The following is a 144,179-nucleotide window of genomic DNA, read 5'->3' on the forward strand; positions in this document are numbered from 1 at the left end:
AAATAATTAATAAAAAAAAATATTAAAACTATACATTATATTTTAAGTTAAAATATCATCTAGATTCCTATGTGTTCCATCTTTTTTTGTTCCTTTTCCTTATGCAGTTTCATAATTCCTGAGATAAGTAGTTCTGGCCCTAGAGTGTTATATATATTAGCGTCTGTAGCATGTATAAGGAACATGTTATCATTCCTGTGTCTTTTTACAGGTGACTGATGCTCGGTGAAAAGGTGAACTTGACATATACCCGCGTCAGCTGCAAAAAAGGAACCATGAGACAGGTAATTAATATTTATATTAATTACTGATAACAATCAGGCTAGATGTAATATCTAGACCTGCCGAGATGTTATAGTCTCTCCCTTATACAGAAGATATATGTGTTGTTAATAAGTATATCGTCTATGGACAGCTTCTTATATAACACAACGGATATCTCAGGTACAGTGATTAGGAACATTTCTGATCCTAATTCTCTGTGTTTTTTTATTTGTAGGAATACCCTTTTTCAATATTTAACAGAATAGACTAAACTGACTGCAGAGTTTACAAGTTTACTTTAGACCAGTGTTTCCCAAACTTTTTCGTCTCAAGGCACCCCTTGGAAAAAATGTTGTTTGCTTGGTACCCCTACCAAAGTTGACGAGCAAAAAAAATTAAACAAAGGGAAAAAGCCGCAATTCACAATATGGGGTGTAGAGGAGTGTACACGGGTGGCAGAGGGGTGTAGAGAAGTGTATATGGGTGGCAGAGGGGTGTAGAGGAGTGTAGGGGGTGATAGAGAGGTGTACATGGGTCACAGAGGGTTGTAGATGGGTGATAGAGGTGTGTAGAAGAGTGTACATGGGTGACAGAGGGGTGTAGAGAAGTGTACATGGGTGACAGGGGATGTAGGGGTGACAGAGGGGTGTAGGGGGGTGACAGATGGCTGTAGAAGAAAGTGCATGGGTGAGAGAGGAGTGTACATGGGTGATAGAGGGGTGTACATGGGTGACAGAGGGGTGTAGAGGGGTGACAGATGGCTGTAGAAGAAAGTGCATGGGTGAGAGAGGAGTGTACATGGGTGATAGAGGGGTGTACATGGGTGACAGGAAGGCGTGGGGTAACAGAGAGGTGTGCATGGGTGACAGTGAGGTGTTGGGAGTGTAGTGAAGTGTACATGGGTGACAGAGGAGCGTAGAAGAGTGTACATGGAAAACAGAGTGGTGTAGAGGAGTGTATATGGGGGCAGAGGGGTGCAGAGGAGTGTACATGGGTGACAGAGGAGCATAGAGGAGTGTTCATGGGTAACAGAGGGGTGTTTATGGGTGAAAGAGGAGTGTACAGGAGTGTACATGGGAAACAGAGGGGTGCAGAGGAGTGTACATGGGTGACAGAAGAGCGTAGAGGAGTTTACATGGGTAACAGAGGGGTTTTGAGGGGTGTACATGAGTCACAGAGGGGTGTTCATGGGTGACTCAGGGGTGTACAGGAGTGTACATGGCTGACAGAGGGATGTAGAGGAGTGTATATGGGTGGCAGATGGTGTGTAACAGAGTGTGCATGTGTGACAGGGGGGCATAGGGGTGATAGAGGGGGGTACATGGGTCACAGAGGGTGTTGGGGGTGTAGAGGAGTGTACATGGGTGACAGAGTAGCGTAGAGGCGTGTACATGGATAACAGAGGGGTGTAGAGGAGTATACCTGGGTATTAGAGGGGTGTACATGGGTGACAGAGGGGTGTAGAGGAGTGTATATGGGTAACAGAGGAGCACAGAGGAGTGTACATGGGTAACAGAGGGTTGTAAAGGGGAGTACATGGGTGAAAGAGGTGTGTGAAGGAGTGTATATGGGTGACGGAAGAGCGTAGAGGATTGTGCATGGGTAACAGGGGTGTAAAGGGATGTTCATGGGTTACAGAGGGGTTGTAGAGTAATGTACATGGGTGACAGTGAAGCATAGAGGAGTGTACATGGGTAAAAGAGGGGTGTAGAGTGGTGTTCATGGGTGACAGAGGGGTGTACAGAAGTGTACGTGGGTGACAGAGGGATGTAGAGGAGTGTACATGGGTGGCACAGGGTGTGTAGAGGAGTGTACATGGGTGGCAGGGGGTGTAGAAGAGTGTACATGGGTGACAGGGCGGTGTAGGGAGTGATAGAGGGGGGTATATGGGTCACAGAGGGGTGTACATGGGTGACAGAGTTGCATAGAGGAGTGTACATGGATAACAGAGGAGCATAGAGGAGTGTAATTGGGTAACAGAGGGGTGTAAATGGGTGTACATGGGTGACAGGAGCATAGAGGAGTGCACACGGGTAACAGAGGGGTGTAGAGGTATGTTCATGTGTTACAGAGGGGGTGTAGAGGAGTGTACATGGGTGACAGTGAAGCATAGAGGAGTGTACATGAGTAACAGAGGGCTATAGAGGGGTGTACATGGGTGATAGAGGGGTGGCAGAGGGGTGTGGAGGAGTGTACATGAGTGGTAGATGAGTGTACATGGGTGACGTAGGGGTGTAGAAGAGTGTACATGGGTGACAGAGGGGTGAAAGGGGTGATAGAGAGGTGTACATGGGTGACAGAGGGGTGTAGAGGGGTGACAGATGGGTGTAGAAGAGTGTACATGGGTGACAGAGGGGTGTAGAGGAGTGTACATGGGTGACAGTGGAGCGTAGAAGAGTGTACATGGGTAACTGAGGAGTGTAGAAGAGTTTACATGGATGACAGGGGGCGTAGTGGGTGACAGAGGGGTTAACATAGGTGAAAGAGTGGTGTAGAAGAGAGTACATGGGTGGCAGAGAGGTGTAGAGGGGTTTTCATGGGTGACAGAGGGGTGTAGGGGTAAGAGATGGGAGTAGAGGGGTGTACATGGGTGACAGATGGGTGTAGATGAGTGTGCATCGCTGAAAGTGGAGAGTAGAGGAGTGTACATGGGTAACTGAAGGTAGCAGAGGGGTGTAAAGGAGTGTACATGAGTGGTAGATGAGTGAACATTGGTGACAAAGGGATGTTCATGGGTGAAAGGGGTGTAGAAGAGGGTACATGGGTGGCAGAGGGGTATAGAGGGGTTTACATGGGGGAGAGAGGCGACAGGGGGTCATAGGGGGTGACATAGGGGTGTAGGGGTGAGAGATGGGTGTAGAGGGGTGTACATGGTTGACAGAAGGTTGTAGAAGAGTGTACATGGGTAATAGTGGAGCGTAGAGGAGTGTACATGGGTAACTGATGGGTGTAGAGGGGTGTACATAGGTGACAGAAGCGTAAACTGGGGGTGATCAGATGGAGAACATGGATGACAGGGGGAAGGACAGGGGAGACAGAGAGGTGGCCAAGGTGGATGACAGGGGGGGGGGGGGGTGGACATGGGAGACAAGGAAAGTGAACAGGTGTGAAAGAAGGGTGGACAAGAATAACAAGGGGGGAAAAAGAGGGGTGACAGAGGGGTAAACCATTTCATAAAATAATTCAACAACCCTTTTAAAATTAAAAGGCATACATTCCCATTACATGATTAACTGTTATTTATATATATATATATATATATATATATATATATATATATATATATATATTTATATTATAAAAAATTTAGTTAAAATAATTAATAAAAAAAAATATTAAAACTATACATTATATTTTAAGTTAAAATATCATCTAGATTCCTATGTGTTCCATCTTTTTTTGTTCCTTTTTCTTATGCAGTTTCATAATTCCTGAGATAAGTAGTTCTGGCCCTAGAGTGTTATATATATTAGCGTCTGTAGCATGTATAAGGAACATGTTATCATTCCTGTGTCTTTTTACAGGTGACTGATGCTCGGTGAAAAGGTGAACTTGACATATACCCGCGTCAGCTGCAAAAAAGGAACCATGAGACAGGTAATTAATATTTATATTAATTACTGATAACAATTAGGCTAGATGTAATATCTAGACCTGCCGAGATGTTATAGTCTCTCCCTTATACAGAAGATATATGTGTTGTTAATAAGTATATCGTCTATGGACAGCTTCTTATATAACACAACGGATATCTCAGGTACAGTGATTAGGAACATTTATGATCCTTATTCTCTGTGTTTTTTTATTTGTAGGAATACCCCTTTTCAATATTTAACAGAATAGACTAAACTGACTGCAGAGTTTACAAGTTTACTTTAGACCAGTGTTTCCCAAACTTTTTCGTCTCAAGGCACCCCTTGGAAAAAATGTTTTTTGCTTGGCACCCCTACCAAAGTTGACGAGCAAAGAAAATTAAACAAAGGGAAAAAGCTGCAATTCACAATATGGGGTGTAGAGGAGTGTACACGGGTGGCAGAGGGGTGTAGAGAAGTGTATATGGGTGGCAGAGGGGTGTAGAGGAGTCTAGGGGGTGATAGAGTGGTGTACATGGGTCACAGGGTTGTAGATGGGTGATAGAGGTGTGTAGAAGAGTGTACATGGGTGACAGAGGGGTGTAGAGAAGTGTACATGGGTGACAGGGGATGTAGGGGGTGACAGAGGGGTGTAGGGGGGTAATATAGGGGTGTACATGGGTGACAGAGGGGTGTAGAGGGGTGACAGATGGCTGTAGAAGAAAGTGCATGGGTGAGAGAGAAGTGTACATGGCTGATAGAGGGGTGTACATGGGTGACAGGAAGGCGTGGGGTAACAGAGAGGTGTGCATGGGTGACAGTGAGGTGTTGGGAGTGTAGTGGAGTGTACATGGGTGACAGAGGAGCGTAGAAGAGTGTACATGGAAAACAGAGGGGTGTAGAGGAGTGTATATGGGGACAGAGGGGTGCAGAGGAGTGTACATGGGTGACAGAGGAGCATAGAGGAGTGTACATGGGTAACAGAGGGGTGTTTATGGGTGACAGAGGAGTGTACAGGAGTGTACATGGGAAACAGAGGGGGGCAGAGAAGTGTACATGGGTGACAGAAGAGCGTAGAGGAGTTTACATGGGTAACAGAGGGGTTTTGAGGGGTGTACATGAGTCACAGAGGGGTGTTCATGGGTGACTCAGGGGTGTACAGGAGTGTACATGGCTGACAGAGGGATGTAGAGGAGTGTATATGGGGGGCAGAAGGTGTGTAAAGGAGTGTGCATGTGTGACAGGGGGGCATAGAGGGTGATAGAGGGGGGTACATGGGTCACAGAGGGTGTTGGGGGTGTAGAGGAGTGTACATGGGTGACAGAGTAGCGTAGAGGCGTGTACATGGATAACAGAGGGGTGTAGAGGAGTATACCTGGGTATTAGAGTGGTGTACATGGGTGACAGAGGGGTGTAGAGGAGTGTATATGGGTAACAGAGGAGCACAGAGGAGTGTACATGGGTAACAGAGGGTTGTAAAGGGGAGTACATGGGTGAAAGAGGTGTGTGAAGGAGTGTATATGGGTGACGGAGGAGTGTAGAGGACTGTGCATGGGTAACAGGGGTGTAGAGGGATGTTCATGGGTTACAGAGGGGTTGTAGAGGAATGTACATGGGTGACAGTGAAGCATAGAGGAGTGTACATGGGTAAAAGAGGGGTGTAGAGTGGTGTTCATGGGTGACAGAGGGGTGTACAGAAGTGTACGTGGGTGACAGAGGGATGTAGAGGAGTGTACATGGGTGGCACAGGGTGTGTAGAGGAGTGTACATGGGTGGCAGGGGATGTAGAAGAGTGTACATGGGTGACAGGGCGGTGTAGGGAGTGATAGAGGGGGGTATATGGGTCACAGAGGGGTGTACATGGGTGACAGAGTTGCATAGAGGAGTGTACATGGATAACAGAGGAGCATAGAGGAGTGTAATTGGGTAACAGAGGGGTGTAAATGGGTGTACATGGGTGACAGGAGCATAGAGGAGTGCACACGGGTAACAGAGGGGTGTAGAGGTATGTTCATGTGTTACAGAGGGGGTGTAGAGGAGTGTACATGGGTGACAGTGAAGCATAGAGGAGTGTACATGAGTAACAGAGGGCTAAAGAGGGGTGTACATGGGTGATAGAGGGGTGTATAGGAGTGTACATGGGTGGCAGAGGGGTGTGGAGGAGTGTACATGAGTGGTAGATGAGTGTACATGGGTGACGTAGGGGTGTAGAAGAGTGTACATGGGTGACAGAGGGGTGAAAGGGGTGATAGAGAGGTGTACATGGGTGACAGAGGGGTGTAGAGGGGTGACAGATGGGTGTAGAAGAGTGTACATGGGTGACAGAGGGGTGTAGAGGAGTGTACATGGGTGACAGTGGAGCGTAGAAGAGTGTACATGGGTAACTGAGGAGTGTAGAAGAGTTTACATGGGTGACAGGGGGCGTAGTGGGTGACAGAGGGGTGTACATGGGTGAAAGAGTGGTGTAGAAGAGAGTACATGGGTGGCAGAGAGGTGTAGAGGGGTTTTCATGGGTGACAGAGGGGTGTAGGGGTAAGAGATGGGAGTAGAGGGGTGTACATGGGTGACAGATGGGTGTAGATGAGTGTGCATCGCTGAAAGTGGAGGAGTGTACATGGGTAACTGAAGGTAGCAGAGGGGTGTAAAGGAGTGTACATGAGTAGTAGATGAGTGAACATTGGTGACAAAGGGATGTTCATGGGTGAAAGGGGTGTAGAAGAGGGTACATGGGTGGCAGAGGGGTATAGAGGGGTTTACATGGGGGAGAGAGGCGACAGGGGGTCATAGGGAGTGACATAGGGGTGTAGGGGTGAGAGATGGGTGTAGAGGGGTGTACATGGTTGACAGAAGGTTGTAGAAGAGTGTACATGGGTAATAGTGGAGCGTAGAGGAGTGTACATGGGTAACTGATGGGTGTAGAGGGGTGTACATAGGTGACAGAAGCGTAAACTGGGGGTGATCAGATGGAGAACATGGATGACAGGGGGAAGGACAGGGGAGACAGAGAGGTGGCCAAGGTGGATGAAAGGGGGGGGGGTGGACATGGGAGACAAGGAAAGTGAACAGGTGTGAAAGGAGGGTGGACAAGAATAACAAGGGGGGGAAAAGAGGGGTGACAGAGGGGTAAACCATTTCATAAAATAATTCAACAACCCTTTTAAAATTAAAAGGCATACATTCCCATTACATGATTAACTGTTATATATATATATATATATATATATATATATATATATATATATATATATATAATAAAAAATTTAGATAAAATAATTAATAAAAAAAAATATTAAAACTATACATTATTTTTTAAGTTAAAATATCATCTAGATTCCTATGTGTTCCATCTTTTTTTGTTCCTTTTCCTTATGCAGTTTCATAATTCCTGAGATAAGTAGTTCTGGCCCTAGAGTGTTATATATATTAGCGTCTGTAGCATGTATAAGGAACATGTTATCATTCCTGTGTCTTTTTACAGGTGACTGATGCTCGGTGAAAAGGTGAACTTGACATATACCCGCGTCAGCTGCAAAAAAGGAACCATGAGACAGGTAATTAATATTTATATTAATTACTGATAACAATCAGGCTAGATGTAATATCTAGACCTGCCGAGATGTTATAGTCTCTCCCTTATACAGAAGATATATGTGTTGTTAATAAGTATATCGTCTATGGACAGCTTCTTATATAACACAACGGATATCTCAGGTACAGTGATTAGGAACATTTCTGATCCTAATTCTCTGTGTTTTTTTATTTGTAGGAATACCCTTTTTCAATATTTAACAGAATAGACTAAACTGACTGCAGAGTTTACAAGTTTACTTTAGACCAGTGTTTCCCAAACTTTTTCGTCTCAAGGCACCCCTTGGAAAAAATGTTGTTTGCTTGGTACCCCTACCAAAGTTGACGAGCAAAAAAAATTAAACAAAGGGAAAAAGCCGCAATTCACAATATGGGGTGTAGAGGAGTGTACACGGGTGGCAGAGGGGTGTAGAGAAGTGTATATGGGTGGCAGAGGGGTGTAGAGGAGTGTAGGGGGTGATAGAGAGGTGTACATGGGTCACAGAGGGTTGTAGATGGGTGATAGAGGTGTGTAGAAGAGTGTACATGGGTGACAGAGGGGTGTAGAGAAGTGTACATGGGTGACAGGGGATGTAGGGGTGACAGAGGGGTGTAGGGGGGTGACAGATGGCTGTAGAAGAAAGTGCATGGGTGAGAGAGGAGTGTACATGGGTGATAGAGGGGTGTACATGGGTGACAGAGGGGTGTAGAGGGGTGACAGAGGGGTGTAGGGGGGTGACAGATGGCTGTAGAAGAAAGTGCATGGGTGAGAGAGGAGTGTACATGGGTGATAGAGGGGTGTACATGGGTGACAGAGGGGTGTAGAGGGGTGACAGATGGCTGTAGAAGAAAGTGCATGGGTGAGAGAGGAGTGTACATGGGTGATAGAGGGGTGTACATGGGTGACAGGAAGGCGTGGGGTAACAGAGAGGTGTGCATGGGTGACAGTGAGGTGTTGGGAGTGTAGTGGAGTGTACATGGGTGACAGAGGAGCGTAGAAGAGTGTACATGGAAAACAGAGTGGTGTAGAGGAGTGTATATGGGGGCAGAGGGGTGCAGAGGAGTGTACATGGGTGACAGAGGAGCATAGAGGAGTGTTCATGGGTAACAGAGGGGTGTTTATGGGTGACAGAGGAGTGTACAGGAGTGTACATGGGAAACAGAGGGGTGCAGAGGAGTGTACATGGGTGACAGAAGAGCGTAGAGGAGTTTACATGGGTAACAGAGTGGTGTAGAGAAGTGTATATTGGTGGCAGAGGGGTGTAGAGGAGTGTAGGGGGTGATAGAGAGGTGTACATGGGTCACAGAGGGTCGTAGATGGGTGATAGAGGTGTGTAGAAGAGTGTACATGGGTGACAGAGGGGTGTAGAGAAGTGTACATGGGTGACAGGGGATGTAGGGGTGACAGAGGGGTGTAGGGGGGTAATATAGGGGTGTACATGGGTGACAGAGGGGTGTAGAGGGGTGACAGATGGCTGTAGAAGAAAGTGCATGGGTGAGAAAGGAGTGTACATGGGTGATAGAGGGGTGTACATGGGTGACAGGAAGGCGTGGGGTAACAGAGAGGTGTGCATGGGTGACAGTGAGGTGTTGGGAGTGTAGTGAAGTGTACATGGGTGACAGAGGAGCGTAGAAGAGTGTACATGGAAAACAGAGTGGTGTAGAGGAGTGTATATGGGGGCAGAGGGGTGCAGAGGAGTGTACATGGGTGACAGAGGAGCATAGAGGAGTGTTCATGGGTAACAGAGGGGTGTTTATGGGTGAAAGAGGAGTGTACAGGAGTGTACATGGGAAACAGAGGGGTGCAGAGGAGTGTACATGGGTGACAGAAGAGCGTAGAGGAGTTTACATGGGTAACAGAGGGGTTTTGAGGGGTGTACATGAGTCACAGAGGGGTGTTCATGGGTGACTCAGGGGTGTACAGGAGTGTACATGGCTGACAGAGGGATGTAGAGGAGTGTATATGGGTGGCAGATGGTGTGTAACAGAGTGTGCATGTGTGACAGGGGGGCATAGGGGTGATAGAGGGGGGTTCATGGGTCACAGAGGGTGTTGGGGGTGTAGAGGAGTGTACATGGGTGACAGAGTAGCGTAGAGGCGTGTACATGGATAACAGAGGGGTGTAGAGGAGTATACCTGGGTATTAGAGGGGTGTACATGGGTGACAGAGGGGTGTAGAGGAGTGTATATGGGTAACAGAGGAGCACAGAGGAGTGTACATGGGTAATAGAGGGTTGTAAAGGGGAGTACATGGGTGAAAGAGGTGTGTGAAGGAGTGTATATGGGTGACGGAAGAGCGTAGAGGATTGTGCATGGGTAACAGGGGTGTAAAGGGATGTTCATGGGTTACAGAGGGGTTGTAGAGTAATGTACATGGGTGACAGTGAAGCATAGAGGAGTGTACATGGGTAAAAGAGGGGTGTAGAGTGGTGTTCATGGGTGACAGAGGGGTGTACAGAAGTGTACGTGGGTGACAGAGGGATGTAGAGGAGTGTACATGGGTGGCACAGGGTGTGTAGAGGAGTGTACATGGGTGGCAGGGGGTGTAGAAGAGTGTACATGGGTGACAGGGCGGTGTAGGGAGTGATAGAGGGGGGTATATGGGTCACAGAGGGGTGTACATGGGTGACAGAGTTGCATAGAGGAGTGTACATGGATAACAGAGGAGCATAGAGGAGTGTAATTGGGTAACAGAGGGGTGTAAATGGGTGTACATGGGTGACAGGAGCATAGAGGAGTGCACACGGGTAACAGAGGGGTGTAGAGGTATGTTCATGTGTTACAGAGGGGGTGTAGAGGAGTGTACATGGGTGACAGTGAAGCATAGAGGAGTGTACATGAGTAACAGAGGTTTATAGAGGGGTGTACATGGGTGATAGAGGGGTGTATAGGAGTGTACATGGGTGGCAGAGGGGTGTGGAGGAGTGTACATGAGTGGTAGATGAGTGTACATGGGTGACGTAGGGGTGTAGAAGAGTGTACATTGGTGACAGAGGGGTGAAAGGGGTGATAGAGAGGTGTACATGGGTGACAGAGGGGTGTAGAGGGGTGACAGATGGGTGTAGAAGAGTGTACATGGGTGACAGAGGGGTGTAGAGGAGTGTACATGGGTGACAGTGGAGCGTAGAAGAGTGTACATGGGTAACTGAGGAGTGTAGAAGAGTTTACATGGGTGACAGGGGGCGTAGTGGGTGACAGAGGGGTGTACATGGGTGAAAGAGTGGTGTAGAAGAGAGTACATGGGTGGCAGAGAGGTGTAGAGGGGTTTTCATGGGTGACAGAGGGGTGTAGGGGTAAGAGATGGGAGTAGAGTGGTGTACATGGGTGACAGATGGGTGTAGAGGGGTGACAGATGGGTGTAGAAGAGTGTACATGGGTGACAGAGGGGTGTAGAGGAGTGTACATGGGTGACAGTGGAGCGTAGAAGAGTGTACATGGGTAACTGAGGAGTGTAGAAGAGTTTACATGGGTGACAGGGGGCGTAGTGGGTGACAGAGGGGTGTACATGGGTGAAAGAGTGGTGTAGAAGAGAGTACATGGGTGGCAGAGAGGTGTAGAGGGGTTTTCATGGGTGACAGAGGGGTGTAGGGGTAAGAGATGGGAGTAGAGGGGTGTACATGGGTGACAGATGGGTGTAGATGAGTGTGCATGGCTGAAAGTGGAGAGTAGAGGAGTGTACATGCGTAACTGAAGGTAGCAGAGGGGTGTAAAGGAGTGTACATGAGTGGTAGATGAGTGAACATTGGTGACAAAGGGATGTTCATGGTTGAAAGAGGGGTGTAGAAGAGGGTACATGGGTGGCAGAGGGGTATAGAGGGGTTTACATGGGGGAGAGAGGCGACAGGGGGTCATAGGGGGTGACATAGGGGTGTAGGGGTGAGAGATGGGTGTAGAGGGGTGTACATGGTTGACAGAAGGTTGTAGAACAGTGTACATGGGTAATAGTGGAGCGTAGAGGAGTGTACATGGGTAACTGATGGGTGTAGAGGGGTGTACATAGGTGACAGAAGCGTAAACTGGGGGTGGTCTGATCGAGAACATGGATGACAGGGGGAATGACAGGGGAGACAGAGAGGTGGCCAAGGTGGATGACAGGGGGGGGTGGACATGGGAGACAAGGAGAGTGAACAGGTGTGAAAGGAGGGTGGACAAGAATAACAAGGGGGGAAAAAGAGGGGTGACAGAGGGGTAAACCATTTCATAAAATAATTCAACAACCCTTTTAAAATTAAAAGGCATACATTCCCATTACATGATTAACTGTTATATATATATATATATATATATATATATATATATAATAAAAAATTTAGATAAAATAATTAATTTTAAGTTAAAATATCATCTAGATTCCTATGTGTTCCATCTTTTTTTGTTCCTTTTTCTTATGCAGTTTCATAATTCCTGAGATAAGTAGTTCTGGCCCTAGAGTGTTATATATATTAGCGTCTGTAGCATGTATAAGGAACGTGTTATCATTCCTGTGTCTTTTTACAGGTGACTGATGCTCGGTGAGAAGGTGAATGTGACATATACCCGCGTCAGCTGCAAAAAAGGAACCACGAGACAGGTAATTAATATTTATATTAATTACTGATAACAATCAGGCTAGATGTAAATCTAGACCTGCCGAGATGTTATAGTCTCTCCCTTATACAGAAGATATGTGTTGTTAATAAGTATATTGTCTATGGACAGCTTCTTATATAACTCAACTGATATCTCAGGTACAGTGATTAGGAACATTTATGATCCTTATTCTCTGTATTTTTTATTTGTAGAAATACCCTTTTTCAATATTTAACAGAATAGACTAAACTGACTGCAGAGTTTACAAGTTTACTTTAGACCAGAGTTTCCCAAACTTTTTCGGCTCAAGGCACGCCTTAGAAAAAATGTTTTTCGCTCGGCACCCCTACCAAAGTTGACGAGCAAAAAAAAAATTAAAACAAAGGGAAAAAGCCGCAATTCACAATATGGGGTGTAGAGGAGTGTACATGGGTTGTAGAGGGGTGTAGAGAAGTGTATATGGGTGGCAGAGGGGTGTAGAGGAGTGTAGGGGGTGATAGAGAGGTGTACATGGGTCACAGAGGATTGTAGATGAGTGATAGAGGTGTGTAGAAGAGTGTACATGGGTGACAGAGGGGTTTAGAGAAGTGTACATGGGTGACAGGGGATGTAGGGGGTGACAGAGGGGTGTAGGGGGGTAATATAGGGGTGTACATGGGTGACAGAGGGGTGTAGAGGGGTGACAGATGGCTGTAGAAGAAAGTGCATGGGTGAGAGAGGAGTGTACATGGGTGATAGAGGGATGTACATGGGTGAAAGAAGGACGTGGGGTGACAGAGAGGTGTGCATGGGTGACAGTGAGGTGTTGGGAGTGTAGTGGAGTGTACATGGGTGACAGAGGAGCGTAGAAGAGTGTACATGGAAAACAGAGGGGTGTAGAGGGGTGTACATGGGGGACAGAGGGGTGCAGAGGAGTATACATGGGTGCAAGAGGAGCATAGAGGAGTGTACATGGGTAACAGAGGGATGTTTATGGATGACAGAGGAGTGTACAGGAGTGTACATGGGAAACAGAGGGGTGCAGAGGAGTGTACATGGGTGACAGAAGAGCGTAGAGGAGTTTACATGGGTAACAGAGGGGTTTAAAGGGGTGTATATGAGTCACAGAGGGGTGTTCATGGGTGTCTCAGGGGTGTACAGGAGTGTACATGGCTGACAGAGGGATATAAAGGAGTGTACATTGGTGGAAGAGGGTGTGTATAGGAGTGTACGTGGGTGACAAGGGGGCATAGGGGGTGATAAAGGGGGGTACATGGGTCACTGAGGTGTGTTGGGGGTGTAGAGGAGTGTACATGGGTGACAGAGTAGCGTAGAGGCGTGTACATGGATAACAGAGGGGGTGTAGAGGAGTATACCTGGGTATTAGAGGGGTGTACATGGGTGACAGAGGGGTGTAGAGGAGTGTACATGGGTAACAGAGGAGCATAGAGGAGTGTACTTGGGTAACAGAGGGTTGTAAAGTGGAGTACATGGGTGAAAGAGGTGTGTGAAGGAGTGTACATGGGTGACAGAGGAGCGTAGAGGACTGTGCATGGGTAACAGAGGGGTGTAGAGGGATGTTCATGGGTTACAGGGGGGTTGTAGGGGAATGTACATGGGTGACAGTGAAGCATAGAGGAGTGTACATGGGTAAAAGAGGGGTGTAGAGTGGTGTTCATGGGTGACAGAGGAGTGTGCAGAAGTGTACATTGGTGACAGAAGGACGTAGAGGAGTGTACATGGGTGGCAGAGGGTGTGTAGAGGAGTGTACATGGGTGGCAGAGGGGTGTAGAGGAGTGTACATGGGTGACAGGGCGGTGTAGGGAGTGATAGAGGGTTGTACATGGGTCACAGAGGGGTGTACATGGGGGACAGAGTAGCATAGAGGAGTGTACATGGATAACAGAGGAGCATAGAGGAGTGTAATTGGGTAACAGATGGGTGTAAAGGGGTGTACATGGTTGACAGAGGAGCGTAGAGGAGTGCACACGGGTAAGAGAGGGGTGTAGAGGTATGTTCATGTATTACAGAGGGGGTGTAGAGGAGTGTACATGGGTGACAATAAAGCATAGAGGAGCGTACATGAGTAACAGAGGGGTATAGAGGGGTGTACATGGGTGTTTGAGGGGTGTATAGGAGTGTACATGGGTGGCAGAGGGGTGTAGAGGAGTGTACATGAGCGGTAGATGAGTGTACATGGGTGACGTAGGGTTGTAGAAGAGTGTACATGGGTGAAAAAGGGGTGAAAGGGGTGATAGAGAGGTGTACATGGGTGACAGAGGGGTGTAGAGGGGTGACAGATGGGTGTAGAAGAGTGTACATGGGTGACAGAGGGGTGTAGAAAAGTGTACATGGGTGACAGGGGATGTAGGGGGTGACAGAGGGGTGTAGGGGGGGTAATATAGGGGTGTACATGGGTGACAGAAGGGTGTAGAGGGGTGACAGATGGCTGTAGAAGAAAGTGCATGGGTGAGAGAGGAGTGTACATGGGTGATAGAGGGGTGTACATGGGTGACAGGAGGGCGTGGGGGTAACAGAGGTGTGCATGGGTGACAGTGAGGTGTTGGGAGTGTAGTGGAGTGTACATGGGTGACAGAGGAGTGTAGAAGAGTGTACATGGAAAACAGAGGGGTGTAGAGGGGTGTATATGGGGGACAGAGGGGTGCAGATGAGTGTACATGGGTGACAGAGGAGCGTAGAGGAGTGTACATGGGTAACAGAGGGGTGTTTATGGGTGACAGAGGAGTGTACAGGAGTGTACATGGGAAACAGAGGGGGTGCAGAGGAGTGTACATGGGTGACAGAAGAGCATAGAGGCATGTACATGGATAACAGAGGGGTGTAGAGGAGTATACCTGGGTATTAGAGGGGTGTACATGGGTGACAGAGGGGTGTAGAGGAGTGTATATGGGTAACAGAGGAGCATAGAGGAGTGTACATGGTAACAGAGGGTTGTAAAGGGGAGTACATGGGTGAAAGAGGTGTGTGAAGGAGTGTACATGGGTGACGGAGGAGCGTAGAGGACTGTGCAAGGGTAACAGGTGTAGAGGGATGTTCATGGGTTACAGAGGGGTTGTAGAGGAATGTACATGGGTGACAGTGAAGCATAGAGGAGTGTACATGGGTAAAAGAGGGGTGTAAAATGGTGTTCATGCGTGACAGAGGGATTTACAGAAGTGTACGTGGGTGACAGAGGGATGTAGAGGAGTGTACATGGGTGGCACAGGGTGTGTAGAGGAGTGTACATGGGTGGCAGAGGGGTGTAGAAGAGTGTACATGGGTGACAGGGCGGTGTAGGGAGTGATAGAGGGGGGTATATGGGTCACAGAGGGGTGTACATGGGTGACAGAGTTGCATAGAGGAGTGTACATGGATAACAGAGGAGCATAGAGGAGTGTAATTGGGTAACAGAGGGGTGTAAAGGGGTGTACATGGGTGACAGGAGCATAGAGGAGTGCACACGGGTAACAGAGGGGTGTAGAGGTATGTTCATGTGTTACAGAGGGGGTGTAGAGGAGTGTACACGGGTGACAGTGAAGCATAGAGGAGTGTACATGAGTAACAGAGGGCTATAGTGGGGTGTACATGGGTGATAAAGGGGTGTATAGGAGTGTACATGGGTGGCAGAGGGATGATGAGGAGTGTACATGAGTGGTAGATGAGTGTACATGGGTGACGTAGGGGTGTAGAAGAGTGTACATGGGTGACAGAGGGGTGAAAGGGGTGATAGAGAGGTGTACATTGGTGACAGAGGGGTGTAGAGGGGTGACAGAGGGGTGTAGAGGCGTGTACATGGGTGACAATGGAGCGTAGAAGAGTGTACATGGGTAACTGGGGGAGTAGTGGTTGACAGAGGGGTGTACATGGGGGAAAGAGTGGTGTAAAAGAGAGTACATGGGTGGAAGAGAGGTGTAGAGGGGTTTTCATGGGTGACAGAGGGGTGTAGGGGTAAGAGATGGGAGTAGAGGGGTGTACATGGGTGACAGATGGGTGTAGATAAGTGTGCATGGCTGAAAGTGGAGAGTAGAGGAGTGTACATGGCTAACTGAAGGTGGCAGAGGGGTGTAAAGGTGTGTACATGAGTGGTAGATGAGTGTACATTGGTGACAAAGGGATGTTCATGGGTGAAAGAGGGGTGTAGAAGAGAGTACATGGGTGGCAGAGGGGTATAGAGGGGGAGAGAGGCGACAGGGGGTCATAGGGGGTGACATAGGGGTGTAGGGGTGAGAGATGGGTGTAGAGGGGTGTACATGGTTGACAGAAGGTTGTAGAAGAGTGTACATGGGTGATAGTGGAGCGTAGAGGAGTGTACATGGGTAACTGATGGGTGCAAAGGGGTGTATATAGGTGACAGAAGCGTAAACTGGGGGTGATCAGATGGAGAACATGGATGACAGGGGAAGGATAGGGGAGACAGAGGGGTGGCCAAGGTGGATGACAGGGGATCTGGACATGGGAGAAAGGGGCGGTGGACATGGGAGACAGGGAAAGTAAACATGGGTGACAGGAGGGTGGACAAGGATGATAAGGGGGAAAAAAGAGGGGGTAACAGAGGGGTAAAACATTTCATAAAATAATTCAACCACCCTTTTAAAATTAAAAGGCATACATTCCCATTACATGATTAACTGTTATATATATATTGTAAAAAAATTAGATAAAATAATTAATAAAAAAAATATTAAAAGTATACATTATATTTTAAGTTAAAATATTATCTAGATCCCTATGTGTTCCATCTTTTTTTGTTCCTTTTTCTTATGCAGTTTCATAATTCCTGAGATAAGTAGTTCTGGCCCTAGAGTGTTATATATATTAGCGTCTGTAGCATGTATAAGGAACATGTTATCATACCTGTCTCTTTTTACAGGTGACTGATGCTCGATGAGAAGGTAAACGTGACATATACCCGCATCAGCTGCAAAAAAGGAACCACGAGACAGGTAATTAATATTTATATTAATTACTGATAACAATCAGGCTAGATGTAATATCTAGACCTGCCGAGATGTTATAGTCTCTCCCTTATACATGAAGATATATGTGTTGTTAATAAGTATATTGTCTATGGACAGCTTCTTATTTAACACAACCATATCTCAGGTACAGTGATTAGGTACATTTATGATCCTTATTCTCTGTGTTTTTTATTTGTAGGAATACCCTTTTTCAATATTTAACAGAATAGACTAAACTGACTGCAGAGTTTACAAGTTTACTTTAGACCAGTGTTTCCCAAATACTTTTTCGGCTCAAGGCTCCCCTTGGAATTTTTTTTTTTCACTTGGCACCCCTACCAAAGTTGACGTGCAAAAAATAAAACTAAAGGAAAAAGCTGCAATTCACAATATGGGGTGTAGAGGAGTGTACATGGGTGGCAGAGGGGTGTAGATAAGTGTGTATGGGTGGCAGAGGGGTGTAAAGGAGTGTAAATGGGTAACAGAGGGGTGTAGGGGGTGATAGAGAGGTGTACATGGGTCACAGAGGGTTGTAGATGGGTGATAGAGGTGTGTAGAAGAATGTACATGGGTGACAGAGGGGTGTAGCAAAGTGTACGTGGGTGACAGGGGATGTAGGGTGTGACAGAGGGGTGTACAAGGTGACAGAGGGGTATAAGGGGGTAATATAGGGGTGTACATGGGTGACAGAGGGGTGTAGAGGGGTGACAGATGGCTGTAGAAGAAAGTGCATGGGTGAGAGAGAAGTGTACATGGGTGATAGAGGGGTGTACATGGGTGACAGGAGGGCGTGGGGGTGACAGAAAGGTGTACATGGGTGACAGTGAGGTGTTGGGAGTGTAGTGTAGTGTACATGGGTGACAGAGGAGCATAGAAGAGTGTACATGGGAAACAGAAGGGTGTAGAGGGGTGCATATGGGTGAAAGAGGGGTGCAGAGGAGTGTACATGGGTGACAGAGGAGCGTAGAGGAGTGTACATGTGTAACAGAGGGGTGTTTATGGGTGACAGAGGAGTGTACATGGGAAACAGAGTGGTGTAGAGGAGTGCACATGGGTGACAGGGGGTGCAGAGGAGTGTACATGGGTGACAGAGCTGTTTAGAGGGGTGTACATGAGTCACAGAGGGGTGTTCATGGGTGACTCAGAGGTGTACAGGAGTGTACAAGGGTGACAGAAGGATGTAGAGGGTGTGTAGAGGAGTGTACATGGGTGACAGGGGGCATAGGGGGTGATAGAGGGGGGGTACATGGGTCACAGAGGGGTGTTGGGGGTGTAGAGGAGTGTACATGGGTTACAGAGTAGCGTAGAGGTGTGTACATGGATAACAGAGGGGTGTAGAGGAGTATACTTGGGTATTAGAGGGGTGTAAATGGGTGACAGAGGGTTGTAGAGGAGTGTACATGGGTAACAGATGAGCATAGAGGAGTGTACTTGGGTAACAGAGGGGTGTAAAGGGGAGTACATGGGTGAAAGAGATGTGTGGAGGAGTGTACATGGGTGACAGAGGAGCATAGAGGAGTGTTCATGGGTAACAGAGGGGTTTAGAGGGATGTTCATGGTTTACAGAGGGGTTGTAGAAAAATGTACATGGGTGACAGTGAAGCATAGAGGAGTGTTCATGGGTAACAGGGGTGTAGAGTGGTGTTCATGGGTGACAGAGGGGTGTACAGAAGTGTACGTGGGTGACAGAGGGATGTAGAGGAGTGTACATGGGTGGCAGAGGGTGTGTAGAGGAGTGTACATGGGTGGCAGAGGGGTGTAGAGGAGTGTACATGGGTGACAGAGGGTTGTACAGAGGGGTATAGAGGGGGGGTACATGGGTCACAGAGGGGTGTACCAGGGTGACAGATTAGCATAGAGGAGTGTACATGGATAACAGAGGAGCATAGAGGAGTGTACTTGGGTAACAGAGGGTTGTAAAGGGGTGTACATGGGTGATAGAGGGGTGTGGAGGAGTGTACATGGGTGACAGAGGAGCGTAGAGGAGTGCACATGGGTAACAGAGGGGTGTAGAGGTATGTTCATGTGTTACAGAGGGGGTGTAGAGGAGTGTACATGGGTGACAGTGAAGCGTAGAGGAGTGTACATGAGTAACAGAGGGGTATAGAGGGGTGTACATGGGTGATAGAGGGGTGTATAGGAGTGTACATGGGTGGCAGAGGGGTGTAGAGGAGTGTACATGAGAGATAGATAAGTGTACATGGGTGACGGAAGGGTGTAGAAGAGTGTACATGGGTGACAGAGGGGTGAAAGGGTGATAGAGAGGTGTACATGGGTGACAGAGGGGTGTAGAAGAGTGTACATGGGTAACTGATAGGTGTAAACGAGTTTACATGGGTGACAGGGGGCGTAGTGGGTGACAGAGGGGTGTACATGGGTGAAAGAGTGGTGTAGAAGAGAGTACATGGGTAACTGATAGGTGTAAACGAGTTTACATGGGTGACAGGGGGCGTAGTGGGTGACAGAGGGGTGTACATGGGTGAAAGAGTGGTGTAGAAGAGAGTACATGGGTGGCAGAGAGGTGTAGAGGGGGTTTTCATGGGTGACAGAGGGGTGTAGAGGTGAGAGATGGGAGGAGAGGGGTGTACAGGGGTGACAGATGGGTGTAGAAGAGTGTACATTGCTGAGAGTAGAGAGTAGAGGAGTGTACATGGGTAACTTAGGGGTGTAAAGGGGTGTACATGGGTGGCAGAGGGGTGTAAAGGAGTGTACATGAGTGGTAGATGAGTGTACATTGGTGACAAAGGGGTGTGGAAGAGTTTACATGAGTGACAGGGGGCGTAGGGGGTGACAGAGGGGTATACATGGGTGACAGATGGGTGTGGAGGAGTGTACACGGGTGGCAGAGGGGTGTAGAGAAGTGTATATGGGTGGCAGAGGGGTGTAGAGGAGTGTACATGGGTGACAGATGTGTGTAGGGGTGATAGAGAGGTGTACATGGGTCACAGAGGGTAGTAGATGGATGATAGAGGTGTGTAGAAGAGTGTACATGGGTGACAGAGGGGTGTAGAGAAGTGTACATGGGTGACAGGGGATGTAGGGAGTGACAGAGAGGTGTACATGGGTGACAGAGGGGTATAAGGGAGTAATATAGGGGTGTAAATGGGTGACAGAGGGGTGTAGAGGGGTGCAGAGGGGGGTTTATGGGTTACAGAGGAGTTGTTAAGGGGTGACAGAGGAGTGTACAGGAGTGTACATGGGATACAGAGTGGTGTAGAGGGGTGCACATGGGTGACAAGGGGGTGCAGAGGAGTGTACATGGGTAACAGAGGGGTGTAGAGGGATGTTCATGGTTTACAGAGGGGTTGTAGAAGAATGTACATGGGTGACAGTGAAGCAAAGAGGAGTGTTCATGGGTAACAAAGGGGTGTAGAGTGGTGTTCATGGGTGACAGAGGGGTGTACAGAAGTGTATGTGGGTGACAGAGGGATGTAGAGGAGTGTACATGAGTGGCAGAGGGTGTGTAGAGGAGTGTACATGGGTGGCAGAGGGGTGTAGAGGAGTGTACATGTGTGACAGAGGGGTGTACAGAGGGGGATAGAGGGGGGGGTACATGGGTCACAGAGGGGTGTACATGGGTGACAGAGTAGCGTAGCATAGAGAAGTGTACATGGATAACAGAGGAGCATAGAGGAGTGTACTTGGGTAACAGAGGGGTGTAAAGGGGTGTACATGGGTGATAGAGGGCTGTGGAGGAGTGTACATGGGTGACAGAGGAGCGTAGAGGAGTGCACATGGGTAACAGAAGGGTGTAGAGGTATGTTCATGTGTTACAGAGGGGGTGTAGAGGAGTGTACATGGGTGACAGTGAAGCGTAGAGGAGTGTACATGAGTAACAGAGGGGTATAGAGGGGTGTACATGGGTGATAGAGGGGTGTATAGGAGTGTACATGGGTGGAGAGGGGTGTAGAGGAGTGTACATGAGAGGTAGATTAGTGTACATGGGTGACGGAAGGGTGTAGAAGAGTGTACATGGGTGACAGAGGGGTGAAAGGGGTTATAAAGAGGTGTACATGGGTGACAGAGGGGTGTAGAAGAGTGTACATGGGTAACAAAGGGGTGTAGAGGAGTGTACATGGGTGACAGTGGAGCGTAGAAGAGTGTACATGGGTAACTGAGGGGGGTAGAAGAGTTTACATGGGTGACAGGGGGCGTAGTGGGTGACAGAGGAGTGTACATGGGTGAAAGAGTGGTGTAGAAGAGAGTACATGGGTGGCAGAGAGGTGTAGAGGGGGTTTTCATGGGTGACAGAGGGGTGTAGGGGTGAGAGATGGGAGTAGAGGGGTGTACATGGGTGACAGATGGGTGTAGAAGAGTGTACATTGCTGAAAGTGGAGAGTAGAGATGTGTACATGGGTAACTAAGGGGTGTAGAGGGGTGTACATGGGTGGCAAAGGGGTGTAAAGGAGTGTACATGAGTGGTAGATGAGTGTACATTGGTGACAAAGGGGTGTAGAAGAGTTTACATGGGTGACAGGGGGCGTAGGGGTGACAGAGGGGTATACATGGGTGACAGATGGGTGTGGAGGAATGTACATGGGTGACAGAGGTGTGCAGAGGAGTGTACATGGGTGACAGAGGGGTGTACATGGGTGTTAGAGGGGTGTTCATGGGTGAAAGAGGGGTGTAGAAGAGAGTACATGGGTGGCAGAGGGGTGTAGAGGGGTTTACATGGGGGACAGAGGTGACAGGGGTTCATAGGGGGTGACATAGGGGTGTAGGGGTGAGAGATGGGTGTAGAGGGGTGTACATGGTTGACAGAAGGTTGTAGAAGAGTGTACATGGGTGATAGTGGAGCGTAGAGGAGTGTACATGGGTAACTGATGGGTGTAGAGGGGTGTACATAGGTGGCAGAAGCGTAGACTGGTGGGTGGTCAGATGGAGAACATGGATGACAGGGGGAAGGACAGGGGAGACAGAGGTTTGGCCAAGGTGGATGACAGGGGGTCTGGACATGGGAGAAAGGGGCGGTGGACATGGGAGACAGGGAAAGTGAACAGGGGTGACAGGAGGGTGGACAAGGATGACAAGGGGGAAAAAAGAGGGGTGACAGAGGAGTAAAACATTTCATAAAATAATTCAACCACCCTTTTAAAATTAAAAGGCATACATTCCTATTATATGATTAACTGTCATATATATATTGTAAAAAAAAATTTGATAAAATAATTAAAATATTAAAAGTATACATTATATTTTAAGTTAAAATATCATCTAGCTTCCTATGTGTTCCATCTTTTTTTGTTCCTTTTTCTTATGCAGTTTCATAATTCCTGAGATAAGTAGTTCTGGCCCTAGAGTGTTATATATATTAGCGTCTATAGCATGTATAAGGAACATGTTATCATACCTGTGTCTTTTTACAGGTGACTGATGCTCGGTGAGAAGGTGAACGTGACATATACCCGCGTCAGCTGCAAAAAAGGAACCTCGAGACAGGTAATTAATATTTATATTAATTACTGATAACAATCAGGCTAGATGTAATATCTAGACCTGCCGAGATGTTATAGTCTCTCCCTTATACATGAAGATATATGTGTTGTTAATAAGTATATCGTCTATGGACAGCTTCTTATATAACACAACCATATCTCAGGTACAGTGATTAGGTACATTTATGATCCTTATTCTCTGTGTTTTTTATTTGTAGAATACCCTTTTTCAATATTTAACAGAATAGACTAAACTAACTGCAGAGTTTACAAGTTTACTTTAGACTAGTGTTTCCCAAAAACTTTTTCGGCTCAAGGCACCCCTTGGAAAAAAAAAATTCTGCTTGGCACCCCTACCAAAGTTGACATGCAAAAAATAAAACAAAGGGGAAAAGTTGCAATTCTCAATATGGGGTGTAGAGGAGTGTACACGGGTGGCAGAGGGGTGTAGAGAAGCGTATATGGGTGGCAGAGGGGTGTAGAGGAGTGTACATGGGTGACAGAGGGGTGTAGGGGGTGATAGAGAGGTGTACATGGGTCACAGAGGGTTGTAGATGGTTGATAGAGGTGTGTAGAAGAGTGTACATGGGTGACAGAGGGGTGTAGAGAAGTGTACATGGGTGACAGGGGATGTAGGGTGTGACAGAGGGGTGTACTTGGGTGACAGAGGGGTATAAGGGGGTAATATAGGGGTGTACATGGGTGACAGAGGGGTGTAGAGGGGTGACAGATGGCTGTAGAAGAAAGTGCATGGGTGAGAGAGGAGTGTACATGGGTGATAGAGGGGTGTACATGGGTGACAGGAGGGTGTGGGGGTGACAGAAAGGTGTACACGGGTGACAGTGAGGTGTTGGGAGTGTAGTGGAGTGTACATGGGTGACAGAGGAGCGTAGAAGAGTGTACATGGGAAACAGAGGGATGTAGAGGGGTGCACATGGGTGACAGAGGGGTGCAGAGGAGTGTACATGGGTGACAGAGGAGTGTTTATGGGTGACAGAGGAGTGTACAGGAGTGTACATGGCAAACAGAGTGGTGTAGAGGGGTGCACATGGGTGACAGTGGGTGCAGAGGAGTTTACATGGGTAACAGAGCTGTTTAGACGGGTGTACATGAGTCACAGAGTGGTGTTCATGGGTGACTCAGAGGTGTACAGGAGTGTACATGGGTAACAGAGGGATGTAGAGGGTGTGTAGAGGAGTGTACATGGGTGACAGGGGGCTTAGGGGGTGATAGAGGGGGGGGTACATGGGTCACAGAGGGGTATTGGGGGTGTAGAGGAGTGTACATGGGTGACAGAGTAGCGTAGAGGCGTGTACATGGATAACAGAGGGATGTAGAGGAGTATACTTGGGTATTAGAGGGGTGTACATGAGTGACAGAGGGTTGTAGAGGAGTGTACATGGGTAACAGATGAGCATAGAGGAGTGTACTTGGGTAACAGAGAGGTGTAAAGGGGAGTACATGGGTGAAAGAGGTGTGTGGAGGAGTGTACATGGGTGACAGAGGAGCGTAGAGGAGTGTACATGGGTAACAGAGGGGTGTAGAGGGATGTTCATGGTTTACAGAGGGGGTGTAGAAGAATGTACATGGGTAACAGTGAAGCACAGAGGAGTGTTCATGTGTAACAGAGGGGTGTAGAGTGGTGTTCATGGGTGACAGAGGGGTGTACAGAAGTGTACGTTAGTGACAGAAGGATGTAGAGGAGTGTACATGGGTGGCAGAGGGTGTGTAGAGGAGTGTACATGGGTGGCAGAGGGGTGTAGAGGAGTGTACATGGGTGACAGAGGGGTGTACAGAGGGGTATAGAGGGGGGTACATGGGTCACAGAGGGGTGTACATGGGTGACAGAGTAGCATAGAGGAGTGTACATGGATAACAGAGGAGCATTGAGGAGTGTACTTGGATAACAGAGGGGTGTAAAGGGATGTACATGGGTGATAGAGGGTGTGGAGGAGTGTACATGAGTGACAGAGGAGCGTAGAGGAGTGCACATGGGTAACAGGGGTGTAGAGGTATGTTCATGTGTTACAGAGGGGGTGTAGAGGAGTGTACATGGGTGACAGTGAAGCGTAGAGGAGTGTACATGAGTAACAGAGGGATATAGAGGGGTGTACATGGGTCATAGAAGGGTGTATAGGAGTGTACATGGGTGGCAGAGGGGTGTAGAGGAGTGTACATGAGAGGTAGATGAGTGTACATGGGTGACGGAATGGTGTAGAAGAGTGTACATGGGTGACAGAGGGGTGAAAGGGTGATAGAGAGGTGTACATGGGTAACTGATAGGTGTAGAAGAGTTTACATGGGTGACAGGGGGCATAATGGGTGACAGAGGGGTGTACATGGGTGAAAGAGTGGTGTAGAAGAGAGTACATGGGTGGCAGAGAGGTGTAGAAGGGGTTTTCATGGGTGACAGAGGGGTGTATGGGTGAGAGATGGGAGTAGAGGGGTGTACATGGGTGACAGATGGGTGTAGAAGAGTGTACATTGCTGAAAGTGGAGAGTAGAGGAGTGTACATGAGTAACTTAAGGGTGTAGAGGGGTGTACATGGGTGGCAAAGGCGTGTAAAGGAGTGTACATGAGTGGTAGATGAGTGTACATTGGTGACAAAGGGGTGTAGAAGAGTTTACATGGGTGACAGGGGGCGTAGGGGGTGACAGAGGGGTATACATGGGTGACAGATGGGTGTGGATGAATGTACATGGGTGACAGAGGTGTGCAGAGGAGTGTACATGGGTGACAGAGGGGTGTACATGGGTGTTACAGGGGTGTTCATGGGTAAAAGAGGGGTGTAGAAGAGAGTACATGGGTGGCAGAGGGGTGTAGAGGGGTTTACATGGGGGACAGGGGTGACAGGGGGTCATAGGGGGTGACATAGGGGTGTAGGGGTGAGAGATGGGTGTAGAGGGGTGTACATGGTTGACAGAAGGTTGTAGAAGAGTGTACATGGGTGATAGTGGAGCGTAGAGGAGTGTACATGGGTAACTGATGGGTGTAGAGGGGTGTAAATGGGTGGCAGAAGCGTAGACTGGTGGGTGGTCAGATGGAGAACATGGATGACAGGGGGAAGGACAGGGGAGACAGAGGGGTGGCCAAGGTGGTTGACAGGGGGTCTGGACATGGGAGAAAGGGGCGGTGGACATGGGAGACAGGGAAAGTGAACAGGGGTGAGAGGAGGGTGGACAAGGATGACAAGGGGGACAAAAGAGGGGTGACCGAGGGGTAAAACATTTCATAAAATAATTCAACTACCCTTTTAAAATTAAAAGGCATACATTCCCATTACATGATTAACTGTTATATATATATTGTAAAAACATTTTGATAAAATAATTAATAAAAAAAAATATTAAAAGTATACATTATATTTTAAGTTAAAATATCATCTAGATTCCTATGTAGAAAAAGGATGTATAACAACAAGTGTATACAAGAACCAGTCCTCTAGAGCCAGTAGAAATGAGAAATGAGAAAATAGGAAAGAAAAATAGAAAAGAGATGAAAATGGATGAAATGAAAAATTAAAAAATTCTAAAAATGATAAAAATAATACTGTAGTGGATTAAAAGATGGAAATTAGATATATATTCCTTAATAGTCCCGAATCAAAGTTGGAAACATAAAAAGGTATAACACATTTATTCATAATGTAATATACATCAGTGCAGGGCTCTTGCACGAGATGTATTACAACTGTTAAAAAACATATACTAATAAAAAATATATAAAATGATGATATGCAAAATTATATATCACAATCAGCCACCTTTAACCCCTTAAGGACTCAGGGTTTTTCCGTTTTTGCACTTTCGTTTTTTCCTCCTTACCTTTTAAAAATCATAACCCTTTCAATTTTCCACCTAAAAATCCATATTATGGCTTATTTTTTGCGTCGCCAATTCTACTTTGCAGTGACATTAGTCATTTTACCCAAAAATGCACGGCGAAACGGAAAAAAAAAATCATTGTGCTACAAAATCGAAAAAAAAACGCCATTTTGTAACTTTTGGGGGCTTCCGTTTCTACGCAGTGCATATTTCGGTAAAAGTTACACCTTATCATTATTCTGTAGGTCCATACGGTTAAAATGATACCCTACTTATATAGGTTTGATTTTGTCGCACTTCTGGAAAAAATCATAACTACATGCAGGAAAATTTATACGTTTAAAAATGTCATCTTCTGACCCCTATAACTTTTTTATTTTTCCACGTACGGGGCGGTATGAGGACTCATTTTTTGCGCCGTGATCTGAAGTTTTTATCGGTATGATTTTTGTTTTGATCGGACTTTTTGATCACTTTTTATTCATTTTTTAACGTTATAAAAAGTGACCAAAATACGCTTTTTTGGACTTTGGAATTTTTTTGCGCGTACGCCATTGACTGTACGGCTTAATTAATGATATATTTTTATAGTTCGGACATTTACGCACGCGGCGATACCACATATGTTTATTTATTTATTTTTTTACACTGTTTTATTTTTTTTATGGGAAAAGGGGGGTGATTCAAACTTTTATTAGGGAAGGGGTTAAATTACCTTTATTAACACTTTTTTTTAAGTTTTTTTTTGCAATGTTATAGGTCTCATAGGTACCTATAACACTGCACACACTGATCGCTCATCCTGATCACAGGCGTGTATTAACACGCCTATGATCAGCATTATCGGCGCTTGACTGTTCCTGCCTGGATCTCAGGCACGAAGCAGTCATTTGTCGATCGGACACTGAGGAGGCAGGTAAGAGCCCTCCCGGTGTCCGATCAGCTGTTCGGGACGCCGCGATTTCACCGTGGCGGTCCCGAACAGCCCGACTGAGCAGCCGGGATACTTTCAGTTTCGCTTTAGAAGCGGCGGTCAGCTTTGACCGCCGCTTCTAAAGGGTTAATACCGCACATCGCCGCGATCGGCGATGTATGGTATTAGCCGCGGGTCCCGGCCGTTGATTAGCGCCGGGACCGACGCGATATGATGCGGGATCGCGGCGCGATCCCGCTTCATATCGCGGGAGCCGGCGCAGGACGTAAATATACGTCCTGCGTCGTTAAGGGGTTAAATGAATGTCAATTTGCTAAAGAAATAGTCTATGATAAAGTGATGTCCGTGCAGCAGGTAATGATATATAGAGTGCCAGACTTGTTCACAATGTTTTAATGGAGTTTCCGAAAACGCTGTACATACAGTGTGGTACCTGTAGTCAGCAACGGGATGTTGTTCACGCTGTCCTGCGGTAATGATGGCACTCGGAGCTGGCACAGAGTTGCCTCCGGCTCCGAGCGCCATCATTACCGCAGGACAGCGTGAACTACATCCCGTTGCGGACTACAGGTACCACACTGTATGTACAGCGTTTTCGGAAACTCCTTTAAAACATTGTGAACAAGTCTGGCACTCTATATATCATTACCTGCTGCACGGACATCACTTTATCATAGACTATTTCTTTAGCAAATTGACATTCATTTAAAGGTGGCTGATTGTGATATATAATTTTGCATATCATCATTTTATATATTTTTTATTAGTATATGTTTTTTAACAGTTGTAATACATCTCGTGCAAGGGCCCTGCACTGATGTATATTACATTATGAATAAATGTGTTATACCTTTTTATGTTTCCAACTTTGATTCGGGACTATTAAGGAATATATAACTAATTTCCATCTTTTATTCCACTACAGTATTATTTTTTATCATTTTTAGAATTTTTTAATTTTTCATTTCATCCATTTTCATCTCTTTTCTATTTTCTTTCCTATTTTCTCATTTCTTATTTCTACTGGCTCTAGAGGACTGGTTCTTGTATACACTTGTTGTTATACATCCTTTTTCTATATATACCTTTACGTCTGTGGGGTAAAGACCTACCCAGTTAACCTCGAGTCAGCCCTGGCTGAGTGAGCTACACAATTTTTGTTAGATTCCTATGTGTTCCATCTAGTTTTTGTTCCTTTTTCTTATGCAGTTTCATAATTCCTGAGATAAGTAGTTCTAGCCCTAGAGTGTTATATATATTAGCGTCTGTAGCATGTATAAGGAACATGTTATCATACCTGTGTCTTTTTACAGGTGACCGATGCTCGGTGAGAAGGTGAACGTGACATATACCCGCGTCAGCTGCAAATAAGGAACCACGAGACAGGTAATTAATATTTATATTAATTACTGATAACAATCAGGCTAGATGTAATATCTAAACCTGCCGAGATGTTATAGTCTCTCCCTTATACATGAAGATATATGTGTTGTTAATAAGTATATCGTCTATGGACAGCTTCTTATATAACACAACCATATCTCAGGTACAGTGATTAGGTACATTTATGATCCTTATTCTCTGTGTTTTTTATTTGTAGGAATACCCTTTTTCAATATTTAACAGAATAGACTAAACTAACTGCAGAGTTTACAAGTTTACTTTAGACCAGTGTTTCCCAAAACTTTTTCGGCTCAAGGCACCCCTTGGAAAAAAAAATTCCGCTTGGCACCCCTACCAAAGTTGAAAAGCAAAAAATAAAACAAAGGGAAAAAGCTGCAATTCACAATATGGGGTGTAGAGGAGTGTACACGGGTGGCAGAGGGGTGTAGAGAAGCGTATATGGGTGGCAGAGGGGTGTAGAGGAGTGTACATGGGTGACAGAGAGGTGTAGGGGGTGATAGAGAGGTGAACATGGGTCACAGAGGGTTGTAGATGGGGGATAGAGGTGTGTAGAAGAGTGTACATGGGTGACAGAGGGGTGTAGAAAAGTGTACATTGTTGACGGGATGTAGGGTCTGACAGAGGGGTGTACATGGGTGACAGAGGGGTATAAGGGGGTAATATAGGGGTGCACATGGGTGACAGAGGGGTGTAGAGGGGTGACAGATGGCTGTAGAAGAAAGTGCATGGGTGAGAGAGGAGTGTACATGGGTGATAGAGGGGTGTACATGGGTGACAGGAGGGCGTGGGGGTGACAGAGAGGTGTACATGGGTGACAGTGAGGTGTTGGGAGTGTAGTGGAGTATACATGGGTGACAGAGGAGCGTAGAAGAGTGTACATGGGAAACAGAGGGGTGTAGAGGGGTGCACCTGAGTGACAGAGGGTTGCAGAGGAGTGTACATGGGTGACAGAGGAGCGTAGAGGAGTGTGCATGTGTAACAGAGGGGTGTTTATGGGTGACAGAGGAGTGTTTATGGGTGACAGAGGAGTGTACAGGAGTGTACACGGGAAACAGAGTGGTGTAGAGGGGTGCACATGGGTGACAGGGGGTGCAGAGGAGTGTACATGGGTGACGGAAGAGCGTAGAGGAGTTTACACGGGTAACAGAGGTGTTTATAGGGGTGTACATGAGTCACAGAGTGGTGTTCATGGGTGACTCAGAGGTGTGAAGGAGTGTACATGGGTCACAGAGGGTTGTAGATGGGTGATAGAGGTGTGTAGAAGAGTGTACATGGGTGACAGAGGGGTGTAGAGAAGTGTACATGGGTGACAGGGGATGTAGGGTCTGACAGAAGGGTGTGCATGGGTGACAGGTGTATAAGGGGGTAATATAGGGGTTTACATGGGGGACAGAGGTGACAGGGGTTCATAGGGGTTGACATAGGGGTGTAGGGGTGAGAGATGGGTGTAGAGGGGTGTACATGGTTGACAGAAGGTTGTAGAAGAATGTACATGGGTGATAGTGGAGCGTAGAGGAGTGTACATGGGTAACTGATGGGTGTAGAGGGGTGTACATAGGTGGCAGAAGCGTAGACTGGTGGGTGGTCAGATGGAGAACATGGATGACAGGGGGAAGGACAGGGGAGACAGAGGGGTGGCCAAGGTGGATGACAGGGGGTCTGGACATGGGAGAAAGGGGCGGTGGACATGGGAGACAGGGAAAGTAAACAGGGGTGACAGGAGGGTGGACATGGGTGACAGGGGGGTGCAGAGGAGTGTACATGGGTGACAGAAGAGCGTAGAGGAGTTTACATGGGTAACAGAGGTGTTTAGAGGGGTGTACATGAGTCACAGAGTGGTGTTCATGGGTGACTCAGAGGTGTACAGGAGTGTACATGGGTGACAGAGGGATGTAGAGGGTGTGTAGAGGAGTGTACATGGGTGACAGGGGGCATAGGGGGTGATAGATGGGGGGTACATGGGTCACTGAGGGGTGTTGGGGTGTAGATGAGTGTACATGGGTGACAGAGTAGTGTAGAGGCGTGTACATGGATAACAGATGGGTGTAGAGGAGTATACTTGGGTATTAGAGGGGTGTACATGGGTAACAGATGAGCATAGAGGAGTGTACTTGGGTAACAGAGGGGTGTAAAGGGGAGTACATGGGTGAAAGAGGTGTGTGGAGGAGTGTACATGGGTCACAGAGGGTTGTAGATGGGTGATAGAGGTGTGTGGAAGAGTGTACATGGGTGACAGAGGGGTGTAGAGAAGTGTACATGGGTGACAGGGGATGTAGGGTCTGACAGAGGGGTGTACATGGGTGACAGAGGGGTATAAGGGGGTAATATAGGGGTGCGCATGGGTGACAGAGGAGTGTAGAGGGGTGACAGATGGCTGTAGAAGAAAGTGCATGGGTGAGAGAGGAGTGTACATGGGTGATAGAGGGGTGTACATGGGTGACAGGAGGGCGTGGGGGTGGCAGAGAGGTGTACATGGGTGACAGTGAGGTGTTGGGAGTGTAGTGGAGTGTACATGGGTGACAGAGGAGCGTAGAAGAGTGTACATGGGAAACAGAGGGGTGTAGAGGGGTGCACATGGGTGACAGAGGGGTGCAGAGGAGTGTACATGGGTGACAGAGGAGCATAGAGGAGTGTACATGTGTAACAGAGGGGTGTTTATGGGTGACAGAGGAGTGTTTATGGGTGACAGAGGAGTGTACAGGAGTGTACATGGGAAACAGTGGTTTAGAGGGGTGCACATGGGTGACAGGGGGGTGCAGAGGAGTGTACATGGGTGACAGAAGAGCGTAGAAGAGTTTACATGGGTAACAGAGGTGTTTAGAGGGTGTACATAAGTCACGGAGTGGTGTTCATGGGTGACTCAGAGGTGTACAGGAGTGTACATGGGTGACAGAGGAATGTGGAGGGTGTGTAGAGGAGTGTACATGGGTGACAGGGGGGCACAGGGGGTGATAGAGGGGGGTACATGGGTCACAGAGGGGTGTTGGGGGTGTAGAGGAGTGTACATGGGTGACAGAGTAGCGTAGAGGCGTGTACATGGATAACAGAGGGGTGTAGAGGAGTATACTTGGGTATTAGAGGGGTGTACATGGGTTACAGAGGGTTATAGAGGAGTGTACATGGGTAACAGATGAGCATAGAGGAGTGTACTTGGGTAACAGAGGGGTGTAAAGGGGAGTACATGGGTGAAAGAGGTGTGTGGAGGAGTGTACATGGGTAACAGAGGAGCGTAGAGGAATGTACATGGGTAACAGAGGGGTGTAGAGGGATGTTCATGATTTACAGAGGGGGTGTAGAAGAATGTACATGGGTGACAGTGAAGCATAGAGGAGTGTTCATGGGTAACAGAGGGGTGTAGAGTGGTGTTCATGGGTGACAGAGGGGTGTACAGAAGTGTACGTGGGTGACAGAGTGATGTAGAGGAGTGTACATGGGTGGCAGAGGGTGTGTAGAGGAGTGTACATGGGTGGCAGAGGGGTGTAGAGGAGTGTACATGGGTGACAGAGGGGTGTACAGAGGGGGATAGAGGGGGGTACATGGGTCACAGAGGGGTGTACATGGGTGACAGAGGAGCATAGAGGAGTGTACTTGGGTAACAGAGGGGTGTAAAGGGGTGTACATGGGTGATAGAGGGGTGTGGAGGAGTGTACATGGGTGACAGAGGAGCGTAGAGGAGTACACATGGGTAACAGAGGGGTGTAGAGGTATGTTCATGTGTTACAGAGGGGGTGTAGAGGAGTGTACATGGGTGACAGTGAAGCGTAGAGGAGTGTACATGAGTAACAGAGGGGTATAGAGGGGTGTACATGGGTGGCAGAGGGGTGTAGAGGAGTGTACATGAGAGGTAGATTAGTCTACATGGGTGACAGAAGGGTGTAGAAGAGTGTACATGGGTGACAGAGGGGTGAAAGGGGTGATAGAGAGGTGTACATGGGTGACAGAGGGGTGTAGAAGAGTGTACATGGGTGACAGAGGGGTGTAGAGGAGTGTACATGGGTGACAGTGGAGCGTAGAAGAGTGTACATGGGTAACTGAGGAGTGTAGAAGAGTTTACATGGGTGACAGGGGGCGTAGTGGGTGACAGAGGGGTGTACATGGGTGAAAGAGTGGTGTAGAAGAGAGTACATGGGTGGCAGAGAGGTGTAGAGGGGGTTTTCATGGGTGACAGAGGGGTGTAGGGGTGAGATATGGGAGGAGAGAGGTGTACATGGGTGACAGATGGGTGTAGAAGAGTGTACATTGCTGAAAGTGGAGAGTAGAGGAGTGTACATGGGTAACTTAGGGGTGTAGATGGGTGTACATGGGTGGCAGAGGGGTGTAAAGGAGTGTACATGAGTCGTAGATGAGTGTACATTGGTGACAAAGGGGTGTAGAAAAGTTTACATGGGTGACAGGGGGCGTAGGGGGTGACAGAGAGGTATACATGGGTGACTGATGGGTGTGGAGGAATGTACATGGGTGACAGAGGTGTGCAGAGGAGTGTACATGGGTGACAGAGGGGTGTAGAAGAGAGTACATGGGTGGATGAGGGGTGTAGAGGGGTTTACATGGGGGACAGAGGTGACAGGGGTGACATAGGGGGTGACATAGGGGTGAGAGATGGGTGTAGAGGGGTGTACATGGTTGACAGAAGGTTGTAGAAGAGTGTACATGGGTAATAGTGGAGCGTAGAGGAGTGTACATGGGTAACTGATGGGTGTAGAGGGGTGTACATAGGTGACAGAAGCGTAGACTGGGGGTTGTCAGATGGAGAACATGGATGACAGGGGAAGGACAGGGGAGACAGAGGGGTGGCCAAGGTGGATGATATGGGTCTGGACATGGGAGAAAGGGGCAGTGGACATGGGAGACAGGGAAAGTGAACAGGGGTGACAGGAGGGTGGACAAGGATGACAAGGGGGAAAAAACAGGGGTGACAGAGGGGTAAAACATTTCATAAAATAATTCAACCACCCTTTTAAAATTAAAAGGCATACCGTATATACTCGAGTATAAACCGACCCGAGTATAAGCCGAGACCCCTAATTTCAACCCAAAATCCCAGGAAACGTTATTGACTCGAGTATAAGCCTAGGGTGGGAAATACATCATCCCCCCCTGTCATCATCCAGACCCGTCATTAACATCCTCATCATCATCACCGCCTGTCATTATCCAGACCCTCATCATCATCACCTGTTATCATCCCCTTGTCATCATCCCACACATCCCCCCTTCATCATCCCCTTGTCATCATCCCCACCCCCCTTCATCATCCCCTTGTAATCATCCCACACCCCCCCCCTTCATCATCCCCTTGTCATCATCCCCACCCCCCTTCATCATCCCACCCCCCCCTTCATCATCCTCTTGTCATCATTCCACACCCCCCCCCCTTCATCATCCTCTTGTCATCATCCGCCCTCAGTGGTCCTCAACCTGCGGACCTCCAGAGGTTTCAAAACTACAACTCCCAGCAAGCCCGGGCAGCCATCGGCTGTCCGGGCTTGCTGGGAGTTGTAGTTTTGAAACCTCCGGAGGTCCGCAGGTTGAAGACCACTGCAGCCTTCGACATCATCCAGCCCCCTCTCACCCCCCTTTAGTTCTGTACAGTACTCGCCTCCGCTCGGCGCTGGTCCGGTGCTGCAGGGCTGTCCGGTGAGTAGGTCGTCCGGTGCGATAGTGGTTCCGGGCTGCTATCTTCACCGGTGGCGCCTCTTCTCCGCGCTTCGGGCCCAGAATAGAGGCGTTGCCTTGACAATGACGCAGAAGTACGTTGGCAATGAACGTACCTCTGCGTCGTTGTCAAGGCAACGTGACTATTCTGGGGCCGGGCCCGAAGCGCTTAGAAGAGGCCTCCCCGGTGAAGATAGCAGCCCGGAACCACTATCCCACCGGACCACCTCCTCTCCGGACAGTCCTGCAGCACCGGACCAGCGCCGAGCGGAGGCGAGTACTGTACAGAACTAAAGGGGGTGAGAGTGGGCAGGATGATGTCGAAGGCCACAGTGGTCTTCAACCTGCGGACCTCCAGAGGTTTCAAAACTACAACTCCCAGCAAGCCCGGACAGCCGATGGCTGCCCGGGCTTGCTGGGAGTTGTAGTTTTGAAACCTCTGGAGGTCCGCAGGTTGAAGACCACTGCGGGTGGAGAGTTCACTCGAGTATAAGCCGAGGGGGGTGTTTTCAGCACGAAAAATCGTGCTGAAAAACTCGGCTTATACTCGAGTATATACGGTACATTCCCATTACATGATTAACTGTTATATATATATATATTGTAAAAAAAATTGATAAAATAATTAATAAAAAAACTATGAAAAGTATACATTATATTTTAAGTTAAAATATCATCTAGATCCCTATGTGTTCCATATTTTTTTGTTCCTTTTTCTTATGCAGTTTCATAATTCCTGAGATTAGTAGTTCTGGCCCTAGAGTGTTATATATATTAGCGTCTGTAGCATGTATAAGGAACATGTTATCATACCTGTGTCTTTTTACAGGTGACCGATGCTCGGTGAGAAGGTGAACGTGACATATACCCGCGTCAGCTGCAAAAAAGGAACCACGAGACAGGTAATTAATATTTATATTAATTACTGATAACAATGAGGCTAGATGTAATATCTAGACCTGCCGAGATGTTATAGTCTCTCCTTTATACATGAAGATATATGTGTTGTTAATAAGTATATTGTCTATTGACAGCTTCTTATATAACACAACCATATCTCAGGTACAGTGATTAGGAACATTTATGATCCTTATTCTCTGTGTTTTTTATTTGTAGGAATACCCTTTTTCAATATTTAACAGAATAGACTAAACTGACTGCAGAGTTTACAAGTTTACTTTAGACCAGTGTTTCCCAAACTTTTTCGGCTCAAGGCACCCCTTGGAAAAAAACATTTTTCGCTTGGCACCCCTACCAATGTTGACGTGCAAAAAAAATAAAACAGAGGGAAAAAGCCACAATTCATAATATGGGGTGTAGAGGAGTGTACACGGGTGGCAGAGGGGTGTAGAGAAGTGTATATGGGTGGCAGAGGGGTGTAGAGGTGTGTACATGGGTGACAGAGGGGTGTAGGGGGTGATAGAGAGGTGTACATGGGTCACAGAGGGTTGTAGATATGTGATAGAGGTGTGTAGAAGAGTGTACATGGGTGACAAAGGGGTATAGAGAAGTGTACATGGGTGGCAGGGGATGTAGGGGGTGACAGAGGGGTGTACATGGGTGACAGAGGGGTATAAGGGGGTAATATAGGGGTGTACATGGGTGACAGAGGGGTGTAGATGGGTGACAGATGGCTGTAAAAGAAAGTGCATGGGTGAGAGAGGAGTGTACATGGGTGATAGAGGGGTGTACATGGGTGACAGGAGGGCGTGGGGGTGACAGAGAGGTGTACATGGGTGACAGTGAGGTGTTGGGAGTGTAGTGGAGTGTACATGGGTGACAGAGGAGCGTAGAAGAGTGTACATGGGAAACAGAGGGGTGTAGAGGGGTGCACGTGGGTGACAGAGGGGTGCAGAGGAGTGTACATGGGTGACAGAGGAGCGTAGAGGAGTGTACATGTGTAACAGAGGGGTGTTTATGGGTGACAGAGGAGTGTACAGGAGTGTACATGGGAAACAGAGGGGTGTAGAGGGGAGTACATGGGTGACAGAGGGGTGCAGAGGAGTGTACATGGGTGACAGAGGAGCGTAGGGGAGTGTACATGGGTGACAGAGGGGTGTATAGGGGTGTACATGGGTGACAGAGTGGTGTTCATGGGTGACAGAGGAGTGTAGAGTAGTGTTCATGGGTGACAGAGGGGTGTACAGAAGTGTACGTGGGTGACAGAGGGATGTAGAGGAGTGTACATGGGTGGCAGAGGGTGTGTAGAGGAGTGTACATTGGTGGCAGAGGGGTGTAGAGGAGTGTACATGGGTGACAGAGGGGTGCACAGAGGGGGATAGAGGGGGGTACATGGGTCACAGAGGGGTGTAGAGTGGTGTACATGGGTGACAGAGTGGTGTTCATGGGTGACAGAGGGTTGTATACAGGAGTGTGCATGGGTGACAGAGGGATGTAGAGGAGTTTACATGGGTGACAGAGGGGTGTAGGGTGTGATAGAGAGGTGTACATGGGTCACAGAGGGTTGTAGATTGTTGATAGAAGTGTGTAGAAGTGTACATGGGTGACAGATGGGTGTAGAGAAGTGTACATGGGTGAAAAGGGACGTAGGGTGACAGAGGGGTGTACATGGGTGACAGAGGGTTGTATGGGGGTAAAATAGGGTTGTACATGGGTGACAGATGGCTGTAGAAGAAAGTGCATGGGTGACAGAGGGGTGTAGAGGAGTGTACATGGGTGAGAGAGGAGTGTACATGGGTGACAGAGAGGTGTACATGGGTGACAGTGAGGGGTTGGGAGTGTAGTGGAGTGTACAAGGGTGACAGAAGAGCGTAGATGATTGTAAATGGGAAACAGGAGTGTTGAGGGGTGTATATGGGTGACAGAGGGGTGCAGAGGAGTGTACATGGGTGACAGAGGAGCAAAGAGGAGTGTACATGGGTAACAGAGGGGTGTAGAGGGGTGTTCATGGGTGACAGAGGGGTGTACAGGAGTGTACATGGGAAACAGAGGGGTGTAGAGGGGTGTACATGGGTGACAGAGGGGTGCAGAGGAGTGTACATGGGTGACAGAAGAGCGTAGAGGAGTGTACATGGGTGGCAGAGGGTGTTTAGAGGAGTGTACATGGGTGACGGGGGCGTAGGGGGTGATACAGGGGGGTACATGGGTCACAGTGGCGTGTTGTTGTAGAGGAGGGTACATGGATGACAGAGTAGCGTAGAGGTTTGTACATGGATAACAGAGGGGTGTAGAGGAGTATATATGGGTATTAGAATGTGTACATAGGTGACAGAGGGGTGTAGAGAAGTGTACATGTGTAACAGAGGAGCATAGAGGAGTGTACTTGGGTAACAGAGGAGTGTAAAGGGGAGTACATGGGTGAAAGAGGTGTGTGGAGGAGTGTACATGGTTGACAGAGGAGCGTAGAGGAGTGTACATGGGTAACAGAGGGGTGTAGAGGGATGTTCATGGGTTACAGAGCTGGTGTAGAGGAATGTACATGGGTGACAGTGAAGCAAAGAGGAGTGTACATGGGTAACAGAGGGGTATAGAGGGGTGTACATGGGTGATAGAGGGGTGTAGAGGAGTTTACATGGGTGGCAGAGGGGTGTAGAAGAGTATATGGGTCAGAGAGGAGTATACATGGGTGACAGAGGAGCGCAAAGGAGTGTACATGGGTAACACAGGTGTGTACATGACTGGCAAAAGGGTATAGAGGAGTGTACATGGGTGACAGGGGACGTAGGGGGTTATAAAGGGGCGTACTTGGTTGACAGAGGGGTATAGAGGAGTGTACATGGGTGACAGGGGATGTAGTAGGTGACAGAGGAGTACATGGGTGACAGAATGCTGTAGAGAGTAATATAGTGGTGTAGAGGGGTGACAGATGGGTGTAGAAGAGTGTCCATGGGTGACAGAGGGTTGTAGAGAAGTGTACATGTGACAGATGAGTGTAGAGGAGTGTACATGGGTAAAAGAGGGGTGTACATGGGTGATAGAGGGACGTACATGGGTGACAGTGGGGTGTTGGGAGTGTAGTGGAGTGTACATGGGTGACAGAGGAGCGTAGAAGAGTGTACATGGGAAATAGAGGGGTGTAGAGGGTTGTACATGGGTAACAGAGGGGTGCAAAGGAGTGTACTTGGGTGACAGAGGAGCGTAGAGGATTGTACATGGGTAACAGAGGGGTGTAGAATGGTGTTCATGGGTGACAGAGGGGTGTACAGAAGTGTACGTGGGTGACAGAATGGTGTAGGGATTAACATAGTGTAGAGGGTGTGCATGGGTGACAGAGGATTATAGAGTGTACATTGGTGATAGAGGAGCATAGAAGAGTGTACATTGGTAACAGAGGAGTGTAGAGGAGTGTACATGGGTAACAAAGGTGTGTACATGGGTGGCAAAGGGGTGTAGAGGAGTGTACAAGGGTGGCAGAGAGATGTAGACGAGTGTACATAGGTGAAAGAGAGGTGTAGAGAAGTGTACATGTGACAGAGGGGTGTACACGAGTGAGAGAGGGGTGTACATAGGTTGTACGGGGGTGTACATGGGTGACAGCAGGTGTACATGGGTGAAGAGAGGGGTGCAGAGGAGTGTACATGGGTGATAGAGAAGCGTAGTGGAGTGTACATGGAAAACAGAGGGTGTACATGGGTGAAGAGAGGGGTGCAGAGGAGTGTACATGGGTTATAGAGGAGCGTGAAGGAGTGTACATGGGTAACAGAGGGGTTTACATGGGTGACAGAGGGGTGTACAGGAGTGTAAATGGGTGACAGAGGGATGTAGAGGAGTGCGCATGGGTGGCAGAGGGTGTGTAAAGGAGTGTATATGGGTGGCAAAGGTTGTACATGGGTGACAGAGGAGCGTAGAGGAGTGTACATGGGTGATAGAGGAGCGTAGAAGAGTGTACATTGGTAACAGAGGATTGTAGGGGAGTGTGCCTGCGTAACACAGGTGTGTACATGGGTGGCAAAGGGGTGTAGAGGAGTGAACATGGGTGGCAAAGGGATGTAAAGGAGTGTACATGGGTGATAGCTGGGTGTATATGGGTGACAGAGGGGTTTAGTGGAGTGCACATGGTTGACAGGTGACGTAGAGGGTGACAGAGGGGTGTAGAGTAGTGTACATGTGACAGAGGGGTGTAGAGGAATGTACATTGTTGAGAGAGGGGTGTACATGGGTGATAGAGGTGTGTTCATGGGTTAAAAAGGGGTGTAGAAGAGAGTACATGGGTGGCAGAGTGGTGTAGAGGGGTTAACATGGGTGACAGAGGTGACAGAGGGTCATAGGGGGTGACAGAGGGGTGTAGGGGTGAGAGATGAGCGTAGAGGGGTGTACATGGGTGACAGATGGGTGTAGAAGAGTGTACATGGGTGACAGGGGGGCTTAGGGGGTGACAGAGGGGGGTGAAGGGGTGACAAAGGGACCAAAGGGTGAATAGGGGGTGAACATGGTGACAAGGATGTGGTCAGAGGGGTGGTAAATAGCGGTGGAACATGGGTGGCAGAGGGATGGACAGGGGTTACAGAGGTGGGGATAGGTGGGGGTGGCCAAGGTGGACATAAATTACAGGAGGGTGGACATTGGAGACGGGGTGGGTGAACAAGGGTGATAGGGGGTTAGAGACAGGGGTGACAGAGAGGAGTGGACAGGAAGGACAGAGGGGTAGACTGGGGGTGGAGTGGATATGGGTGGCAGGGGGGTGTAAGAGGTGATAGAGGGGTGTGCATGGGTCACATAGGGGTGTTGGGGGTGTAGAGGAGTGTACATAGGTGACAGAGTAGCGTTGAGGATTGTACATGGATAACCGAGTGTAGAGGAGTGTGCATGGGTATTAGAGGGGTGTACATGGGTGACAGAGGGGTGTAGAGGAGTTTACATGGGTGACAGAGGTGTGTAGAGGAGTGTACATGAGTAATAGAGGTGTGTACTTGGGTAGCAAAGGGATGTAGAGGGATGTTCATTGGTTACAGAGGGGGTGTAGAGGAGTGTACATGGGTGGCAGAGGGGGTGTACATGGGTGGCAGAGGGATGTAAAGGAGTGTACATGGGTGACAGAGGGTGTGTAGAGGAGTGTATATAGGTGGAAGAGGGATGTAGAGGAGTGTACATGGGTGACAGGTGGCCTGGGGGTGTAGGGGGGTACACGGGTCAAAGAGGGGTGTTGGGGTGTAGAGGAGTGTATATGGGTGACAGAGTAGTGTAGATGAGTGTACATGGATAACAGAGGGGTGTACATGGGTGGCAGCGGGGTGTAGAAGAGTGTACATGAGTGACAGAGGAATGTAGGGGTTGATAGAGAGGTGTACCTGGGTGACAGAGGGGTGTAGAAGAGTGTACATGAGTGACAGAGGGGTGTAGAGGAGTGTACATGGGTGACACTGGAGCGTAGAGGAGTGTACATGGGTAAATGAGAGGTGTAGAGGGGTGTATATGGGTTATAGAGGGGTGTAGAGGAGTGTACATGAGTGGTAGATGAGTGTACATGGGTGACAGAAGGGTGTAGAAGAGTTTACATGGGTGACAGAGGGGCCTGTGGGGTGACAGAGGGGTGTACACAGGTCCAAGAGGGGTGTAAATGGGTGAAAGAGGGACATAGGGGGTGAAAGAGGGGTGTAGAGGGGTGACAGATGGGTGTAGAAGAGTGTACATGGGTGACAGAGGGGTGTAAAGGAATGTACATGGGTGACAGAAGGGTACAGAGGAGTGTACATGGGTGACAGAGTGATGTACATGGGTGATAGAGGGGTGTTCATGGGTGAAAGAGGGGTGTAGAAGAGTGTACATGGGTGACAGAAGGGTGTAGGAGTGATAGAGAGGTGTACATGGGTGTCAGAGGAGTGTACATGGTTGACAGAGGGGTGACAGATGGTTGTAGAAGAGTGTACATGGGTGACAGAGGCGTTTAGAGGGATGTACATCGGTGACAGCGGGGGTGTAGAGGAGTGCACATGGGTGACAGTGGAGTGTAGAAGATTGTACATGGGTAACTGAGGGGTGTAGAGGGGTGTACATGGGTGATAGAAGGATGTAGAGGAGTGTATATGGGTGGCAGAGGGGTGTAGAGGAGTGTACATGAGTGGTAGAGGAGTGTACATGGGTGACAGAGGGGTGTAGAAGAGTTTACATGAGTTACAGAGGGGTGTACAATGGTAACAAAGGGGTGTAGAGGGTGAAAGAGGGGTGTAGAGGAGTGTACATGGGTGACAGAGGGGTGTAGAGGAGTGTAAATGAGCGACAGAGGGGTGTACATGGGTAACAGAGGGGTGTAGAGGGATGTTCATGGGCTGCAGAGGGGGTGTAGAAGAGTGTACATGGGTAACAGAGGGGTATAAAGAGGTGCACATGGGTGATAGAGAGTTGTAATGGAGTGTACCTGGGTGGCAGAGGGGTGTAGAGGAGTGTACATGGGTGACAGAGGGGTGTAGAGGAGTGTAAGTGGGAGACAGAGAGGTGTACATGGGTGTTAGAGGGGTTTTCATGGGTGAAAGAGGGGTGTATTCGAGAGTACATTGGTGGAAGAGAAGTGTAGAGGGGTTTACATGGGTGACAGAGGGGACAGGGGGTCATAGGGGTTGACAGAGGAGTGTAGGGGTGAGAGATGGGTGTGCATGGGTGACAGATGAGTGTAGAAGAGTGTACATTGATGACAGGGGGGCTGAGGGGGTGACAGAGGGGTGGACAGAAGTGAGAAGGTGATAACAGAGGGGGAGGCAGGGGTGACAAAGGGACCAAAGGGGGTAAACAAGGGTGACAAGGATGTGGTCAGAGGGGTGGAAAATGGGGGGTGAACATGGGTGAAAGGCGATGGACAGGGGTGACAGAGGTGGTGGTGGCCAAGGTGGACATGGATTACAGGAGGGTGGACATGGGAGATGGGGGGTCGAACAAGGGTGACAGAGGTGTGGACAGGATTGACAAAGGGACAGAGGGTTAGACTGGGGTTGGTAAGAGGGGGTGTAGAGGAGTTTACATGGGTGATACAGGGGTGTAGAGGAGTGTACATGGGTGACAGGGGGTTGCAGAGGGTGACAAGTGGACAGGAGTTACAAGGTGATAACAGAGGGGTGGAAAGGGGTGACAAAGGAACAGAAGGGTGAATACATGGTGGACATGGGTGACAAGGAGGTGGTCAGAGGGGTGGACAATGGGAGGGTGAACATGGATGACAAGGGTATGGACAGGTGTGACAGAGGCGTGGATAGGTGGGAGGTCAAGGTTCACATGGATTACAGGTGGGTGGATATGGGAGACGGGGGGATTTAACAAGGGTTACAGTGGGTCAGAGGATTGGACAGGAGTGACAGAGAGGAGTGGACAGGGGTGACAAAAGGACAGAGGGGTGAATAGGGGGTGGACTGGGGGGTGGTCAGAGGCGAGGGGTGAACATGGGTGACAGGGGGATGGACAGGGGAGAAAGGGGCGGTGGACATGGCATATGGGGGAAAGTGAACAGGGGTGACAAGGAGGTGGACAAGGATGACAAGGGGGATAAAAGAGGGGGGACAGAGGGGTAAAACATTTCATAAAATAATTCAACCACCCCTTTTAAAATTAAAAGGCATACATTCCCATTATATGATTAACTGTTATATATATTATAAAAAAATTTGATAAAATAATTAATAAAAGAAATATAAAAAATATACATTATTTTGAGTTAAAATATCATCTAGATCCCTATGAGGGGCATTTACTAATCTTTTACTATGTAGTCTGGTTTTTACCCTGTTTTTTTCTACTTCATTTTTGACTATGTGCGACAAATTTACTAAATTGTTGCACGGCATTAATAAATTTGCCACACATAGGCAAAAGTGGGAAATTTACTTCATGTAGTAGAAAAAATAGTCTGTTCCTTTTTCCTGCTGTCCGAATAGGTTTGGCTGCTAGGTTTCCTTCTGGATCTTTTGTTTTTGAGGTTTTTTTTAGCTTTTTCACCACATCTAAATAATTCAATAACTACAGTGGTCCCTCAAGTTACAATATTAATTGGTTCCAGGACAACCATTGTAAGTTGAAACCATTGTATGTTGAGACCATAACTCTATGGAAACGTGGTAATTGGTTATAAAGCCACCAAAATGTCATCCAAAATAGGAAAAAGTGACAAAGAAAAATAAGTAGATAACTAATATAGATAAAGCAAATCCTTACATATAAAAGTAATAAAGATCTGCTGGGAGCTGTAAATTACTGTCTATGTCAGTGTTTCCCAAGCAGGGAGCCTCCAGCTGTTGCAAAACTATAACTCCCAGCATGCCTGGACAGCTGCCAAAGGCTGTCCGGGCATGCTGGGAGTTGTAGTTTTGCAAAAGTTGGGGCCACCCTGCTTGGGAAACACTGGTCTATATAGAGGACAGGAGCTTCTTCAGGGGTCCTGTACAGTACAGGCAATGTCCCAAACAAGTAATGGAGTCGCCCTCACCTGGTGTCCAAAAGAGCAGCTAACCCTGATACAGGTAAAGTGTACAGAACATGTAATACCAGACACCAGTCAGTGCATACACTTCAGTAATACAGGGGTTTTACCAGTGAATGCCCATTTTGATTGGTTGGTTCTTCCAGCCATTGACACGTTTCACAGATCTGGACTGTCTGTAGCATTGTATGTTGAGTCTGGTTTCAACTTACGATGGTCCAGAAAAGACCATTGTATGTTGAAACTATTGTATGTTGAGGCCATTGTAAGTTGAGGGATCACTGTAAATTGTAGTCATGGCTCAGAAGTGGTAAACGGCGTTTAGTGTGTGTGTTTATTACATTTTTTTAACACAGTTTTTTTCTCCCTAAATGTACTTACACTTTTTTTTTTTGGTTACTTCTTCTACAGATCTGTGTATCCTGTGGACTCCTTCGGATTTGGTGGACTACTTCGACGACCAGCGTTTTTCTTTGCTTGATGTTAATAAAATGGTTAACGAGGGCTTGTGGGGGAGTGTTTTTTTGTAATAAAATTTTTTTTTAAACCTGTTGTGTTTTTTTTTATTTTACTTTACTAGACAGGCTTAGTAGTGGAAGCTGTCTTATGGACTGAGTCCATTACTAAGCCGGGCTTAGCGTTAGCCACAAAAACAGCTAGCGCTAACCCCCAATTATTACCCCGGTACCCAATACCACAGGGGTGCCGGGAAGAGCCGGTACCAACAGGCCCAGAGCGTCAAAAATGGCGCTCCTGGGCCTAGGCGGTAACAGGCTGGCGTTATTTAGGTTGGGGAGGGCCAGTAACAATGGTCCTCGCCCACCCTGGTAACGTCAGGCTGTTATTGTTTGGTTGGTATTTGGCTGAGAATAAAAATAGGGGGACCCTATGCGTTTTTTTTATATATTTAATTATTTATTTAAAAAAAAAACCGCATAGGGTCCCCCCTATTTTCATTCTCAGCCGAATACCAACCAAACAGTAACAGCCTGACGTTCCCAGGGTGGGCGAGGACCATTGTTACTGGCCCTCCCCAGCCTAAATAACGCCAGCCTGTTACCGCCTAGGCCCAGGAGCGCCATTTTTGACGCTCCAGGCCTGTTGGTACCGGCTCTTCCCGGCACCCCTGTGGCGTTGGGTACCGGGGTAATAATAGGGGGTTAGCGCTAGCTGTTTTTGTGGCTAACGCTAAGCCCAGCTTAGTAATGGACTCCGTCTATAAGACAGCTTCCACTACTAAAGCTGTCTAGTAAAGTAAGAAAAAAACACAACAGGTTTTAAAAAAATTTTATTACAAAAAACACTCCCCCACAAGCCCTCGTTAACCATTTTATTAAAATCAAACAAAGAAAAACGCTGGTCATCGAAGTAGTCCACCGAATCCGAAGGAGTCCACAGCATACACGGATCTGAAATGAGAAGAAAACAAAAAAAATGGGTTAGTACATTTATTTTCACCTGCTCACACATCTCCCGCCCCGCACGACTACAACTGCCAGCATGCCCTTACAGTAAGGACATGCTGGGAGTTGTAGTTGTGTGGTGCAGGAGATGTGTGGGCAAGGGACAAGCTTGTCCCCTGCCCCCAGCTGCAGGACTACAACTCCCAGCATGCCCTTACAATAAGGTGGGACGGAGGCCAGGCACAGTGTTTCCCAACCTGGGACTTGTAGTTTTGCAACATCTGGAGGCACCCTGGTTGGGAAACACTGTTTTAGGCCAGTGTTTCCCAACCAGGGTGCCTCCAGATGTTGCAAAACTACAAGCCCCAGCATGCCCGGCTTCCGTAGGATCCAGCGCTGCACGACACTGCCGCGCGACAGTGCCGCGCGACGATCTCCGACAGCGATCGTCGCTGGAGCCTCGGAAGGGTAAGTGAACGTCTTCGCCGGTCCCCTTCAGCTGTTTAGTTTTGCAACAGCTGGAGGACTACAGTTTACAGACCACAAACCAGTGGTCTGCAAACTGTGGCCCTCCAGCTGTTGCAAAACTACAACTCCCAGCATGCCCTGACAGCCAAAGCCTATGGCTCTCAGGGCAGGAGCCCGGGCTGAGATTACAGTGCAGCCGCCCGGGCTCCTCATACGGTGTCCCCGCTACCCCCCCTTGTCTCCCGCCCGGGCTCCTCATACGGCCTCCCCGCTACCCCCCCCCCCTCCCGCTGCTACAAGACTACAACTCCCAGCGTGTCCTCACTGTAAGGGCATGCTGGGACTTGTAGTCTTGCAACAGCAGACAGATGGAAGTTGTGTGGTGCTGGCAGGTGAGAGGGGGGTGGGATGTAAATCACTGTAGTGCCCCGGTAGCGCAGTGAGGGTAGCGGGGAGAAAGTATGTCGGAGCCCGGGCGGCAGTAGCTTTTCCTGCTCCATATTGGAGCTGGAGTAAATTTTGTCAATTTTTATGGCCGTTGCGACAGTTTATTGCGCAACTGCGACTGTCTCAGTTAATAAATTCCTGACCACTGCAAGTAAAAACTGAAAACTTGCGTAAATTAAGCGGGAAAATTTTTTTTTACTTTCTAGCTCTTGCTAGGGAAAGTCGCACAATTTATAGGGTAGGCGCAATTGCGACAATTTTGCGCCAAAAATAGTCCGAAAAAAATGACTAAACCCCTTAGTAAATGCCCCTCTATGTGTTTCACAATCCCTGAGATAAGTAGTTCTGGCCCTAGAGTGTTATATATATTAGCGTCTGTAGCATGTATAAGGAACATGTTATCATACCTGTGTCTTTTTACAGGTGACTGATGCCCATGAGAAGGTGAAGGTGACATATACCCGCGTCAGCTTCAAAAAAGGAACCATGAGACAGGTAATTAATATTTATATTAATTACTGATAACAATCAGGCTAGATGTAATATCTAGACCTGCCGAGATGTTATAGTCTCTCCCTTATACATGAAGACATATGTGTTGTTAATAAGTATATTGTCTATGGACAGCTTCTTATATAACACAATCAAATCTCAGGTACAGTGATTAGGAACATTTATGATGCTTATTCTCTGCTTTTTTATTTGTAGGAATTCCCTTTTTCAATATTTAATAGAATAGACTTAACTGACTGCAGAGTTTACAAGTTTACTTTACACCAGTGTTTTCCAACCTTTTTCGGCTCAAGGCACCCCTTGAAAAAAAATGTTTTCCGCTTGACACCCCTACCAAAGTTAACGAGCAAAAAAAAGGGTGAAAAAGCAGCAATTCACAAAATGGGGTGTAGAGGAGTGTACACGGGTGGCATATGGGTGTAGAGGTGTGTATATTGGTGGCAGAGAGGTGTAGAGGAGTGTACATGGGTGACAGGGAGGTGTAAGGGCTGATAGAGGTGTGTACAATGGTGATAGAGGGGTGTTTGAGGTTTAGAGGAGTGTACACGGGTGGCAGAGGGGTGTAGAGGAGTGTATATTGGTGGCAGAGGGGTGTAAAGGAGTGTACATGGGTGACAGGGAGGTGTAAGGGCTGATAGAGGTGTGTACAATGGTGATAGAGGGATGTTTGAGGTTTAGAGGAGTATACACGGGTGGCAGAGGAGTGTAGATGAGTGTACATTTGTGGCAGAGGGGTGCTGAGGTGTGTACATGGGTGGTAGAGGGGTGTAGAGATGTGTACATGGGTGTCAGAGGGGTGTAGAGGAGTGTACATGGGTGACAGGGAGGTGGAAGGGGTGAGAGAGGTGTGTACATGGGTGACACAGGGGTGTTGGGGGTTTAGAGGAGTGTACATGGGTGACAGAGAAACGTACAGGAGTGTACATGGGTGACAGAGAATCATAAAGGAGTGTACATGGGTGACAGAGGAACGTAGTGGAGTGTACATTGGTAACAGACGAGTGTAGAGGAGTGTACATGGGTGACAGCGGACGCAGAGGGAGATAGAGGGGTGTACATGAATAATAGAGGGGTGTAGGGGACAATATAGGGGTGTACATGGTTGACAGAGGAGTGTAGAGGGGTGATAGATGTGTGTAGAAGAGTGTGCATGGGTGACAAAGAGTTGTAGAGAAGTGTACATGTGACAGAGGGGTGTAGAGGAGTGTACATGGGTGAGAGAGGGGTGTACACGGGTGAGAGAGGGGTGTATATGGGTGACAGCGGTGTGTTAGGGGTGTAGTGGAGTGTACATGGGTGACAGAGGAGCTTAGAGATGTATATATGGGAAACAGAGGGGAGTACATGGGTGACAGAGGGGTGCAGAGGAGTGTACATGGGTGACAGAAGAGAGTAGAGGTAGAGGAGTGTACATGGGTAACAGATGGGTGTAGAGGAGTTTCCATGGGTGACAGAGGGATGTAGAGGAGTGTATATGGGTGGCAGAGGGTGTGTAGAGGAGTGTATGTGGGTGGCAGAGGGGTGTACAGGAGTGTACATGGGTGACAGGGGGCGTAGGGGGTGACAGAGCGGTGTAGGGGTTGAAAGAGGGGGTACATAGGTGACATTGGGGTGTTGAGAAGTGTACATGGATAACAGAGGAGTGTGGAGGAGTGTACATGGGTATTAGAGGGGTGTACATGGGTGACAGAGGGGTGTAGAGGAGTGTACATGAGTGACAGAGGGGTGAATAGGAGTGTACATGGGTGGCAGATGAGTGTAGAGTAGTGTACATGGGTGGCAGAGGGGTGTAGAGGATTGTATATGAGTGACAGGGAGGCGTAGGGGGTGACAGAGGGATATAGGGGGTGATAGAAGGGTGTACATGGATGACAGAGGGGTGTTGGGGGGTGTAGAGGAGTGTACATGGGTAAAAGAGGAGTGTAGAGGAGTGTACTAGGGTCACAGAGGGGTGTACATGGGTGATAGAGGGGTGTGGAGGAGTGTACATTGGTGACAGAGGAGCGTGGAGGAGTGTACATGGGTAACAGAGGGGTGTAGAGTGATGTACATGGGTGACAGAGGGGATGTAGAGGAGTGTACATGGGTGACAGTGGAGCATAGAGGAGTGTACATGGGAAACAGTGGGGTATAGAGGGGTGTACATGGATGATAGAGGGGTGTAGAGGAGTGTTTATGAGTTGTAGATGAGTGTACCTGAGTGACAGAGGGGTGTAGAAGTGTGTACATGGGTGACAGAGTGGTGGTTCGGGTGATAGAGAGGTGTACATGGGTGACAGAGGGGTGACAGAGGGGTGGACATGGGTGACAGAGGGGTGTAAAGGAGTGTACATTGGTGATAGAGAGGTGTAGAGGGATGTAAATGGGTGACAGAGGGGGTGTAGAGGAGTGTACATGGATGACAGAGGGGGTGTAGAGGAGTGTACATGGGTGAAAGTGGAGCATAGAGAAGAGTATTTGGGTAACTGAGGTGTGTAGAAAGGGTGTACATGGGTGATAGAGAGGTGTAGAAGAGTTTACATGGGTGACTGAGGGGCATTGGGGGGTGACAGAGGGGTGTACATGGGTGACAGAGGGGTGTACATGGGTGTTATAGGGGTATTCATGGGTGAAAGAGGGGTGTAGAAGAAAGTACATATGTGACAGAGGGGTGTAGAGGGGTTTACATGGGTGACAGAGGTGAAAGGGGGTCATAGGGGGTGACAGAGGGGTGTAGGGGTGACAGATGGGTGTAGAGGGGTGTACATGGTTCACAGATGGGTGTAGAAGAGTGTACATGGGTGACAGGGGGCTTAGGGGGTGACAGAGAGGTGGACAGGAGTGACATGGTTGTAACAGAGGGGTGAACAGGGGTGACAAAGGGATCAACGGGTGAATAGTGGGTGAACATGGGTGACAGGCGGATGGACAGCAGTGACAGAGGAGGGGATAGGTGGGGGTGGCCAAGGTGGACATGGATGACAGGGGGTCAGAGGGGTGAACAGGGGTGACAGAGAGGGGTGGACAGGGGTGACAAAGTGACACAGGGGTAAATTGGGGGTGGACATTGGTGACAGAGGGGTAGACTGGGAGGTAGTCAGAGGGGGAATAAACATGGGTGACAGAGGGGTGTGGGGGGTGATAGAGGGTTGTACATGGGTGACAGACGAATGTACATGGGTGACAGAGGAGTGTACTTGGGTGACAGAGGGGTCTAGAGGAGTGTACATGGGTGACAGAGGAGTCGACAGGAGTGACAAGGTGATAACAGAGGGGTGGACAGGGGTGACAAAGGGGCAGAAGGTTGAATACATGGTGGACATGGGTGACAAGGATTTGGTCAATGGGGTGGACAATGGGGGGTGAACATGGGTGACAGGGGGAGGGACAGGGGTGACAGAGGGGTGGATAGGTGGAAGGTACAAGGTTCACATGGATGACAGGTGGGTGGATATGGGAGACAGGGGGGTTAACAGGGGTGAAAGAGGGTCAGAGAGGTGGACAGGGGTGACAGAGAGAGGTGGACAGGGGTGACAGAGAGGGGTGGACATGGGTGACAAAGGGACAGAGGGGTGAATAGGTGGTGGACATTGGTGACAGAGGGTTAGACTGGGGAGTGGTCAGAGGGGGGGTGAACATGGGTGACAGGGGGATGGACAGGGGTGACAGAGGGGTGGTCAAGGTGGACATGTATGACAGGGTGTGGACACGGGAGAAAGGGGCGGTGGACATGGGAGACGGGGTAAAGTGAACAGGGGTGACAGGGGGGTGGACAAGGATGACAAGGGGGATAAAAGAGGGGTGACAGAGGGGTAAAATATTTAATAAAATAATTCAACCACCAAACTAAAAGGCATACCTTCCCATTACATGATTAATTGTTATATACATATTATAAAAAAATTGATATAATAATTAATAAAAAAAAATATTAACAATATGCATTATATTTTAAGTAAAAAAAAAAAACATCTAGATCCCTATGTGTTCCATCTTTTTTTTTTTTTTTTTTTGTTCCTTTTTCTTATGCAGTTTCATAATCCCTGAGATAAGTAGTTCTGGCTCTAGAGTGTTATATATATTAGCGTGTGTAGCATGTATTAGGAACATGTTATCTTATCTGTGTCTTTTTACAGGTGACTGATGCCCGGTGAGAAGGTGTACATGACATATAACCTTGTCAGCTGCAAGAAAGGAACCATGAGACAGGTAATTAATATTTATATTAATTACTGATAACAATCAGGCTAGATGTAATATCTAGACCTGCAGAGATGTCATAGTCTCTCCTATATACATGAAGATATATGTGTTGTTAATAAGTACATCGTCTATAGACAGCTTCCTATATAACACAACCATATCTCAGGTACAGAGATTAGGAACATTTATGATCCTTATTCTCTGTTTTTTATTTGTAGGAATCTCCTTTTTCAATATTTAATAGAATATACTTAACTGACTGCAGAGTTTACAAGTTTTCTTTAGACCAGTGTTTCCAAACCTTTTTCGGCTCTTGGCAAACCTCGGGAAAAAAAATATTTTGCGGGGCACCCCTATTGAAGTTGACAAGCAAAAAAATGAATAAAAAATAGTGTAAAAAGCCGCAATGTACAATGTCTATTTATCTGTGGGTATATAGATTACAGTGCTGCTTTATGCAGCAACTCACAAATGAAATCTTCTCTAATCAGTGTTGTTCCCTTTTCTTTTCCATCTGGACTGGACCATCATCGTCACAATTCTACACCGTTTCACCGTTAAACCTGCAAAACAAACAAATTAGGCTCCGCACTTTTCCAGCATCAGCCTCCAGATTCTCCTGGGGTGTATAGTGGTAACAGAGGGATGTAGAAAGGTGTACATGGGTGACAGGTGTGTAGAGGAGTGCACATGGGTGGCAGAGGGTTGTAGAAGATGGACATGGGTGATAGATGGGTGTACATGGGTGACAGAGGGTGCAGAAGAGTGACAGGGGGCGTAGGGGATGACAGAGGGGTGTACATGGGTGACATAGGGGTGTTGGGCGTGTAGAGGAGTGTACATGGGGGACAAAGGAGCATAGAGAAGTCAAAATGGGTAACAGAGGGGTGTAGATGGGTGACAGAGGGGTGTAGTGTAGTGTACATGGGTGACAGAGGAGCGTAGAGGAGTGTACATGGGTAATAGAGGAGTTGAGAGGAGTGTACATAGGTGATAGAGGGGTGTACATGGGTGACAGGAGGGCATAGGGGGTGACAGAGATGTGTACAGGGGTGACAGCGGGGTGTTGGAGGTGTAGTGAAGTGTACATGGGTGACAGAGGAGCTTAGAGGAGTGTACATGGGTAATAGAGGAGTTTAGAGGAGTGTACATGGGTAACAATGGGGTGTACATGGGTGACGGGTGTAATGGAATGTACATGGGTGACAGAGGGGTGTAGAAGAGTGTACATGGGTCGCAGATGGGTGTAGAGGAGTGTACGTGGGTTACAGGGGGCGTAGAGGATGATAGAGGGGTGTAAGGGGTGATATAGGGGTGTACATTGGTGACAAAGGGGTGTTATGAGTGTACATGGGTAACAGAGGGTTGTAGAGGGGTGATAGAGGGGTGTAGAGGAGTGCACATGGGTGACAGAGGAGTGTAGAAGAGTGTACATGGGTGATAGAGGTGTGTAGAGCAGTGTACATGGGTGACAGAGGAGAGTAGAGGAGTGTACATCGGTAACAGAGGAGTGTAGAGGAGTGTAAATTCATAACAGAGGGGTGTACAAGGGTGAAAGAGGGGTGTAGAGGAGTGTACATGTGTGACAGATTGGTGTAAAGGAGTGTACATGGGTGGCAGAGGAGTGTACATGGGTGGCAGAGGGGTGTTATTTTTTCTTGGGGGGGGGGGTTCTAAATGGTCCAATATGAATCATTTTATTCTGTGATACCATATTCTGCTAGACATAATTTTTTTAAGCTGTGTGAGTGCTTATATCTGTGGTGAGTTGAGATTTTCATTAGGGTCCATACAACTATTTTGAACAATAGGTTTTTTAAAAAGGAGTTGAACCAAATAAATTACAATTCTAGCTTTTATTTTTTGTTGTGTTTTTTCTTTTGGTTTTATTTTTTCGTGGTCACCACACAGGTGAAACTTCGCACCATCATATCTAATATAATAATATTATAGGAGTGTACATGGGTGGCAGAGGGGTGTAGAGGAGAATACATGGGTGACAGAAGGGCATAGGGGTGACAGAGGGGTGTAGGGGGTGATAGAGGAGTGTACATGGGTAACAGAGGGATGTAGAGGAGTGTACATGGTTAACAGAGTGGTGTACATGGGGACAGAGGGGTTTAGAGGAGTGTACATGGGTGCCAGAGGGGTGTAGAGGAGTGTACATGGGAGATAGATGGGTGTATGTGGGTGACAGAAGGGTGTAGAAGAGTGTACATGGATGACAGGGGACGTAGGGGGTGACAGTGGGTGTGCATGGGTGACAGAGGGGTGTAGGTAGTGATAGAGTTGTACATGGGTGACAGAGGAGTGTACATGGTTGACTGAGGGGTGAAAAAGAGTGTACATGGGTGACAGAGGCGTGTAGAGGAGTGTACATGGGTGACAGAGGGTGTACATGGGTGAAAGAGGTGTGTACATGGGTGGCAGAGGGGTGTAGAGGAGTATACTTGGGTGGCAGAGGGGTGTAGAGGGGTTTACATGGATTACAGAGGGGTTTAGAATGTACATGGGTGACAGGGGGTCGTTGGGGGTGACAGAGGGGTGTAGGGGTGACAGATGGGTGTAGAGGGGTGTACTTGGGTGACAGATGGGTGTGGAAGAGTGTACATGGATGACAGGGGGTGTAGGGGTGGACACGGGTGACAAGGATGTCGTCAGAGTGGTTTGCAATGGGGGTTGAACATGGGTGACATGTGGATGGACAGGGATGGCAGAGGGGTGGATAGGGGGTGGCCAAGGTGGACATGGATGACAGGAGAATTGACATGGGAGACAGAGGGTCAGAGGGGTGGACAAGGTGGTAAAAGAGTGGTGTACAAGAGTGACAGAGAGGGGTGGACTGGGGTGACAAAGGGACAGAGGGGTGAATAGGGGGGTAGACATGGGTCACAGAGGTGTAGACTGGGGGGTGGTCAGAGGGGTGGCCAAGGTGGACATGATGACAGAGGGGTGAACATGGGAGATAGGGGGGTGGATATGGGAGACAGGGGGGTGAACAGGGGTTACAGGGCGTCAAAGGGGGGGACAGGGGAGACAGAGAGGGGGGGACAGGGGTGACAAAGGGACAGAGGGGTGAATAGGGGGTGGACATTGGTGACAGAGGGGTAGACTGGAGGTGGTCAGAGGTGTGGATGGTGGGGTGAACATGGGTAACAGGGGGATGGACAGGGGTGGCCAAGGTGGACATGGATGACAGGAGGGTGGACACAGGAGAAAGGGGGGGGTGAACATAGGAGACGGGGGTGAACAGGGGTGACAGAGGCATGGACTAGTATGACAAGGGGGATAAAAGAGGGGTGACAGAGGGGTGAATAGGGGGGTGGACATGGGTGACAGGGGGTAGACTGGGGGGTGGACGGAAGGGGTGAACATGGGTGATGGGGTAGACTGGGGGTTGGACAGGGGAGGGTGAACATGGGTGACAGGACAGGACTGGTGGGTGGACAAGCTGGACATGGAAGACAGGAGAATGGACATGGGAGACAGAGGGTCAGAGGGGTGGACAAGGTGGTAAAAGAGTGGTGCACAAGAGTGACAGAGAGGGGTGGACTGTGGTGACAAAGGGACAGAGTGGTGAATAAGGGGGTAGACGTGGGTGACAGAGGTGTAGACTGGGGGGTGGTCAGAGGGGTGGCCAAGGTGGACATGATGACAGAGGGGGGGACATGGGAGATAGGGGGTGGATATGGGAGACAGGGGGGACAGGGGGTCACAGGGGGGACAGGGGTGACAGAGAGGGGTGGACAGGGGTGACAAAGGGACAGAGGCGTGAATAAGAGGGGTGAATAGGGGGTGGACATTGGTGACAGAAGGTTAGACTGGGGGTGAAAAGGGATCCTCTGACCTTGTGATCCACGTTATGTGTCCATGTGTTCTTATGCAATAAAAAATGTCCTTGCAATTGACCTGCAGTGCTGGATTTCTCTTCTTGCTCAAGTCTGCATCTTCACGTGTAGTCCACACGTTTCTGTGCACTGGAACTAGGAGTGGTGAGCTGGACACCGATGGAGTGTGTGTTTAGAGGGGTGGAAAGGGTACAGTACCTTCAAGCGGGCTCGGTAATCTGGCACAGCTTCCACGGCCAGTTCTTCTCTCCAGCAGGGCACTATTGTTAGCCTCATATATTGCGTCGCAAGGGAGGGGGGGCAGAGGGGTATGCTGGGGGACACTGTATGCACAGTGCACACGCACAGGAACCCCCTCCCCCCTGAAAATGAAAAAATGAAAAATATAAAATTGACGGCAAAATCCTGCGGCACCCTGGTTGGGAATCACTGCTCTAGAGCATGGCATGGACAGGCTGAGGATCTATGTATACTGCCCTCACACCCTTTGTTTCTTCTTGTTCTCTCTTTTGCTAGAGGCAATGGATAGCAGTTTGCAGGGAAGAAAGACACTTTGTGGCCAAGTTTTTAGACCTTTTTTCTGGGGTATCACAAATAAAGTGATGTTCAAATATGTTCGAAATCACATAGGTTATCAGTTAGAGGCAGCTTATTTTGGCCTTGAGGACACAGCAGTTGTTTTGTTTATTAATGTGTAAGAATTTTACAGAATATTTGGAAACATATCAAAATGTAAAACAAAGTGAAATCTCTCAGAGAGCCTTCTGAAAAAGATTAATTTTTCAGTCAATGTAGCTGTTTGTGGGCTCTTTTTTTAAAGAATAACTTCTATTATTTTATGTCACTTTGTGTGGGTCGATATAATGTGTAGAAAAAGCGTTTGTTTTGTTTTTTTTGTTTGTTTTTTTGTTTTTCTGGGGGGTGGGAGGGGTGTTTCTAAATGGTCCAATATGGATAATTTTATTCTGTGACACCATATTCTGCAAGACATAATTTTTTTAAGCTGTGTGAGGGCTTGTATCTGGGGTGAGTTGAGATTTTCATTAAAGGGGTACTCCGGTGAAAATCTTTTTTCTTTTAAATCAACTGGTGGCAGAAAGTTAAACATATTTGTAAATTATATCTATTAAAAAAATCTTAATCCTTCCTGTACTTATTAGCTGCTGAATACTACAGAGGAAATTCTTTTCTTTATGGAATGCTCTCTGATGACATCACGAGCACAGTTCTCTCTGCTGACGTTATTATAATAATAATAGCGCTTTATTTATTGTTGTCCTTAGTGGGATTGGAACCCAAGTCCCCAGCACTGCAAGGCAGCAGTGCTAACCACTGAGCCACCATGCTACCCTTAGCATACATCTGCTATGCATCTGCTATGCATGGTTGCTAAAATGGACAGAGATGTCAGCAGAGAGCACTGTGCTCGTGATATCATCAGTGTTCCAAAAAGAAAGGAATTTCCTCTATAGCATTCAGCAGCTAATAAGTGCTGGAAGGATTAAGATTTTTAATAGAAGTAATTTACAAATATGTTTAACTTTCTGCCACCAGTTGATTTAAAAGAAAAAAGGTTTTCACCGGAGTACCCCTTTAAGGTCCATACAACTTGCCGTGACCCTGCGTCTTACCGGATCGGTCCCGGCGGCTAATGAATGCCGGGACCCTGGGCTAAATCGCGATTTCCCGATCAGCTAGAACGCAAGCGAAGGTCCCCTTACCTGCCTCCGTCACGTCCGATCGGCGATTGATTGCTCCAAGCCTGAAATCCAGCAATCGAGCAATTCGCCGCCGATAACACTGATCTTTGCCGTGTCAATGCACGGCAATGATCTGTGTAGCAGATCAGTGTGTGCAGTGTAATAACCACTAGGGGGGCTATAACACTGCAATAAGAAAGTGTGAAAGAAAAGTTAATAAAGATCACTTAACACTTTCCCTAATAAAAGTAAGAATCACCCCCCCCCCCTTCCCATTTAAAAAAAAAAATGGGTAAATAAAAGTAAACATATGTGGTATCGCCGCGCGTGGAAATGTCCGAACTATAAAAATATATCCTTAATCAACCCCTTGGGGACGGAGCCCATAATGACCCTAAGGACGGGAGCATTTTTTGCAAATCTGACCACTGTTACTTTAAGCATTAATAACTCTGGGATGCTTTTACTTATAAATTTGATTCCGAGATTGTTTTTTTGTGACATATTCTACTTTATGTTAGTGGTAAATTTTCGTCGATACTTGCATCCTTTCTTGGTGAAAAATGCAAATATTTCATGAAAAATGTGAAAATTTTGGATTTTTCTAACTTTGAAGCTCTCTTCTTATAAGGAATATGGATATTCCAAATAAATTATATATTGATTCACATATACAATATGTCTACTTTATGTTTGCATCATAAAATTGATGAGTTTTGACTTTTGGAAAACATCAGAGGGCTTCAAAATTTAGCAGCAATTTTCCAATTTTTCGCAAAATTTTCAAAATCGGAATTTTTCAGGGACCAGTTCAGGTTTGAAGTCTAATTGAAGGGTCTTCTGCTTAGAAATAACCCATAAATGACCCCATTATAAAAACTGCACCCCTCAAAGTATTCAAAATGACATTCAGTAAGTGTGTTAACCCTTTAGGTGTTTCACAGGAATAACAGCAAAGTGAAGGAGAAAATTCAAAATCTTAATTTTTTACACTGGCATGTTCTTGTAGACCCAGTTTTTGAATTTTTACAAGGGGTAAAAGGAAAAAAATCCTCTCAAAATTTGTAACCCAATTTCTCTCGAGTAAGAAAATACCTCATATGTGTATGTCAAGTGTTCGGTGGGTGCACTAGAGGGCTCAGAAGCGAAGGAGCAACAATGGAATTTAGGAGAGTGAGTTTTTCTGAAATGGTTTTTGGGGGGCATGTCCCATTTAGGAAGCCCCTATGGTGCCAGGACAGCAAAACCCCCACATCGCACACTATTATGTAAACGACACCCCTCAAGGAACGTAACAAGGGGTGCGGTGAGCCTTAACACCCCACAGGTGTTTGACAACTTTTTGTTAAAGTCGGATGTGTAAATAAAAAAAAAATGTTTCCAGTAAAATGCTGTTTTTTCCCCAAATTTTACTTTTTTACAAAGGGTAATAGGAGAAAATGCCCCCCAAAATTTGTAACCCCATTTCTTCTGAGTATGGACGTCAAGTGCACTGCGAGCGAACTACAATGCTCAGAAGAGGAGGAGCACCATTGAGCTTTTAGAGAGATAATTTGTTTGGAATGGAAGTCGGGGGCCATGTGCATTTACAAAGCCCCTCGTGGTGCCAGAACAGTGGACTCCCCCCCATGTGACCCCATTTTGGAAACTACACCCCTCACGTAATGTAATAAGGGGTACAGTGAGCATTTACACCCTACTGGCGTTTGACAGATCTTTGGAACAGTGGGCTGAGCAAACAAAAAAATTAAATTTTTCATTTTCACTGACCACTGTTCCAAAAATCTGTCAGACACCTGTGGGGCGTTAATGCTCACTGTACCCCTTGTTACATTCCGTGAGAGGTGTAGTTTCCAAAATGGGGTCACATGTGGGTATTTATTTTTTGGGTTTATGTCAGAACCGCTGTAAAAATCAGCCACCCCTGTGCAAATCACCAATTTAGGCCTCAAATGTACATGGTGCGCTCTCACTCCTGAGCCTTGTTGTGCGCCCGCAGAGCATTTTACGCCCACATATGGGGTATTTCCGTACTCAGGAGAAATTGCCTTACAAATTTTGGGGGTCTTTTTTTCCTTTTACCTCTTGTGAAAATAAAAAGTAAAGGGCAACACCAGTATGTTAGTGTAAAATTTTTTTTTTTTTACACTAACAGGCTGGTGTAGACCCCAACTTTTCCTTTTCATAAGGGGTAAAAGGCGAACAAGCCCCCCAAAATTTGTAGTGCAATTTCTCCCGAGTACGGAAATACCCCATATGTGTCCCTAAACTGTTTCCTTGAAATGCGACAGGGCTCCGAAGTGAGAGAGCACCATGAGGATTTGAGGACTAAATTAGGGATTGCATAGGGGTGGACATAGGGGTATTCTACGCCAGTTATTCCCAAACAGGGTGCCTCCAGCTGTTGCTAAACTCCCAGCATGCCTGGACAGTCAGTGGCTGTCCGGAAATGCTGGGAGTTGTTGTTTTGCAACAGCTGGAGGCTCCGTTTTGGAAACACTGCCGTACAATAGGTTTTTCATTTTCATTGGAGTGGGGGGGGGGACAGTGTACAACTTCCAGCATGCACGGTCTGTCAGTACATGCTGGGAGTTGTAGTTTTGCAACTGCTGGAGGCACACTGGTTGGAAAACCTTCAGTTAGGTTCTGTTACCTAACTCAGTATTTTCCAACCAGTGTGCCTCCAGCTGTTGCAAAACTACAATTCCCAGCATGTACTGATCACAGAAGGGCATGCTGGGAGATGTAGTTATGCAACAGCTGGAGGTACGCAACTACAACTCCCAGCATGCCGAGAAAGCTGTTTTCTGTGTGGGCATGCTGGAATTTGTAGTTTTGCAACATCTGGAGGGCTACAATTTAGAGACCACTGAACAGTGATCTCCAAACTGTGGACCTCCAGATGTTGCAAAACTACAACTCCCAGCATGCCCAGACAGCAAACAGCTGTGTGGGCATGCTAGGAGTTGTAGTTTTGCAAGATCTAGAGGGCAGTATAGAGATCACTGTGCAGTGGTCTCTAAACTGTAGACCTCCAGCTGTTGCAAAACTACAAATTCCAGCATGCCCACACAGCAACCAGCTGTCTGGGCATGCTGGGAGTTGTAGTTTTGCAACATCTGGAGGGTTACAGTCTAGAGACCACTATAGTGGTCTCAGACTGTAGCCCTCTAGATGTTGCTAGGCAACTCACAGGCTTCCGTCGCATCCAGGGAGCCGTCCTCTTCTGCCGCACGCCGCCGCAGATCTCCGTCGCCGCCCGCCGATCGCTGTTGCTCCGCTGCCTCCGGACGGGTTTTTTTTTTAAGTAATACAAAATTTAACCTATATAAGTAGGATATCATTTTAATTGTATGGACCTACAGAATAAAGAGAAGATGTCATTTTTACAGAAAAATGCACTGCGTAGAAACGGAAGCCCCCAAAAATTACAAAATGGCATTTTTTCTTCAATTTTGTTGCACAATTAAGTTTTTTCCGGCTTTGGCGTGGATAATTTGGTAAAATGACTAATGTGCTGCAAAGTAGAATTGGTAGCGCATTTGGAATTTTAGGTGCAAAATTTTAGGTGCAAAATTGAAAGTGTTATGATTTTTAGATAGTGATCAGGAAAAAATGAAAATGCAAAAACGGAAAAACCCTGCATCCTTAAGGGGTTAAATAGGAGTTTAACAAAAAATGACAATTCTAGCTTTTATTTTTGTTGTGTTGTGTTTTTGTTTTGTTTTTTTTTTTTGTTTTTTTGTGGTGGACAGCATACAGGTGAAACTTCACACCATCATATCTAATATAATAATATTATAAAAAATAATTATTCACTCAACCACCCCAGACCTTCAGGGTTATTAGACATTGAATAACAATTCATCCTAAACTACCTGAGACAATGGGTATTAAGGTTATCTCCTTTATGACCCCACACAAGCAAGATCCCTATAAGGATAATACAGAAGAGCTAAAATGTGATTTGAAACTAATGCATTATTAGCATATCCCATGTAATCCAAATGGAGTGACTCCTAACAATACATACTTTTATAATAGTCATGCCAAAGTCCAGTACTTAAGCCTATTAAAATGCAGCAGTAAGATTTAAAATGTGGAGTACATATAATAGTTTACAATGCACAAAAGCTTTTTAACCCCTAGAGAACACAGGATGTACCTTTATGCCTTGGCTGCCTGATACTGGGCACACCAGGAGGTACATATACGTCTTGAGTCCCTACCAGACAATAAAGTGAGCATAGAAGCTGCCATCCAATCATAGATTGTGGATCCCAGCTGCCGGGGACAGGCTGCTAATGGCGAAAATCAACATGATGCCTTCAGATGCTGTGAGCAATACTGATCCCAGCATTTGAAAGGCTTATCGTACCACCTGCAATGCAATCGTGGGGGTTTGAGTCAAGATGGCAGCTGAAGCACCGCTTACCTGCTCCAGGGCTGCTGCAATGATTCTCTTCTATGGTCTGCCTTCTGGTCTGCCAATGCATAGCACTGAACAGTAATAGCAATCTAATGAATAAAAACATTAAATCACCAACTTTTCCCATTTTACAAATAAAAAGTAAAAAAAATAAAATAAACATATTTGGTATCGCAGTGTGTGGAAATATTAAGATATAATGTTAATGATCCCATATGGTGAACGGCATAATATTTAATTTTATATCTAATTAGGATGAATAAAAATTCATCCTAAACCACCTGAGATAATGGGTATTAATATTATCTCATTCATCACCCTACACAAGCAAGATCCCTGTATGGATAATACGGAAGAGCTGTATGGTGAACGGCGCAAACGTTTAAAAAAAAAATTCTAAATTGCTAATATTATTTTGGTTGTGCCATATATTTTATAGTAAAATAAAATGTGTCATTAAAAAGTACAACTGGTCAAACAACAAAAAAAGCCCTCATATGGCCCTGTGGATAGAAAAATAAAAGTTATGGCTCTTAACAGGCAAGGAGGGAAAAATGAAAAAGCAAAAAAGGAAAATTGTCTGTGTCCTCAAGGCTAAAATGGCTCCTTAACCCCTTAAGGACTCAGGGTTTTTTAGTTTTTGCACTTTCGTTTTTTCCTCCTTACCTTTTAAAAATCATAACCCTTTCAATTTTCCACCTAAAATCCATATTATGGCTTATTTTTTGCATCAACAATTCTACTTTGCAGTGTCATTAGTCATTTTACCCAAAAATTCACGGCGAAACGGAAAAAAAAATCATTGTGCGACAAAATCGAAGAAAAAACGCCATTTTGTAACTTTTGGGGGTTTCCGTTTCTACGCAGTGCATATTTCGGTAAAAATGACACCTTGTCATTATTCTTTAGGTCCATTTGGTTAAAATGGTACCCTACTTATATAGGTTTGACTTTGTCGTACTTCTGGAAAAAATCATAACTATCATAATTCAGGAAAATGTATACGTTTAAAAATGTCATCTTCTGACCCCTATAACTTTTTTATTTTTCCACGTACAGGGCGGTATGAGGACTCATTTTTTGCGCCGTGATCTGAAGTTTTTATCAGTAAGATTTTTGTTTTGATCGGACTTTTTGATCACTTTTTATTCATTTTTTAATGGTATAAAAAGTGACCAAAATACGCTTCTGGATTTTTTTGCGCATACGCCATTGACCGAGCAGTTTAATTAATTATATATTTTTATAGTTTCGACATTTACGCACGCGGTGATACCACATATGTTTCTTATTTTTTTTATTTACACTGTTTTTTTTTTATGGGAAAAGGGGAGTGATTCAAACTTTTATTAGGGAAGGGGTTAAATGACCTTTTTTAACACTTTTTTTTACCTTTTTTTTGCAGTGTTATAGGTCCCATAGGGACCTATAACTCTGCACACACTGATCTCTCATGCTGATCACTGGCGTGTATTAACACACCTGTGATCAGTGTTATCGGCGCTTGACTGCTCCTGCCTGGATCTCAGGTACGGAGCAGTCATTCGTCGATCGGACACCGTGGAGGCAGGTAAGGGCCCTCCCAGTGTCCTGTAAGCTGTTCGGGATCCCGCGATTTCCCCGTGGCGGTCCCGAACAGCCCGATAGCCGGGATAGTTTCACTTTCACTTTAGAAGCGGCGGTCAAAGCTTTGACCGCTGCTTCTAAAGGGTTAATACCACACATCGGCGATGTGTGGTATTAGCCGCGGGTCCCGGCCGTTGATGAGCGCCGGGACCGACGCGGTATGATGCGGGATCCCGGCGCGACCCCGCTTCATGTCCCGGGAGTCGGCGCAGGACGTAAATATACGTCTTGCGTCGTTAAGGGATTAAACGGGTATTCCGGGATTGTTTTTTTTATTTTATTTGACTATGCTATAGGGGCTGTAAAGTTAGTGTAGTTCATATTATAGTGTCTGTACTTATGTTTCATGGTGGTCTCTGAATTCTTCTACGATTTTACCCCAATATTTATTTTTAACAGCATACAAAATGTATTTCTTTGGGACTTCAAAGGGTGAAGTGACTGCTGGGTGGGAGGGAGATCATTCTGCAGTGAACTGTAGTTTTGCAACAGCTGGAGGCACCCTGATCAGAAAACACTGGTCTATTGCATTGAAGGGATCACATGTGTGTTTCAATGGATGGGGTGGCTGATGTGTGGGAAGGAGAAAAGGGACCTCACACTTACAAACAAGGGATTTGGAGTTTAAGGGAAAGAACTCCAACAGGAAATAGCCAGGTCACAAACATATAGCCTCAGTTTTATGTTAATCTCACAAAAGAAGCAAACATTTCCTTTAGATAGACTCTCCAATAAGCCTCCTTAGAAGGCAGTCTTTTGGAGAGGACTCAAGTGAGAAGACTCATGTATTAATTTTCCCACCATTTTCATCATGCTATCATTTCCTTGCTGTGATCATCATAGCAGTCTCAGAAGATCAAACCAACACAGCGCCGGGGATGTATCTAGTTTCTATAGACCGCCCTTAATTATAGAATACATAGCAGTAATTACACATGGCCCCTATTATTTTAACTTCAGGAATCCTTTTGCTCTTGAGTTTATTTTCAGTTTTATTTTATAGTTACTAGCACAGAGGGTAAATAAAATATACACTAGAATTATGGTTTGAAACCGAGACCAAAAATGATTTCTGTCAATGCGGCTTTGTTGACACACAGTTTTTGAATGGTTCCAACATAACACAAAAGACACACAAATAAAATGCCATAAAGGAGTGTCAGCTTCTTTCTTTTTATTACAAGCTGTAAAAATGGTAGCCAAGGGCCTTGTACTGGCTGTCAAAACACAGTACATTGCAATACAAAAGATAAACACTTTATCACATGCTCAAGTTCTTAAAAGTATTTAAAAATGCAAATATTAAAAAATCAACCATCCCCCTTTTCCCATTTTCCTATTAAAAGAGAAATGACGAAAAATAAACAAAAACTTTTGCTATTACCACAGTCCAAATTATTAACTCTTTAAAGGGGTACTGTGCCCCTAGACATCTTATCCCCTATCCTATCCTATTTTTGGAGGTTCTTGCACAAAAAATGTTAATTTTTTTTTAAAAGTCACAGTTGATAAATCCCTGACCATTGCTAAAGCTACCCAGCCACACTACATTCAAGTTGCTTTCTTGAAAGAGTCTAAATGTATTGTGATTTTTATTGCGCCTTTTCGACTCGGCTAGAATTCCACTGAGGTTTTTCATGCAAAAACGCTGATAAAAATGCCCATTTTGCCGCACTGTGTTTTTTTTCTGTGAAAAAACGCTGCAGCCAAATGTTAGCTGCAAGTCAATAGTGAACTGCAAAATGCCAGATCCACGTGGCATTTTTCATTTTGGCGTTTTTTATAATCCTTAGGGCGTTTTTTGGCTCTGTTTTGGCTCAGAGGCTGGTTTTCAAAAACGTCCTCAAATTCAGAATATGGAAATTTTTTCGGGAAAATCTTGGCCTTTTCCTCCCATAGAAGTCTATGGGAGTGAAAAAAACACAAAGAAAACTTTTGGGTTTTAACTTTTGGGCGTTTTTGAAGGCGGTTTCTATTTTTTTTTGGGGGGGGGACTTTAGTGATCCAAAAAATGATGGAGATACCTTTTTTAAGTAAAATTTCATGGGTACCATAAAAAAAATAAAAATAAAATAAAAATAAAAAGATACAGTAGTGATGGAAAAAATTGTGTTTAAATTTTCTTTAAATTTTTCAGAACAACATTTTTATAAATTTTTAAACAGGGATCAATTTATGTGGATGAGAGAACTAAAAATCTACCCAGTGTGAGGTGGAATTTTGCAACCCATGCAAACGTGCCACCGCTCCTTCCCTCAGCTCTCCGAAGTTTTCCGAAGCTAGAGCTGGGAGGAGCGAAGTCAGAGCCCGGAGGTTGCACATCTGCATGAGAGAAATGAGAGAAATATGTCACGCCCCCTCATTTCCCCCATCCTGGAGGATGAAGGACGCAGGTCTGCATGGGAGAAGAGGCACAATGCTCTGTCTTGAGAGGACGCAGGTCTGCACGAGGAGAACGCAAGTTTCCATGGGGAAAATAAGCCAGAGAAGGGGGAGAGAGAGGATGTACTCAGCTCCCTCACCTCCCCTCCCCTGCTTTGTCTTCGGAGGACACAAGTTTCCACGGGGAAAATAAGCCAGAGCAGGGGAAAGAGAGGATGTACACAGCTCCTCATTTCCCCTCCCTAATGACTTCTATGTGTGAAGGCAACATACTGCACGGACTGGGGATAAGGGGACAGGACATCACAAACTGAGGATGATTTCTGTGTGTGAAGGGGGACATACTGCACAGGCTGGGGATAAGGGGGGGACATCTCAGACTGCAGATGATTTCTATGTGTGAAGGGGGACATACCGCACGGGCTGTAGATAAGGGGGGGGGGGACATCACAGACTGGTGATGATTTCTATGTGTGAAGGGGACATACTGATGGGGCTGGAGATAAGGGGGGGACATCACAGACTGGGGATGATTTCTATGTTTGAAGGGGGACATACGGCATGGGCTGGAGATAAGGGGGGGGGGACCTCACAGACTGGGGATTATTTCTATGTGTGAAGGGTACATACTGCACAGGTTGGGGATAAGGCGGGCACATCACAGACTGGGGATGATTTCTATGTGTGAAGGGGGACATACAGCATGGGCTGGAGATAAGGGGGGGGACATCACAGACTGAGGATGATTTCTATGTGTGAAGGGGACATACTGCAGGGGCTGGAGATAAGGGGGGACATAACAGACTGGGGATGATTTCTATGTGTGAAGGGGGACATACTGCATGGGCGGGGGATAGGGGGGCATCACAGACTGGGGATTAATTCTATGTGTGAAGGGGGACATACTGCATGGACGGGGGTAAGGGGGGGACATCACAGACTGGGGATGATTTCTATGTGTGAAGGGGACATACTGCATGGGCTCGGGATAAGGGGGGGGACATCACAGACTGGGGATGATTTCTATGTGTAAACGGGGACATACTGCACGGGCTGGGGATAAAGGGGGGACATCACAAGCTGGGGATGATTTCTATGTGTGAAGGGGGACATACTGCATGGACTGGGGATAAGGGAGGGGACATCACAGACTGGGGATGATTTCTATGTGTGAAGGGGACATACTGCACGGGCTGGGGATAAGGGGGGGACATCACAGACTGGGGATAATTTCTATGTGTGAAGGGGGAAATACTGCACGGGCTGGGGATAAGGGGGGACATCACAGACTGGGGATGATTTATTTGTGTAAACGGGGACATACTGCATGGATTGGGGATAAGGGGGGGACATCACAGACTGTGGATGATTTCTATGTGTGAAGGGGGACATACTGCATGGACTGGGGATAAGGGGGGGTAATCACAGATTGGAGATGATTTCTATGTGTGAAGGGGACAAACTGCATGGGCTGGGGATAAGGGGGGGGGGGGGGACATCAGAGACTAGGGATGATTTCTATATGATAGCCTGGGGGAGTAGGGTATATGGGAGTGTAGCTGTGTGGTTACTAAGGGTGCTTGTTTAACCCTTTCTATTCGTGATGCCAGGGTGAGGACTATTCTCTGTATGCTTGTCCTACCGCCACCCGTCCCAAGAGCGATAGGGAGATAGGGAAATAATTGATTGTCCACAACCAGAGATTTCCAGAAACTTGTTGGAACTTTTACTGAAGATTTTAGGCAATAATGAACAGGAACAGTCCATACAACAGAGTCTATTAGAGCTTGACAAGTGGTTGGGACCTCGTGAGTCTATTGAGCTTAAGAAGGTAATTGTTGCGGTGATCCACTGGATTTAGGGGTTAGAGTCAGTCCAGTAATCACGCTAGATTTGGCCGGCAGGTTTTAGGCCTAGCTTGTCTTTGAAAGTTGTGCAGATCCGTCCTGCTAGTCCGGCATCCACGAGAGCAGCAACCCAAGAGAGCGATTACTGGCTACAGCTCCCTTATATGGACAAGGGCTGGACTTAAGCTCACTGGTCCATACAACTGTCAATCTCCTGTACAGAGAGTTATGGGTAACCATGTGACCCAAGGACCACCAACTGTCCTCTAATATACCATAGAGGAATCAACACAGTCACATGACCGAAGGTGCTGCGACACTAACAAGGTAAGTAGACTAATATACCTTATATTAAATATACACACTATTAAATATGTATATATACACACTATAAAATATATATAAAACTTTTGGGTTTTAACTTTGGCGTTTTTGAAGGCGGTTTCTATTTTTTTTTGGGGGGGGGGGGGACTTTAGTGATCCAAAAAATGATGGAGATACCTTTTTTAAGTAAAATTTCATGGGTACCATAAAAAAATAAAAATAAAATAAAAAGATACAGTAGTGATGGAAAAAATTGTGTTTAAATTTTCTTTAAATTTTTCAGAACAACATTTTTATACATTTTTAAACAGGGATCAATTTATGTGGATGAGAGAACTAAAAATCTAGCCAGTGTGAGGTGGAATTTTGCAACCCATGCAAACGTGCCACCGCTCCGTCCCTCAGCTCTCCGAAGTTTTCCGAAGCTAGAGCTGGGAGGAGCGAAGTCAGAGCCCGGAGGTTGCACATCTGCATGAGAGAAATGAGAGAAATATGTCACACCCCCTCATTTCCCCCATCCTGGAGCATGAAGGACGCAGGTCTGCATGGGACAAGAGGCACAATGCTCTGTCTTGAGAGGACGCAGGTCTGCACGAGGAGAACGCAAGTTTCCATGGGGAAAATAAGCCAGAGAAGGGGGAGAGAGAGGATGTACTCAGCTCCCTCACCTCCCCTCCCCTGCTCTGTCTTCGGAGGACACAAGTTTCCACGGGGAAAATAAGCCAGAGCAGGGGAAAGAGAGGATGTACACAGCTCCTCATTTCCCCTCCCTAATGACTTCTATGTGTGAAGGCAACATACTGCACGGACTGGGGATAAGGGGACAGGACATCACAAACTGAGGATGATTTCTGTGTGTGAAGGGGGACATACTGCACAGGCTGGGGATAAGGGGGGGACATCTCAGACTGCAGATGATTTCTATGTGTGAAGGGGGACATACCGCATGGGCTGTAGATAAGGGGGGGGGACATCACAGACTGGTGATGATTTCTATGTGTGAAGGGGACATACTGAAGGGGCTGGAGATAAGGGGGGGACATCACAGACTGGGGATGATTTCTATGTTTGAAGGGGGACATACGGCATGGGCTGGAGATAAGGGGGGGGACCTCACAGACTGGGGATTATTTCTATGTGTGAAGGGTACATACTGCACAGGTTGGGGATAAGGCAGGCACATCACAGACTGGGGATGATTTCTATGTGTGAAGGGGGACATACAGCATGGGCTGGAGATAAGGGGGGGGACATCACAGACTGGGGATGATTTCTATGTGTGAAGGGGACATACTGCAGGGGCTGGAGATAAGGGGGGACATAACAGACTGGGGATGATTTCTTTGTGTGAAGGGGGACATACTGCATGGGCGGGGGATAGGGGGGGCATCACAGACTGGGGATTAATTCTATGTGTGAAGGGGGACATACTGCATGGACGGGGGTAAGGGGGGGACATCACAGACTGGGGATGATTTCTATGTGTGAAGGGGACATACTGCATGGGCTCGGGATAAGGGGGGGGGACATCACAGACTGAGGATGATTTCTATGTGTAAACGGGGACATACTGCATGGGCTGGGGATAAGGGGGGGGACATCACAAGCTGGGGATGATTTCTATGTGTGAAGGGGGACATACTGCATGGACTGGGGATAAGGGAGGGGACATCACAGACTGGGGATGATTTCTATGTGTGAAGGGGACATACTGCACGGGCTGGGGATAAGGGGGGGACATCACAGACTGGGGATAATTTCTATGTGTGAAGGGGGAAATACTGCACGGGCTGGGGATAAGGGGGGACATCACAGACTGGGGATGATTTATTTGTGTAAACGGGGACATACTGCATGGATTGGGGATAAGGGGGGGACATCACAGACTGTGGATGATTTCTATGTGTGAAGGGGGACATACTGCATGGACTGGGGATAAGGGGGGGTCATCACAGATTGGAGATGATTTCTATGTGTGAAGGGGACAAACTGCACGGGCTGGGGATAAGGGGGGGGGGGGCATCAGAGACTAGGGATGATTTCTATGTGATAGCCTGGGGGAGTAGGGTATATGGGAGTGTAGCTGTGTGGTTACTAAGGGTGCTTGTTTAACCCTTTCTATTCGTGATGCCAGGGTGAGGACTATTCTCTGTATGCTTGTCCTACCGCCACCCGTCCCAAGAGCGATAGGGAGATAGGGAAATAATTGATTGTCCACAACCAGAGATTTCCAGAAACTTGTTGGAACTTTTACTGAAGATTTTAGGCAATAATGAACAGGAACAGTCCATACAACAGAGTCTATTAGAGCTTGACAAGTGGTTGGGACCTCGTGAGTCTATTGAGCTTAAGAAGGTAATTGTTGCGGTGATCCACTGGATTTAGGGGTTAGAGTCGGTCCAGTAATCACGCTAGATTTGGCCGGCAGGTTTTAGGCCTAGCTTGTCTTTGAAAGTTGCGCAGATCCGTCCTGCTAGTCCGGCATCCACGAGAGCAACAACCCAAGAGAGCGATTACTGGCTACAGCTCCCTTATATGGACAAGGGCTGGACTTAAGCTCACTGGTCCATACAACTGTCAATCTCCTGTACAGAGAGTTATGGGTAACCATGTGACCCAAGGACCAACAACTGTCCTCTAATATACCATAGAGGAATCAACACAGTCACATGACCGAAGGTGCTGCGACACTAACAAGGTAAGTAGACTAATATACCTTATATTATATATACACACTATTAAATATATATATATACACACTATAAAATATATATATACATATAAACATCTTAGCATTAGAAGATAAGGAGGCGACTAGGGTCTATCCCACCTGGGGGACACTACCCGAACGTAGTAACTCTGGCTTTGGGGACCACCACACTAGGTACGGTATGCAATACGGTACCGGGACACCACATCTATGTGTGAAGGGGACATACTGCATGGACTGATGATAAGGGGGGGGGGAAATCACAGACTGGTGATGATTTCTATGTATGAAGGGGACATACTGCACGGGCTGGGGATAAGGGAGGGGGGACATCAAAGACTGGGGATGATTTCTATGTGTAAGGGGGACATATTGCATGGGCTGGGGATAAGGGGGGGAACATCACAGACTGGGGATGATTTCTATGTGTGAAGGGGAAATACTGCACGGGCTGGGGATAAGGGAGGGGGGGCATCAAAGACTGGGGATGATTTCTATATGTAAGGGGGACATACTGCACAGGCTGGGGATAAGGGGTGGGGTGGGGGGGACATCACACACTGGGTATGATTTCTATGTGAGAAGGGGGACATACTACACGGGCAGGGGATAAGGCGGGGGGGGCATCACACATTGGGGATGATTTCTATGTGTGAAGGGGACATACTGCACAGGCTGGGGGTAAGGGGGGGGACATCAGAGACTGGGGATGATTTCTATGTGTGAAGGGGACATACTGCATGGACTGGGGATAAGGGGGGGGGGACATCACAGACTGGGGATGATTTCTATGTGTGAAGGGGACATACTGCATGGACTGGGGATAAGGGGGGGACATCACAGACTGGGATGATTTCTATGTGTAAGGGGGACATATTGCACGGGCTGGGGATAAGGGGGGGACATCACAGACTGGGGATGATTTCTATGTGTTAAAGGGGAGGGGGGGCAGGACTCCTGAATGACACATGCTGGGAGTTGTAGTCCCTGTTATGTGTGTGCATGCTAGTGTTTCCCAACCAGGGAATGCTGGGAGTTGTAGTTCTAGAACACCTGGTGTTATACCACAGACTGAAGACTCCTGAGACAACATGCTGGGATTTGTAGTCCCTCTTCTGTATGCCCTGTAGAGTTGTGGTGAACTACAACCCCCAGGAGACTACAGAGGCAGCATGCTGGTGTAATACCACAGACTGAAGACTCCTGAATGACACATGCTGGGAGTTGTAGTCCCTTTTGTGTGTGTATGCCAGTGTATCGCAACCAGGGCTGAGTTATATTAGTGTGCTGTGTATAATGCAGGTAGCTCGGGCTGCAAAGGGGAGGACAAACTGCACAGGCTGGTTTCTGTTTTTTCAAGGGGTGTTCATTAGCCCCATAAAGAGGACATATAAATACATAGGGTTTGTACAGGACATGAACATCACTGCATTTCTATGTCAGCGTTCATACAGGGACGTAGAAATGCACAGGGTTCATACAGGGAAGCAGAAATGCATGGGGTTCATACAGGGAAGCAGAAATGCACGGGGTCCATACAGGGAAGCAGAAATGCACGGGGTCCATACAGGGAAGCAGAAATGCACGGGGTCCATACAGGGAAGCAGAAATGCACGGGGTTCATACAGGGAAGCAGAAATGCACGGAGCTCATACAGGGAAGCAGAAATGCACGGGGTTCATACAGGGAAGCAGAAATGCATGGGGCTCCTACAGGGATGTAGAAATGCACAGGGTTCATTCAGGGATATAGAAATGCACAGGGTTCATACAGGGAAGCAGTGGCGTTGCTATGGCTGGTGTCACCCGGTGCGATAGAAAATGGTGTCACCCCATACCTACCCCCCCCTGTAAGTTTTTAGCCTGTTGTGACAGGCGCCACTGATGTAGAGCAGTGTGAAAAATTCCAGTATAATAATCAAATATACCAATTGCCAAAGAATGGGAAAGCTCTAAAAAAGGTTTCACCAATTAAAACTACAGCTCCCAGTATGACCTAAGCAGTGGTGAGGTTATGCTGGGTGCAGGCCCAGTGCTGTCATAAGGCAAACCATGCGTACGCTTGAGGGCGCATGGACTCTCAGCTGATGGTGGCGGAAAAATGAAGACTTTTTTTTTATACTAAGACCTCCACCTGTGCGCCCCGCCGCCGCACAGCAGAGGTCACTGCCACCACTCCACCCTCTCTGGTTTTATTGCTGTGGCCCACCGAGATTCCCCTGCGGCACCACTGTCACTTCAGGCTGCCCTGAGGAGGTGGGGGGGGGGGTTCCAGTGTGTCGGTCCCATACCTGTCACACACTTTGCAGTTGCAGTCCGGCCCTGCAGTTGTACAGTGAGTGACACTTGCAGCTAAATATAGTCTGGAGGTGCATTACTTACTTCTATGCTGCACCTCCAGACATCTTGCTGTATCAGGTCAGAGGGGAGGGGGAGGGGCGTAAGCAGCACAGCAGCCTGAGAGGTCAAAGGCTATTAAGCATGGAGGCTGCCTGTGCCATTCCTCCCGTGCCCTCCTCCTCTTCATCACCTCTGAACGCTCTGATGCTCTCCTTCTGGCTGCAGACCCCCTTCATAGCTGTCCTTGAATGAAGGGAGTGAAGGTTAGTGTATTACAGTGGGCTCCAAACTATGTACCTCCTGCTGTTATAGACTACACCACTTAGCATGCCCAGAAAGCCTTTGGCTCTCCAGGCATGCTGGAAGTTGTAGTTTTGCAACAGCAGGAGGTTCATAGTTTGGAGACCACATGTGCCAGAGGCACCCCCCATGATGAAGGAGGTTGATCCTGCTGATGGATGATGGGGGTGCAGCACCCCCATCATTCATCAGTAGCGCCCACATCATACATAAGGAGGATCATCCTCCTGGCAATGGCACCCCCCAGAGCCTCTCAGCACCCCCTTTCTCCCTGTTACATTAAAACATTAAATCAGTGTTTCCCAACCAGGGTGCTTCCAGCTGTTGCAAAACTACAACTCCCAGCATGCCCGGACAGCCAAAGGCTGTCTGGGCATGCTGGGACTAATAGTTTTGCAACAGCTGGAGGCACCCTGGTTGGGAAACACATTAAATACACAGTTTTGCAGAGAGGTCTCACCAGTCTCTTGTCTTCACTTTCTCCTCTTCCCGGGCGGCTCCAGGTCCAGGAATGTCCGGGGGTTGGGGAGGAACTTATCACCCATGCAGACGCGGAGCACATGAGGCAGGGACACGTCGGGGGAGGGAGCAGACGTGCGCACGGCACTTCTGTTCCCAGAAAGCATTGCAGGTCTTAAAGAGGTAGCTTCCTGGGGCTGGGGGATAGGATTGTGTCGGGGGTTGAAACTTGAGTGCGGCAGCCTGCAGGACATGGAAGAAGCCTCTTCCGTCTGGGGATGCTGCAAATAGCGGCTGAGTTGAGTGACGGTTTGCAGATGGGGGGGGGGGGGGGTGCTGTCGGCCGTGGTGTCACCCCTCCAGGCTGGTGTCACCCGGTGCGCTCCGCACCCCCCGCACCCGGGTCGCAACGCCACTGCAGGGAAGCAGAAATGCACGGAGCTCATACAGGGAGCAGAAATGCACTGGGTTCATACAGGGAAGCAGAAATGCACAGGACTCATACAGGGAAGCAGAAATGCACAGGGTTCATTCAGGGATGTAGAAATGCACAGGATTCATACAGGGATGTAGAAATGCACTGAGCTCATACAGGGAAGCAGAAATGCACGGGGTTCATACAGGGACGTAGAAATGCACAGGGTTCATACAGGGAAGCAGAGAGGCACTGGGTTTATACAGGGAAACAGAGATGCACAGGGTTCATACAGGGAAGCAGAAATGTGTGGGCTTCATACAGGGAAGCAGAGATGCACGGGGTTCATACAGGGACGTAGAAATGCACAGGGTTCATACAGGGAACCAGAGATGCACTGGGTTCATACAGGGAAGCAGAGATGCACAGGGTTCATACAGGGAAGCAGAAATGCGTGGGCTTCATACAGGGAAGCAGAGATGCACAGGGTTTTTACAGAGGCCTTCATGTCAGCATTTATTGCACAGCAGCTTTGAGAGAAAATCATGTCAGGAGGGACGTACAGGAGAAATAACGCTGTAGCATGTAAATCTTCATCCAGGGGAAATTGAGAAGGAGGGGAAAACGGATTTAGATTAAATCGTTAAACTGTCTAGGACCAAGGGCGTACCTGTACACCCTCAGCGTTTCCTTTCACCACCAGTAACTGGGCAGTGAATGGAACGAGATGCCTGCTGAAATTGTTCAGCAGGCATCTCGTGCCAATGCGTGGGGGGCTCCTGAGGCCCCCCCCCCCCCATGTTGGTCAATGGAGACCAGAGCTTTGCGGCAATTCCAAGTCATATGGGTCTCCAGTGACCCAGTAAATAAGGGTGTTCAAGACAGCTTCGATCACCCCGAAGTGATAGGATTGAGGTGGCAGGGGTGCCACCCCTCCTATCTCTGCTATTGGTAGGTTAGAAGCAAACGACCAATAGCAGATCGTCGCGAGGGTTATAGTTCAGTTCCCCCGCTCTGCCCACCCACGGTAGTCCGGGTAGAGCGGGGTACTGTTATGTAAGCGGCGGTGGAGGTCCCTTTCCGATTGCGGGCGGCGATCCTTCTCTAGGTGTGGCGGGCGGCAATCGTGCTGTTGACGGGAGCCAGGAGGTGAGTAGTTGCCTAGCAACATCTGGAGGGCCACAGTTTGGAGATCACTGTGCAGTGGTCTCTAAATTGTGGCCATCCAGATCTTGCATAACTTCAACTCCCAGAATGCACTAACAGCAAATGGCTGTCTGGGTATGCTGAGAGTTGTATTTCTGTGCTTCCAGCTGTTGCATATCTACAACTTCCAGCATTCCCTTCGGCAGTTGTAGTTTTGCCACAGCTGGAGGCACGCTGGTGAGGAAACACCCAGTTAGGTAACAGAACCTAACTCAGTGCTTCCCCACCAGTGTGCCTCCAGCTGTTGAAAAACTACAACTCCCAGCATGTACGGTCTGTCAGTGCATGCTGGAAGTTGTAGTTATGTGGGATCTGGATTGCCACAATTTAGATACCACTGCACAGTGATGTGGCCCTCCAGATGTTGCTAGGCAACTACTCATCTCCTCTCTCCCATCAACTGCACAATTGCCGCCCGCCACCCCTAGAAGAGGATCACCGCCTGCAATCGGCAAGGGACCTCCGCCGCTGCTCACATGACAGTTCCCCGCTCTGCCCGGACTACCGTGGGTGGGTAGAGCGGGGGAAGTGAACTTTAACCCTCGTGCCACCTCCCCGATCTGCTATTGGTCGGTCGCTTGTGACCGACGAATAGCAGAGATAGGAGAGGTGGCACCCCTGCCACCTCACTCCTATCACTTCAGGGTGATTGAAGCTGAATTGCTGAATTGACCAACATGAAGCTGAATTGACCAACATGGTGGGGGGGGGGGGGGGCTCAGAAGCTCCCCAGGCATTGGCACGGGATACCTGCTGAACACGGGATACGCTGAGGGTTTACAGGTACGCCCTTGGTCCTAGACAGGTTAAGGATTTAATCTAAAACTCCACTTGCAGAATTCTGCAAGTGTAGATTTCAATTGGTGGCCGCCGCCAAAATTCGTTTTCCCCTCCTTCTCAATTTCCCCTGGATGAAAATTTACATGCTACAGTGTTAATTCTCCTGTACGTCCCTCCTGACATGATTTTCTCTCAAAGCTGCTGTGCAATGAATGCTGATGTGGTATTGGGGTGGTGCTGGTGAAACTATAGGGTCTATTGGTGTTAACCCTTAAATGTTGTGACGCCAGGGTGTGGTTTCCTCAATGTAATGGTCCTAGCGCCAATCGTCCCACAAACGGCAGGGAGAAATAACGGAATGTCCACAGCAGATTTTATGAAGTAAACTTGAAGTAACTTTACTGTTTATTTTATGCAACAGCATATAACAGAACAGTCTTTGAGAGAGAACCGTGGTACAGGTTACTCACAGGTTTGCTGGGACTCCGGGTTCAATGAGTTTTGTTTGCTAGCCGCTGTGCTACTATTTTTAACAGATTTGAGGTTCTAGTAGTCACACAGGATTTAGTAGATTGAGCTTTGAGTAACTCACGGTTTTGTGGCTGCTAGGTATTAGGCTTCAGGCCTAGCTTGAATTGATGCTGATGATATGAGATTAGTGCTACTTGATAGTCCGGAAGTAAGAGAGTGCAAAAGAGAGCAAATTTAGTGGCAGCAGCCCCTTAGATATTAAGAGGGCAGGACAAAACTCATTGGTCAGCATAACCTGTCAGTCCTGACCCAGTGAACTCTGGGTAACTAGGGATTAGTCCTAAAGGAGAGCCCTATTGACATGGAGGGACTCTGACTCAGGGGACTTTAGACAAAGGGACAAGACCAGGTCCTGTACCGGGACACTACACTGACATGAAGGCCTCTGTAAAAACCCTGTACATCTCTGCTTCCCTGTATGAACCCTGTGCATCTCTGCTTCCCTGCATGAACCCCATGCATTTCTGCTTCCCTGTATGAACCCTGTGCATTTCTTCATCCCTGTATGAACCCCGTGCATTTCTGCTCCCCTGTATGAACCCTGTGCATCTCTGCTACCTTGTATGAACCTCGTGCATCTCTACTTCCCTGTATGAACCCCGTGAATTTCTGCTTCCCTGTATGAACCCCGTGCATTTCTGCTTCCCTGTATTAACTCTGTGCATTTCTGCTCCCTGGATGAACCACGTGCATTTCTATGTCCCTGTATGAACCCCGTGCATTTCTGCTTCCCTCTATGAACCTTGTGCATTTCTGCTTCCCTCTATGAATCCCGTGCATTTCTGCTTCCCTGTATGAACCCCGTGCATTTCTTTTCTTTTCTTTTTTTTTAACTGTAATGTTTATTAAAGGTTTTTTCAGGTACATAAATCCCAAAACAAGAAAAACAGGAATATGACAATATAGGGGCCAATACAATCTGTGAAATACAATGGGATCCCAGGGACCAAAGCCAAAAAACATTTATAAATGAGTTAGAAGCAGGTAGAAGGTAAGGCCAAGGCAGGACAATAAAGGCACTGAGAATCGCGGAAGGCCTCCATTACCAAAATGTTGCATACCTAGGACTACCGCAGTAGTCTTTAATTAGCCTAAACCACTAAGGTTGTAAGAACCACAGACAAGGGAGGGAAAGGGGGAAGGGGTAACAAACAGTAGACACACAAAGACAGACACACAACAACCACATAAAGTGGGGTGGAAAGGGAAAAAAGAAAAAGGAAGAGAAGGGGGAATGGGGGAGAAAGGAGAAAGAGGAAATTAAGGCCTATCAGTGAAACAATCCCAGGGCTCCCAAACTGAGAGGAATAAGGGAATAGAATTATTGAGGGAGGGTGTCAATAATTCCAGAGAACAGATCTCTCTAATACGGGCCAACAGGACCGAATCGGGGGGGGGGGGGGGGGGAGTGTTTTCTTCCAGTATTTGGCTACAAGGGTCTTGGAAGCCAAGGTAATGTGTTGAAAGAGTTTAAAGGGTTTCTTAGATTCAGGAAGGGTGAGAGAGATGGAGGAGATAAATAAGGGGATCTAAGGGGACTATGACACCCAAAACCTCACACAGTAACCTCTGGACCTTAGTCCAATACTCGGATAAAAGGGGGCATGACCAGAACACATGTAATAGTGTGCCCAGTCCCACCCCACAATGCCAGCACTGAGGGGGAATATCTGGGTTCAGCCTATTCAACAGTTCAGGAGTGTGATACCAGCCCATAATCAATTTGTACTGGGTCTCCTTATCAGACATCTCCCAGACAGCTCGCCACTGAGGAAGGGTGATGGTAGTGTTGAGGGCAGCCTCCCAATGATCCATGTAACGGTGAGAGGGAGGGGTCCCCTCAGGAGGGTGGAGAAGTAAAGAGTAGATATCAGAGAGAAGTCCCCTCACCTGAGATCCACCCTGGCACAATCTTTCAAATCCAGTAGGAAGAGAAACTACGGTGGACCCAGTCGAGGATGACATATAATGCCGCAACTGCAGGTAGTGGAAGCTCTCAGAGGAGGGGAGGTCCTAACGAGTCACCAACTGATCAAAGGGCAGGAGAGAGCGGGAGAGAGGGTCTACTACATCTGCCTATGGCCGATTGAAAGGAATGGAGAGCAGATAACGGCACACGAATCGGCAGCATTTCGAAAAAAAATGGAGGAGTTTCGGAAGAATTGTCATTTTAACTGTCGCTATACGCCCAAAAAAGGAGATGTACTGTGTACGCCACTTCTCTAGAAGGGCACAAAGGTCCCGTAAAAGTGGAAGGTAGTTAGCTGAGTAAAGAGAAGAGTAGCAGGAAGTAATATGAACCCCCAAGTATTTGATAGCAGAGGGGGACCATTTACAAGAGAAGTCGGAGCGCAAGAGAGTGGAGATAGAAATGGGAAGATTGAGGGGAAGGGCCTCTGACTTAGAGAGGTTTACCTTATAACCAGAAACCATACCATATTCATGCAAGGCTCTATACAGGTTAAAGAGAGAAAGCAAGGGTCAGGAGAGCGTAAGAAGAACATCGTCAGCGAACAAGCAAATCTTAAACTCTCTCTCATGCAAAGAAATGCCAGCAATGTCGGGGTTCCCCCTAATCATGGCAGCCAAAGGTTCTATGCAGAGGGCAAAGACCAGAAGGGACAGCAGATAGCCCTGACAGGTGCCATTAGACAAGGGGAGCGTCAGAGAAGGAGCGTGAGGAAGCTTGAGGGAAGCAGTGGGAGAGGAGTAGATCCCCGCAGCGCAATCAAAAAATTGCCCGTAATACCACATTTTTGGAGGGTGGCAAAAAGAAATGGCCACCCCAGTCTATCAAATGCTTTTTCAGCATCTAAGGAGTAGCGCCTGCTCGGATCTCTGATTGACCAAGTCCACAAGATCTGCTACCCTCCTGGTGTTGTCTCCCCCCTGACGGCAGGTGATAAACCCAACCTGATGCTTATGGATAAGGTAGGGGAGAAAGGCACAAAGTCTAACCGCCAACACCTTAGAGAACAGTTTTAAGTCCGAGTTAAGAAGGGCAATAGGTCGGTAAATAGAGCAATCATGTGGATCCTTGCCAGGTTTAGGTATCAAGGTAATTAAAGAGTGTAAAAAGGACTGCGGGATCGCCTACCCCCCCCCCCCTCCCCATGAAAGAGTTGAAAAGGGGCACAAGAATAGAGGAAAAAGTATGTGCAGCCGTCCGGGCCAGGGGAATGACCAGCAGGCAGGGATTTGAGAACCCTCGAGAGTTCTTCCTCCATGATAGGTGCACTGAGAACCTCCCGATCGGCCCCCGACAGAGTGGGCAGGCCACATCTGGAGAGATAAGAATCAAGAACTGCTGCTCGTTCCACCGGATCGAACGGAAGCTGAGAAGGAAGCAAGTAAAGTTTGGCATAATAGTCAACAAAGAGGCGGGAGATATCAGCAGGGTGGTAATAAAAAGTACCAGAAAAGTCTTTCAAAGCAGAGGGGGGTTGAGCAACCACACGGTCACGCAGGCGCCTGGCCAACATAGTATGGGCTTTATTGCCCTTCTCATAAAAACGTTGTTTAGCAAACAACAATTGCCGCTACACTTTGTGCAAGGTCAGGTCGCCCAACTGCGCCCGAGCGGCTACCAAGCGCCGTAGCAAGGGAAGGGGTAGAGAGCAAGAGAGCCTCAAGGCGAGAAATCTCCGTGCGGAGTTCCTGGGAGCGAGTCAAAGCGTCACTCTTAAGCCGCACACCCAGTGCAATACAGTGTCCACGTACCACAGACTGGTGAGCTTCCCAGAGGACAGCCTGAGAGGAGACCGAACCCTCATTAGTGGCAAAGTACTCGGTCAGACACTTCTGTATCGACTCCCGGGAAGGCAAGGATTTAAGGAGAGAATTATTCAGCCACCAGTGGCAAGGCCGAAGAGAGGAGAGAGAGGAAGAAAAAGAGAGGAGAATTGGACATTGATCAGACCAAGAGATGGGTTCTAGAGAGGAGGCAGAGAGCATGCCGACCATAGAGAGGTTACCAAAGAAGTAGTCAATGCGTGTAGGCAGCTTATGAGGGTGGGAATAAAAGCTAAAAGAGCGATCCGTCGGGTGATTTATCTGCCATAAATCATACAACGAAGAGGCGCGTATGACCAGCCGGAAAAGGGAGGCCAAGCGCAATTGGAAGGGGGCAGGGGGAGCAGCAGAGAGAGAATGGCGATCCAAAGAAGGAGAAAAGATCAGATTAAAGTCCCCCCCCCCAACAACCAGGTAGAGGAGGGGTATTTGTGGAGTCTAACCAGCACTCTACGCAAGAAGGGGATTTGAGACGTATTGGGGACGTAAATATTACAAAGTAAGAGCGGAACCCCACCCAGTACCACTACATAATGCCCCTGAGGATCTAGGAAGGAGGAAGAGACTTGCAAGGGGCAGGACCTGGAGACTAAAATAGCCACCCCAGCCGTTTTCCTGTCAGAGACAGCAGAGTACGCTTGTGGGAAGAGATGGTTAAGAAATTGAAAGGATCCAGAACGGTCTCCTGAAGGAAGACTATATCTGCAGGTAGCACAACCAGCTCCCTTTGAAGCAAACGCCTCTTAGAGGGGGAGTTCAATCCTTTAACATTCAATGAGACACACTTAACCATGGTGGATGGTAAAGAAAACAAAGGAGCCTATAAAGAAACATACTCACAAAATAGTCCCGAAGGGTCCCAGTAAAGCAGTAATTTGGCAGCCACGGAGCCCAGGTCTTGGAGAAGAGAGGCAAGGAGAAGCAACCTAGAATTAGAAGAGGAAAAGAGAGAGGGAACAAGGGGGAACAGAAGGGCGGACACACGAACAACAGGCGGACAAGATAACAGAAGACAAACAAAAAACAACATCAAACAAATGAGAGAACCATTGACCGAGGAGCCAATGCGGAGGCCAAGACCACTGGAGTGGGCCATGGACCAAAGCATGGGTAGACCATTGCTATGGCCTCGAGAGGTGATATGGAAGGATACCAACAAAAAACAACTTCCAAAAAGGCAGGCATCCTACTCCAAGGCCATAGCAAAGGAATATGCAACACAAAAACCCATCGGTGACCAATAAATGCAATAACACAGTAGTAACAAGAATGTCCAGGAACAACATTCAGCCACACAGAGGAGAAGCTTTCCAGCAATTAGGCAAGGACCAGAGGCCTAGGGAGACCCGAGCCAAAAACGGCACGGTGAAGATATGGAGGATCAGTCAGCATCTCAAGGGGGAGCCTGATGGGGAGCTCCCTTTGGCTGAAGGGGGGGATTTCCTCTGGGATCCAGACCGACGGGTCCGGACAGGCTGCCAAACCCGAGGCAGGGGAGGCGGGGGAGACATCAGATCCCAGTCCACCAGCTTAGGGACTGCCAGTTCCAGGGTAGTGCAGAAAGCCTGAAGGTCAGAAAAGGAGAGTAGAACAGCGGAGTGTCCATCTCTACGAACGTGCAACCCAAATGTAAAGGTCCATCTATACGGCACTTGGTGAGAACAGAGGACTTCCAGGAGGGGTTAAATCAGGTGTCGTTTCCTGAGAGTCAGCCAGGACAAATCCTGATAGAGTTGGATTGGAGCCCCATGAAAGTCGAAATTTCTCAGGGATCTAGCTTTAGCCATAATGGCCTCCTTAACTTGGAAATCATGCATGCAACAGATAACATCACGTGGGGTGCCCATAGTAGACTTAGGGCGAAGCGCAATGTGAGCTCTGTCCAGTTTAATCGTATGGGAGGGGGATTCACCATGGATAAGGTTAAAGATGGCTTCCAGGGTAACAAAAAGGTCCTCCTCACGGGTGGCCTCTGGCAAACCCCTCACCTTGATATTATTGTGCCTCCCTCTATTATCAAGATATTCCACATGAGCATGTAGATCTCCAAGAAAGCCCTTCTGAGAAGCAATAGTAGAATACAGCTGTGCAACATACGCCCTAATATGATCATGGGCATCTTCCAAGCCATCCACTCGGTCCGAAACATGCTGGAGATCTTGCGCATAAAGAGATCTCTGCCCGACAAGCATGGTTAACTTCAGCAATAAGGGAGCGGAAGTCCTCCTTAGTTGGAATTTGGGAAAGAAGCTGGCTTAAATCAGGGAATGCTGAAGGAGGCACGGAGAAGCCTGAGCAGGGCAGATCAGAATCAGGCATAGCATCCCAAGATGTCGAGGCGGGTGCCCATTCAGTAGTCGCCAGAGGCCCATGTAGGGAGCCTGGCATCCCAGGAGGGGACCGGTGGAGAGCTCCAGAAGGCAACATGGCGGATTATGGATGTCGCTGTGGCTTAGGAGAGCAGGCAGTTGTATAATAGGTAGCAAGGGTGTCCTGAGGAGCAGGGGAGGGGACCGAACCCTGTGCATTTCTACGTCCCTGTATGAACCCTGTGCATTTCTACGTCCCTGTATGAACGCTGACATTGAAATGCACAGGGTTCATACACTGATGTTCATGTCCTGTACAAACCCCATACATTTCTATGTCCTCTTTATGGGGCTAATGAACACCCCATGAAAAAACAGAAACCAGACTATGCAGTTCATCCTCCCCTTTGCAGCCCAAGGAAACCTGCGTTATACACAGCATACTAATATAACTCAGCCTTGGTTGGGATACACTGGCATACACACACAAAAGGGACTACAACTTCCAGCATGTGTCATTCAGGAGTCTTCAGTCTGTGGCATAACACCAGCAGCTGCCTCTGTAGTCTCCTGGGGGTTGTAGTTCATCAACACCTCTATTGTCTCAGTAATCTCCTGGGAGTTGTAGTTCACAACCCCTCTATTGTCTCTCAGCAGTCTCCTGGTGGTTGTAGTTCACAATACCTCTATTGTCTCTCAGTAGTCTCATGGGGGTTGACCAACATGGGGGGGGGGGGCACCCCTGCCACCTCACTCCTATCACTTTAGAGTGATTGAAGCTGAATTGCTGAACTGACCAACATGAAGCTGAATTGACCAACATGGGGGGAGGGGGCCTCAGGAGCCCCCCAGGCATTGGCACGGGATGCCTGCTGAACGATTTCAGCAGGCATCCCATTCCGTTCACAACCCGGTTACCGGTGGTGAACGGAAACGCTGAGGGTGTTCAGGTATGCCCTTGGTCCTAGATAGGTTAATGATTTAATCTAAAACTCCTCAGCCTCCTGAGGAAGGAGTGAAAGCGCGCTCAGGGTCCAGGCACAGTGCTGAGAATGCTCCGGTCTCAGCATCATTCAGTCTGCAGCCATTACACTGTGCAGGGGCTGGGAAGAGATAAGCTCCTCAGCCTCTCACCCCTCTGTGTTTCCAGCAGGCCAGACTCAGCTTACTGCCCTCCACCACAGGCCCGGACACCCACCCAATGCCTCCAGACCCCCCTGCCCACCCTGATGCTGCCCTTCATGGTAAGTTACTTTGGGGGAGGAGGAGGGGGGAGTCAGGCTCGGGAGACAGGTAAAGGGGAACTCTTATCAGTGTTTCCAAGCAGAGGCCTCTAACTATAGTAAAACTACAACTCTCAGCATGTATTTGGCTTTGTGGGCATACTGGGAGTTGTAGTTTTACAACAGCTGGAGGCACCCTGGTTGGGGAACACTGATCTATCTGTCTTTCTATCTCCTATCTATCTCTCATATCTATGTATCTATCTCATATCTATATATCATCTATCTATCTCATATCTATCTATCTATCTCCTAACTATCTATCTCAAATCAATCTATCTATCTCCTATCTATCTATCTATCTATCTCATATCAATCTAACTCATATCTGTCTATCTATCTCATATCTATCTATCTATCTATCTATCTATCGCCTATCTATCTCCTATCTATCTCCTATCTATCTCATATCTATCATCTCTCTCTCATATCTATCTATCTATCTATCTATCTCATATCTATCTATCAATCTATCTCATATCTATCTCATATCTATCTATCTATCTATCTATCTATCTATCTATCTATCTCATATCTATCTATATATCATATCTATCCCACTGCTGCCAGCATCTATTTTTCATCTACTTACAGCCTATTTAGACGCCGAGACAGTGGATAAGTTATAGATTGTGGGGTATACGAGCGCTAGGACCCCCTGCAATCTCCTGAAAAGGGCCCCTGTAGTCTGCTGGAAGGGGGTGCTGGAAGGGGGTGCTGAACCCTGCACGGATATTGGAATGGCCACTTCCAGCTGACTGACAGGGCCCCGTTATGTGCCCCTCACTTATAATGCCCCCCTGTCATGTGCCCCTCACTTATAATGCCCCCCTGTCATGTGCCCCTCACTTATAATGCCCCCCCTGTCATGTGCCCCTCACTTATAATGTCCCCCTGTCATGTGCCCCTCACTTATAATGCCCCCCTGTCATGTGCCCCTCACTTATAATGCCCCCCTGTCATGTGCCGCTAACAAATAATGTGCTCTGATTTATAATGCCCTCCTTTTATGTGCTCCTTACTTAAAATGCCCTCTGAGGGTGCAGGACAGGGGGCATTATATTTGAGGGGAACATAACGGGGCATTATAAGTTGAAGCACATTATATATTAGCAGCCCAAGACAGGGGGGGCATTATAAGTGAGGGGCACATGACATGGGGGCATTATAAGTGAGGGGCTCATGACAGGGGGACATTATAAGTGAGGGGCACATGACAGGGGGGCATTATAAGTGAGGGGCTCATGACAGGGGGACATTATAAGTGAGGGGCACATGACAGGGGGGCATTATAAGTGAGGGGCACATGACAGGGGGGCTCCTCACGTACAATGCCCCCCTGTCATGTGCCCCTCACATTTAATGCCCCCTGTCATGTGCCCCTCACATTTAATGCCCCCTGTCATGTGCCCCTTACTTAAAATGCCCCCTGAGGGTGCAGGACAGGGGGCATTATATGTGAGGGGAACATAACGGGGCATTAAATGTGAGGGGCACATGAAGGGGGCATTATAAGTTAGGGGCACATAACTGGGGGCATTAAATGTGAGGGGCACATGACAGGGGGTATTAAATGTGAGGGGCACATGAAGGGGGCATTATAAGTTAGGGGCACATAACAGGGCATTAAATGTGAGGGGTACATGACAGGGGGCATTATAACTGAGGGGCACATAACAGGCCCTCACTTATAATGCCCCCCTGTCTTGGGCCTCTCACTTATAATGTCCCCCTGTCTTGGGCTCCTCACTTATAATGTCCCCCTGTCTTGGGCCGCTAACATATAATGTACTTCAACTTATAATTCCCCCTGTTATGTTCCCCTTACTTATAATGCACCCTGAAGGGGCAGGACAGGGGGCATTATATGTGAGGGGAACATTACAGGGGCATTATATGTGAGGGGCACATGATAGGGGGGCATTATAAGTGAGGAACCCCCTGTCATGTGCCCCTCACATATAATGCCCCCCTGTCATGTGCCCCTAACATATAATGTGCCCTGTCTTATAATGCCCCCCTGTTATGTTCCCCTCACTTATAATGCCCCCTGAGGGAGCAGGATTGAGGGGGGGCATTATATGTGAGGGGAACATTGCAGGGGCATTATATGTGAGGGCACAGCACAGGGGGCATTATATGGTAGGGGCACAGGACAGAGTGCATTATTATTATGAGGGTCATAGTTATATGTGGGGGCACAGAATGGGGCATTACTACTATATATGAGGGGCACAGAATATAAGGAATTTCTGGGGTAGTACGGTTTTCATTAGCCACAATACATCACGGTATTGTATTCAGAGGGATATTTAGAGCGTACAGTGTGTGGTAGTATTATATTCAGAGGGGACAGTGTGTGGCAGTATTATATTCTGAGGGTACAGTGTGTGGGCAGTATTATATTCAGGGGTACAGTGTGTGGCAGTATTATATTCTGGGGTACAGTGTGTGACAGTATTATATTCTGAGGGAACAGTGTGTGGCAGTATTATATTCTGAGGTTGCAGTGTGTGGCAGTATTATATTCTGAGGGTACAGTGTGTGGCAGTATTATATTCTGAGGTTACAGTGTGTGGCAGTATTATATTCATTGGGTACAGTGTGTGGCAGTATTATTCAGTGGGTACAGTGTGTGGCAGTATTATATTCATTGGGTAAAGTGTGTGGGCAGTATTATATTCAGTGGGTACAGTGTGTGGCAGTATTATATTCAGTTGGTAAGTGTGTGGCAGTATTATATTCAGTGGGTACAGCGTGTGGCAGTATTATATTCAGAGGGTACAGTGTGTGGCACTATTATATTCAGTAGGTACAATGTGTGGCAGTATTATATTCAGTTGGTACAGTGTGTGGCAGTATTATATTCAGTTGGTACAGTGTATGGCAGTATTATATTCAGGGGGTACAGTGTGGCAGTATTATATTCAGTTGGTACAGTGTGTGGCAGTATTATATGCAGTGGGTACAGTGTGTGGCAGTATTATATTCAGTGGGTACAGTGTGTGGAAGTATTATATTCAGTTGGTACAGTGTGTGGCAGTATTATATTCAGTGGGTACAGTGTGTGGCAGTATTATATTCAGAGGGTACAGTGTGTGGCAGTATTATATTCAGTGGGGACAATGTGTGGCAGTATTATATTTAGTTGGTACAGTGTGTGGCAGTATTATATTCAGTTGGTACAGTGTGTGGCAGTATTATATTCAGAGGGTACAGTGCGTGGCAGCATTGTATTCAAAAGGTAAAGTGAGTTGTAGTATATTCTAAGGGTACAGTGTGTCAGAATTATATTCAAAGGATATGGTGTTTGGCAGTATTATAATAATACTTTTTTCATATAGAGGATCAGAATCCACCGAAACAGTGAAGAGCCATCTGGGCGTCAAGTTATGCAGCGAGAATAGTTAGCTGGACCTGGCGGTATGTATCATCTGAATTAGATAAGGAAAGACTATAGAGAAGAAGTTTTGTAGTAATGATGGGTGAAACAACAACTCCCAGCATCTCCTCACCACTACTTAGGTCATACTGGGAGCTGTAGTTTTAAATGGTAAAAACTTCTTTAGCGCTTTCCCATTCTGTGGCAATTGGTATGTTTGATTATTATACTGGATACATTTTCTAATATTGTAAGTTCTTTAAGCAACACCTTATTTTCTGTCCACCAAAACGAAATTCTCTAATAGTGCCCCTCCCGAGACTAGACTCTGGATCCGCCCCTGATACAACCTGTAATATTTACTTTACTTTACCAACATATTCTGGCAAGGAGTGCTGGTCCTGTGAATTTCTATGTCTGCTAACCTGTGAACATCAGTAAATATAAATTATATATGTTTTTCTAAATGAATGTAATAAAAGCTATATTTTAATATATAAATATCAACTTGATTCTTTTTTCATAGTATACAAAAAAAGGTTAATGATTTAATCTAAAACTCCACCTGCAGAATTCTGCAAGTATAGATTTCAATTGGTGGCTGCCGCCAAAGTCGGTTTTCCCCTCCTTCTCAATTTCCCCTGGATGAAGCTGTACATGTTATAGTGTTATTTCTCCTGTACGTCCCTCCTGACATGATTTTCTCTCAAAGCTGCTGTGCAATGAATGCTGACATGAAGACCTCTGTATCAACCTTGTGCATCTCTGCTTCCCTGTATGAACCCCGTGCATCTCTGCTTCCCTGCATGAACCCCGTGCATCTCTGCTTCCCTGTATGAACCCCATGCATTTCTGCTTCCCTGAATGAACCCCGTTCATCTCTGCTTCCCTGTATGAACCCCATGCATTTCTGCTTCCCTGTATGAACCCCGTGCATCTCTGCTTCCCTGTATGAACCCCATGTATCTCTGCTTCCCTGTATGAACCCCATGCATTTCTGCTTTCCTGTATGAACCCCATGCATTTCTGCTTCCCTGAATGAATCCCGTTCATCTCTGCTTCCCTGTATGAACCCCATGCATCTCTGCTTCCCTGTATGAACCCCGTGCATCTCTGCTTCCCTGTATGAACCCCATGTATCTTTGCTTCCCTGTATGAACCCCATGCATTTCTGTTTTCCTGTATGAACCCCATGCATCTCTGCTTCCCTGTATGAACCCCATGCATCTCTGCTTCCCTGTATGAACCCCATGCATTTCTGCTTTCCTGTATGAACCCCGTGCATCTCTGTTTCCCTGTATGAACCCCGTGCGTTTCTGCTTCCCTGTATGAACCCCATGCATTTCTGCTTTCCTGTATGAACCCCGTGCATCTCTGTTTCCCTGTATGAACCCCGTGCATCTCTGCTACCCTGTATGAACCCCGTGCATTTCTGCTTTACTGTATGAACCCCGTGCATCTCTGTTTCCCTATATGAACCCCGTGCGTTTCTGCTACCCTGTATGAACCCTGTGCATTTCTGCTTCCCTGTATGAACCCCGTGCATCTCTGCTTCCCTGTATGAACCTGGTGCATTTCTGCCTCCCTGTATGAACCTCGTGCATTTCTGCTTCCCTGTACGAACCCCGTGCATCTCTGCTTCCCTGTATGAACCTGGTGCATTTCTGCCTCCCTGTATGAACCCCGTGCATTTCTGCTTCCCTGTATGAACCCCGTGCATTTCTACATCCCTGTATGAACCCCGTACATTTCTGCTTCCCTGTATGAACCACGTGCATTTCTGCTTCCCTGTATGAACCCCATGCATTTCTACATCCCTGTATGAACCCCGTGCATTTCTGCTTCCCTGTATGAACCCTGTGCATTTCTATGTCCCTGTATGAACGCTGACATAGAAATACACAGTGTTCTTACACTGATATTCATGTCCTGTACAAACCCCATGCATTTCTATGTCCTCTTTATGGGGCTAATGAACACCCCATGAAAAAACAGAAACCAGCCCATGCAGTTCGTCCTCCCCTTTGCAGCCCGAGGAAACCTGTGTTATACACAGCATACTAATATAACTCAGCCCTGGTTGGGATACACTGGCATACACACACAAAAGGGACTACAACTTCCAGCATGTGTCATTCAGGAGTCTTCAATCTGTGTTATAACACCAGCTTGCTGCCTCTGTAGTCTCCTGGGGGTTGTAGTTCACCACAACTCTACAGGGCATACAGAACAGGGACTACAAATCCCAGCATGTTGTGTCAGGAGTCTTCAGTCTGTGGTATAACACCAGCAGCTGCCTCTGTAGTCTCCTGGGGGTTGTAGTTAACAACACCTCTTTTGTCTCTCAGTAGTCTCCTAGTGGTTGTAGTTCACCACACCTCTACAGGGCATATACCAGTGTTTCCCAACCAGGGTGCCTCCAGGTGTTCTAGAACTACAACTCCCAGCATTCCCTTGTTGGGAAACACTAGCATGCACACACATAACAGGGACTACAGCTCCCAGCATGTGTCATTCAGGAGTCCTGCCCCCCCCCCTCCCCTTTCACACATAGAAATCATCCCCAGTCTGTGATGTCCACCCCTTATCCCCAGCCCGTGCAATATGTCCCCCTTACACATAGAAATCATCCCAGTCTGTGATGTCCCCCCCTTATCCCCAGTCCATGCAGTATGTCCCCTTCACACATAGAAATCATCCCCAGTCTGTGATGTCCCCCCCCTTATCCCCAGTCCATGCAGTATGTCCCCTTCACACATAGAAATCATCCCCAGTCTCTGATGTCCCCCCCCTTACCCCCAGCCTGTGCAGTATGTCCCCTTCACACATAGAAATCATCCCCAATGTGTGATGCCCCCCCCGCCTTATCCCCTGCCCGTGTAGTATGTCCCCCTTCTCACATAGAAATCATACCCAGTGTGTGATGTCCCCCCACCCCACCCCTTATCCCCATCCTGTGCAGTATGTCCCCCTTACACATAGAAATCATCCCCAGTCTTTGATGACCCCCCCCCCCCTCCCTTATCCCCAGCCCGTGCAGTATTTCCCCTTCACACATAGAAATCATCCCCAGTCTGTGATGTCCCCCCCCTTATCCCCAGCCCATGCAATATGTCCCCCTTACACATAGAAATCATCCCCAGTCTTTGATGTCCCCCCTCCCTTATCCCCAGCCCGTGCAGTATGTCCCCTTCATACATAGAAATCATCATCAGTCTGTGATTTCCCCCCCCCTTATCCCCAGTCCATGCAGTATGTCCCCTTCATACATAGAAACCATCCCCAATCTGTGATTTCCCCCCTCCCTTATCCCAAGCCCGTGCAGTATGTCCCCTTCACACAGAAATCATCCTCAGTCTTTGATGTCCCCCCCTTATCCCCAGTCCGTGCAGTATGTGCCCCTTCACACATATAAATCATCCTCAGTCTGTGATGTCCCCCCCTCCCTTATCCCCAGCCCTTGCAGTATGTCCCCTTCACACATAGAAATCATCCCCAGTATGTGATGCCCCCCCCCCCCTTATCCCCAGCCCGTGCAGTATGTCCCCTTCACACATACAAGTCTTTAGGGAGGGGAGATGAGGAGCTGAGTACCTCCTCTCTTTCCCCTGCTCTGGCTTATTTTCCCGCAGAAACTTGCGTCCTCCCCATGCAGACCTGCGTCCTCCGAAGACGGGGGAGGGGAGCTGAGGGAGCTGTGTACGTCCTCTCTCCCCTTGCGTCCTCTATCCTCTGGGAGGGGGCGTGGCTTATTTTTTTCTCATTTCTCTCATGCAGACGTGCGACCTCCGGGCTCTGACGGAGCGGTCGCATGTTTGCATGGGTTGCAAAATTCCACCTCACACCGGCAATGTAAAAAATGTAGATAGGGGCCATTTAATTATACAATTAATATTTTTTTTTTATAATTAATTTGGTAAAACTTTTTATTAGTAATGTATTTTAATTATGTGTTTAATAATATGTGTGTGTTTATTTTACTTTTTTTTTTTTAGACTATTCCATGATGGTAGAGTAGTAATACCTGTACTAATAGACAGAAAGCAGCGGATGTCACTTCTGACACCCTCTGTGATCTTCTGGTATAAGCTATAGAAGCGAGCGGCACGCCGCACTTGTCTGGTCCCCTGCCCGTACTATTCTCCGCTGATGTGAAGTTCTCTTCACTTCACAGATTCATATTTGGCCACTCACAGCTCTTAATGGCATATATGAATCTGTGATGTGAAGATAACTTCATGTGGTGCCGGGGTGTTGCAATGGTGTAGCAGGGTCTGGTGGTATTAACCCTGTATTAACCCCTGATTAGTCGTGACGCCAGGATGTGGTTGTTTCGGTAAAAGGCCCTGCCAACAACCAACCCAGAAACAGCAGGCAATAAAGGAATGTCCACAGCAGGAATTGTGAAAATAACTGGAACTTTTACTTGGAATTCTTATTAAACAGTCTTTACAAATATGCAGTTTCTCTAGAGGCAACCAGAATGCAGGATACCTCACAGGCTTGCTGGGACTTGTAGTATTGAGATGATTTATGCAGGCCACAGTGCTACTAATATTATTCTTGCGTTGAGTAGTAGTCACTAGAATTGTAGATAGAGCTTGATAAATCACGTTTTGAAGTGGCTGCAGGTTCTTTAGACTTTGGCCTAGCGGACGTGAATTTAGATAGTACAGGTATTGTGCTTGTCTGAAATCCAGGAGATAAGAGAGTGAATTTAGAGACTACAGCCCCTTATATACTAGGGGGGCTGGACTAAAGCCCATTGGTTGCAAAGCCTGTGGTTCCTGTGCCCATGGCACTCTGGGTAGTGTCACATGACAGTGGTTCACATGACTAAGCTCTATACATTTGTACAACTTTATGTATAATGAACAATATGTACACAACACATTTACAATGCATTAACAGAAGGTGAGCAAGGGGTGAGCCCTGCAGGAGAGCCCTATGGACTGCGGAGACTCTTCCGGAGGGGACCTAGAGATGGTACAGGACCATGTCCTTTATCGGGACACCACATTCACATCACAGCAGAGTATAGGGACGGGCAGGGGACCAGACAAGTGCGGCAGGCCGCTTGCTTCTATAGCTTATACCAGAGGATCGAAGCGGGTGTCAGGATTGACACCCACTGTGATCTGACCTTAACTGCAGGTACTACCACTCCCAACATGGAGCACACTCTGCTCCATGCTGGGAGCTGTAGTACCTGCATTAATAGACAGGTCGCAAGAGGTGTCAGAAGTTACACCCGGGCCATCTGTCTATTAGTACAGATACTACAGCTCCCAGCATGGAGCAGAGTGTGATCCATGTTGGAAGCAGTAGTACCTGCAGTATGGGACAGATCACAGCAAGTGTCACTCCTGACACCCGCTGCGATCATCCTGATGAGAATTTTGGGACACAGCTGTGCTAACAGTTACAGAGACAGGAGAACAGCTAATGCTGAGCAGTAGATATATGTCATATATCTACTGCCCAACAAGAACTTGAACCTGCAATGTGTATACAGTATACACGTCGCTATGCACCAGCCCTGCAAGGAAAGAGTTAACTTACACTGCTTGACAGTGTAGGTTAACCCTTTGGGCGGTATACAGTACATACAGCTATCTATAGATAGCTGTATATAGTGTATACAGAAGACTGTTCACATTGTGCGTTTTGTATAATGTGAACAAACCCTTCTGCCAGTGTTTTCCCAGACACAGAGACTCCAGCTGTTGCTAAACTACTACTCCCAGCATGCCCAGACAACCAAAGGCTGTCTGGGCATGCTGGGAGTTGTAGTTTGGTAACAATTGGAGTCTCTCTGTTTGGGAAGACATTGCAATATGGGCGCTCTCCCCAGCAGAGAGCGCCAAAACATTTCCTACCCAATTTCTTGTGTTTTTTGAATTTCTTGTTCCAAATCCGTGTATGCAGAGTATTACGGCGGATTCAGAGGACTACTGCGGATGAACTGGATTTTTTCCCTTTAAATAAAATGGCTAACGAGGGCTGTGGGGGAGTGTTTTTTTAAATAATTTTTCCAATGTGTCGTGTTTTTTTAAAATAGATTTTTCAGGCTTAGTAGGGGAAGCCGCCCCAAAAATAGCTAGCGCTAACCCCCAATTATTACCCTTGTACCCACTGCCACAGGGGTGTCGGGAAGAGCCGGTACCAACAGGCCCAGAGCATCAAAAATGGCGCTCCTGGGCCTAGGCGGTAACCAGCTAGCGCAATTTAGGCTGGGGAGAGCCAGTAACAATGGTCCTCACCCACCCAGGTAATGTCAGGCTATTGCTGCTTGGTTGGTACCTGGCTGTGAATAAAAATACAGGGAACCCTATACATTGTGTTTTTTTTTTCATAAATAAATTTTTAAAAACGCATAGGGTTCCCCGTATTTTTATTCACAGCCAGATACCAACCAAGCAGCAACAGCCTGACATTACCAAGGTGAGCGAGGACAATTGTTACTGGCCCTCCCCAGTTAAAATAATGCCACCCTTTTACCACCTAGGCCCAGGAGCGCCATTTTTGACGCTCCGGGCCTGTTGGTACTGGCTCTTCCCAGCACTCCTGTAGCAGTGGGTACCCGGGTAATAATTGGGGGTTAGCGCTAGCTGTTTTTGGGGCCAACACTAAGCCCCGGCTTAGTAATGGATTCCGTCAATAAGATGGCTTCCACTACTAAGCCTGAAAATGTATTTATCAAGTCCCAGCACACATTATTCACTGCATTTATGATGTTTATATGTATCTAACATTTTTCCTGTCCCCATGTAAAGGGTGCTCTCCTGGCCAGAGGGTTCCCCTACAATTTAAGTAAAGCACATAGAGTGACAGAAATGCTGTATATAGAGGTAACAATGGTGTGTTGTATAAAATATGTATAGAGTTCTGGGGAGAAGTGTTTTAGTACCGAAGGGCCCCAGTAGCGAAGGCATTGGGTAAATAGCCTCCGGCAGCCAAATCCGCAATTTATGTGTTTCAGTGTCTAGAGTGTAATGAATCCCGTGTGTCTACCAATTTATTTCCCAAAGGTGCATGGATGGATATTTCTAAAGTGCTACATGGACTGTTATTATTAACTATCCAGACCTGTGAAGCATATTTTATACCAAATAAGATCCAGGAACTGTTATTATACCTCAGTGGCCACTGTTAGTCATCTGCCCTCCAGGACAGGGTGCCGAGGATGGCTATTTTCAAGAGGGGGAGTTTGTGGTGGCTCAGTACGGAAGGTGTTACCCAGTACCCTTGCTTCCCTGTCAGGCAGCCTCCCTACATTGTCCCCAGCCCCCTTGCATCTGTCCCCCCATGTAAATATGTTTCTAATGTTTTATACCAATGTAATGTGTTCAGAAAGCGTTGTCACTTTAAGACTGTTTACCATGTGAATTGTCATGTGATTGTTACCCAGGAGGTACCAGTGACCAGGTGATCTCAGGGGTGACCTATGGGCTCCCTGCTAGTCTCCCCCATATTAGTCCTGGGTGGTGATAGCTCTCTCTTTCCTTACAAGTCTTTGCTGAGGTCAAGTCGAGTCCTAGAGAGTGTCCAGAGTCATAGGAGGCCTCAAGTCTAGTCTGCAGCCACAAGCAGCTACAAGTAAGCCATAGTCTCAGTATTGCCAGTCATTAGTCACGTCCAGTTAGTCACAGTCACCATTTGTCAAGTCAACGTGGCCTGTATTAAATTGACCCCATCTACTATAAGTCCCAGCAAGCCCTAAAGGTCTCTGACACACTGGTCACCTGGTCTACCCTTGGTAAAGCTACTGTTATCCGTAACTTGGCGTGAGACATTATTGCCCCCCCCCCCCCCCATGCCTAGCCCAGGATCTAGCAACATACCTACAGGTGGTATCGAGGATAAACCACACCCTGGAATCACAAATACAAGGGGTTAATGCCATCTGCCCCTAGGGTAATTCCATCTGCCCTTTGCATCACACCCCTCTACCACAGGTTGCTCTGGGCAATTGCACCACTCTTCCTCTACACAGGTTTTGATGAATCTCCCCCAATGAACATATGTTTTTTCCAGTGATACTATGTAACTAGGTTTTGTATACAACCCCCTATTTCTCACTTTGATTCTTCTGTAAATTTAAACTGAAATAAACTCTCTAAATGTTCCAAACTTGTATAGAAAACAGTAAACCTCTGTTAGCTTCCCAGTAACTGGCTACGTGATACTCGCTGTGCCCCTTATGTAATGAAGGACATAATTCATGAGCAACATGCAAATGGTCAGCACAATCCAGCCAAGAGAAATGTGCAGAAAAGTTTTCCACCCTTCATGCAATGTGTCTGAAGCAGCACGTGGTATTAAGACTAATAAGGCTCAACAGTGACCTTGTGTCACCCTCGAATATGTGCATGGTGGCCTTATATCCATGGCCTTATTTTCCATTTATTACGGGTGATGTGGATATTTAAAGGATAACAAATTGTGTGCAGCAGTTACTGATTCTGCAGACTACAGTGCTAAAGCACAAGGGCAAGTATTAGTCTAGGTTCACACTACGGAGATTCTGAGTGTGGCCATTGCCAACGGAATCAGGCTGTATTCACACAGAAGAATTTCCGCACATCCGCACCAATTCCACGTCTGCATTCACTTGGCTTTTGCGGATTTTGTGTGGAATCTATGTGGATTCTGTGCAGAATTCACATGGGAAAATTCTGAAGTGGGAATGGGAGTGCGGAATCCCATTGGAGTCTATTGGGCTTTAATCTGATGAGGAATCCACATGTGGAAATTCTGCATGTGTGAATATAGCCTAAGTGTCACAGAACAAATGTACCCAGAGGACACTTACACTCTTATAGCCCCTTATCAACTAAAAGATTACTTTTATTTGTACTATTAAAAACTGAAAATACAGAGTGGATATAAGATTAAAGGGGTATTCCAGGCAAAAACTTTTTTTATATATATATATCAACTGGCTCCGGAAAGTTAAACAGATTTGTAAATTACTTCTATTAAAAATTCTTAATCCTTCCAATAGTTATTAGCTTCTGAAGTTGAGTTGCTGTTTCTGTCTAACTGCTTTCTGATGACTCACGTCCCGGGAGCTGTCCAGCTCCTATGGGGATATTTTCCCATCATGCAAGGGATATTCTCCCATCATGCACAGCTCCCGGGACGTGACATCATCATTGAGCAGTTAGACAGAAAACTTCAGAAGCTAATAACTATTGGAAGGATTAAGATTTTTAATAGAAGTAATTTACAAATCTGTTTAACTTTCCGGAGCCAGTTGATATATAAAAAAAAAGTTTTTGCCTGGAATACCCCTTTAAAATTACAGCGCCAGTGTATGTGTCAAATTAAATGTATTGATTTCACTTTCTAGAGAGTGCACTAATATTTAGCACCGAAATAAGTGCTTTTATAGTGCCAAACCAAATGTGCACCTCTCCAAGGTTTTCCAAAAGACACCTATATACTTATGAGTGTGCCACTATACACCCACAAGGCCAGTTGCATACTGTCGAAAATTCCGATGTACGAAGGTTAACACGCAGGTGAATGACTTTCCGGTAACCCATTTACACTGCAGAATTTTCTGGTCGGAATTTCAGACAGAAAATTCAGATCAAATAATTCCACCAGAACATTAAAGGGGTACTCCGTTTTTTTTTAAATCCACTGGTGCCAGAAAGATAAACAGATTTGTAAATTACTTCTATTAAAAAATCTTAAACCTTCCTGTACTTATTAGCTGCTGAATACTACAGTGGAAATTATTTTCCGTTTGAAACACAGAGATGTCTGCTGACATCATGAGCACAGTGCTCTCTGCTGACATCTCTGTCCATTTTAGGAACTGTCCAGAACAGCATATGTTTGCTATGGGGATTTCCTTTTACCATGGACAGAGATGTCAGCAGAGAGCACTTTGCTCATGATGTCAGTAGACAGCTCTGTGTTTCAAACGGAAAAGAATTTCCACTGTAGTATTCAGCAGCTAATAAGTACAGGAAGGATTAAGATTTTTTAATAGAAGTAATTTACAAATTTTTTTAACTTTCTGGCACCAGTTGATTTAAAAAAATAAATAAAAAAAAAGTTTTTCACCGGTGTCCCCCTTTAAACCTGCTGAATTTTCTGGTAGAATCTTCTGCATATACATTGCCGTGCAGTCCTAGTGCCAACTGATTCAGTCGGTGCTGCCTGCACTCGGAATCTCCAGACTAATTTCATCTGTCCAGAGATTCTGTAGTGTAAAACCAGTCTAATTGCACTAAGTTGCACTATACTGTTGCACTATACCAGTACCAATCTATATAATGGTGCCTGATAAGAAGAAACATTTTACGAGCTGTTTATTTTGAGGGAAAAACTATTTTTTCTTTTTTTGACGCAATCTCTATGCGGACATTCCCCTGAAAGGTGAGCGCCGGCAGAATATGCCAGCGCTAGGACCGCTCACTGTCCATGGCCGGACTGGGACAAAAAATAGGCCCGCACATATTAGACTATGCAGCCCATTTTTTTTAGGTGTGGGTCCCAGCAGTCGGACCCCACCAAAATGAAATGGACTGCATAGTCTAAAATCACCACGGTTGAAGTGGCTCTCCAGCTGTTGCAAAGCTACGACTCCCATAATGCATGCAGAGTTTCAGGCATGATGAGAGGTGTAGTTTTATAACAGTTGGAGAGCCACAGATCAGTGTATAGTTTCATCCATCATCACTGCAGAAATTATAAGTGACCTTAGCAGTGATGGGACAGTCAGGCAGAATACATAATGCTAGAATGACTCACAGGTGACATGTTCTCTGTTGCTGTTCCTTTTCTTCTTCATCTGGTCCAGACATCAGGACTTCTTCCAGTTACATCTTTTTTTGCAGAGTCTGACACCAGATATCATTGGTTCCTCATGATCAACATCTGTACACTGTGCCCCTCACATAACTCTGCCCCACATGTTTCTTCTGTTTAGCAGAATCTCACCTCTGTACGCGTCCACACTGCGGACATTAAAGGACATCTGCAGCAAAAGACAACTTTTAAGACTCCCGCGGGGACCCCCCGCAATCTCCTGCATGGGGCCACGGCTCTGCTGCGGCTCTCCCTTGCAGGAGGTGTGCCGGCCGCAGTGTGACGCCGCGTCCAACACGCCACCTCCATGTATCTCTATGGGAGAGGCGGGGAGGAAGCGTTCGTGCCTCCCCACCTCTCCCATAGAACTGTATGGGGAGGTGGCGGGGAGGGGGTGTGCCGTCGACCTCAGAGAGGTCGACGCTACGTGCATTAGCCGCTCACATAGAGCGGAAATGTGGGGGCCCCGTTTGGGAGATTGCGGGGGTCTCAGCGGTGGGACCCCCCGTGATCAGACACTTATCCCCTATCCTGTGGATAGGGGATAAGTTGTCTTTTACTGCAGATGTCCTTTAAGCCAGCTGAATGTCTGCTAGGCGCGGCTAAAGTCATTGGATCTCCTATATGCTGATGCAGTCCGGTGGAATTCAGTCCAATTCAGTTAGGGGGAATTCATTCTTTGGGCAGATGTCCATTGCACTGCAATGATTTCGCACTATGCACAGTGAGGAGAAACCTATTGAAAACAATGGGATTCTGCTGCAAGTGGATTTCTGCCGACATACGGTCTCCAGTATGAATGAGACCCAAGTCCCACCAGACCCCTTAGTACTCTTTTAGACCCATCTTTCCCCCCTTCCTTTAGACCCCTAAGTCCCCAGACCCCTCCCCCCAAGACCCCTCAGTCAGCCTTCTTCACACTTTTCTTCCCTCCTAGTCCCCTTCTTCTCAGACACTCCCTTCAATCATCCTTCACACTTTTCTGCCCCCTCGCAAGACCCCTCAGTCATCCTCCTTTACTTTTCTGCACCCCCAGACCACTTCCCCCAAGACCCCTCAGCCATCCTCCTTTACTTTTCTGCACCCCCAGACCACTTCCCCCAAGACACCTCAATCATCCTCCTTTACACTTTTCTGCCCCTCCCCAAAATACCTCCCTCCCAACCCCCCGCCCAGTCACCCTCTTTCACACTTTTCTGCCCTCCCCCCCCCAGACTCATTCTCCCCCAAGGCCCCCCAGTCATCCTCCTTCACACTTTTCTGCCCCCCCCCACCGATCCCTTCTCCACCCCAAGACCCCTCAGTCATCCTCCTTCACATTTTTCTGGGCCCCCAGCCCCCTTCTTCTCCACCCCGCCCCCTTTAGTCATCCTCCTTCACACTTTTCTGCCCCATTCTCCTCCGCACCCCTCCAATCAGTCATCCTCTGTCACATTTCTCTGCCCCCCCAGACCCCTCACTCCCCCCAGACCCCTTAGTCATCTTTCTTCACACTTTTCTGCCCCCCATCTCCTCTGTACCCCTCCCATCAGTCATCCTCCATAACACTTTTTGCACCCCCAGACACATCCCCCTCCAACCCCCCCCCCCCAGTCATCCTTAACACTTTTCTAACCCCTCCCCCCAGATCCCTTCTCCACCCCAAGACCCCTCAGTCATCCTCCTTCACATTTTTCTGCCCCCAGCCCTTCTCCTCCGCAAAGCTCCCAACATTTTTCCTCCTTCACACTTTTCTCCCCCCCCCCCCCAGACTCTTCCTCCCCCAAGACCCCTCCGGTCATCCTCCTACACACTTTTCTGACCCCCCCCCAAATCCCTTCTCTACCGCAAGACATCTCAGTCATGCTCCTTCACATTTTTCAGGACCCCCCAGCCCCCTTCTTCTCCACACCCCCCTTTTAGTCATCCTACATCACACTTTTCTGCCCCCCCCCAGACTCATCCTCCCCAAGACCCCCCAATTATCCTACATCACACTTTTCTGCCCCTTTCTCCTCCACACCCCTCCCATCAGTCATCCTCTGTCACAATTTTCTGCCCCCCCCCAGACACCTCATTCCCCCCAGACCCCTTAGTCATCTTTCTTCACACTTTTCTTCCCCCCTTCTCCTCTGCACCCCTCCCATCAGTCATCCTCCATAACACTTTTTTGCACACCCAGACTCATCCCCATCCAAAAAACCCCAGTCATCCTTAAAGGGGTATTCCGCCCCTAGACATCTTATCCCCTATCCAAAGGATAGAGGATAAGATGTCAGATCGTCGCGGTCCCGCTGCTGGGGACCCCTGGGATCCCCGCTGCGGCACCGCGCTATCATTACAGCACAGAGCGAGTTCACTCTGCACGTAATGATGGGCAGTCCAGGGGCCGGAGCATCGTTACGTCACGGCTCCGCCCCTCGTGACGTCACAGCCCGCCCCTTTCAATACAAGTCTATGGGAAGGGGCGTGGCGGTCATCACGCCCCCTCCCATAGATTTGCATTAAGGGGACGGGCCGTGATGTCACGAGGGGCGGCGCCATGACGTCACGCTGCTCCGTTCCCCGTATCGCCCGTCATTACGCACAGAGCGAATGTGGGTCCCCAGCAGGGTCCCCAGCAGCAGGACCGCGACGATCTGACATCTTATTCCCTATCCTTTGGATAGGGGATAAGATGTCTAGGGGCGGAGTACCCCTTTAACACTTTTCTGACCCCTCCCCCAGATCCCTTCTCCACCCCAAGACCCCTCAGTCATCCTCTTTCACATTTTTCAGGCACCTACAAGCCTCCCTCTCCTCCACATCCCCCCTTCAGTTATCCTCCGTTACACTTTTTCTGGTAGTGGCCAGTGTAGTGCAGAAAACAGGTGTATTGTGACAGGGCAGGCGGACGTCTCATAGATGCCAATCCATTTCTATGTGGAGTCCTCAGAAAGAATAGACATATAGATATGTCTATTGTTTCTGCAGACATCAGAATTTGAATTACCGCTCCAGCTGTTTCCGGCACGGAAATTCTGCTATGTGAACAGCACAGCAGAGTCCCATTGAAATCAATTAAACTCTGCTGCTGTGGAATCTTCATGCGGAATTCCAAAGTGGAATTCCTCACGGAAATTCCATTGTGTGAAAATAGCCTTACATTCTGCTATAGGCAACTGCACCACTCTTTCTTTACACAGGTTTTGATAAATCTCCCACTGTGAACCCAGCCCTACTCCAGAGAGGCAACAGTTAACCCCTCTATATTAAAGGGGTATTCCAGGCCAAAACTTTTTTTTATATATCAACTGGCTCCGGAAAGTTAAACAGATTTGTAAATTACTTCTATTAAAAAATCTTAATCCTTCCAATAGTTATTAGCTTCTGAAGTTGAGTTGTTGTTTTCTGTCTAACTGCTCTCTGATGACTCACGTCCCGGGAGCTGTGCAGTTCCTATGGGTATATTCTCCCATCATGCACAGCTCCCGGGACTTGACATCATCATTGAGCAGTTAGACAGAAAACTTCAGAAGCTAATAACTATTCGAAGGATTAAGATTTTTTAATAGAAGTAATTTACAAATCTGTTTAACTTTCCGGAGTCAGTTGATATATATAAAAAAAAGGTTTTGCCTGGAATACCCCTTTAACCCAATCACTGATCCCATTCTCTGTTTAGGTTCTGTCCAGTTCATGTAACCGGCAATAAGCCAGGGGGAAGCTATTCAAACTAGTGCGAACTGTAACATTAATTAAACTGGACGGTTAAAGGTGTATACATAAAAAAAATAGCAAAATCCACTATTGCAAATTTTTGGTCACTTTGTATACCTTAAATTTTTTTTTATAAAAAGTGATCAAAAAGTCCCATCAAAACAAAAATGGTACTAATAAAAACTACAGATCCCATCGCAAAAAATGAGCCCTCACTCATCCCCGTATACAAAAAAATAAAAAAGTTATAAGGGTCAGAATAGGAAATTTTTAAACATACTAATTTTCATGCAAAAAGTAATAATTTTTTAAACAGAAGTCAAACAAAATCAAACCTATATAAGTTGGGTATAATTTTAATCGTATGGACCTACAAAATAAGGATAAGGTGACAAAATGGCATTTTTTAATTTTTTATTTTGCTCTACAAATATTTTTTTTCTGGTTTCGCTGTAGATTATATGGTGAAATTATTGATGTCATTACAAAGTAAAATTGGTGGCACAGAAAAACAAGCCCTCATATGGGTTTGTAGGTGGAAAGCGTAATGATTTATAGAAGGTGAGATAAAAATAAAAGTATAAAAATGTAAAAAAAACTGTGGTCCTTAACCCCTTAAGGACGCAGGACGTAAATGTACGTCCTGGTGAGGTGGTACTTAACGCACCAGGACGTACATTTACGTCCTAAGCATAACCGCGGGCATCGGAGCGATGCCCGTGTCATGCGCGGCTGATCCCGGCTGCTGATCGCAGCCAGGGACCCGCCGGCAATGGCCGATGCCCGCGATCTCGCGGGCGTCCGCCATTAACCCCTCAGGTGCCGGGATCAATACAGATCCCGGCATCTGCGGCAGTTCGCGATTAAAATGAACGATCGGATCGCCCGCAGCGCTGCTGCGGGGATCCGATCATTCATAACGCCGCACGGAGGTCCCCTCTCCTTCCTCCGTGCGTCTCCCGGCGTCTCCTGCTCTGGTCTGTGATCGAGCAGACCAGAGCAGGAGATGACCGATAATACTGATCTGTTCTATGTCCTATACATAGAACAAATCAGTATTAGCAATCATGGTATTGCTATGAATAGTCCCCTATGGGGACTATTCAAGTGTAAAAAAAAATGTAAAAAAATGTAAAAGTAAAAGTAAAAATCCCCTCCCCCAATAAAAAAGTAAAACGTCCGTTTTTTCCTATTTTACCCCCAAAAAGCGTAAAAAAACATTTTTTATAGACATATTTGGTATCGCCGCGTGCGTAAATGTCCGAACTATTAAAATAAAATGTTAATGATCCCGTACGGTGAACGGCGTGAACGAAAAAAAATTTAAAAAGTCCAAAATTCCTACTTTTTTAATACATTTTATAAAAAAAAAAATTATAAAAAATGTATTAAAAGTTTTTTATATGCAAATGTGGTATCAAAAAAAAGTACAGATCATGGCGCAAAAAATGAGCCCCCATACCGCCGCTTATACGGAAAAATAAAAAAGTTATAGGTCATCAAAATAAAGGGATTATAAACGTACTAATTTAGTTAAAAAGTTTGTGATTTTTTTTAAGCGCAACAATAATATAAAAGTATATAATAATGGGTATCATTTTAATCGTATTGACCCTCAGAATAAAGAACACATGTCATTTTTACCATAAATTGTACGGCGTGAAAACGAAACCTTCCAAAATTAGCAAAATTGCGTTTTTCGTTTTAATTTCCCCACAAAAATAGTGTTTTTGGTTGCGCCATACATTTTATGATATAATTAGTGATGTCATTACAAAGGACAACTGGTCGCGCAAAAAACAAGCCCTCATACTAGTCTGTGGATGGAAATATAAAAGAGTTATGATTTTTAGAAGGCGAGGAGGAAAAAATGAAAACGTAAAAATTAAATTGTCTGAGTCCTTAAGGCCAAAATGGGCTGAGTCCTTAAGGGGTTAAAGAGGTTAGAAAAACACAGCTAATTCCATTCAAAAACAGCTCCATGTCTGTCTCCAGGTTGGGTAAGGTATTACAACTTGGCTCCGTTCACTTCAATGGAATCGAGCTGCAGAACCACACCCAACATAGAGACAGATGAGGAGTGATTTTTTATAGAAAGTTAGCTCTGTTTTTCTATTCCTGGATAACCCCTTTAACCTCTTGGAAACGCAGGGCGTATGTATACGCCCTGCATCCCCGATCCTTACAGGGCGTACAGATATGCCCTGAGTATTTCCAGCCCCGCGGCTCGCCAGGCGGGGACCAGACCGGGATGCCTGCTGAAATTATTCAGCAGGCATCCCGTGACAACGCCTGGGGGGTGAGGGGGGGTACTGAGACAGCGATTGCGGGCTGATCGGATCTCTGATGACCAAATAGCCCGGAAAATATGGATGATCAGAGCTGACCATCCTGAACGATAGGAGCGAGGTGGCAGGGGTGCCACCTCCTCCTATCCCCTGCCATTGGTCAGGACAGGGGGCGGGGGGGTTAAAGCTGAAATCCCCGCTCTGCCTGCCCCTGGTAGTCCAGGCAGAGTGGGGGGAAGATGGCGGTGGGGGTCAGAGTATGGAAGGAACGGCGATTGCGGTGGGGGACCGGCGATCATGGCGGGACCAGCGGTGGGGCCGGCGGCACAAAGCAGGTGGCGGTGGAGGCAGCAGTGAAGATCAGTGGTAAGTGATCTTCATTGCTGCCTTCTAGAAGTTGCCAAAGGCTGTCTGGAAATGCTGGGAGTAGTAGTTTTGCAACACCTTGAGGGCCACAGTTTGGAGACCAGGCCGTAGCCCTCTAGATGTTGTAAAACTACAACTTCAAGCATGCCCAGACATGCTGGGAGTTGTTGTTCTGTAACATCTGGCCCTTCAGATGTTGCAGAACTACAACTCCCAGCATGCCTGGGCAGTCTGAGCATGTTTGGAGTTGTAGTTTTGCAACATCTGGAGGGTTACTGTTTGGACACCACTACACAGTGGTCTCCAAACTGTTCTCCTAAAGATGTTGCATAACCACAACTCCGAACATGCCCTATGGCTGTCAGGGCATGCTGAGTGCTGTAGTTTTTCAACAACTGGAGGCACACTGGTTGGGGAAATTTTCCACTGCAACTCAAACTCCCAGCAGGAGACTCACTGTGAACCCGCCCATGAGAATGTACCCTAAGAACACTACATTACACTACACAAAATAGAAAGTGAAACACTACATATACACCTACACATTTACCCCCCTTTACCCCCCCCCCCCCCCCCCCCGCCCCCATCAATTAAAATAAGAAACGTCTGGTACGGCACGGTTTCTAAAATGGAGCCTCCAGCTGTTGCAAACCAACAACTCCCAGTGTTGCCAGACAGCCATTCGCTGTCCAGGCATGCTGGGAGTTTTGCAACAGCTGGAGGCACCATGTTTGGGAAACACTGTCATAGGGTAATTTTGGTATTGGAGGCAAGTGTAATTCTTGCATCCGGGTCAATCCCTGTGCAAACCCCCAACTCAGGCCTCAAATGCGCATGGCGCTCTCTCACTTCGGAGCCCTGTCGTATTTCAAGGCAACAGTTTAGGGCCACATATGGGGTATTACCGTACTCGGGAGAAATTGCCTAACAAATTTTGGGGGGCTTTTTCTCCTTTTACCCCTTATGAAAAGGTAAAGTTGGGGTCTACTCCAGAATGTTATTGTGAAAAAAATTAATTTTTTACACTAACATGCTGGTGTTGCCCCATACATTTAATTTTCACAAGAAGTAAAAGTAACAAAAGTGCAACGCAATTTCTCCTGAGTACGGAAATACCCCATATGTGGATGTAAAATGCTCTGCAGGCGCACAACAAGGCTCAGGAGTGAGAGCACCATGTACATTTGAGGTGATTTGCACAGGGGTGGCTAATTTTACAGCGGTTCTGACATAAATGCAAATTTTTCATTTTCACAAGGGGTAATAGGAAAAAAAAGCCCCCCATAACTTGTAACCTCACTTCTTCTGAGTATGGAAATACCCCATATGTGAATATAAAGTGCTCTGCGGGCACAATACAATGCTCAGAAGAGAAGGAGCACCATTGGGCTTTTGGAGAGAGAATGTGTCTGGAATTGAAGGCCATGTGTGTTTACAAAGCCCCCATTGTGCCAGAACAGTGGACCCCCCCCCACCCCACATGTGACCCCATTTTGGAAACTACACCACTTACGGACTGTAACGGGGGGGGGGGGGGCAGTGAGCATTTACACCCCACAGGTGGTCCGTAAAATTTTTTTTTTTACATTTTTCATTTGCACAGACCACTGTTCCAAAGATCTGTCAAACACCAGTGGGGTGTAAATGCTTACTGCACCACTTATTACATTCCATGAGGGGTGTAGTTTCCAAAATGGGGTCACATGTGGGGGGTCCACTGTTCTGACACATACTCAGAAGAATACTTCCATACTTTTTTTTCCTATTACTCCTATTACTCCTTGTGAGAAAAAAAAATTTACTAAAACCAGCATTTTAGTAAAAAAAATTTAATTTTTCATTTTCACGTCCAACTTTAGCGGAAATTTGTCAAACACCTGTGGGGTGTTAAGGCTCAGTGTACCCCTTGTAATGTTTCTTGAGGGATGTAGTTTACAAAATTATGCCATGTGGAGTTTTTTTATTTTTTTGCTGTTCTGGCACCATAGGGGCTTCCCAAATGCGACATACCCCCAAAAACCATTTCAGCAAAATTTGCTTTCCAAAAGCCAAATGTGACTCCTTCTCTTCTTCTGAGCATTGTAGTACGCCCATAGTGCACTTGACGTCCACACATGGGGTATTTCCATACTCAGAAGAGATGGGGTTACACATTTGGGGGGGAATTTTCTCCCATTACCCCTTGTAAAAAATTAAAAATTTTGTAAAAAAAAATTCATTTACATATCCATCTTTAACGAAAAGTCATCAAACACCTGTGGGGTGTTAAGGCTCACAGTACCCCTTGTTACATTCCTTGAGGGGTGTAGGTTCCGAAATAGAATGCCATATTGTTTTTTTTTTTTTTGCTGTTATGGCACCATAGGGGCTTCCTAAATGTGACATGCCCCCCCGAAAACATTTCAGAAAAACTCACTCTTCAAAATCCCATTCCCTTCTGAGCCCTCTAGTGCACCCACAGAGCACTTAACATCCACATATTAGGTATTTCCTTACTCGAGAGAAATTGAGTTACAAATTTTAAGGTGAAGAAATCATTTACCCTTTGTAAAAATTCAAAAACTGGGTCTACAAGAACATGCAAGTGTAAACAATTAAGATTTAGAAATTTTTCCTTTACTTTGCTGCTATTCCTGTGAAACACCTAAAGGGTTAACAAACTTTCTGAATGTCATTTTGAATACTTTGAGGGTGCAATTTTTTATAATGGGGTCATTTATGGGGTATTTCTAATATAAAGGCCCTTCAAATCCACTTCAAAACTTAACTGGTCCCTGAAAAATTCTGATTTTAAAAATTTTGGGAAAAATTGGAAAATTGCTGCTGAACTTTGAAGCCCTCTGATGCCTTCCAAAAGTAAAAACATGTCAACTTTATGATGCAAACATAAAGTAGACATATTGTATATGTGGATCAATATATAATTGACAAAAATACATTTTCAAATTTTTCATAAAATTTTGGAATTTTTTACCACTAACATAAAGTAGAATATGTCACGAAAAAACAATCTCAGAATCAGAATGAAAAGTAAAAGCATCCCAGAGTTATTACTGCTTAAAGTGACAGTGGTCAGATGTGCAAAAAATGCTCGGGTTCTTAAAGGGGTACTCCGCCCCTAGACATCTTATCCCCTATCCAAAGGATAGGGGATAAGATGTCAGATTGCCGCGGTCCCGCTGCTGGGGACTTTCACTTACCTTCCTACATTCCCCCGGAGCTCCGCAACAGCTGATCGTTCGGCCGGGCTGTCTACTTACTACTTCCTTTAGCCCGGTATGTCACACGACGCTTCAGCCTATCACCGGCCGCAGCGATGTCCCGCCTCGCCGGTGACAGGCTGAAGCGTCGTGTGACGTACCGGGCTAAGGGAAGTAGGAAGTAAACAGCCCGGCCGACTGATCAGCTGTTGCGGAGCTCCAGGGGGAACGTAGGAAGGTAAGTGAAAGTTTGTTTTGTCTTTTTTTGCAGCCCGGGCAGGATGGAATAGAAAAAGTCTGCACCGGACATCTCCTTTAACCCCTTAACGACGCCAGATGTAAATGTACGTCCTGGTGAGCTGGTACTTAACGCACCAGGACATACATTTGCGTCCTATACATAATCGCGAGCATTGGAGCGTTGCTCGGGTCATGCGTGGCAGATCCCGGCTGCTGATAGCAGCCAGGGACCCACCGGTAATGGCGGACGTCCGCGATCGCGTGGATGTCCGCCATTAACCCCTCAGATGCCATTATCAATACAGATCACGGCATCTGCGGTAGTGCAGTTGAATGGATGATCGGATCGCCCGCAGCAGCGATCTGATCTGATCATCCAGGAGGTCCCCTCACCTGCCTCCGCCACCTTCCACAGGTCTTCTGCTCTGGTCTGCGATCGAGCAGACCAGAGCAAAAGATGACCGATAATACTGATCAGTGCTATGTCCTATGCATAGCACTGAACAGAATTAGCAATTGAAGGATTGCTATAAATAATCCCCTATGGGGACTATAAAGTGTAAAAATAAAGGGAAAAAATTTATTAAAAACGTAAATTGTCCCATTTTCCCAATTTCACCCCCAAAAACTGTAAAAAAAAATTTTTTTTTTGGTATAGCATGCGTAAATATCCCAACTATTAAAATAAAACAATAAAACTAGTTTCGCGTCACAGGTGGACGCTTCTTCCGGTCAGCAGGTACGTACCTGCTGACCGGAAGAAGCGTCCACCTGTGACGCGAAACTAGTCGTCTGGTGTACGCCCCCTGCATCGAGAGCAGCGTCTCTCGTGCTCCTCGCTCGTGTTGAAGTCTGTCACTGCTTGTGTAAAGTTCCGAAATAAAGAAGATATTATCCTATTTGGTGAGTGAGTGCAGCGTTCCTTCCTTACTCTACATCGTTCATACAGATGATACTTTTGGATACTATTGTTTCTATTTGAATGCTAGCACCCCCACCTACAGTAGACTTTCTTTGTTTCCTGCATGAGACACATTGTCTCACAGCATACAGAGTGGGAAATAGACATTCATAAGCTATTGTCTTCATTCTTTAACTGCAGTGCCTAGTTCACATTCATTATAGACTGTCTTATTAAAATAAAATGTTAATGATACCGTATGGTGAACGGCGTGAACGTAAAAAAAAAAATAAAGTCCAAAATAGCTGCTTTTTACAACATTTTATTCCAAAAAAAATTAATTAAAAATTTAATAAAAGTGTTATATAAGCAAACATGGTATCAATAAAAAGTACAGATCACGGCGCAAAAAATGAGCCCTCATACCGCCACTTGTACGGAAAAATTAAAAAGTTATAGGTCTTCAAAACAGGAGGATTTTAAACAAACTAATTTGGTTAAACAGTTTGCTATTTTTTTTTAAGCACAACAGTAATAAAAAAGTATGTTATCATAGGTATCATTTTAATCGTATTGACCCAAAGAATAAAGAACACATGTCCAGAATTTGCTAAATTATGGTTTTCTTTTTAATTTCCCCACACAAACAGTATTTTTTTGGTTGCGCCATACATTTTATGATAAAGTTAGTGATGACATTACAACGGACAACTGGTTGCGCAAAAAACAAGCCCTCATACTAGTCTGTGGATGAAAATATAAAAGAGTTATGATTTTTTGAAGGCAAGGAGGAAAAAACAAAAACGTAAAAAGGGATATTCCAGGAAAACAATTTTTTATACATATCAACTGGCTCTAGAAAGTTAAACAGATTTGTAAATTACTTCTATTAAAAAATCTTAATCCTTTCAGCACTTATGAGCTTCTGAAGTTAAGGTTGTTCTTTTCTGTCTAAGTGCTCTCTGATGACACGTGTCTCGGGAAACGCCCAGTTTAGAAGAGGTTTGCTATGGGGATTTGCTTCTAAACTGGGCGTTTCCCGAGACACGCGCCATCAGAGAGCACTTAGACAGAAAAGAACAACCTTAACTTCAGAACTCATAAGTACTGAAAGGATTAAGATTATTTAATAGAAGTAATTTACAAATCTGTTTAACTTTCTGGAGCCAGTTGATATATATAAAAAAAAGTTTTTTCCTGAATAACCCCTTTAAGGGGTTAAGAGGTAAAAAAAAAAATACTCAAACTTTTTTTTTTTTTACAAAAAAAGGTATGTTTATAATTGCCCTATAACATTTTCCTTATACGGGGCTGTATGAAGGGTTTTGTTTTTGCTCTATGATCTGTAGGGTTTTTTGTACCACTTTTGCATATATGTGACCTTTTAATTGGTTTTTAATAATTTTTTGGGGAATGTGACCAAAAAGCAGCAATCTTGAACTTTTCTTTTAACGTTTATGCCATTCACCGTACATGATCATTATATTTTGATCAAACATTTACGCACATGCCAATACCAAATATGTTTTTTTTATACACTTTTTTGGGTAAAATGGAAAAAAAGGGTCGATTACAAATTTTTATTGGGATGGAGCTTATTCAAAATTTTTTTAACCATTTATTTACATTTTGTATGTCAGTAAAGGGAACTATTTATAGCATCTGATTGCTAATACTGTTCAGTGCTATGCATAGACATAGTACTGATCAGTTTTATCGGCAATCTACTTCTGATAGAATGCAGACCTTGGAGAGAGACAGGTAAAGAGACCTCCGTCCACCATCTTTGCTGACCTAATCCCCATGGTCGTAACTTGAGTCATCCAATCAGCCATGAGAACTGCCGCAGATGCTGTGATCAGTACTAATGTACGTCCTGGTGCACTAAGTTCCAGTGCGTCAGGATATACATTTACATTCAATGTCCTTAAGGGTTTAAAGAATTTAGCAAGAATTTTTTTTATTGCTGGAATAAAAAATGAAACAATTACCATAATAAATTAGTCTTTATGATCACAGGTTACAAAGCTGCAGACGCCTCATGTGTCTTGAAAACCCACAAAAAAGCCCCCAAAAAAGTTTAGTATATTTCTTCTTATTCCCCATGTGGTTTTTTTTTTGGTTTTTTTTTATTTATTTTTTTTGCTTATTTGTAATGGATCTGACACACTGCTTTCCCAAGAAACAGGTGGATATTTATAGCTATATATAGATACTTTAAAGAAATGTACACAGGGCATTTGTTGGGTATTCTGAATGCCCTAAAAAAAATACCTGCAATACAAATAATACAAATGGGGAGGTTCTCCCTGGTGCAGCATAGTGTAGGATATTTGTGTGTCTTCAACTGTATAAAGATGGACACTAACCTTTTGAAGTTGTATAGGTACCATTACTCTTCTTGGCTGTATCCATAGCCCCCCTTTAGAGAGGGCAGGGAATCCAATCAAGACAGCAGATCACAACCAGGACAGATCACAACCAGGACAAGCTTGTCATAAAGCCAGGGTGTTCTGGGCACTCGTGGGTGGCAGGACAGGTTTACCAATTTCCTCCAAATATAATGCATTTATTGCCAAATAAAACCATTCAACACATTTTAAACCATATGCCAAGGGCCTTCATCAGGCTTCGGCCCTTGGCATATGGGCAAAAATATGTTGCGTGGATTTATTGCATGCTACATGCACCTTATTGGGAAATTGATGAATCTGTCCTGCCACCCATGAGCACCCTGAGTACCCCAGCTCTGCTAAAAACAAAAGTAACACTTAACATCCTAATGCAGTTTTAAAAAGGATATTCCCATCTTTGAGATTTATGACATATCGGGAGGATCTGCCATAAATGTCTGATAGGTGTGAATCCTACACCTATCTTAAAATTAAGGTCCCCTGGCCCCATCCAACCTGCTTGCTGCAACCAGAGGTGGTCAGAAAGGCAAAAACAGCCAAATAAGCTGTTTTACATGGTTTTCGTAACTACCACTGATTTATCAGAGTTTTCTAAACACTGAAGTGCTTCTTGAACATTCTTTCAAAAGTCAAATGTACATCACATATATTACACCAGTAATTCATCACAAGTCAGAACAACCTCTATTATCTGATGTTGTTAGGAGTTCTGAAACCACCATAGGAAGATATGTACATGGGCATGCTCATCATGTGTCATAGTAACTCGGGGAAACATCTGAGTTCAAATAAAAAAAAATGTGTGTATAATCAATTTTTTGCATAAAAAAAATACATAAATACATCAAACAGATTTCAACTGTTTCCTGTAAATACCTTCAGGGGTTTGAGCTTGCTGACTACAGATAATAACACGTCTGGCTACATTTGCCATTCCTTTTATAATTAAGGGCACAACCCTTGGAAAAGCAACATTGACAGGGGTCATGAATTGTTAGCTGAGATCTTGGCAGGGGTACCATCTGCACAGAGCCTGTATGTTCTCTACTGTGTGGTTTTACTTTGGTTTCCGTCAACAATCCAATAACTATGTGATAAGTAAATTTTCTTCCTATAAAATTGGCTCCGATGTTTGTAAGGGGAAAATACGATAAAAAGTTCTTGTGGGGACAGAGGCTACAGTCCGTGTACACATCTCCTGAATATGTTGGGGCTATAGAAGCAACTTAAAATAAAAATATGCAGTATCACTAAACACATCCTTCGCTTAAATGTGATTATGTCATCAGAATATGACTATTATTCAAAAATATTTTATGAACATAAAATCCTGATTTAAAGAATTTTTGGTTTTTTGTTTTTTTCTTCACAATTCTGTCTATATTTTATAATAATCCTTAAAGAGTACCTATCTCCAAACTAAACTTTTAATATATTGTTCCTTATGTCATTAAGACACTTTGCTATTTGCTTGCTGTTAAGATTCTTAACCTTTTATATGTTTTTAATGTGATTAAAAAACAGCCACTAGATGGCTCTGTTCTGTTCCCTGCACAAGTCAAACAGTTTGGTGGGTGTGTCCTGAATGCGGAGCTGAGCAGACGTGCTTGCCGGAGCTCCCGCTACCCTGCTGATTTTTGCCCTATTTTCCCCTAACTAATGCGATCCCGCTGCTTTTTTCCCACCTGGTGGCAGTGGGAACATCCTCCGGACCTCCTGTTCTTCTCTGAGCCAGATCTGCGCTAGTGTCGCTAGCGCCGGCGGCAGTCTGGTGAGGCCGGCTGCATAGTGTCGGGTGGCGGAGCTTCTTATCGCTAGTGGCTGGTGTTAGTGTGGAGGATGCAGGCAGTGTGGAGTGGGTCCTGAAGAGTCCGGCTGGTGTCTGCTGGCATCTCCCTCTGTCCTGGGGAGCCTCGTGGTGGTCGCTGTTGTGGAGCTTCGTGGGCGTGGCCTCCTGTATAGCTCTTTAATAGGTTGCCTTGACCACCCCTGCTCTCCCCTCTGGGCTCACTGACAGTCGGCTCTGTGGAGCTTGGGACTTAAAGGGGTACTCCGGTGGAAAACTTTTTTTTTTTTTTTTTTTAATCAACTGGTGCCAGAAAGTTGAACAGATTTGTAAATTACTTCTATAAAGAAATCGTAATCCTTCTAGTACTTATTAGCTGTTAAATACTACAGAGGAAATTATTTTCTTTTTGAAACACAAAGCACTCTGCTGAATCATGAGCACAGTGCTCTCTGCTGACATCTCTGTATATTTTAAGAACTGTCCAGAGTAGGAGAAAATCCCCATAGCAAACATATGCCGGTCTGGCCAGTTCCTAAATTGGACAGAGATGTCAGCAGAGAGCACTGTGCTCGGGATGTCAGCACTGTGAGAGCACTGTGTTCCAAAAAGAAAAGAATTTCCTCTGTAGTATTCAGCAGCTAATAAGTACTGGAAGGATTAAGATTTTTAATAGAAGTAATTTACAATGTTTAACATTCTGGCACCAGTTAATTAAAAAAAAAAAAGGGTTTTCCACTGGAGTACCCCTTTAACCCTTGCTGAACTAATCTGCACATTTATACCTGTGAGTACTACAGCTCCAAGCCTCCCACTCTACTATCTACAGCAGTCATCTCCCTCTACCTCCCTGCCATTGAACTCTGTTGTACTTTACTCCCAAGTACTTATATTACACAGTCCTGTATTTGAGGGGCCTACGTCTGCTCTCAGAGGTTACATGTCTTTTCCTGCCTGCTGAGTATTGTAGTCCTGTGGGTGCAATGGGTGGCTCTCGTGGCAAGCACAAAAAATCCAAAGCTCCTGCTGATGCGGCTCGACCCTCCTCTGAAGAAGAGGGGCCCATCTCGTCAGCAACATGGGGACCCTACTCCGGTCACGGCTCGGGCTTCGGCTCACGTGGCTAAGGCTCTCGGAGATTCGCTGGACTCCTCTCATTTACACAAAAAAAGGGTCCAAAATAATGGTTATCAAAAGTATGAATCTTTATTACAAACTTAATAGAAACAATCCAATAGATTAAAAATGGCAGTATTATTTAAAGAAGCAGTTACACATACAGAAAAGATTGAGGTGAATATATCATATAGAGCGCCTGATGGAGATGATCAACCTACATAATAATAGGTCGAACAGTAGAGCTGGATTACTGATATATGCTGTATCCAGGAAAATCAACAAGACGCAGACAAGATGAGCATGGTAATAATGATGATTATACACTACAGGGAAAAGGACTGGAAAAGAGGAAGGGTCACATGTAACATATAACAGACCGGCCAGACCATATACCCCCATACAATACCTCACCTCACCCCGAACGTGTTTTCGCTAAGGCTTTGTCAAAGTTACATGTCTTTTCCTCCCTGCTGAGTATTGTAGTCCTGTGGGTGCAATGGGTGGCTCTCGTGGCAACCACAAAAAATCCAAAGCTCCTGCTGATGCGGCTCGCCCCTCGTCTGAAGAAGAGGGGCCCGTCTCGTCAGCAGCATGGGGACCCTACTCCGGTCACGGCTCGGGCTTCGGCTCACGTGGCTAAGGCTCTCGGAGATTTGCTGGACTCCTGTCATTTGTCATTTTTTGGGGGCTTCTTGACACCCCCCCCCAGCCTCCTGCCTCTCCATAACTGCCCCAGTATACCCCTCAAATCTCTGGACCGACGATTTTCTGAGGTACTGACAGCTATCTCCTCCTGTCAATTGGCTGCTACCTCCGGTCAAACACTAATGGTGACTAGTGTTGCTCGCAAATATTCGCAATGCGAGTTTTATTCGCGAATATCGCATATTCGCGAATTCGCAAATATAGCACTATATATTCGTAATTACAAATATTCTTTTTTTCTTATTAGCATATGCAAATTTTCGCATATGCGAATTTCCGCTCATGCAAATTTTTGTATATGCTAATTTTTGCATATGTTAATTTTCGCATACACGAATTTTCGCATATGCGAAAATAAAACGAGAAAATTACGAATATGCGAATATTCGCGAATATATGACGAATATTCATCCATATATTCGCAAATATTTGTGAATTTGAATATGGCCTATGCCGCTCAACACTAATGGTGACTAAGGTGGATGAGCTACGACAAGAATTTGTCATACTGCGACATGAAATGCAGAAACTGAGAGAATGTACTACTGAGGCTGAACGTAGGATCTCTACAGTGGAGGATACCTTAAACCCTATTCCTCAGCAGATGGAAGCCCCACAACACAGGGTTAAGGGAGTGGAGGATAGAGCTGATAACCTTGAGAACCGCCTCAGGCGCAATAGTATTCGCCTGTTGGGGCTGCCTGAGAAGGTGGAGGGCGCCAATCCGGTGGAGTTTTTGGAATTGTGGCAAAAGGATACTCTTCCTGCAGATACCTTTTCCCCCTACTTTACGGTGGAGAGAGCCCACAGAGTTCCTATATGGCCTGGTCCCCCCAAGGGCCCTCCACAGCCCTTCCTTGCCAAGCTGCTGCATTTCCATGACAGGGACACTATCCTGAGAGCTTGGCAGGAGAAAGGGGAGGTGTTGTTCAATAAAAGCAGGGTCTCTTTTTACCCTGATTTCTCAGTGGAACTTTGGAAGCAGAGGACTCAGTTTACTGAGGTCCGCTCCAGGCTGAGAGCAAAGGGATACAAGTATGCCATGCTCTTCCCGGCTCGGCTGCGAATTGTTGATGGGAACACTGCCAGATTCTTTACTGTTCCTGCAGATGCATTGCAGTGGGTGGATGCAGCCCCTCCTGGTTGTCCTCCGGACTGATCCTGGACATTTCCCTGGTGTTCCCCTTCCCTCTTAGTTATGGTAGGGAGTTAGGGGAGGCCAATAGGAACCCATAGGTACGAGTGTCCATTAGGGTTGCCTGGGTAGAGGCTCACTTTAGTTACTGGCCATTTTAGTTGGTGGGGTGGCAGGAGGGTACGGCCGAGTTGAATTGGGTTGTTTTAGCTTGGTCAGGGGTTCCCGCTGTACGTTTATAAGTTATGGGTCTAGGTCTACACTGTCATGTCTGTATTGGCCTGTGTTCACACACAGCTATTGGTTTGGTTGTGTGTGAACAGTTTTCTGTTCCCTGGTCAGGGAATAGTTAATAGCCTTTGGCTTGCTAGCCAATAGCTCCCAGGGTGTATCTATTTAAAGTCAGCCCATTTTCGCCTCTGGGCTGGTGATACTTCTTTATATCTTGACTTTCTAAGATGCTGGACATGCTGCATGGAGCTCTTGGTGAAACACTCTTTGTTTGAGTTGTTAATCTACTATCTCTGTTTTAGCATGCACTTTGTATTTTCTGGTTTTAGCCAATGTTATGTGGCATGCTCTTAGTAGATTTTAAGCTGTGTTTGTTTAGTCAGTTTTAGGATTTGTATGTTCTTTTTGCTATGTTCACAATGTGTTTTCTCTTATATCCATTTATATGATGTTCTGTGTTTTATATTTCTGTTTTTCTGACCACACTGTGGAGTGTGCCGCTGGCCAGTAGTCTATTTGGATTTATTATTAATGTCAACTTTGTTAGTGGAGTGGAGTGTCCAGTTTGTGTGTTCAGTGTTGCATCCCTGTTACCTGTCCATGGGGACTCCATGTCTACTCCTTTCCTTTGAGCAGGGGGACAAGACAGGGTTGTGCGCTGTCCCCCTTACTGTTTGCACTGGCAGTAGAGCCCCTGGTGGCTATCCATTCTGATCCCACTATTGCAGGAATTCCCAGGGGGTCCATTGTTGAAAAGGTTTTCTTACATGTGGATGATACCCTGGTGTACGTGGCGGATGCGGAAGTCTCCCTATTGTCCCTTTTTGGGCTAATTGACAGGTTTGGCTCCCTTTCAGGCCTGCAGGTCAACTGGTCCAAATCTTCTATTATGCTTATGTCTCGGGGGTTGTCTCTCGCTCCTGTTCTCCCAGGTGGCCTTCAAGTGGTGGATAGGTTTATATACTTGGGCGTTCATGTCTCGGCCTCCCTGCCAGAGTACCTACCGCTTAATTTGGACCCTCTCTTAATTAGCACTGAGGATAGGCTGCCGTCCTGGGCATCCCTCCCTCTCTCCTTAGCGGGTAGGAGAAATATATTTAAAATTATATACCTTCCTAAATTCCTCTACCTGTTTAATTTGTATCCCCCTCAGAGGTATTTCAGGTGGTTGGGGACACTTCTGAGATCCTTCTACTGGCGGAGCAAACCTCCTAGACTCAGTTGGACTCTCCACCAGGTGCCTAAGACTAGGGGCGGCTTGGCTGCTCCTGATATGTTTAACTACTTTCTTGCCCCAAAGTTGGTTTATGCAGCATAGTGGATTGATCTGGATTTATCCAATCCAGCCACTGCCCTGGCCGATGGCCCTTACTAACTCCCTTTACAGGTACACTACTTCCGCCTCCTATTTGCTGCCTATTACTACAGTGGCGGCGGTATGGTCCAATGTATCCGGGCGATTCCCTCAGCCTGTGGTCTCCCCTAGGGCACCCTTGTGGAGGAATCCTAACTTGCCTTATCTTCGTGGGTTTCAGTGAGCTAGCTACTGGAGTACCCATGGGGTCAAATTTGCCATTCACCTGTTTGGAGAGGACTTGTCCTTCCCTAAGATGCAGACTCTCTATAATGTCCCTAGGAGTGCCTTTTTTAGGTATCCCCAATTGAGACATGCCCACCAATTGCAATTTGGCTTTCTGTTGATTACCCCTGCCTTCAATGAGGTGGAACTTCTTTTGGGCACCACTGATCTAAGTAAACCACTCACATAAACGTATGCTTTATTAAAATCTCTGGGTCCTAGTCCATTTGGTTTGGCATTTGAGAAGTGAGTGGCGGATATTTCTGATCTGTCCTCCGAGCAGTGGAAGGAAATGGAAAAGACGTATTATCCTACCACGATTAGTGCTAGGGATATGCTGATTCAGTTTAGGTTCCTTTTGCGACTGTACTATACTCCCGAAAGATTGAAACGCGTGTGGTCGTGTCCGTATATAGCCACTTTTTGGCGGGAAGTCATGACATTCTTGATTGATCACCTGAAGTTCCCCTTTCTTCTAACCCCTTCGGTTTGTCTGTTGGGACTTATCAATGATGTTGTATCAGGTCCACATCATCGTATTCTCTTTCGCTTTCTCTTGTTCTGTGCCTGTAAAGTGGTAGTAATGGCCTGGAAAGATTCCTCCCCTCTCACAGTGGATTAATCTGGTTAATAAGTATGTACCCCACTATCAGGCTTTGTATATTAGTTGGAAATGTCCGAAGAAATTTGATAGGATTTGGATACCGTGGCTTCTAAAGAATGCCTCTACTGACTCCCCGGGCTGAAGGGTTGGGTCAGGCTAGTGTTCCTTGAGCGGGTACTCAGTTGATGGTGGTGGAAGGTGGAGGGCACTGGAGTGTGTATGGTGTGTGTGTGTGTGTTTCTGTTTGTTTGTTGAGGGCTTTGTGTTCCTTCGGGGATGGCGAAGCGGAGACCCTTCCTTATTGCCTTGAGGTCTACTGTGGTGCTCATATTCAAAGTTATGCTATGCTGATTGTACCCCTGACTGTACCCTGTCCTTTTTTCTTTGTATCTCTTTCTTATTCTGGGGATTTGCCCCGTCCACATCCCATGGCAGTTTGTGTTTTTGTTGTATTTCACTGGTAAGTTGTTGTGTTGTTTTACCAAAAGTTTAGAAAATGGCAAAATAAAACCTAAAAAAATAAATAAAAAACAGTTAGTTTGGTGTCCTCCCAGCCTGGCAGGCACCTACTGGGGAACGCCCACTTTCTCCTCCTGCTGGGAGCTCATATAATGTGAGCAAGGGGAAGGGTATCATACAGAGCTCAGAAAAGGCGGGGGGGGGTGTTAGGAGTAGTTAGCGAAAATAATCTGAGTTTAGAAAATATGGTTTGATTACAGGTACTCTTTAAATCTTGCAGTTTCCAATTTGGCCACTAGGCTAAAGTTAAGCTGAAACTTCCTGTCATGTACAGATCATTTCTCAGTAATGCCTTTCTTGACAGCACAGATAAGAGTACAGTGAAAGGTGACACCAGTAAGATAGATGCATACAATAGCTTTTGTTTAGAGAACAGCCACCCCCTCCCTGTAGAATGACATCTGCAATTCATCTGACGGTGACAGGTCTTGTCCATTATTATCTGTGTCCGTGGGTCTTGATGTAAAGCATATCACTAAATGCTGTTCAAAACAGCTTAAAGGGGTACTCCGCCACTAGCATCTTATCCCCTATCCACGGATAGGGGATAAGATGTCAGATCGCGGGGGTCCTGCCGCTGGGGACCCCCGGGATCTCCGCTGCTGTGCCCCGCTATCATTACTGCACAGAGCAAACTCACTCTGTGCACAATGACTGGCGATACAGGGGCCGGAGCATGGTGACATCACGGCTCCTCCCCTTCGTGACGTCATGGCCAGCCCCGCAATACAAGTCTATGGGAGGGGGCGTGGTGGCCGTCACGGCCCCTTCCATAGACTTGCATTAAGGCGGCGGGCCGTGACATCATGAGGGCGCGGAGCCGTGATGTTACGATGCTCCGGCCCCTGTATCACCGGTCATTAAGCACAGAGTGAGTTTGCTCTGTGCAGTAATGATAGCGGGGCACAGCAGCGGAGATCCTGGGGGTCCCCAGCGGCGGGACACCCGCGATCTGACATCTTATCCCCTATCCTTTGGATAGGGGATAAGATGCTAGTACCCCTTTAACCTGTTAAGGACCCAGGGCGTACCTGTACGTCCTGAGTCCACTCCCGTTCTATAACAGGTCGGGCGTCATAGCAGGTCGGGCCTGGCCTCTAACAACAGCCGGGACCCGTGGCTAATAGCGTGCGGCATTGATCGCAGTGCCACACGCTATTAACCTGTGGCGGAACCAACCTCGCCACTGTTCACTGGAGAAGCCTGGTTGCCCACCTCCTACCTGCTGACTATGGCCCCAGGTAAATTTGTACTTTGAAATAACTGATTTGGGCATGTTGTATTATATTATGCTGCTACTGGCCCAATTAAAAACCATCTGGGGACATACTGTGGAGTTACTGTGTGGCCACCATTTCATTTATCAGAGGCACATGGTGAGAACAATGGAGTCTGCCTCTATCCCTGGAGATAATTGGATTTCTTCCCAGTCGTCTGGGGGGAGGGAGGTATGGGTAAAGTGTGAGGGGCTTATGTTGAAGCAACTGCGATTGACTATTGTCCACTATGTTCCACAGTCTTCCTTCAGGTCCCCTAGGGGAGTGTCCACCTGATTTGTAAAGTGGGAAGGGTTTTTGTTGAAGCCACTGCGATTGGCTACTGTCCACTAGGTGTTAAGTCTTCTTTCAGGTCCCCTAGGGGAGTGTCCACCTGGTGGAGACCTGCATAAATACCGGGTAGGTAGCCCCATTAAAGAGAGACCACTGCTTGACCTTCAATACGGAGCCTTGTCTCGTTCTTGGGGGGATTCACTGTATGCTGAGAGGGACTGACTGCCAGGAGTGTAAGCCGCTTGGGGAGCTTTTCCTGTTCGTCCGCTAGCAGCTATTCGTGAGGTTCCAGTTTGGAGTGCTATTGTGTATCCAGCTCGAGAGTTTGTTGTTCTGCAGTAGCTGTGCCTATCTCTCAGAAAGGGGCATATCGCCTGAACGGATTTTAACCCCTTGTCTGCGGAAACGGTCCGTTACATAACCCTTTAGACGCGGTGTTCAAAGTTGAACTTCACATATAAAATGAAAGTGAAACCATGCCGGTTAGCTCAGGGAGCTGTTCGGGACCGCCGCGGCAAAATCGCAAGAACAGCTTACATGACAGCCGGAGGACTGCTCAGTGCCTGAGATCCAGAATCATCGATCAGTGGTTTCTTATGAGAAACCACTTATCAATGTAAAAGATCCCTATGGGAGCTATAACACTGCAAAAAAAAAAGTGAATAAAGATCATTCAACCCCTCCCCTAATAAAAGTTTGAATCACCCCCCTTTTCCCATAAAAAATAAAAAAGTGTAAATAAAAATAAACATATGTGGTATCGCCGTGTGCGGAAATGTCCAAATTATAAAAATATATAGTTAATTAAACCACACGGTCAATGGCGTACGCGCAAAAAAATTCCAAAGTCCAAAATAGTGCATTTTTGGTCACTTTTTATATCATGAAAAAAATGAATAAAAAGCGATCAATAAGTCCTATCAATGAAAAAACTTCAGATCACGGCACAAAAAATTAGCCCTCATACCGTCCCATATGCGGAAAATTAAAAAAGTTATAGGGGTCAGAAGATAACAATTTTAAACGTATAAATTTATCTGCATGTAGTTTAGATTTTTTTTCCAGAAGTCCGACAAAATCAAACCTATATAAGTAGGGTATCATTTTAACCGTATGGACCTACAGAATAAAGAGAATGTGTCATTTTTACCAAAAAATGTACTGTGTAGAAACGGAAGCCCCCAAATGGCGTTTTTTTATTATTTTTATTTTGTCTCACAATGACCCCGGGTCCTTAAGGGGTTAAGCAAGATGGCAGCCCCCATAAAAGACAAAAAATTACAATTAAAGAGGTTCTCCATTGCCTTGCCTTCCGGAGGCGCTCGCAGCGTCCGGAAGTTCATTACTCCGAACGCTGTGTACGGGTTTCCGTGTTCCGCTCACGAGGGGGTGGGCGTGACGTCAAGAGGGGGCGGCCTCGAACACGGAAGCCTGCTCACAGTGTTCGGAGTAATGAACTTTGCTGCGAGCGGAGCTCCGGAAGGCAGGGCAGCAGAGAACCCCTTTAAAAACCAAAAACAGATAAAAAAAAAAGAACACTTTCAATCACAAAAAAAACGTAGTGCTTTAAGTTTAGTTAAGCAAATATCTTGCCAAATTTGTTGTTGGCTACTTTAAGTCTTACTGGAAGCTCTTTGAAATGACCTACAAAGTAAACTAGAGTTCACATGCAGACCAGTCACAGTACACTAGAGCAAAGACCCAGAAAGTCATTTGATTATCTTGTGACCGTCAGCAATTCTCCAGGAATTTGTATGAGCAGCCAAAATCATTAGGAGAACTGAAGAAATGTTCCCAATTAGGACTGATTAGACAGTAGATGAAGTAAGAAATAACACAAACTATGCCACTTCATCAATAAGCATAGTAAGGGTGCATATTAAAATGATAGCAATTGCCTCTTAGGCTGAAAAAGTGATTTTACCTTTTAAATCATACATTGGTCTACATGCAGTGAGGTAAATGACAATTGTTTTGCTGTATCAGAGTAAAAATAAGCAGAAAAATAGAGTGTATCCCCTAAAGACCTGCTCTTTCCTTTTCTAACAATGTAGAAATAATGAATTAACATAATGCACTGTTTTTCTTATGAGCCCTACTGCGAATAAATACAAAGTTACATACAATTATACTAAATCTTTGAATGACCATATATAGCAGTGCTTTGTATTGAAAGGGACCCTGCCCTGTTTTCCAACATTAAAGGGGTACTCCACCCCTAGACATCTTATCCCCTATCCAAAGGATAGGGGATAAGATGTCTGATCGTGGGGGTCCAGCAGCTGAGACATCCGCGATCTCTTTGCAGCACCCGACATTTGTTTAGAAGGCTGGGTGCAGGCGGCGGGGGTTGTGATGTCATGGCCATGCCCCCTCAATGCAAGCCTATGGGAGGGGGCAAAGAGGCCTCCACGCCCCCTCCCATAGACTTGCATTGAGGGCAGTGGCATCACGACCCCTGCCGCCCACACCAAATGTTCAAACAAAATGTTACAAATGCTGGGGAAGCAGAGTACCCCTTTAAGTATAATGAGCTATATTAACCCCTTAAGGACACATGACATTCTCATACGTCTCCATTTCCGAGTCCTTAAGAACACATGACGTATGAGAATGTCATGCGCTTTCCCGGCCCCCCGCAGCCATCTGGAGCTGAGCCGGTGCCCGATCCCTGCTGAGATCGTTCAGCAGGCATCGCTGCATATCGCCCAGGGGGGTCATGATGACCCCCCATGTCGACGATGGCCGCAGATCGCTGTACAATTCAGCACAGCGATCTGCGGCGGATTCCGGGTCAATCGGGTCTCCAGTGACCCGGTGACCCGGAATTACTGGCTGATCTGACGGCCCCCAACAGCCATAGCCAGCAGGGGAGAGGTGGCACTGGTGCCACCTCACGATCGCCCTGATTCATCGGACGGTTTACCGGCCGACCAATCAGGTCACATGCTGCGGGTGTCACTCCCGCAACTAGGGTTGCCACCCTGCCGATATTTTACCGGCACAGCCGGTATTTTCATTCAGATTCCGGGCTGTGCCGGTAAGTTTGGATGAAAAATACCGGCCATGCAATGGCCGGTATTTTTCATTCACTGTCGTCACACTAACCTAAAAATAAACAAACTCCTGTTCTGTTAGATGCTGGCACCGCTGAGCAGGAGTGCGGGCCGCACGCCCGCACCATGCCGCTTAGCACAGCACCCTGTCTGACTGACTCTGAGGCTGTCCCTGTCTCCCAGTCCCAGTCTAAAACTTCACCTGTGCAATGCTGTGCGGACGGATCTGCGGAGGGACGTTGCGGAAGTGACGTCACTCCGCAGACCCGCGCAGGACGTCACGTCACTCGCCGAGACTGAGAGGAGACTGGAGAGGTGCTGCGGTAGTAGGTAAGTGTGTCTGTGTCAGTGTCAGTCAGTGTTTGTCGGCCAGTGTGTGTGTGTGTGTGTGTGTCAGTGTTTGTGCTTGTGTGTCTGACACTGTCAGCCAGTGTGTGTGTGTGTCTCTGAATTCCACCCCACCCACCCCAATTAACTGTCTATACCTATGGGGAAGGGGGGGGGTAACTGCCTATACCTATGGGGAAGGGGGGGGGTAACTGCCTATGGGGAAGGGGGGGTAACTGCCTATACCTATGGGGAAGAGGGGGGGGGGGTAACTGCCTATGGGGAAGGGGGGGGGTAACTGCCTATGGGGAAGGGGGGGGGTAACTGCCTATACCTATGGGGAAAGGGGGGGGGGGTAACTGCCTATACCTATGGGGAAGAGGGGGGGGGGGGGTAACTGCCTATTCCTATGGGGAAGAGAGGGGGGGGGTAACTGCCTATACCTATGGGGAAGAGGGGGGGGGGTAACTGCCTATACCTATGGGGAAGAGAGGGGGGTAACTGCCTATACCTATGGGGAAGAGGGGGGGGGGTAACTGCCTATACCTATGGGGAAGAGAGGGGGGGTAACTGCCTATACCTATAGGGAAGAGAGAGGGGGGGTAACTGCCTATACCTATGGGGAAGAGGGGGGGGTAACTGCCTATACCTATGGGGAAGAGAGGGGGGGTAACTGCCTATACCTATAGGGAAGAGAGAGGGGGGGGTAACTGCCTTTACCTATAGGGAAGAGGGGGGGGGTAACTGCCTATACCTATGGGGAAGAGAGGGGGGGTAACTGCCTATACATGTAGGAAAGAGAGAGGGGGGGTAACTGCCTATACCTATAGGGAAGAGAGGGGGGGGTAACTGCCTTTACCTATGGGGGGGTAACTGCCTATACCTATGGGGAAGAGAGGGGGGTAACTGCCTATACCTATGGGGAAGAGAGGGAGGGGGTAACTGCCTATACCTATGGGGAAGAGAGAGGGTGACTCTGCCTATAGGGAATGGGGGGAAGGGGGTATAACTACCTATACTTATTGGGGGGCTACCTAACTTTATACCTAAATGCCTAACTACTTACCTACATACCAGGCTATCTAACTATGTACCTGGCCTTCATACATGGCTGCCTAACTACCTAATTAGCCCCCTACCTACCTGGCTTGTCACCTACCTACATATCCGGCTTCCTGATCTACCTACCTAGTTACCTATTTACCTGGCTACCTACCTACCTGCCCTTTTACTGTGCAGGACACCAAGGAGGGCATTATTACAGTTTGTGGGCCTATAGATGGAAAGATTGTAGAGGAGGGGAGGACACTGAATATATGGAGAGTCTGACATGTTTTTCCTGCAGATGTGAAGAGATCCACATGGTGGTCTTATCCGGACGGAGAAGAAAAGGAAAGACGTAATTGTGAGTCCCAAAATGTAACTGTAATCACTTATATGGTATACACATCCTGTGTACAGCTGTTATCTACCGCCATATGGTCCTGTATATAGTCACTTATATGGTATACAGATCCTGTGTACAGCTGTTATCTACCGCCATATGGTCCTGTATATAATCACTTATATTGTATACAGATTCTTTATAGTATACTGGTCTGTATATAGTGGTTTTATTCAGTACAACATTTTCAGTTTTCTACCTACAGAGCTATATGAGGGCTTTATTGACATAAATTTGGTTTTGATGATTTTTTCATCCTATTTTTTGTTGTTGGTAGTGTGTATACAGAGGAGCTGTTAAAATGTTTGCATTTGCACTATTTGGTGAGGTTGTCAAATGTATTTATATTATATTTATATTTGCTGGGTAACCCCTTAAATTTATTGCCTGTTGTTAAATAAATGTTATTTACAATTGTAAGTTTTATTCTCTAAATGTAATTTTTTTGTGCAATATAGGAAAGTTCCCCCCGCATATATATTGTATCCATCCCATCCCCTCTGCCATTTCTTTACCCCCCCCATCCCCCATGCCATTTCTTTACCCCCCCATCCCCCATGACATTTCTTTACCCCCCCCATCCCCCATGACATTTCTTTACCCCCCCCATCCCCCATGCCATTTCTTTAACCCCTGATCCCTCATCCTCTGTGCAATCGGCCCCTCCCCTTCTTTAGCTCCACCCCCACATAGCCACACCCACGGCCGGTATTTTTCAGAGGGAAAGGTGGCAACCCTACCCGCAACCCGCTCCACCCCTCTTCCGGGGGACGTGAGCGGGTGCGGGACGTGGACCCCGGCGTCCCTGTTGGGATCGGGGCCCCAGGAGCGGCGGCGAGGGACTGACCTGCAGCGTGGATCAGCAGTTTGGCGTGAGTGACAGCCTCCTGCTGTTGCTTAGCAACAGCTCCCATCATGCAAAAAGGGCATGCTGATAGCTATAGTTATGCAACAGCAGGAGACAGACCACCACAACTTTCAGCATTCCCTTATGGGCATGCTGAGACTTATAGTTTTGCAACAGCTGGAGGCACATTTTTTCTATGGAAAAGTGTACCTTCAGCTGTTGTATAACTACAACTCCCAGCTTGCACAATCAGCTAAAGTGCATGCTGGGAGTTGTAGTGGTGCATCTGCTGGTTGCATAACTACAACTCCCAGCATGCCCGTTGGCTGTCGGTGACTGCTGAGAGATGTAGTTTTGCAACAGCTGAAGGCACACTGGTTGTGAAACAGAGTTTTTCTTTTGACTTAACTCAGTGTTTCACGACCGGTGTGCCTCCAGCTGTTGCAAACTACAACTCCCAGCATGCACCGAACATGCTGGGAGTTGTAGTTTTGCAACAGCTGGAGGCACACTGGTTGTGAAACACTGAGTTAAGTAGCAAACCAGTGTGTCTCCAGCTGTTGCATAACTACAATCCCCAGCATTCCCAGTCAAAGTAGTATGCCTCCAGCTGTTGCAAGACTACAATTCCCAGCATGCACTGATAGACCGTACATGCTGGGAGTTGTAGTTTTGCAACAGTTGGATGTCCCCCCCCCAATGTTAATGTACAGGGTACACTCACATGGGCGGAGGTTTACAGTAAATATCTGGCTGCAAGTTTGAGCTGCAACAAATTTTCTGCCGCAGCTCAAACTGCCAGCGAGAAACTACTCTGAACCCCCGCCCGTGTGACTGTACCATAAAAACACCACACTACACTAACACAAAATAAAATAGTAAAAAACACTACATATACACATGCCCCTACACAGCCCCCCTCCCCTCCCCAATAAAAATGAAAAACGTCTGGTACGCTACTGTTTCCAAAACGGAGCCTCCAGCTGTTGCAAAACAACTACTCCCAGCATTGCCAGACAGCCACTGACTGTCCAGGCATGCTGGGAGTTTTACAACAGCTGGAGGCACCCTGTTTGGGAATCACTGGCGTAGAATACCCCTATGTCCACCCCTATGCAAGTCCCTAATTTAGGCCTCAAATGCGCATGGCGCTCTCACTTTGGAGCCCTGTCGTATTTCAAGGCAACAGTTTAGGGTCACATATGGGGTATCACCGTACTCGGGAGAAATTGTGTTCCTAATTTTCGGGGGTATTTTCTGCTTTTACCCTTTTTAAAAATGTAAAATTTTTGGGAAACCAAGCATTTTAGGTAAAAAATTTTTTTATTTTTTTTACATATGCAAAAGTCGTGAATCACCTGTGGGGTATTAAGGATCACTTTACCCCTTGTTATGTTCCCTGAGGGGTCTAGTTTCCAAAATGGTATGCCATGTGGTTTTTTTTTTTTTTTTTTTTGCTGTTCTGGCACTATAGGGGCTTCCTAAAGGTGACATGCCCCCCAAAAACCATTTGTCGCTCCTTCCCTTCTGAGTCCTCTACTGCGCCCGCCGAACAATTAACATAGACATATGAGGTATGTGCTTACTCGAGAGAAATTGGGTTTCAAATACAAGTAAACATTTTCTCCTTTTTACCCCTTGCAAAAATTCAAAAATTGGGTCTACAAGAACATGCGAGTGTAAAAAATGAAGATTTTGAATTTTCTCCTTCACTTTGCTGCTATTCCTGTGAAACACCTAAAGGGTTAAAACACTTACTGAATGTCATTTTGAATACTTTGGGGGGTGCAGTTTTTATAATGGGGTCATTAATGGGGTATTTCTAATATGAAGACCCTTCAAATCCACTTCAAAACTGAACTGGTCACTGAAAAATAGTGAGTTTGAAAATTTTGTGAAAAATTTGAAAATTGCTGCTGAACTTTGAAGCCCTCTGGTGTCTTCCAAAAGTAAAAACGCGTCAATTTTATGATGCAAAGATAAAGTAGACATATTATATTTGTGAATAAAAATTACATTTATTTGGAATATCAATTTTTCTTACAAGCAGAGAGCTTCAAAGTTAGAAAAATGCAAAATTTTCAATTTTTTCATCAAATTTTGGAATTTTTCACCAAGAAAGGATGCAATTTACCACAAAATACCACTATGTTAAAGTCGAATATGTCACGAAAAAAACTATCTCGGAATCAGAATGATATGTAAAAGCATACCAGAGTTATTAAAGTTTAAAGTGACAGTGGTCAGATGTTCAAAAAACGCTCTGGTCCTAAGGTGTAAAATGGCCGGGTCCTTAAGGGGTTAAAGGGATATCTCTATCTCACCTAAAATGTCTTTCCGCCTGCCTATGCTATTTACGTGATTCCCAGGAAAGTGATTGGGAGTTACACAAATTGCATAACACAGCTAGTTCAGCTGTTTTTGTCTTTTCAATCACCTCTAGCTGGTGGCCATGGAATGAGATAAAAATGCTCCTATAAACCATCCTGTTTTGCACTAGCTATTTTAAATCTGATTATAAATGTTTAACATAGAAACATAGAAACATTGAATATGTCGGCAGATAAGAACAATTTGGCCCATCTAGTCTGCCCATTGGCCCACTAGTCTCTTGGTTGGTTTGTTTTAAACACTTATTTACTATTTTTGTATGAGCTATGCACTTTTGCGAACTGTTTTCTGATGCTGTTCAGGAACTACAACATGCAGCAATTGTCAAATACATATGAAAAAGTGGTGGGACAGACCCAATACAGTGGGCCCTCAAGTTACTATATTAATTCGTTCCAGGATGACCATTGTATTTTGAAACCATTGTGTGTTGTGACCTTAACTCTATAAAAAAAACTGCTAATTTTGGTTCTTAAATTTTTATCCAAAAATAGGAAAAAGTGAGGATTAAAGGAAAATAAGTAGAGAATTAATTCAGATAAAGCAAGTCCTTACATATAAAAGTAAGAAAGAGCTGCTGGGAGCTGTAAATCACTGTCTATGTAGATGAGAGGTGCTTCTTCAGGGTCCTGTACAGTACACATAGTGTCTCATAAAAGTAATTGAAGAGCAAGAGGAACTGGGAATAAAGCCAAACTCACCCACTTGGAAGCATATGCCAAAATTTTCTTTATTTCCAGTGTCCGTACAGCAAACGGCAATTCAGAAGCTGAATGTGCGGGGAGCGAGAGCAGAGGCTCTCAGGTGCAGGGGGCGTACCACTTGACAACACATGTTGTCAAGTGGTACGCACATTCAGCTTCTGAAATGCCATATACTGTACGGACACTGGAAATAAAGAACTTTTTGGCATATACTTCCAAGTGGGTGAGTGCGGCTTTATTCCCAGTTCTTCTTGCTCTTCAATTGCATTATACTATTTTTTAAGCTAGCACCCCCACGAAATCAGTCGGGACTCTCATTGAGTCTACCATTGCTGTTTATGCACCTTGCTGCAGTGCCTGATTGCCGTCATCTGTTACTGTCTTTCTCATAAAAGTAAAATGAAGCAGTTCTCACCTGGTATCCAAAGGAGTGACTAACCCAGGCACAGGAAAGAAAGTAGTGTTGGGCGCTAATATTCGCATTTTGAATTTTTATCGCGAATATCGCAAATTCGCAAATTCACGAATATTGCGAATATATTCGCTATATATTCGAAATTGCGAATATTCAATTTTCCGCTTATGAGCATATTCGCATATGTGAATATTCGCATATGCGCATATCCGCATTGTGCGCATTTTTGCATATGCGAATATTCGCATATGTGAATATTCGCATATTCCTTCTTTTCACTTGTGGGCCAATTAGAATGATGCAAATACACTTGTCAGAGGTTACCAACAACATCCCTAGCAACCAATAGTAAAGTTGCCCACCCCCTCACTGTTTTCTTCCTCGAATACACGAATATGCAAATATTCACATGTGCGAATATTCACATATGCTAATATGCGAATATAACGAATACGCGAAATTTGCAAATATAGGACGAATATTCGTCTTTATATTCGTGAAATATCGCAAATTCGAATATGACCAATGCCGCTCATCACTGGTAAAGAGTAGAACATGTAGTACCACCCTGTACTGTAGGGAGGGGCTACCAGACAGCCAGTCAGTTCATGCACTTCAGTAATACAGGTGTTTTACCAGTGAAATGCCCTTTCTAATTGGTCAGTTCTTCCAGTCATTGACACATTTCACAGATCTGGACTGTCCGTAAGCATTGTATGTTGAGTATGGTTTTAAGTTATGATGGTCCAGAAAAGACCAGTGTATGTTGAATATATTGTAATCTGAGGCCATTGTAAGTTGAGGGACCATTTTAAATTGTCACATATATGCCTTGTTTTATTTCATCTTGAGTGGTGAATTTGCATGTCTTACATGGTTCCTGTTTCTCCCCTCCCTGGTGTTGAGTTAAGGGGATTGTCCCACATCTACTGCTCTGGGTTTTCCGGCCTGCTCCTACCTGTTTGTAGTGGCCATCCGTGGTCGGAAAAGGGAAAGCGCCCGAAGCCCCGCTAGCTGTGCTGTTTATGTATATTTTATTATTTTTTTTATTTCTTTCATTCTTCATACTGCATACATTTTTATCATGTGTGACATTGAGGCAGGCTTGAAGGGAAATGAAAGGGTGTTTTTCCCAGTCCTTAATCCTAGGTGAGCTAGCAGAGATGCTCATCAGGTGCCTAATTAATGAGGCCAGCAGAACTGTGGGAAGTCTGTATATAAGGAAAGGAAACATAATAGTCTGGGCTCTCCCCAGAAGACAGCAAAGTGGCTTTGGGGGGAGGCAGGGGTCCTTGCGAGGAGCACACAGCAAGGGCTGTGAGTGACACCCACAACAGTGAAGTGGACAAGACAAGGAGTCTTAGTAAGGACAGCAAGAGGCTACAAACACTGTGTGTGAACACTGAGTAAAAGGTTGCAGGAAACTTATGTTTTAACTGGCAGGGAAAAGCCCTCCAGTTGATAGTCAGGGCATGCTGGGTTGGTTAGTTAGTGATTGGACGGTCTAGGATTTTGTTTGTTTTTGTGTTATGTTTTTATTTATCCTGCATCCTGTCTAATAAAGCTGTCGAGGAGCCAGACTTGCATAAAGAACTGTTGTTTGCCTGCTGAATGAAGTAGAAATGGGTCCTGTGGCTGTGTCAAGGACGATTCCAGAGCTATCCCCAGAGTGAAATCCTTACACATGATGCCTGATAGTTATTTCTTTTTAACCTTTTATATTATCTATTTTTGTAGCCTGTGTGATGACCTCTGACATGGATATGATACAGCTATTAAACTGTGTATGTAGTAGCAGTAAGTTATGAATCTGATTAAATAAAATGCATTATCCTTTACCACAATAAAAAAAAACTTTAGGACAAGTTGTGCAGCATTTCTGTGTACAGCATTTTCTCCTACCAGTTCTCTAATTGTAGACTTTTATTTATTTTGTTGCATTTAGCCCAGACCACCATAATCTAGGTAAGTCTCGCCTCTGTAGAGTTTGCTGCTTAGATGTCTTTGGTGCCTTACTTTTGAAGCAGATGCTTACCCTCTATACTAGCCAGCCTTATTGTGACAGATTAATGATAAGGCATTATACAAACATATGGTAAACCTCTTAATGACCGCTAATACACCTTTTAACAGCAGTCACTAAAGGAGAAATCCTGTTCAAAAGTTTTTTTGTGCCATTATGCCTGGACTTTGAGCATTTAAAAAAAGGGGGAGTCCCTGTTGTTTTAGATGCTTGCAGCCCAGGCATATGGGCACAAAAAACTTCTGAATGGGTAATCTCCTTAAGGGGTATTTATGTTAGCCCCTCGTATGTAAAAAAATAATAATAATTAAAAAAATTGCCATCATTGTATTTGTATGGGCTCACAAAATAGTGTACACTTCAGGGAAAATTAAAAAGTACAACTTTTCCTGAAAAGATTGTCAATGGTCAAATAAAAAAAAAAGTTACATAACTTAGAATGCAACAATGGAAAAATAGAAAAAAAGGGCTTAGCCATAAAGGACCAGACAGCATGGGGAGGGATACACTAACGAGACAATATAGGTTTCAGAACCTTTTAATAGAATTTTCCACATATGTAAAATAAAATTATGGCATTAAATTCAAAATCAAATTCCATAATACATCAAGTAAAGTGTAAATTTCTGATATTTTTTTCATTTACTAAATGTGAAAGAAATTATACAACACTATAAAAAATTGTTATCACAAGCTTTTTCTATTATAGTGTACTGACCAGTTCATCTCCTCTCTGTAATAAAAGCACATCTCATCACATGACCATAAATACTTATTTGTCTTCACACATACTTATCACCCCTTAATGCAATACAGTCCAACTTCTGAGCGACCAACCAGGCTAACCTAAAAATAAGTACATTGGCTTAGATTTACTAAACTGTCTAAGGCTGGGTTCACATCACGTTTTGTCCCATACGGGACCGCATACGGCAGGGGGAGCTGAAAACTTGCGCTCCTGTATGCGGTCCCGTATGTAAGTCATTTCAATGAGCCGACCAGAGAGAAATGCTGACTCCGGTCGGCTCATTTTTGCCCCGTATGCAGTTTTCCACCGGACCTAAAATCGTAGTCGACCACAATTTTAGGCGCGGTGGGAAAACCGTATACGGGGCAAAAATGAGCCGACCAGAGTCAGCGTTTCACTTCGGTCAGCTCATTGAAATGAATTACATATGGGACCGCATACGAAGGCATACGGGAGTGCGAGTTTTCAGCTGCCCCTGCAGTATGCGGTCCCGTATGGGACAAAACGTGATGTGAACCCAGCCTAATTCTTAGACAGTGCAAACTTAGTCCAGACAAATGTGAAATGTGCCAGATCCATCACAGTAGCTCTTACCATTTGATAAACCAGGCACATCTATGAACTGTCTATTCTAAGTTTAGACCAACTATTAGTAGGCTTACTCTAATCTAAAATGTTACAACACAATGTTGGCACCATTTTTGGCACACAGTGTGGCACACAAGCCACGTCCCCATTTAATGAAGCTCTGCCCCTTTCTGCTAGGCTGCTCCTTTTTGCTGAGCAAAACACAAAAGTGTCTATAAAGTGTCCAAAATATGTAATAAATGTGGTGCAAGTCATCATTATGTCACAAGTTACTTCAGAACTCTCATACATTTGCAATAGTTAATCTTCCCCACTCTTTCCACTATTTCAAAATACAGTCAAAACAATACTTCTCCTCAGCACATGAAGAAATGCACTACACCAACGCACAATGTTTCACCTTTCACAGGTACACCTAAAATTAATTATAACAGACATCAGCATTCAAAATTAGGAACATTTTTAAAACCTTGGCATAAAGCTTAATGCTTGTCCTTCAGCTTATTGCATATGTTATACGACTAAGGGTGCAAGACACCTGAAACGTGTCATTTATGTATGTCATCCATGGAATAAATCAAAGTTTCTAAAACAACTTTCTGCACTGGACTTCATATCTTTCTTTTTCTTCTATTATGATGGTGTCGTTCTACACCATCCGTGCCTGCACGGTATAGGTAAGCTGGATCTATTATCTAGCGTTGTCATTTTCTGATACCGAAATAGCCCTTTAATGCCCTCCCCATTTTAACAGGTTGCAAAGACCAGTGATAGCATAAAGCTTTTTAGAGAAACACTGGGCCACAATATTGCACAGTGACTTCTTCAGAGCACAAATGTGACACAGTAGTCATTACATAGCCCAGACCCAGCATGCTCTCGAACTTAAGCTCATTAACCCTTGACAGACTGCTAGTTTGCCTATGTAGATTATTTATATAATGGTTACTCAAATCCAATGATCCCCCAACCTGTTTTAGGGACTTTACATAACTTAACTCATAGATGTCTTGGCCATGTTGTACACCATGGCTTTGCTTAATCCAAGCCTGGCTTTATGATATGGATATTTGAAGAAAAACCTAATGCACACAGTCCCAATACCATACATACTCATCTAATGTTACATATGTAAATCTAATACCGTAGTGACTTGTACAAAATAAAAGATACATAAAAATAAAGTAAAAAAAAAAAATCACTTCCTGTCTTTTCCCTTGCGGCAGTATTTTTAATGTTAATGTGGAATGTTCTCTTAACCTCGGGGGAGATTCAGGAATGAAACTTAAAGCACCAATGTTCCCACACTGTGGGGGAACGAGAAGAAAAACAGATGTTTTCAAAGCAAGAGGCCACAAAGTCCTGTAATAAATTGCAGACATCTTAACCCATGAGCAACAAGAGGACTGCAGTAGACTGCTAAGCAGGGAATTCACATACATGGATTCCGCATCTGCTCATCATCTGAGTAGTTAGCATCCATCCCTGCAAATCCAGCATGTATGCAGTTAATTGCAATGCAATGCAGAACAACCTCACCCAGAGTCATAAATGACATCACAATGTCTGTCCACTTTATAACCCCATGGACAGATTTTAGTGTGCTCTTACATACATGGGTCAATAGCTAAATCGCTAATAGCATTCGCTTTATAGTACATGCTGCGTACCTGTAAGTTTATCTACATATTGCACCTGGTTTGGAAATTTAACAGAAACGCTGCTGATCCCATAATAAAGAATGTATAGATTGTACTATAAACTTGTGGATTCACCCTCATCTGGTAGTAACAACTTACACTAGTTCTAAGCTTCTAGACATTTCTTGAAAAGTCATCAGAGACAGGATTCGTATTTCAAATATACGTTAATTTGTCACTAACTATAGCTCTCTGGGTTTGACTCCGCCCATGTCTTTCGAGAAATACATACACAGACTGGTAAGGACATTGGCCCCATTGATCAGTGAGACTCCAGCGCCTGCCTCTATGACCGCTAAAGGTAGTTGTGCCGCTTTAGATTCATTGTTCTGGAGTAATAAAATGTCAATCATCATAGGTTTGGTCCCCAGCCTGAAAGCAGATTAATTACTTAAGGGCATTGACATTGGCACCGCTGCCAGGATTCTGGCTGGTACAGATCTCCAGCCACACTTACTAACACTCTATAATATAGTTATATGATCTGGAGCACCAGCTACTATCAGCGAGATATCAGATCAATCCGAGTCCTTTAAATCCTGGGAGGATAGTTGCCATGAGGAACAGCACCATCTTGTAATCTATGAAGTTTTTCCTCATGCCTACTAATAGTAATGCACACGGCCTATGGTGCCAGTTCCTGTACCCAGAATATCAGGCTGTCCATTTCTCCATATCTCTCGAATTATCCTCTCACGTTCCTCTAATCTTTGGGCTCTCTCTAGTTCTTCTGCCGATGTAAACACATTAATGGTCATTGTACCATCCATAGGTGGCTGACTTCCTAGCGATGTGTCTGTAACAGGAGTCAAAATGAAAGTGTCCTCATTGTCGTCACTGTCTGGATCCTCCTCATCTCCTGTAACAGACAGGGGCTCTTTTAGAGATGACTCTTTTAGAGAAGGTTTCTTAGGTTTGGAGGGAAGACTGGGAGTCCGTGGTTTGCAAGAGATGCGTATGACCAGCATACAGAGTGTTAAAATCAGCCCAAAACAAACACCAAGAACAAAGTAAAGTCCAAATGACTCCGGGTTTTCTGAGGAGAAAAAAAACAACCTTTTATCAGTATATGTTATACAGCCAAAAAAAATACACATATTAGGGGCAATAAATAAATTAAAAGTCTCGTAAAGTCTGCTTGTGTTTTCAACTGTCCCCGGCAGATAAAATGTTTTATTGTGTCATGTGACCAAGACCAACTCATAATGTAAATCTATGAGACCATCCTGCTCACATACTGACAGACACAGAGCAAGGAGAGAAGCACACCGTAGGACAGTTTTCTCCCCACTTGTTCTACTGATCAGTGAGGGTCTCAACACTCAGACAATAAACAGTGATGGTTTTGTGCAATGCTCCTGTACTGTACTTGTAATGTATTTAAAACCCAGCTGCCTAGCCATTCTTACCCTCCCTCTGTAGGTAGAAAAAACAAGCATTAAGACACTTGGGGTAATTCTCTACTTCCATGTTTTATAAAGTTGTTGTGCCTGGGTAGAGTAAAACTCCAGCACTACACTACCCATGTGGAAGAATGATGGGGTCAGGCTAAACAATGCACAAACCCCAACCTCTTTTTCCATGGGCCCCATAGCTTGCCGAGACTACCTCTAAAGTATTTACTTTGTTTGCAAATAGGGCCGCTGTCAGAGGGGTACAGCTAGTACCCCAGAAAGGGGCCCGGGCTCCTGGGGGGATCCCCCCTGTGCAGCAGCCCCAGCATAAAAGCTGAACACCGCTGCTTAAGTACGTAATGCATGTACAGCAGTCTCTGGCTTCTGTATGTTCATTGCGCAAACAGGAGTGTAGACTTGAACTGCAGACTGCATGATAATGTCATTTCATTACTCGTCCTGCCAGAGAAGTCATGCTTTGAAGGATCCTAAGAGCCCGGCCTCCGCGCAGAAAGCGGGGAAAGGTGAGTGTCTTTTTTTTCTTTTTTTTGGTAACCTACTTGGGTGCATGACCTACCTGGGGACATTGCCTACATGGAAGCACCATCCACTGGGGGCATTATCTACAATATATAAAATAGAGAAAAAAAAGAAAAGAGACCTGCTCCAAGAAGACACCTCCTGTGAGTCAGTAGATGAATCTGCACTGTAATCACTTATATGGTCTGCAGAGCCTGTGTAGAGCTGGGGTCACCCCAATATGGACTTTGCAAGGGGGCATATTGGTCTATGTTCACTGGTATTTTATACAGTCGCTATGTGGTGGTAATGGTAGTGGTCATAATGTATAATTGTGGGTTGGGGGGGATTCCCAGGCCTTGAGCTGTGTAAGGGGCCCCAAAATTTCTGATGGCAGCCTTGTTTTCAATAATTATAAAATGTATAACCTTTTGCAACCTTGGGTATTTTGTTGCTACATGCCCTCTACCGAGTCCTGATTCACTCCCCCCTGAGCTTCATTTTTTCACCCCCCTAAAACAGATTCGCACCCCCTCAGTTTGATTTAGGCCCCCTCAGTCTCATTGTCACACTCCCCCTCGGCCTGTTTTATTTCTCATTGGCCTTAAATTCACACCTTTTAAAAAAAAAAAAAAAAAAAAAAAAATTTAATAAATGGGAACATTTATCAAAACCTGTGTGAGGGTGCGTTTACACGCTATTACTAGTAGAGGGTTTCCTGCTGCGAGTTATGCTACCATTGATTTGAATGGGTCCACAGGCATTAGTGTCAGATTTGCGAACTGTCTGCGGACCCATTCAAATCAATTGTAGCGTAACTCGCAGTGGGAAACCCGCTGCTAGCTATTAACGTAAGAACACACCCTTAAGGAAAAGCTGACCAGTTGTCCATAGTAACTTGTCAGATTGTTGATTTTATTTTTGAAAAAGGCCTCTGAAAATGAAAGAAGCAACCTGATTGGTTGCTATGGGCAACTGGTCAACTTTTCCTCTACACAGGTTTTGATAAATCTCCCCCTTTGTTCCCACCCATGTGACTATGCAGGGTAAAGTGCTGATGTGAATGCTGTACCTCTAATATGTGCATATGCGGCTATGCTGTTACTCAGGAACTCCATCTCCTTCTTGTGAGTATCCATCGCCCAAAGTTCAAGTTCTAGTAGGACGACTTCTCTTTACCTGAAATAAAAAATAAAAAACGTTTTTAAATAGGAAACATTTATTACAGCACTTAACAACAAACCTTTAGGGTCTATTCACACATACAGTATCTGATATTTGATTCTGCAGATTTGAAGCTGTGTCCATTCATTTTGCCAGTGTTCTTACAAATGGGAATCAAGTTGCAACCATGAGTGACATGAGATCAGGGGGCAACATAACTGTGGGGTAGAGATAGGTTGCCATGACAGCTGGAGGTCTAATAAAATCCCCCAGGCCTGCCACGGCTATATACAATAATGCACTGGTATATGGGCCCTATTGTATGCCCCCCCCCCCCCCCCTCTGTACTGTAAATGAGTACCAAACCTATAGATAAGCACTTACAGGGTCTTTGCAAGACTTGAAGAACAAGCAGGTAGGGTGTACAAATGATTGCTGGATTGTTCGCATAGCCCTTTGCTGGAGTCAGCCGTCGGCCACACATCCCTATTTCATAATTTTTGACAGGTCAAAATGGCTGATCACAGGCCATATTACACAGGGCGATATTGTCTTGTTCGGCAAATAAACACCCTGTACAATAGGACCCTGAACCAAACTTAGCTTTTTGCAAGGAGAGAACCTAAGAATCCCAAGGGGCATTAGGAGAATCAGTCAATGCAATGTGAGGAGACTCTGTCCCCTTTGCCTCTGCAAACAAGGAGGCATAGCAGGCTGCCTTAGAGGCCCCATACAGCGAGAAAGAAATAATCAAGATGGCAGGCAATCCAAGAATGGCACCTATGCTGCATTATATCAGGATATAAAATTGCTGGAGTACTTTTTCTATTACTAAAACAAAATAAAAAGTTGGGAAAATAGAACAGGGGTAATCTTCTTAAAGGTATCAATGAATCATATCCCCCAGGAGTAGTGACCTGTTTCCTGCATCTCCTAAAATACATCCCAGCGACTTCCTTCCAGGTTTGAAATATTTTCTGGCACTCCCATAAACAAACTTCCCTGTCTCTGCAACATACACATCTGCTTTTGTGGTTCTGCTCTTTGTATACAAAACCACTATACATGCATCATCCCATTCCGGACACATCATTTTGGCTAGTTTACCATTGTGTTGTCTACAAATGCATAAATGGGAATATAAGAGCACTGAAATGTATTGGAGGGCATATTTAGGTAATGGGGGGAATTTATCATTGGTTTTACCCTGGTTTTGTGGTGTACATTTGTCTCCCAGTTTGTCTCAGATGCTGTTTTGAGACTTTTCATTGCGACTTTTGCTTTAGAAGGTTTTTCTAAAGGAACACACCAAGTCATGATTTCAGGTGATATCATGCAGGGGTCAGGAATTTATCATATGTGACTTTTCAGTTTGTCGCATATTTTGTCGCAACTGCGCACAGTTAGGCGCAAATCTACACCAGCCCTGACTTGGCTTATAAAACTGACTGTTGACAGCATTATTAAAAAGTCACACATTTTGTCGCACGGGATAAAAAGTCGCACAAAAAGTCACAGAGGAATCACCAGACAAAGTGGTGTACTGAAGTAAGAAATGTTGTCACCTGCCCTGCACCATCTAGTACATTTGGCGCAGGTACACAGTTTCCTCCACATGAATTAATGGGGTAAAAAGACGTTCACCTACACCACTCTGAATAACCCCCATAGGATTTACAAAAGTGCCACGTGGTGATTATATTTCTCTATATATTCTCTGTCTCAGAAACCTACCCTGGTTCCTGTTCCGATTTGATAAAGTTCATCATCTTTTCTGATTCTGACCTGTTGCCAGCCAGGTCTGTTGCCTTCATGGTGATGCCTGTGGGTGGCAGTTCGTTGGCATTTAAGGCATTTTCCATTTCACAATGTTGGCCTATCCTCTGGTAGGATATTAATGTTGGATCGGTAATATGCTGATAATCAGCATCCCCACCAATTAGCTGTTTGGCAGAACCAGTTTGTTCCATTCATTGTATAGTGGTAGTACTGGGTTACTGCAGCTTAGCTCTCAATCCCTTCAATGTAAGCTGCACTGCCATAACCTGGCACTACTATCAGACATTTAAAGGGGTATTCTAGTCAAAAACATTATTTTTTTTCATATCAACTGGCTCCAGAAAGTTTAACAGATTTGTAAATTACTTCTATTAAAAAATCTTAATCCTACCAGTACTTCAGCTGCTGAAGTTGAATTGTTCTTTTCTGTCTGACAGAAATGCCCTCTGCTGACACCTCTGTCTGTCTCAGGAACTGTCCAGAGTAGGAAAAAATCCCCATAGCAAACCTCTCCTGCTCTGGACAGTTCAGCATTGAGCACTGTGATCAGACAGAAAAGAACAATTCAACTTCAGCAGCTGATAAGTACTGGTAGGATTAAAGGGGTACTCCGATGGAAAACTTTTTTTTATTTTTTTTAAATCAACTGATGACAGAAAGTTAAACAGATTTGTAAATTACTTCTATTAAAAAATCTTAATCCTTCCAGTACTTATTAGTTGGGGGGGGGAGCATGACGTCATAGCTGTGACCTCACAATACTCCGGCCCCGTGATCGTGATTCATCAGACCCGGAGCGATGTTCGCTCTGGAGGCTGATGATAGCAGGGTGCTGCATGAAAAATTGCACGGGACCCCCGAAATCGAGCATCTTAGGGCCGGAGTACCCCTTTAATGGAGCAATCTGCCATGCATTTTTCCTGCAAATGTGTCCAAATACACAGCAAAAACTGCATGCCTAATTTTGTTGCCAATTCACTGTTGATCTCACCTTTATACACAGAATTTAAATCCATCACAACATAATGCAGGTAAAATGCATAGCTGTTTTCACCCATGTGGATTCAACCAAAGTGGAGAATTTATTTTTATTCTCAGCTGCATTAAAAGTAAATTATTTTTTACTCACTTAAGTGCTGTCCCCTTTTACTTTTAGGTGTACATTCACATGCACTGTGATTGTTGCTATTTGATCCTGCAAATGTATTTGACGCTATGTTAAATCATTTAGTTACATTGATTTACACAGCATTAAAGGGGTACTCCAGAGGAAAAAAAAGTTTTCAAATCAACTGACGCCAGAAAATTATACAGATTGGTAAATTACTTCTATTTCAAAATCCTAATCCTTCCAGTACTCATCAGCTGCTGTATGCTCCAGAGAAAGTTGTATAGTTCTTTACAGTCTGACCACAGTGCTCTCTGCTGGCACCTCTGTCCATGTCAGGTCATGACTAAGACTTGTGAACAAGTCGAAACATGTTGGTGCGTTTCATTCATTTGATTTTACTCCTATTTTTGTTCGTTTCATATGGATTTTAAATGATTTAAAGGAGATGTCCGGTGCTCACTTTTCTTATTTTATCCGTTCCAGGTTGAAAAATAAAAGAAAACAAATTTTCTCTTACCTGCCTAGGCTCCCCCGGTGCTTCAGTACAGGTGTTCGGTCCCCGGGCTGTATTCTTCTTACTTCCTGTTAGCCCGGCACGTCACACGGAGCTTCAACCTATCACCGGCTGCAGCGATGTCCCGCCTCGGCCAGTGATAGGCTGAAGCTCCGTGCCGGGCTAACAGGAAGTAAGAAGAATACAGCCCAGGGACCGAACGCCTGTACCGGAGCACCCGGGGAGCGTAGGTAGGCAAGAGAAAGTGTGTTTTCTTTTTTTTTTGCAGCCCGGAACGGATACAATAAGAAAAGTGAGCACCGGACATCTCCTTTAATAAACCTTGGATTGTATTCCTACTGGGAGCCGGATATCCTTTTTTTTTTTTTTCCATGCTGATTGACCCACCTGGAGACACGGATCCAGAGTCTGTCCGCTTGCACCCAGGAGGAAGGTTGTGCTGGTGTCCGCTGGAAGCTAGAAGAAGTGGTGAGCTGATCTCTATGGGGGAGACTTATCAAGACCTGTGCAAAGGAAAAGTTGCCCAGTTGCCCATAGCAACCAATCAGATTGCGTTTTTTCCTTTCCGTCATGTCAGGTACTGTCCAGAACTTTGCTATAGAGATTTCCTCATGCTCTGGACAGTTCCTGACGCGGACAGAGGTGGCCGTTGAGAGCAATGTGGTCAGACTTAAAAGAACTATACAACTTTCTCTGGAGCAAACAGCAGCTGATAAGTACTGGAAGGGTTAAGATTTTTAAATAGAAGTAATTTACTAATCTGCATAACTTCCTGGCACAAGCCGATTAAAAAAAATATCTGGAGTACCCCTATAATTCCACAGCAAACAAGGTATGTGTAAACATACCCTAGAGCCTAGACCATTGAGAATCCATTGTAAAAAATGAGTACCCCTTAAAATTTGCTGATGAAAATAAAATATTTGTGGTCAACACATGTTATCCAGATGGGGTGTTTCAGGTGCATATCAGTGATAACATGCTGGGATGTCTTAGTCCCAGAACTAACTTTTAGTCTGTAAGACTGTTGTGTGCGTAAAATACGTCTTTTCCACAGTACAATGTACAAAACCTGTTCAGAGGAAAAGTTTCCCAGTTGCCCATAGCAACCAATCAGATTGCTTCTTTCATTTTGCAGTGGCCTTGTTAAAAATGAAAGAAGCGATCTGATTGGTTGCTATGGGCAACTCAGCAACTTTTCCTCTGGACAGGTTTTGATAAATCTCCCCCTCGATATTCTGTTTTCTCTTTCTATTCCATAACGTCTTTCTTCTGTAGATAAGTATTGCCGTGCCAGTACATGCGGAAAGGAAACTTAGTAAACTACCCACGTCCATCCTGTTTTATCCATTAACCAGTCACCTGACTGTGGAGTGGGGTTACATGTGACAATTGTGTTTTCACTCTATGCAGCTGTCTGGAAATCCTGTGTTCACATATGTCATGACTGACTCCCTGACAGATGGGAGTGGCTGCTTTTCCCCTTCCTGGCACATTACAGCTGCCTGCTGCCAAAAACCAGGTGTTGGAAAACGTTCCCAGTGCCAACAGTAGGAAATTATATTTAAAAATAAAGATAGAAAAAACCCTGACAACACATATATCCTGCCTTAAGTACACTTTAGTACGGTGTTTCCCAACCAGTGTGCCTCCAGCTGTTGCAAAACTACAACTCCAAGCATGCCCGGACAGCCTTCGGCTGTCCGGGCATGCTTGGAGTTGTAGTTTTGCAACAGCTGGAGGCACACTGGTTGGGAAACACTGCTCTAGTTGCAGGGGTCCCAAAATGACTGGTTTATAGTTCCTATTATCTTCCGTGAACATGTGAATCTTTACTAGTGCCATATTTCAATGTACAACAGGGCAGAAACTCATTCACATGCAACGTACGCTCTACAGTGCTGTATAGTCACATTTTTCTGGAATTCACATGAGACGCGCCATTAGTATAATAATAAACTAATGCTAAACTCCCTTGTCAGCAGTGCACAGTGTCCCATGTAGGCATGAAGGCTTTGTAGTAGTAGAAAGTTTTGCAGATACAAAGGGGGTTCTATAAGTTCCTGTTAGAGTGCATTCACACCACGTTTTTGCAATACAGTTCCCGTATCAGGTTTTTGATGAAAAACTGATTCCTCAAAACCGGACTAAACTGTATCAAAACGTGTGTACAAATTTTAACCCATATACAGTAAAAAAAAAAACGTATACAGTTGCATCCGTTTTTTAACTTTTCACTTCATTATGAATAAAGTTTCACTTGTTTGATTGAAATTCCAAGAAAAACAACTGTGCAAAGTCAAAAACCGTATGGTGAAAACCGGATGGATCCGTATGCACATACAGTTCTGTACGGTTCCCATTGACAGTTCTGTACGGTTCCCATATTTAAAAAAAACTTATACAGTTTAATACGGTTTTTCACCCGGACCGAAAAAAGGGGTAGACTACGGTTTTGGGTACGGGTAAAAAAAAAACTGAAAAAAACGTATAAGACGCAAAACGGACTAAACCGGATGATGCGTTTGACATACGGTTTACAATGTTAAGCCAATGCTTACGGTTTTCTATACGGTTCCGTAGGTTTTTTAACTTGAAACCGTATACGGGAACTGTATAGCAAAAACGTGGTGTGAATGCACCCTTAATATGATCTAACCCGAACATAGATCTGTAACGATGACAGTATTTATAAATAAACAAACCCTCTATTTACCATATAGTTATAGCAGTCAGACACCAGACCTTAACCGATATTAATATTTGAACGTCACCGTTCTACATGTGCTTAGTTATTTTGCTCATAGTTACATATGTTATCTTACATACATAATTACACATCATTCATAGTACATATAACATACTTAGTTACATATCCTACTCCTTTAATTCTTCAAAGATCCAGATCTGCCTAAGCAACCACAACACATGATTTGGACTTCTCCATGCAATCTATTAGTCTGTACATCTATTAAGCGTATTTGCCTGTGGCTCAGCAGAGCATGACCCCTCCATAGACTAAACTTCTCACATTCTTTTTGGGATCTGGGTGCACTGATAACTGAAACCTGATGTTTATCATGGAGCTAAGCCTCCAACAGCAGTTTTACAGAATTCAATTCCTGTCTCCAATGCATTAAACTAGTTTAAATCTGATTTATATGGTAAAAAGTCACATTGGTTTAAAGTGAATGAATATATATATATATATATATATATATATATATATATATATACATATATATGTATATAGATATATTTTAGCAATGATAAAATAACATAAGCATTTTTCCTTTGATTCCGGTACACTTACCATCCAAATATGTAGTCCTCGTTCCAGTCTTGCAGAGTTAGTTACTCCCTGGATGCTTTACTGTAGCTCCATACTATCCTACTATGCAGCGTGATGCTGTATAGTTTGTTTTTTATATATATATCAGAAATAGCTGCTGTGAAAACTTTCTTCTTGGATCAGTGTTTTGTTCAAAGTCTCATTCCGGCTAAGTGTAGCATAGTGATGTATAGCTGTTAGAGTTGTGCAGAGGGCAGGCTGGGTATTACAGTGAATCCCTCCTTCTCTCCAAATTCCCTCCCTCTGTCCAGATGTAATTTGTTCAGCTACAAACTACAGCTCTCAGGAACTGAATGAGCCCAACCTATGGTCAGCTAACTACAGTAACCCTCTCCAAACCACACTCAACGCCGGTAAATACACACACCATGTGTAAATGTCTTCAATAACCCAGATTTTCACATTATTACAGTAGCCGCCTCTACAACAGAAAAAAACATATACAAACGTTACTTGTTCATGTACATGATATTTAAGAATTGTTTGAATTACAGCGGAAATATTTTTCTCATCTCTTACAATCTGCTGTTAACCCAGTTATATGCTATTGGTTTGAATATATTAGCTATATAAATGACTATACAGGCAAATAAAATAACTAGAATTTTGAAGGGAAAAAAAACGACTTTTAGGATAAGTTTCTTTTTTTTTGTAAAACTGCCACTACAGTTTTTGAACCAAAGCCAGAAATGTATTCAAAAGGAATAGGACATATAAAGGGAGGACTTGCACTTCTCCTCCCTTATGGATCCACTTCTGACTT

General features: G+C 46.0%; 1 protein-coding gene and 1 long non-coding RNA gene across 13 annotated transcripts; one reads left to right on the forward strand and one right to left on the reverse strand.

The window, feature by feature from the left end:
• The first annotated feature begins 7,310 nt into the window (after nt 1–7,310).
• On the forward strand, nt 7,311–86,628 carry LOC130356099 (uncharacterized). 4 transcript variants are annotated; one of them, XR_008888781.1, is made up of 11 exons: nt 7,311–7,387; nt 11,901–11,973; nt 16,822–16,894; nt 22,276–22,348; nt 28,417–28,489; nt 34,992–35,064; nt 46,265–46,336; nt 50,470–50,542; nt 82,684–82,777; nt 86,161–86,239; nt 86,506–86,628. It is a non-coding gene; the product is annotated as an uncharacterized LOC130356099 (long non-coding RNA). The 4 variants fall into 4 exon arrangements; XR_008888780.1 differs by having other exon boundaries at nt 86,161–86,614; XR_008888783.1 differs by lacking the exon at nt 28,417–28,489 and having other exon boundaries at nt 86,161–86,614.
• Nucleotides 86,629–131,692: 45,064 nt separating this feature from the next.
• On the reverse strand, nt 131,693–143,584 carry EVA1B (eva-1 homolog B). 9 transcript variants are annotated; one of them, XM_056560606.1, is made up of 4 exons: nt 140,957–141,111; nt 138,395–138,482; nt 136,569–136,675; nt 131,693–134,619 (listed from the first exon to the last, which is right to left on the reverse strand). In XM_056560606.1, the coding sequence occupies exons 3-4, from the start codon at nt 136,633–136,635 to the stop codon at nt 134,189–134,191; spliced, it is 498 nt and encodes a 165-aa protein (XP_056416581.1). In that variant the 5' UTR covers nt 136,636–136,675; nt 138,395–138,482; nt 140,957–141,111; the 3' UTR covers nt 131,693–134,188. The 9 variants fall into 9 exon arrangements, with proteins under 9 accessions (XP_056416581.1, XP_056416582.1, XP_056416580.1 ...); XM_056560607.1 differs by lacking the exon at nt 140,957–141,111 and adding an exon at nt 139,569–139,746; XM_056560605.1 differs by lacking the exons at nt 138,395–138,482; nt 140,957–141,111 and adding an exon at nt 143,378–143,584.
• Between the last annotated feature and the right edge of the window lie 595 nt (nt 143,585–144,179).

Source organism: Hyla sarda, chromosome 2, assembly GCF_029499605.1.
Source record: "Hyla sarda isolate aHylSar1 chromosome 2, aHylSar1.hap1, whole genome shotgun sequence".
Taxonomy (NCBI): domain Eukaryota; kingdom Metazoa; phylum Chordata; class Amphibia; order Anura; family Hylidae; genus Hyla; species Hyla sarda.

Excerpts from the sequence above, each read along its gene's own strand:
- EVA1B (XM_056560605.1), bottom strand. The coding sequence starts at position 136,635 with ATGGATACTCACAAGAAGGAGATGGAGTTCCTGAGTAACAGCATAGCC. Across the intron at positions 134,620-136,568 it reads CGCATATGCACATATTAGAG|AAAACCCGGAGTCATTTGGA; the intron begins GTACAGCATTCA and ends TTTTCTCCTCAG.